The 144,179-nt window shown below is 40.8% G+C and overlaps 1 protein-coding gene across 1 annotated transcript; it reads left to right on the top strand.

Moving 5' to 3' along the window:
• The first annotated feature begins 29,756 nt into the window (after positions 1-29,756).
• On the top strand, positions 29,757-124,534 carry LOC140370390 (SLIT and NTRK-like protein 3). Its single transcript, XM_072457524.1, has 7 exons — positions 29,757-29,877; positions 50,102-50,389; positions 53,891-54,142; positions 56,190-56,305; positions 57,426-58,307; positions 74,968-75,187; positions 122,762-124,534. The coding sequence occupies exons 2-7, from the start codon at positions 50,174-50,176 to the stop codon at positions 123,800-123,802; spliced, it is 2,727 nt and encodes a 908-aa protein (XP_072313625.1). The 5' UTR covers positions 29,757-29,877; positions 50,102-50,173; the 3' UTR covers positions 123,803-124,534.
• Positions 124,535-144,179: the final 19,645 nt, after the last annotated feature.

Genomic DNA, 144,179 nt, shown 5'->3' with positions numbered 1-144,179 from the left:
AGCTTTTACCCATCATTGTTCCCTCATGTTGTATGTAGCTTTGTTCATGCATGTTTGATGGATCCTGTTTAGTAAGTTCCCTCTCCATTCCAAACACTCCATTCGGAATTCTCCCGATTTGTGATTTCACAGCAGTAGCGTGTGGTGACTTTTATGGACGGGCAAGAAGACTAGGGGTGTTCATAAATATTTAGTGGATAACATGCAACGGTGAGGTTAAAAACCCGGTCTCCCGCACAAAGGGCGAATGTCTATCCCACTGAGCTCAACTCCCACACCTGTACATAGTGCTGAATGGATAAATAGTTTCACTTCACCGACCAATTCATTACACAAATTAGCGCTCCAGGTGATTAAAATACTGCCTGTATTTCTAACTAATGTCTAATCATTAGAAACATGAACAGAGCCTTGGCTACAAACACGGACTTGTCTCTAAAAGATAGATTTAAGTCCGTTTGTTGAAACTTGTTGCTGCTGTTGCGTCGCTTCTCCTCTGCACATGCTCAGTTAGGGCAGAACCTGCAAACATCCTTGATTCTCTCACAGGTTTGAGGCTGTGGTCCTCAGAGCATGTGCAGAGCTCTAAAAGAAGCTGCTGTCCGCTCTGGTTCTAAAGCTCATGTTAGAGAGCGGAGCATGAACTAGCTTCTGAACACAGCCCTAGACTGAGCCGCTGTGGGAGAAGAAGAACCAAGCTTCCTGCGCAGTATTGCTCAGCGGCCTGTAGAGGCACTAAAATGCACTGTGACTTCAGCCAAGCTTCAGCAGCAGAAGTGAGGGGGAAAGGGGCTTGTTTGGATATATTCTGGATCAATTTAAATTAATTAGTGACACACAGTAATTTAAGACTGCACGCTTCTGTTTCATAGGTAGAGTTCGGTGATCTTCTTTGCTGTGAAGTTCATAAATCAGGGCTGGACTTATCCTGACAATTTCTGCCTCATATTACAATCCATACAACTGCATGGCTGCATTAGCATGTCAGAAGCAAGCTGGCTTTCGTTTATCTCATATGTAATTCTTTCTGAAGCCAGTAGATGGAGCCCAAAGTCAGTTCCTGGCATGGGAAACTTCAGGAATGTATTTTTGTCTTAGTTTTAAAACATGAAATACCAAAGTAAAGCATTAGGCTTAGGGATAAACAATTACATTGCTTATCATATTTGACCTTTAAAGTAGTCAGTTTTGAACGTTAACATTCACGTTCACTAATACAACCAAATGGATTGCGTCGGATGGCGGGGTCCAGACGGACGAATAAAGAATAAGGTGAATATTAAGTTAAACCTGAGTAAAGTAAAATGAGTAAATGCTATAGATACTGCAGTATTTAGGCTGGAGGGGAATTTGAACTGCCAACTTTGCCCAAGGGCACAACACACATTTACATACTCACACAGACACCTTTTCAGTTGGCTACTACTACTCCATACTCACACGGGTCTAAAATGTGATAGTAGGATCTGGTCTTCTGGGGAACTTTTCCATAGTTGCCCAATTTAGTCTCATAATATACTGTACCCATAATTGTCTATTGAATTTAGATGTCTTTTAATGGTAATTATTACAATTCAACCCTATGATTCCAAAGAAAATAACAGATTTAAGTTTGTCCATTTCTGTTTTTTCTAACCCTTTAATACTTTCTAGATTTTAGATGCATACTGGAGACATCAAATATATGAAGTAAGATCTATGAAACTAACTCTAAATATCTTTTATATTTAATAGTGCTGCATACCCTTGGCCTTGTCTCAATGAGCTTCCTGATGACGTCTTTGGAAATGGCTTTCACTTCAGTGCGTGTACAGTGATCAAAGCAAAGGATCGCTATTTTGAAGAATCTAAAATATTAACCTACAATCTATAAAGACATATCAGTGCGCCCTTGTGCAGAGAGCTGAAGGTCACGGTGCCCTGCGCTCACATGACATTTACAGCTTGTCTGTTCCTCGAGGACGGACTGATTGGGGGATGCGTGCCTTCTGCTATGCTGCTCCCACAGCTTGGAACAGTTTTCTTAAATGTAATGGTTTTTGGTAACTAAATAAATACACAGTTTCATTTCATATCATACCATTTAGTGAAAATCTATCTATTTAATCAATGTAAATAATCAGACACACACACACACACACGCACGCACGCACGCACGCACGCACGCACACACACACACACACACACACACACACACACACACACACACACACACACACACACACACACACACACACACACACACACACTCTGCAGGTTTCCATGCAAGATAGATTTGTTTAATGCCATACAGTGGAACATTTCAGGAAGAGCAATAACTCCATGACTCCTTGGAGGCAACAGTGCACCTTTTATGTAAATTCACCTGCGGATTATTCGGTCCCCACAAGGCACACGGTTCCTATGAAGTCAAGTGTGTACACAGATTTCAGTCCCCGGTATGTGATGAACACCCGCCCACACACACACAAACACACACACTTCCCATTCTGCATGCGCTCGCTCCTCTGCCCCTCCCTCACCCGAGCAGCCCTGGTGAAAACCCCAATTCCCAGTGCTTGTTGTCTCCTTCCCTCCTCCGCTCTCTCGCTCTTCACTAACTATCAGATTTGCCGTTGGATTTCCCCCCTTGCCCTTCTCCTCTACTTCTACTCTTGACTCTGTAGTGTGAGTGAAACGGGTCCCGAGACACCGACGAGCACCTCCAGGGGCAGCGAAACCCCAAAGAAACAAAACAGGTCCAGAAAGACGGTAAATCTGGGTTAAGCTTGTGTTAAGACGGGGGCAGAACTAAGCACTGCTAAACAAGTCCGCCCAAATAGTGCCATGGAAAATACGGCAGCTTCATTTTGAGAGAAACATATCACACACATTTCACTAGATAATAATAGATCATTTCATGAGATAGTTAAAGGAGACTCACAAAATATCATGTTGGAAAAATGCATCATGGTATATTGTTAAAACACCGTGTCAAAGCGCTCATTATTCACAGTACTGGGTATTGGAGAAACTGTGGCGGGTGTTGTGGGATTGCCCCAATGTTCATAAATGTTGGACTGAGGCACTGCAGATTGTCTTCAACACAAACATTCCATTTGATTTTAGAACAATGCATCTCGAATGTCAATCTCCAACGATGGAAACGGTTGATGGATACTTGTGGAAAGTACTTTTGGCTGCAGTAAAAAGACTATAGATACAGTTCTGTGGGGAAAGCGTGACAATAATGTTATTTTTAATGTAGTTTGTATAGTATTATCCAAGAATGATGATAGTTGCTGTGGGCTAAATGCGATGCTAGCGCCGCCTGCTGTATTTTCACATCTACAGAATAATCATTATACTTTTCTGAGGTAACACTATGTCAGTAAACTCCTCAGTGCCTCGACATTAACTGGTTGTACTTGAAATACACATAATTGGCTAGAAGAGTGAAAAGGTTGTGTTTCCATTAGCGCTCCTGCACCCATGTGACTAAATCTGTAGTGGACGCAGTTACAGCGGGGAAGAAACTGCGGTAATGAGCGGCAACGAGCCAGAAATGTAGCTTTTGTAGTTTATCTTTGTCATTAAATGAAGCCGTAAATAACAATACATCAAAAAGTGTCTCTGGAGAGTTATGTGAGAAAAAACGCTTGATCGTAAAACATGTGCATACTACGTTTACTGTCAATGTCAACGTAATAAACACCTGAAAATCATTGGTTTAACTTTAGTTTGTGATTTTATTAAACAGTCAATTATGCAAACTCTGTATTTGAAAAGCATTTGTGATCGTTTCTCTTTAAACTTCTTGCACAATTGATCGAGCGATGATGTTTAGAAACGCTAATACACAATGTTAACAAAGAATCATTATGAGCTGGTGGTTAAATCAGTTCCCAAGTACATTTGCAGCTTAGTGAGTGTACGACGTGACACGTTAAATTGCACAAATCCACTTCTTTTGTCATTTCGGTAAAATGCTCCGTCTTTCTACTGCCATTGGATAATTTATACATTTATACAAGGGTAACAAACAATCCACAATCTCTGAAACTCCGATACAGTTTGATTATTGCTGCTGACACCGTCCATCTCCATCCCTGCCAGTGTGAAGTCTGGTGGTGCATGCTGGGATAGCGCAGCATGTTCAGGAGCTCTGTTGAATCCCTAACCTGAATTTTGGATATTTACACAATGGTTTATTGTTGTTTTAATGGGCAACTTTTTATTTTGACCTTTCACTCTCTGCTCTGTTTGTTATTTATAATGTTAAAGAAAAAAAAACATTTAATTGTGAGTTTCACTGTAAGATTTTCCATATTTTTTATATATTGCTATACAATGATTTAGAATGCTATGTGTATGACGTGGAGTCTTATGTTTCCCAGGCATAATTGCAAATACAAGGCTAAGGTCAGGGAGGGGGAGGGGCAACAACTGACATTCCAAAATAAAAATACAGTCAAAAAATAAATAATGATGACCTAATGATGCAGAAGAAACCTATTATTACACAGTTACAAACTCATTACAGGTCAGTTTTTGCATAATCATGATTCTATGTCCCTCATCAATAAATGCCTTTGCCAAATACAGTATTTCATTTGTACAGGGACAGTGCAGAGACAATAGTCATAGGTGCCAGGTTCTAGCATGAATAAAAGGCTCATTTATACCTGCAGTCCCTCGATAGAAGCAGGTTTGTAGAAAATAGTACAAAGACAGACTAAAAGTATGTAGAAAAAAATGCCATAACTAAATTAAACATGTTATTGGCAAATTATTCCAATGATTCACAAAGGAGCAGCAAACAATAGTTGTTTTTGTGACTGTTTTTGTAAATCGTTGTTTCTCTCCAGTTCATGTACCTTTGCTGGACGTACCTTGACCATCACTCACTAATTTGTCATATTCAGAACTAATACAAGCAGTGAAAAGCACGTTTAGTCAGAACAAAATGTACGTCCTTCATAAGCAATTGAAGCGTCCACTCACAATGTTCATTACAGCACACATTTGGTTTAAATCCGTCCAAGGCACAGCATGGGCTCACTAATGCCATTGTTCCTAATTGTGCCCATCCACAGTAGGCTTTCTGGGTCGGCACTGTAGGAGGAGGCGAGTTTCACTGTAGGAGGAGGAGGAGGCGGGTTTCACTGTAGGAGGAGGCGGGTTTCACTGTAGGAGGAGGCGGGTTTCACTGTAGGAGGAGGAGGAGGCGGGTTTCACTGTAGGAGGAGGCGGGTTTCACTGTAGGAGGAGGCGGGTTTCACTGTAGGAGGAGGCGAGTTTCACTGTAGGAGGAAGCGGGTTTCACTGTAGAAGGAAGCGGGTTTCACTGTAGGAGGAGGCGGGTTTCACTGTAGGAGGAGGCGGGTTTCACTGTAGGAGGAGGCGGGTTTCACTGTAGGAGGAGGCGAGTTTCACTGTAGGAGGAGGCGGGTTTCACTGTAGGAGGAGGCGGGTTTCACTGTAGGAGGAGGCGGGTTTCACTGTAGGAGGAGGCGGGTTTCACTGTAGAAGGAAGCGGGTTTCACTGTAGGAGGAGGCGGGTTTCACTGTAGGAGGAGGCGGGTTTCACTGTAGGAGGATGCGGGTTTCACTGTAGAAGGAAGCGGGTTTCACTGTAGGAGGAGGCGGGTTTCACTGTAGGAGGAGGCGAGTTTCACTGTAGGAGGAAGCGGGTTTCACTGTAGAAGGAAGCGGGTTTCACTGTAGGAGGAGGCGGGTTTCACTGTAGGAGGAGGCGGGTTTCACTGTAGGAGGATGCGGGTTTCACTGTAGGAGGAGGCGAGTTTCACTGTAGGAGGAAGCGGGTTTCACTGTAGAAGGAAGCGGGTTTCACTGTAGGAGGAGGCGGGTTTCACTGTAGGAGGAGGCGGGGTTTACTGTAGGAGGAAGCGGGTTTTACTGTAGGAGGAAGCGGGTTTCACTGTAGGAGGAAGCGGGTTTTCACTGTAGGAGGAGGCGAGTTTCACTGTAGGAGGAGGCGGGTTTCACTGTAGGAGGATGCGGGTTTCACTGTAGGAGGAGGCGAGTTTCACTGTAGGAGGAAGCGGGTTTCACTGTAGAAGGAAGCGGGTTTCACTGTAGGAGGAGGCGGGTTTCACTGTAGGAGGAGGCGGGGTTTACTGTAGGAGGAAGCGGGTTTTACTGTAGGAGGAAGCGGGTTTCACTGTAGGAGGAAGCGGGTTTTCACTGTAGGAGGAAGCGGGTTTCACTGTAGAAGGAGGCGGGTTTCACTGTGGGAGGAAGCGGGTTTCACTGTAGAAGGAGGCGGGTTTCACTGTAGGAGGAGGCGGGTTTTACTGTAGGAGGAAGCGGGTTTCACTGTAGGAGGAAGCGGGTTTCACTGTAGGAGGATGCGGGTTTCACTGTAGGAGGAAGCGGGTTTCACTGTAGGAGGAAGCGGGTTTCACTGTAGGAGGAGGCGGGTTTCACTGTAGGAGGAAGCGGGTTTCAGTGTAGGAGGAGGCGGGTTTCAGTGTAGGAGGAGGCGGGTTTCACTGTAGGAGGAAGCGGGTTTCAGTGTAGGAGGAGGCGGGTTTCACTGTAGGAGGAGGCGGGTTTCACTGTAGGAGGAGGCGGGTTTCACTGTAGAAGGAAGCGGGTTTCACTGTAGGAGGAGGCGGGTTTCACTGTAGGAGGAGGCGGGTTTCACTGTAGGAGGATGCGGGTTTCACTGTAGGAGGAGGCGAGTTTCACTGTAGGAGGAAGCGGGTTTCACTGTAGAAGGAAGCGGGTTTCACTGTAGGAGGAGGCGGGTTTCACTGTAGGAGGAGGCGGGGTTTACTGTAGGAGGAAGCGGGTTTTACTGTAGGAGGAGGCGGGTTTCACTGTAGGAGGAGGCGGGTTTCACTGTAGGAGGAAGCGGGTTTTCACTGTAGGAGGAAGCGGGTTTCACTGTAGAAGGAGGCGGGTTTCACTGTAGGAGGAAGCGGGTTTCACTGTAGAAGGAGGCGGGTTTCACTGTAGGAGGAGGCGGGTCTCACTGTAGGAGGAAGCGGGTTTCACTGTAGGAGGAGGCGGGTTTCACTGTAGGAGGAAGCGGGTTTCAGTGTAGGAGGAGGCGGGTTTCAGTGTAGGAGGAGGCGGGTTTCACTGTAGGAGGAAGCGGGTTTCAGTGTAGGAGGAGGCGGGTTTCACTGTAGGAGGAAGCGGGTTTCAGTGTAGGAGGAGGCGGGTTTCAGTGTAGGAGGAGGCGGGTTTCACTGTAGGAGGAAGCGGGTTTCAGTGTAGGAGGAAGCGGGTTTCAGTGTAGGAGGAGGCGGGTTTCACTGTAGGAGGAGGCGGGTTTCACTGTAGGAGGAAGCGGGTTTCAGTGTAGGAGGAGGCGGGTTTCAGTGTAGGAGGAGGCGGGTTTCACTGTAGGAGGAAGCGGGTTTCAGTGTAGGAGGAAGCGGGTTTCAGTGTAGGAGGAGGCGGGTCTACAGGCAAGTGTGAGCACAGTGTCATGTGAACCCAATTGTGATCAAAGTCTGAAAGATAACAGCTGTAATATCTGGTTTAAAGCGATGATAAGAGGAGGTCAAATCATTCTCTGTTGATTTCAAACTGGTTTTAGTCGTAAGATCGAGCTCATTCTATTTTCTGATCCGACAATCGACTTGAGAAATGAAACTGGAAATGTAAATGAACGACTTATGAATTTACGAATAAAGCAACATTTCTTTCTTTTTTTCTTTTCTATTTCTTTTTTGTACATACAGCAACAAAAACTTGTAATTATGTAAAGAAAGACATATACATTATTTATCAAGTTTATTGCACATTCAAGTATTCACCATTTGAGGTCTCAGGACATTTTTATCTTCTAATCCCATCGTGTCAACACAGAGACAGGAAAAAAGACTTTCAACAAGAAAACACAGAGAATTATTATTTTTAATCATTTTATGCCTTTTAATGACATTAAAGAACTGATCAAGGACTACCCACAGTGCTGATGCACTCGTTTTACATAATTTTATCTCATTTTGTATGTGTAAATGTGTTTTTATGTATTGGTTAATTTGATTGAATGTTTAATATGTGTTTTAGTATCATGTGTTTGTCTGTTGTTTATTTTGTGTTTTAACAGGGAGCCATGAAAAAGAGAACTGTTCTCATTGGGTTTTCCCTGTATAATAAATAAAATGAATGATACTCTTATTTATTGATGTATTTATTGATGTATTTATTTAATTATAATGAGTATGGCATTGGACCTGCTCTTGATTGTTACAGGTTTAAATGTTCTTCAAACTGACATGAGTTAAACTCATGGATGTATTATAATATCTGGATAGGGTACGCCCCCTCTGCCTCTGGCTCCAAATTGAGTAGTGGCCACTTCGCAGAATGCAGCCTTTTGGTCGGACCATTTCAGGAGTTCGGCCTCTAAAATTACCAAACATGCTAAATTGTTTTTAGTCTAAAAATAAAATAGAAGGAATTTCACTCTTCAACTGTTAAAATACTTAAGAAATACATTTTTAACCTCCCGGTGAACGGTGTACGCGCACCGAGCGCGCACGTGACCCTCATGAACGAGCCTCAGGAGAACATGTGACGGAAACTAAACACAAGCAGAAGAAAGTGACGAGACGAGACCAACGATGCACGTAAGTTGTTTGTATGTCATTCCTCACGTTTCACACATCGTTCCATATGAAGTGTAAAACAACGATTACACAGTTAACACGAGTTAACACAAGTTAACACGAGTTAACACGAGCTAACACGAGCTAAAGTTTAGCTACACAAAGATGCAACAACACGTCGTGATGGCTCGTGCTTCTGCAAATAAATAACTAATTATTTCTCTTACTAAATGTTCTAAGAGACAAGAGGTTATGCATAGATCAAGGAAAACTAGAGAAAGAAGGGAAATAAAGTGATATTTGTATTATGTGCTATAAAAAACAACCAATAATTCAAATATAACCTGCTATAATGGGTCATATCTTACATATATAAATGTAAAGGTGTTTAAAAGTGACAGTGTTGTACTTACAGGGGCTGAGACCACATTTGAGGTTTTATTACATATTTCATAATGACGTGTGCTGTGTTTAAACAAAGCACACGCTTGTTTTGTATAGGAATGTCATGGATTTACTTCCATGGAATATGTAGAGATTTAGCAAACATGTCAGTTATGTTCTAACTTCTAAGGTTTAAACTTATGCATAAATAAATTACTTTTGGTTCTAGCTTTAAAAATTAATGTGAAAAGAGGAACTTTTGTGTTACAGAGCGAAATGTAAATCTGTCAATAACATATTCCAGCTTTTCTCTGTTAAATGTGCAGAATATATCAACGTTCTAATGAGTATCTTTCTCATCTTCAGAGTGCTGACCAGTGAGTTTAGTCTGTCTGTGCTGTCCAGAGCTCTACAGGTCACTACAGGTCACTGCAGGTCACTACAGGTCACTGCAGACCTGATCACTGCAGACACAGAGTCATCTCAAGTAAACTCCTGACGACTCCAAAGCAAAAGGTATTTTAATAATAACTTGTGCCTCGACTAAAAGTAAACAGTGTAGAATCAGTACTTTGAATTTATAAAATGTCTGTTTTGTTATGACCAAAAAAACTAAATGATAATTGTTCTTCAAAAGAGACACTCCTGTGTCACATGTGTCTGTGAAGCAGCTTCAGGACAAACATGTGAAGTGTATGTTATATGACTTTTATAAATCTAATACATATGAAGTGTATGTTATATGACTTTTATAAATCTAAACATATGAAGTGTATGTTCTATGACTTTTATAAATCTAATACATATGAAGTGTGTGTTATATGACTTGTATAATCTAAACATATGAAGTGTATGTTCTATGACTTGTATAATCTAAAGCTGTGACATGTTCTGTTTGTCTCTGTCATACGATGGAGCTGAACGGTGCAATTACTGAAGTACAGAAGACTGCGTAGCCATGGAAACAAAGTCTTGTTAAATACTGAGATATTCAGTATTTAACGCAATAATGTCACATTCATGTGCATATAACTGATGTAAAAAGAGTGTTTATTTTACCATTATTATTAGTATTATTTGTCTTACGCTGTTTTTATTTTATCTTTATCTTTATTTTCCTCCTCCATTCCTTATTAAGGTATGAGAGGTTCTGTCTAGAGGAGTTTTTGTTTATAAGAGTTCTTCTATTAAGATCGATCTATTAAGAGTGTTTTTTAAACTTCCTATAAGTTTTCTGTCCTTTTCCTCTGTATCTACTGTGTTGCAACAACGACATTTCCTCATGTGTGGACAATAAAAGAATATCTTATTTTATTCAGTTTGTTCTATTTGACTTATACAGGTTGTTTTATCATTGTTAATATTTTTATGTTGCACTGAATCACCAAAGCAAGTTCCACTGTTTGTGAATTCTTTTCTTTGACAATGGAAATACATTTTCTGATTCTATTAATGATGATAATAATAATGAACAGTACAGACTCCAAAACTCCTTAATAAGGGACTCCCACATTCTAGCTTTAAAACTCATTGTAGCTTTAAAACTCAACTAAAACTGGCTAAAATCAATTTATCATTTAAGATATTCCTTTATTGTCCCACATGGGGAAAAATATAATCAGATTTGCATTTATTGAACAAGTTCATTCATGTTCATTATTCGTATTAAATACATTAATAAACAAATGTGTTTTGTATTTATTAAATATTGACATGATACAAAAACGACACAAAAGGAAACTGAATATAATTAAATACTGCTTAACTCAATTATGTAACAGAATCGATGATTATATTTTATATTTCTTCTCATCTGATTAAAAAAAATGCATATTGGCCAAATTATATTATGTAAATAAATAACTGAAAAGTTAATAACAAAATAAATACCCAAACCAAAAACTACAGAAAATGATGAGGACGTTATTCCACCTCTAAATGTAATTCATTGTCATTAAACCAGACTTTTTATCTTAACACTTCTTTATAATTCTCTTAAATATCAGAGCTTTACAACATGATACATGTATATTTATAGATGGATATAACAATTCATCATTATACGTTACGTAAACAGACTATTTCAAGCCGAATCATTCCAAAAGTCCGTGTTGACTCTTCTCGCGACGTGCGCGCTCCCGACGCCAAAGCCTCACGGCGATGACGTCACAAAAGTGGGAGGAGATATACCACTGTTCAGGAAGTAATGCGGAACTAAAAAACTTTTTTGGAACCATGCGCCAATGAGCAGCTCCATAGGTTTCAATGGCGGCCATCTTGGCTTCCGGGGGCTTGGTTAAACTGGACATTGCAAGTCTGTCACAACCAATTTTCCTGGTCGGGTCGGGTCACATGACGTCCGTTCCCTGTCTCGGCATGGACAATCTCCTCAGACATCCCGAGTCTTAATAGTCAATAATTGTAACTGAAGCAGCATTCTAACCAGGCCCACGCTTTAACCAAACCTTTAATTGAATGCGCAAAGACATCTCAGGGTTAGAATTGATTATGTGTTTGGATGATTATGGCTCGTCTTCAGGACTAAAGACGATTGCAATCTGAACCTGAACAAAGGACATTCTATGGCATGTAGAGCTTAATGGAGATTGGGTTTGAACATGTCTCCTGTTTATATGCAGATCCTGTGGTGTAGTTGAACACGCATTGATTATAGAACTTGAGACTGAAATAAATCATCAGGGCCTTCAACTATTTCATCTTCTCAAACGATCTTAAAGATGCCCTTGGAACGTTTTAATGGGAAAGTTATTGCTTTGTCTGGAATGTTCCGAATTATATGGCATTAAACTTAACAGAGCTCCGACATGAGTACAATATTTGGCTGCTGCAATAGTAATTTAGCTTGACAACGCGCCCAGAGCAAAACAGCTAAAAACTAGCAAAACTCATTCAGAGCGCGGCGGCCAAAGTGTCCAGTTTACATTCAAAGTCCATGTAAACGTGCGTCGAACACCTCCTGCGTTTTCCGCGGCGCGATTCCTGCTTTTTCGTCGTGGAGCGCGGCGCAGAGGGTGTGTTTTGGCGTTTTCCGCTCTCGGCGCTTTGACAGGCGTATAAGCTTCAAGGCGTTAAAATTGTTCGGCGCAGCAGCCAATCAGAGATGACGCTCCTTTTTGTTCCTGTTTTGTATATATATATTATTTTTGTACATAGTTATTTATTTTTCTATTTTTCCACAAGATAAATTACATTTTATATTCTAAAACGTGTGTCCTGTATACATGCACCTTTTTCATATCTATAATACTGGGGAGTTTGTGGGGAAATCAGTGGCTAAATAGAAAATCGGTATCGGAAAAAACGGTTTTGGCAGGTCAGACCTCCTTAAAAAACAGAAATCGATATCGGCCAAGAATTTTGCAATCGGTGCATCTCTATTGTCTACCACTAACATAATATCATGGGATGGTCTAATATGGATGGCGTATACCGATATCCGATATTTGGCTCGCTGCTGTGATCGATAACCAATATTCGACAATTTTGGAGTCCATAGCAAGGCCCACGAATCTTGAAACACAAAGTTGAATTAAAAATCTCTCATGAACTTTTGACTTTAGTAAAAATAATAACTTCATGTATTCATCGGGGAATAAAATAATTTGTTGCATGATAAACATAGAGCCATATTTTTAGCCTTTTTTTCTCAATTTCCATTTCTAGTTATCCTCTCGATATCTGCCGATACTTTATGATCCGATATATGATCCGATATAACTGGACTAGGCAATATTGTGATGGCATCTGAAACTCTGAAATCAAGTCAAAATAAAATGTAGTAATCCAAGAAACTATTCACTTACGAGTAAAAAAGTATTTGGGGAAACTATTACTCAAGATTAACTGTCTGATTCATAATTTAAAGTTGATTAAATTGGAGTGACTAAACATTAATAATGCATCTGGTATTTTTAATGGATAGACACAAAAATGAGAAAAACTAAATCTGAAGGCGCTGAGCAAAGAACACACAAAAAATAATAATTTAACGTTGTCTCAGAAAGCTTATGTCATGATATATTATTCATGTCTGAGTTTTAACTGAAAACGACTCAGAGAAGTATCATTTTAAATTGTACTATCCACATCTGGCTACATACAACAAAAGCAAGAGCAAAACTAAAATTCTAAGCAAAAATCCAACTGCCAGAGTCCCGTAAAATTGGGAGAATACAGCAGACGAAGAGCAAAAAAACAGTGAAATAAAACAGCATGAGTCCCGCTCCGTTGTGAGGTGTGGACAGCTCCTCTGACAGCACTAGGCCAGTATAAATAGATCTCCTACTTGGGCTTCGTCAATGCTCCAAAAATGTTCTTTTTTTTTCTCCCTTTGCTGCCCCAGAGAACAGAGGTTCAGGTAGCGGCGTATCACCCTCGCCATTTGGGACAACAACGTGCTCAACGAAACAACCAAACCTGAGTCTGTGCTCGCCAAAAAAACAAAAAGACTGTGTTTCTGTCATTTTAATATGTTTTGATCTAGAAGTTGCGTCTGTGCTTTTTTGAATACATGTTATAGCTTTGCCCGGCGTGTTCCACAGTATATTTCATTCAAGTTCAAGTGTTTTGATGGTTTATGGTTTTACTTTGAAAAACATGTTTAATCTTGGGTCTCAAAACGCCTGCCATGGACACAGTAAATAGATACTTTTTGAACACACTTTTAGCAGCAGGAAAAAATGGAATCACAAAGAAATGGAAACACAAACATCACCGACGGTCAAGGACTGGACTGACATCGTGATGGACATAGAACTAATGGAAAAAATAACATTCAGACGTAATAATGGACACATTTGAAAGATTTTGGACTATTTAGGACCGTTTTTTGATTTACATATGCCATGTGGTTTTTTAAATATGTTTTTTGATGCTTACTAGTATTTTATTTTTGCTCTCTGGTCAAGTTTTGTGTTAATTCTTTTTTTTTAAATTGAAAAAGAAAAAAGAAAATCATATGTATTCTAAGCATAACATAAATCAAGACTCTCCAGGGACTGAGACAGGTTTAATGCCGTACTGTGGAACATTCTAGGCAAAGCATCACTGGTTTGTTCCACTTTTATTGCTGCTGGGGAAACCTGTCCGGAGCGTTGTGGGAAGAATACTAATAAATGCATTTATGCACAGAATACTGAATATCTGCATTAAAATGGATCTTGTAATGTATTCTGTCACGGTCTAGTAAAAGTACTGTATTCTGAATAGTTGGAGTACTTTCGTAGTTTGGACAACCCGGGACTAAAGCTGGAACAAGGTCAAAACCAGGACAAGAAAATGGCCTAAACCAAATCCACGCGGCCTGAGAATACGTTCACAATGAGCTGAATCTTATTATACTCAAAAACGAGTCATGGTTTTGTTTTGTTTAGTCTTTATTTGTCAGGGAGAAACGTCTAACTTGTCTGATGTTGGCACCGTTGATTATCTGGGATGCGCTTTTTCAAGTTTCGAGTGAAGTTATGAATATCTGCAGACAATCTCAGACTATCTGGGAGTTGATTCCACCGTCTGATAGTTCAAAAAGAAAAGGCCGATTGTGCGAAGGCCGAGGATCCGTTCTGGATGCTGCTGTTTCTGCTGCAGTGGAGCCGGTCCATCGAGGAGTTTGAGCAGAGCAAAGTTAGACATATTTTTTCCAGGGACGTGAAGCAGCGTTATTAAGGAGTTTAAATAGAGTTCTTTGATTTGTAAATAAAATAAAATGGTCAAAACTAAGCATTTTGTATTTGCTAAGTATGTTGCAATGATAAGTGTTTTTTTTGTCTTTTGTCAATTGTCTTTAATGCTTGTTATAGAGAGATCTGAGGGATTTGAGCACAGTCTCAACAGGATGAACAATGGAAAATATAGAACAAGTCATCAGGCAGTTTGGAGCCTAAATTGTGTGATAATTAAGTAAGAAACGGTTAATCGACTAATCATGACTGTAGTCGATTATAGAAAATAATCATAGTCGTGTTTTGATCATAGTAATCTTTATCTAGAGTATACATTAAAAACATTAGAATTATTCACTCAAAACTTCAAAAGAATCAGTTACACGTTATAATAACTATATAATAACTACACTTCTTCCTGCCAAGGTAAAGCATGAACAAATAATGCATGAATAATGAACAAATAGTTTATTAAGCATGATTCAGCCTTATTCATTATTTAACTAACACTCTAACCCAAACTCCTTGCCCTAACTTTAATTAACTAAACCTCAATCATGCTATATACTAATAAAATATATGTTCATTATTATTTGAGTCTTTCTTCATGCTTTGTTCAGGCAAATTAAGTGGTACTAAAGAATCCTTCAACAGTTCCTGATTTTCCTCAATATTACACTTTTTCATAAATCATTTCCTTTTATTTACCGCTCTGTGTTCTTCTGCGCGGACTGGGAGCCGTCCAGCTCGTCGTTCACACTTTTGGCACACTGTAACAATGATTAGTCTTTATGCGATTGTTAATTAGGAAAAGCGTCAGTGATGTTTAAACACATGTGAGGAGACAGCAGTTTGTCACATTTGAAGTGTTTCCTTTGGCATTTTCACCACTCATTAGCTGAACATGGTCATTTCGGCAGCAGCAGTTTCCGTGTATCTTTGATGGCGTTTCTCGTACAAAAGGTTTGTTGTGCAAAATGATACGCAACACCCCAGAGACTACGTGTCTTATGTGGTTCAAAGAATGCTTTATTTCAACGCGCTCAAAGACAGAAGACAGAACTGTTCTTTGTGGACATCATTTGAACATAACAGACGCTCAAAATATGAAATGTTGCCCCTATTTAAATATATGATGTCACCTTTTGTTCATCTAAATATTTCATGTTAGGCGGACATATATATTTTAATCTACAATCTAAATGATTTACTTTGTAGAATAACATAGAATAATCATGTGGAAAAAGATGACATAATAGGGCCAACATTACATTTTTTGAGTGTATTGGCTTTTGGTAATAAGCTGGAGATGGATATAATTAAAATGAATAAAATGAATAAAATGAATAAAATGAATAAAATGAATAAAATGAATAAAATGAATAAAATGAATAAAATAAATAAAATAAATAAAATAAATAAAATATTTGCTTCATTTTGTTGCGGCATGTTGCCATTTTATTGGGAAAATAAATCCTTGGGGGGAAACAAATAGTCAAATGTCATAATTTGCAACAGTAATTGGATAATATGATGCGAGTTGATTCCTTAATAATATCATCCTCTTAGTTTTTAGCTTGTTGCCAAAATCTGAAATGGACTGTTAACATTCTATGCTGGTCCAGCACCAAGGCTGCTGAATAAATGACTTGTTCGTCCACATCCACACAAAGACAATGCCTGAAAGCTTAATCAAATCGCACTGACGTGTTCATTTACAAGGAACAATAGGCAATCATGACAACGTATGAAAAATGATAACTTAATAACATTATTGTTGCATTTTTACCAGAACAGATTTAAACAGACACAGACAAATGAGCGAGGTGCAATGATTTATTGAATATATACATGTTGGCACTTCCATCCCAACAGGTGGAGACATCAAATATTCAACATAAACACAGAATGAGCAGGATTTTTCAATGACTGTTTGATCCCAGGTGTCAGACGTATTAAAGAAGAGGAGGTAATGGAGTGGCTGAGGAGGCAAGTGGTTCTGCTGCTGGAAGTGGTTTGCTCTGAAGTGGCAGGTGACAAGTGGTAAGAACACGAGTCTTTTTGCAAAACTGACACTTTTGAGCTCGTTTTAGCATCTTTTCCACATCAAAAACATCCCTGGAGTTGTAGTTAGCATCACGGCTATGAGATCACTCTTCTCTGAGCCTCACAAAAACACTTTCAAATTTCTCTGGTCTTCTGTGTCTTTTCTGTTGTCAAATGTTCATTATATTAGCATGTCGGGGGCAAGTAGGCCACAGTGTCGTGAGTTTGAATCCCGACTCTGACAGTTTGCTGCATGTCCTCCCTTCTCTTTCCTCCCCCATTTCACACCGTCCTGTCTAATAAAGTATACGAGCAAAACAAATCTAAAAAAAAAACACTTGTAACTCAACAAATAGAAGATAGAACCGTTTAATGCCATACTGTGGAGCATTCCCGATAAAGCAATAACAGATGGCAGGCCACCCACTAAAAAGTTACATATATTTTTTAACCATTTTTTAAAAGTAAACGGCTGTTTAACTATTAAATTGCAAGGTTCACTTACATTACTTTCACACTCAAGCAAAAGTTCCATTCCACTTGAGTGAAGCAGGCACAGTGCGGGGCAGGATTTCTTTGTGAATTCAACAGTTGGATCGATTAAAACAAAAAAGAACAATAATAAGTGAATAACGATTATAATAGTGACAGATCGTGTTATGTTAGGCCTTCATATCGTATTTATCAAAAATGCCATACATTCTCACCCATAGGGAAATGTGTCCTCTTCGTTTGACCTGTCTTTTAATACCACTGGGTTAATCTGTCAGGAGCAGTGCAACAACTGGGACCCGTCTCCTGATCATGAGGCAGGCTTTTGGTCACCTGGAGGATTAGCCTATATTTAGCATGTAGCAAGTTGATGGAGGAAACCAGAGCACCCGAATGAAACCAACCCAGACACAGAAAGAAAACCTCAAACTTTACCTCAAGTTTCTAGTTTTTTGTGTTTTTTTGTGAAGGCTCGTCATAAGGGGGCCGTTAAAAGAAAAGTACCCGGAACTGCAAAAGGTAATACAGTGTGAAACCCCTTAGAAAGTTCCCACAGAGACATATTATGCTATTTTACAGTATAACATAGAGGACAGACAGAGGATGCTAATGGGTCTCATGCTGCAAAATCATGAACGTTGTGGACAAAACACCAGAATGTGGCCTAATTTCTGACACAGTGAAAAAGAAAGCAGTTTGTAATGAGCTAAAAACAACTTCTGCCGCTAGAAGTGGCTGAGCGGATTAAGCCCTCTGTCGAGCGAGAGTTTTTGCACTCGCTTGTTTGAATCAATTTACGCTCGTGCATGTAACTTTTTTGGGGAGGAATCCTACGTGTGTCAGCGTTTAAGAAAATAAAATAGCAGAAGAAGGTGAGTAAAGAGAAGTGGGCGTGACACGGGGAGTTGTGAACACAAGGACTGACTGAGCGATGAGGCCTTGTCAAAAGGGGAAGAAATATTACTCAAATATACAAGAATTAATCTAAATACAACTTCCAGTGGTTAAACGAGAAGGGGACATTTTAATCTTGATATAGTTAAAAGTATCCAAATGTCAATTTTGCATAAAAGGGTCTCCTTTAATTCTTAGATCAGTTCAAGTTGGGGAAGAGAGAAAATAATGGTGACATTTTCCAAAGCAAGACCATTCAACTTTAGGCCCATGGGCCAAACCAGGCCACCAGAATGTTCTGATCTGACCTGGGGCCCATCTTCTGAATGTAAAAAAAATATTTTTCCCCCTCCCTCTCTCTCTCCTCCACCCTCTCTCTCCCTCCCTCTGTGTTTGGTCCTGGTTGAGATCTGGTTTAATTCTAGGTTTTGTCCTGGTTTATATCATTATGTAGTTGAATAACCCTGCATTAAAATAGTAAAAATGACCCAATCATCCATCTACACTTTGCTTAACAATCTGATAGTTTTAGTTAAAGGAACCCCTTTGTCACTGTCACTTCCTCCTTTATGCAGAATCCTCCACCTCAAGTGAACTGTAACAAAGGCGCCGCTCCATTTGTCTGTGAGCACTCGTCTTCTTCTCGCTCCTCGTGTGTCCGTGCAGACATGTCTGCGTCGCAGGGCTCTGGGTCCATTACGCCGCGGCCTTAAGTATCCTTGTGGGGAGCCTGTAATACGGCCTAATGCACCTGAGAGCCCGTGGATCCATAGCCATCACCCACATCTGCACTGATATTACTGGAACCCGCTCTGCTACTGTTTCTGATAGGAATCTCCAGGGAACGCTTCTCCTGCGGCCCCCTCCAGCCAGAGAGAGAGAGAGAGAGAGAGGGAGGGAGGGAGAGAGAGAGAGAGGGAGGGAGAGAGGGAGGGAGGGAGAGAGAGAGAGAGAGGGAGAGAGGGAGGGAGGGAGGGAGAGAGAGAGAGAGAGAGGGAGGGAGAGAGGGAGGGAGGGAGAGAGAGAGAGAGAGGGAGAGAGAGAGGGAGGGAGAGAGAGAGAGAGGGAGGGAGAGAGGGAGGGAGGGAGAGAGAGAGAGAGAGGGAGAGAGAGAGGAGGAGGAAGAGATTGATGGAAGAAGATGAAGAAAAGAGAGGGAAGGGGAAATAGGTTAAATAAAGGTTAATGAATAACTAAGATGGAGGTAAAGAGGAGAAAAGAGAAAAAGAGAGAAAGAAAGAAGGGGAAAGAAGGAAAGGGAGGGAGGAAGAGAAAGATGGAGGTAAAGAGGAGATATAGAGCTAGAGTGGAAGAGAAGATAGTGAAAAGTTGAAAAGAGTAAAAGAGAGATGTGGGAAGATGGAGGTGAAGAGGAGTGGAAGAGAAAGAATGAAGGGAGAGGAATAAGAGAAAGGGTGGGAGATAGAGGAAGGGTGGGTGGAGGAAATAGGTGCTATAAACAAGACAGAGTGGAAGAGATAGAGAGAGAGAGCGAGAGAGAATAAGAAACATAGAGAGGGAGGAAAAGGAGCAAAGGATTGGAGGGAGGACGAGAAAGATGGAGGTAATGAGGAGACATAGAGTGTATGTCACAGACACAGCGTAAACTGAATGGATGAGGGTGAGAGATTAAAAAGAGAGGGAGGATCCCCTCTTTACCTCCATCTTTATCTTCTTCCTTTTCCTAATTACACAGGACAGAGGGGGAGAGAGAGAGGAAGAGAGGATGAAAAGACAGCAATTGGGAAAAAGAGAGAGAGACTGTTTCACAAAGAGTGATCGAGTGATTGAGGGTATGAGACTGAGAGAGAGAGTGAGGAAAGTGGGGAGGAGGCGTTAGAAAGAGGAATAGAAATACAGAAGGGGAGAGAAAGAGAGAAAGAGAGAGAGAGAGAGAGAGAGGGAGAGAGAGAGAGTGAGTGAGAAAAGAGTCAGAGGTATAAAGGTAAAGAGAAGGAGGGAGAGGAAGTGAGAGAGAGAGAACGAAGAAGAGAGAGAAAGAGACAGGGACAAGTGAGGAAGAGCAAGAGAGTGGAAGAGGAAGAAAGGAGGGAGGAAAAGATGGAGGGGGGAAAGGGTGAATGAGAAAGCGAGGGAGGACAAGCCGAGCAGACGCCGCTCCTTCCCTCAAGGTGATTCACCTTAATGCGCGTCTGGAAATCAATGTGAAATTGAACTGAAAATTGAACTTTCAGCCGGATAATGCGGAAGACACGTTGTTATTAAATCTTTCCTTTTAGCCATGAAAAGCCTTGTATTTGATATTTACCGGGTCGTGAATGTGGCGTGGCATGAGAGGTGGGGATGGGGGTCGGCCGCAGGGGGGGGTGTCGATTAAGGGCCCATCATTGGTTTGCCAAAGGGCCCCGAACCGAGCGCCTCAGACGAAATGGGTTGTGGATTCAAACTGGCGACAGATGTGAAGCGACACGGGCAATATTTATGTTGGAAGGTCACTTTGTAATCGTTTAAAGCTGAACTAAATTTAGCCCGACACTTGCATTTATTGCAGTTGTTGCATTTGCACGTCATGACAAATCTAAATGGGTCCAAACCATGTACAGTTCACCATACTTAAGATGTATGTCGAATTAAACTGTAAAATATGTGCTTACCAATACATATAGAAGATCTGCTTTAGGTTACCTAGTCTGGGTGCTGTTCTCCTAATTACATCATGTTTAAAATTGTATTTAAACAACATTGTAGTTACTCAGCTGTAGTTAGGATAATCTACAGTCACGTAATATTATCTATAATTTGTGTTTTGAGGAAATAAATGCTATTTTCAGTTTCTGCAGTATCTGATCATGTTGACTGCAGAGGCAAAGCTGGTCAGCTAAAGGAAAGTTTCAAGGTTTTTATTGGCCCCTATAGCCCTTTAATGGCCCCTATAGCCTTTTATTGGCCCCTATAGCCCTTTATTGGCCCCTATAGCCCTTTAATGGCCCCTATAGCCCTTTATTGGCCCCTATATAACACAGTTCCACAATCGTGAAACAGTGTAGCTCTCAACCTAGCAGCACCTGAGCAACCCTTTTCTGCCCCTCGTGAAAAAAAGTTCATAAGCACTTTTCCAGACTTTCAGAGAACTTAGCGTGATTTTACTATCGCGGTAATGCTAACAAAACTAGCATGCTAACAGCGCAATTCTCTGACTCTAAAATTGGAGGCAGACAGCGCACAGTTGTCTCATTTTGCCTCCAAGAGCTGCGTTTACAATATATGACTGTAATTTGTTATTTTTGTTGATTTCTTTTGGAGTTTTTCCTTTTTTTTTTTTATTGGAACAACCGCATGGACAGAGCCATTTTAAAGCCAGACCAGGCACAGACCAACACATCGCAGTGACTCTTGTTTGAAGTTCTTATCTCTGTCCTCCATGTGATTAGTCCATGTCTACTTTCCCTCCTTTATTCTTCCTCCATGTCAAAGGAGGCATTGAAGTACAGCAGGACTTATCATCGCTGCCACATTCACCAAAGTCCTCATGCAGCGCTATTGTTCAGATCTACTGCTGTTTTTTTTTAGACAGGCCCATATTTTATTCTGTTAATAATTCATGATTGTGTTCGTTCTGTGTTTGTTTTTGTAGAAAAAGAAGAATATCTATGTCATATTTCAGCATAGAATTTAAAGGAGACATCATGTTATTGCTGTGTCCTGAATGCTGCATAGAGTGCCATTAAACGTGCCTATCACCATGGAGACAGGAGATGCCACCCTGCCAAGCTATATGTTGGGAAAAAGTGCCTGTTTTTCTATTTTGTAGCAACAAAAAAACAACAACTTGTAATTGAACACATTTGAGATAAATACAGTAAATTAACCCCCAACGGAACACTTGCAGTGGTCTCGTTCTCAAGTCTGACAAAAATACTTGATTTCAACTGTTTAAAGTTTAAAACTACATAAACATTTGAAACCAGGAAGTACTTATTTGTATTAGTCCAAACAGAAACTGAAATCAAGTAATGTTGATATAATAAAATATGATAACATTTTATTATAAGATATAAAGCTGATCTAAAATAAATCCAAATAGGACACTCACAGGTTTATACTGTTATTGTGTCCTTGGGCAAGACACTGTAAGGCGCTGCACCTGAGTTTGAATGTCTTAAAAATGCAAAAAACAGAACTAAATCATTTATCATCTTCATTAAACTGTTTGCAGCGGTCCAAATACATTCCCCTCTGTCCTAATGTATTCCTAATAATTATTGACACTTTGCAGACAGCACACATCAGTCACATTTTGACCCCATGAGCTGCTTATACAATATATCTGTACTTTATTACATAGAAATTGGCCCCACTGAGTGCATACCCTGGTTGAGTGGTTCCTTAATGTAAAGTGCTTTGAGTGCCCTGAAGGGAGAAAAGCACTGTACATGTGATGTGATGATTTACTATTTGACTTTACCATTTTTAGCTGCAGTTTTGAGATATTATTTTACATTTTGTTAATTGTAAATCACAATATTGATTCAAAACAACTTGTGTAACAATAAAAACAGGTCCATTGAGTTGATTCTCGCCTGTCCCCTGAGTAAATGTCACTCTCAACATCATCACAACACAGAGTGGTGCTGGGGGCCTCATCTCTTCATAGTGACATGCATCTATGACTCAAACTATGACCCTGAATAAGCTCACGGTGCCTATTATAACACATTAGCTCAAAGGGAATTTTGAACACAGTATGTGCCCTTTATGATTTTAAAGTGCATTCGACAGGTTCTCTTTTTGTGTTTGTTTGGTGGGATAGAAGCTGTGGTAAATATGATTCATGGTTTTACATCAGTCAAGTGGCAGTTGGTGAAAAAAGAGAGAAATGAAAGTTGAAAATTAAATAAAGTAGTGCTGAGTTCTAAAATGGTATCCCCTCTGTTCATTTCATCAAAAACCCACATTCCATTCACTCGCAACTGATACTATACAAGAATCATTCAACAAAATAAAGGTGTTATCAGGTATTATTATTTGTCAAACCATAACTTGTTTTTGGCCCTTATTTATAATGTGGTTGCCAGGTAAAAGTTGTGTAATAACACGTACTTATTCATGAGTTCAATTTTCCATTCAAAACATATAATATTTGGATTGAATTGTTCATTTCTATGCAACAGTGCTGGATTTTCATAACTGAAAAGCCCATGGATGTGTCACATCTGCAACTCATTACCAAGCAGGAAGTAACATTAGAAACACTATCAAGCAGGGGAAAAATGCTTTTGTTTTAGTCTATCTTTTGGCTAAAAGATTTTTGCCTTTACCAATTCCGTACTGGCAAGGTAAGTTACACTTTATTGTCTGATTCTGATTAAAACTCTAAAGAAACATGGCGTCCCTTCGAGGCGACTGCTGTTGTGATTTTGGATGTTACAAAAATACGTTTGAATTGAAATCTCTGACCAAGCCTCAGATTGTTCTGCCACTATTTGTCAAATTGATTATGTGTGGCTGACGTTTCTTTCTTTTTTCTAGATTTGTCCAAAGGAGTACCTCAGGGCTCCATTTTAGGCCCACTTCTATACACTATTCATATTAATATTCTTTGTGCTGATCTGTCTAATGTCATACACCACTTTTATGCAGATACCACAGTGCTTCGAAATGTAGATTCTGTTTTGATTTTTCTTAAATGTCTTAATTGTTTATGATCTGTTGTTGCTACATTTTCACTTTGCCCCAGATCATCCTTGAAAAAGGGTTTGTTTTGATCTCAATGGGTTTACCTGGTTAGATAAAGGTTAATCAATCAATACATTTGTCCATGTCACTGGGTTAAACCAGGACCAGTAAGTTATTAGGCCCACTACATCAAATTGAATTTTAATATTGTTCATTTCTTTCCTTTCTTAATCTTTTTAAATAACATAAAAGGAACACAGAACAAAAACAGGACAGAGAGAGAGAGAGCATACAGACATAGTCCGAATTTTGTTCACTGACAATGGCAATGTCACTTTTCTTATTCTGATTCTGATCATCTGGGTCACACCTGTACAGCGGCGCTCTGATGTGAGCTGAAAGAGGGTGGTGCACATTAGCACCACTCACAGCGGGTAGAACACGTATGCAGCTTTACCTCTGGAGGTGTGACAGATGTTTGTGGATGTGATCCATGACGACATTGATGCACTCTTCTCGGATCATAGCATCCAGTGCCACCCAGTTCTTCAGGCGACCCTTGCACAGGTCACTGTACACTTGTCTCGTTTGACTTTGGAAATGATCCCACGTTTTCAGTGCACAAGCACCAGAGCTTGTTATGTGGCGTGCAATTGGAGAGTGTGGGGAGACCTTTTGAGGTGTGGGGGACAGTTGGAGAACATGCTGGACCTGTTAGACTGCAGTGGTGGCCAGATGGAGGATCTTAGACAGGGCCCTTGTCACTGGATCTGTTCTATGAAAGAGTCCATATGTTCGCGGACCTCCTTTTTCATCTAGGGCTGCTCTTTCTTCTTGTCTATTGTCTCCGAGAGGATCTGAGTGAGATGGTCACTCAGCTCCTCAAACTGACCATCTTTGATGTCCTGGGACTGGGTCTGAGGAGACATTCCTCCTGTTCAGGGACTGCCCTGAGCCAGCTCCCGCAGTGCATGCTTCTGCTGGGCCGGCTGTTGTCTGCATCAATTCCTTCTCCACCAGCTCCTTCAGGACTGGAGAGGCCAGCTTTTTGAAAAAAAGGCTTAACAAAAAAGGACTTGATCTTCTGCTGTACTCTATGCAAACAACCTTTTGGCCTGGACAGAGGAGGTCGGTGAAGAGCCCTCCTCGCTAAGTGACTGCCTGCTGCTCAGTTCTTCCAACACAGTGGTGAGAACACTGGTTTCAGAGTCTTCAGTGTTTTCCCTCAGGCTCGTAAGAGAAGCCTGTTGGGTGTAGACATTCTCAGTGTCTCTCAGTCTCATTCGTCCAGGATTTTTAAAGATTCAACTGTTTTTGAAATGAATGTAGTTTAACCTGTAATTTGCATTAATTCTTAGAAAGAAACTCACGGGAAATTTAAGTTCAGAAACATTTTCGCGATTCACCAGTTTGTGTTTCAGTCAGTGGGGTCAGTGCAGCTCAACAGGGCGATTCGACAGGTTGTGTGTCAGGGCAGTTTGAAGTGAGTAACAACCCTCAGGACAAAAGACCTGCAGCTCGGGACACAACAGAAAATCTCTCTTCTAAACCTCACTCTTACACCGCTCTGTTGTTTCATTTGGTGATGAAGCGGGCCATTCCCCCAACTTATTTCCTTTTGAAATAAGTTGAGGGAACGTTTGCATTTGAACTTTTCAAAAGCCCTAAAAGCGCGAACAAGAACAAAAAAAAACCTGCTCTTTACTGTCAAACCGTTCCTTTGATGCAAAATAATACGTCCATCCATTCTGCTGTGATCTAGAAACAGCCTTGATGAAGGTTGAGCCGGTTGTCCATTAAGCCGTTTGCCGGTTTGATCCCTCCTGTGTCCTTTCATATTGCTGAAGTGCCCTTGGGCAAGCTGCTCACCTCTGTTGCTGTGTCTGTTACAGGAGGTGAATGAGAGAGTGCTTGTGAATGGGCATTTAATGTAAAGAGCTTTTGAGTGGCCGAAACACTTTACAGGATAAATGTAGCGTTTACCTGCCATGCCCCAGCCTAGTGCTCCACCACGGAAGTCTGAGTCATCGTAATCGGAGAACGAGCAAACATCAGGCTTGTTTGTAGATCAAGAAATATGTGTGGGGTTTTGTGGGAGACATCAGCGCAGTTGGTCAAAAGGTGGTTTTAAGAGTTCAAACTTGGGATTTGGACCAACTTTAAAGTGTAAAACAGGACTGAAGTGGACAGAGAGCTGACTGTAGAATGAAAAGAGAGTCATGCAAGGACCAAACTAGGTCTTGAGCTCATTTGAACCAGATCTAAACCAGAACTAAACCCGATTCAAAAGAATTAAACAAAGCCGGTACTAAATCATGTCTTAACCAGAACAAAAGGTAGATGTTGCAGATCTAAACCAATCCTGAATTATATCTTATCAAGAACTAAACCAGGCCAGATAAATGAAACTGAATCCAAATCAGATCTAAACCTACACCTCAACTAACTGTTTTTGAGTGTGCGATGACTCTAAACCAGAACTAAACACGAAACTGAACCTGGAGTAGGTCATGACAAAAGGACTTGAACAGGACCAAACCAAGACCAAACCAAGACGGCGTAACCTGGACTTAACCAGATCTAAACCAGGACTAAACCCAAGCAAATCTGAATCCTCTAACCAGGACTAAACAGGACTAAATTAGTACAAACCCCGATCCAAACCAGATCTAATCCAATACTCAACGTTCTATGCATTCCTTACTTCACTTTGCAAGTAGACATTCCACTCACATCTCCTCATCGATCTCCTGTGACTGCGCACCATGGATCTCCTCTTATCCACGAGGTTGCAGGTTTGATCCCCGGCTCCACTTGTCCCTGCTGCCTCTGCTGAAGTGGCGGACAGCACCTTGGGTCGTCTTGTCTGTGAATCAGAAGAGCGCCATAGGTAAACGGTGGTAAAGTGCTTCGAGTGCAGGTGTAGACACTTCAGGCTTTTACAGGACTAATGCACGCGTTTGCCTTCACCTCTGCTGAAATACAGAAAGAGAAGTGCGTTTAATATACCTCTTGTTGGAACACTTATGTAAACAGATTACCATGAATATTGTCTCTATTGTATGTGGAATCCAAAATGGGGACTTTTTGAAGTTTGGGTTTAAAATGTTGACCTGAGAGGAAGTAAATTATGTATTAATTGTATGTATTATTATGTATTATTCCAAGTCAATGGCTCACAAGTCCAAGTAAAGTCCTTACGAGTCCTTATACAAAGTTGCTAAATACAGCTTATATGTTCGCAATTTATATGATTTTTGTGAATGGCTCTTGGTCCTGGTTATAAATAGATGTTCCTATAAAATTAAACAAAAAGTATATTTATTAAATGTGAAGAGAATAACTTTTTAAACACTTTTTTTTCCCAGGAGAAACATGAAGTCCAAGTCAAGTCCAAGTCTATTTCACTAAGTCATCAATAGTGTCACATGTCATAGCATTTTTAGTTAGACTTATATTACATTAATGCAGCTTTTAAGATGTTGAATATTTAACGTAGCTACATTAAAAATATATGCTGACACTACAGTGTGCTGGATGTATTTACCAGTAGTGACCCAACAGTTTACAGTAAAACTAATGTATTTATTTATTCTGGAAGGGAAATTAACTTATTAAGATCAAAGCCAGCGGAAATGTGAATGCCATTTTAGACAAACCTTCTTAATTTTGCTCTTAATTTGTAATTACAGTGTTGTTTATTTTTGTTTTGGATATTCAGCAGTCAAAATGATTAATTCAAAATATCACCAAAAATAATTTGCGCAACATTCAACTTGCTAAATATTGCTTTTTCCGCCATGCACACTTTGAGGTGACATTTTCAGAAAAGGTCAGTAATGAGCTACGGATAAAACTGGGATATGTTTTTAGGTGTACTTCTGGAACTCAGCGTTTTCTTTCTTTTTCATCATTTCATAACATTTAGTGTTGCAGAAAAGAACTCTCTCAGGTCAAATGTGAGTTAAGATTTATTTTTTAACATCTTTGTCATTCAAGTATTTGCTTTGAAGGGAAATTCAGTATAGTTTGTAGCTCTTTTGAAAACTCTTACTTATCAAACTCCTCCACACTGAAATCTCAAAGTCTCCATTCAAGCAGACGAATCAATGTTTAATGGCTTATGATTACACATTTCCCCTCAAATAACGACACCCCTTTATAATAACCCTGGGGCCCCTTCACTGTTACTATCATGATCATTACGGCCGGTGAGAGCCTTCCTTTGGCCCTCGGCAGTTTCGGACAGATTGTGTGAACAGCGGTGGTGGTCTTCATCCGTCGCCCTTCACCCTTCACTTGCGGCGGGACAGGTGTTGTCATGTAAGCCGTGTACACTTCCAACCGCCGTGTGTTTCCTGAAGTCACCCTCCGACACACACTTTCCATCCCTGACAGCGCTGCGTGTGTGGGCGGGTATTTGTCACATTGCGGGGACTAAAATCTGCACACACACACGCACACACTGCCTACTTTGTGGGGACTGAATTAGGTTAGATTAGAGATGTATTGACACGACAAATGTACTATATCATCATTGTTGTTTTGGAGATATGCAAAATGTGAATATCGAGTATATTGTCTATCGTTATAACTTTTACAAACATTATGCTAATAGTGTTTCTGGTTGTGTCCCCTCCTTTTCATGCTCGCTCTTGCAGATAGCGTAAAGCCACTATGTCCTGCGTTCAAGGGACATTCATTATTTCGTTGTCCCTCGTGCGTTCCGTCATGTTTGCCTGACCAGGAATCAGACCATAAAGAACGTTAAAGAAAAACTCTCCTTCCTTGAGACGGTGAAACCACAGCCGAGTTTATGCTTCGCTGGTTGATTCTGTCGACATCTGTTTTGTTTCTTATTCCTTTTTCCTTTTTTAATCATAAGTCCCCATGTTTGATTTGACACGTGATGACCCCAGCATACCTTACTTCGATTGGTTCATTCGTCTGTCAGTCACACACATTGAAATTGGGGAGACAAGATATGTTTCCCGACCAAAACGTGTTTGTAAATTACTTTCATGCTGCTCCCACAGCTTGGAACACTTTTCAAACTGTGCTGAAACTTTGTGAGCTAGTTTCTTTGAGGAGTTTTCATTCTATACATAAAAAATAGCAAGAATCTCAAATGTTATAAAGGTTTTGCCATTGTTTTTTTTTTTAAAGTGTACTGCAGTCCACTTTGGTCCACCCCGGTCTCAATGTTTGTTTGTATTTATGCTTAATAATGAATTAATAAAATACACCAAACGATGTAACTCCTTTATTAAATCAACAACACGGTTTAAAGTTCAGACTTGTGTTAAAATAGGATAATGTTTGGGCTGGGCAATTACGGTGAATATTACACGGTCTCTGCAGGAAATTAATGTGTCAATGTTAAATGTCCCCAAAAAGGATGAAACCCCACAGTGTGTGCACGCGTCTGCCTGCCTGTCCGCGTGCGCGCAGCGGAGCCAGCTGGCACGAGTCGTCATGGCAACACTCACCGGGTTTTCAACGAAATTCGTCTGGTGAGACGCGGGTTTAAGGGCACGAGGAGGAGATGAATACACTAACGAGATTATGATTTATCAGGGTTTTAATGTGTGTGTGTGAGTGTTATTTTTGGAGACAAGTGAAGACGTGAAGTTTTTTCTCTCTTTTTCTTTCCGTGGACCGGTCAACGCGGGATTGTCCACGGCAGAAAGTCGCCATACGTGTGTCCAGTGTCCTCGCAACGCAGTTCTTCCCACCCAGAAGTCTTCTACTGCTGCTGCTGGGCGGAGAAGTGGACGACCTGCATCCTAAAGCATCCTAACGCATCCTCCTGAACCTCCTCTCTCCTCTCTCCTCCTCTCCTCTCTCCTCCTCTCTTCTCTCCTCCTCTCTCTCCTCTCTTTCTCTCCCTCTCTCTCGCTTGGCTTTTATTATCCTCCACCTCATTGCAGTCTTCTCACGTCCCCCCTCTTCTCTCCTCTCTCTCCCCCATCCGCCCGAGCCCCGCTACAGGAGAGAAAGAGAGATAGAACTGGAAAGGAGGAGGAAGAAGAAGAGGACAAAAAAAGGAGGAGGGAGTGCGGCTCGGCTGAATGTTGAACGACATGTCGACAGTCGGCGTCTAAAGTCTTTCCTCGGTCGTCCCCCCCCCCCCCCCCTCCACCCCGGCTGGTTCTTTTTGGGCACCGGTCTGAGTGAGTATCAATCCCGCATCATGCTCCGGGAAGCGTCGCCGTGCGCCGTGGATGTTTTGACGTTTTGCGAATTGAACAGAAATTGGATTGCGTTACCAAGGATTTTTTTCTTCACAGACTGGTAAAACGTCTTAATGGCTTTCGCGTTAATGACAGTTCAATTTGTCACGCTTTTTTTTTTTTTTTTCTTCATTTTTTAATTATTTCTGCCTTAACTGTTTCAATATGCTGTAATGTTGGGTAATTGATTTTCCTGGAGGGGATTCTGCTGCTGCTGCTGCTGCTGTTGCATGGGGAATGCATTTGATCTGTTCTGTTCTGCCTTTTCTTTTGCCTGATAGTGCGAGTTTAGGGGCCCCTGCCATGTGTGTGTGTTGTGTGTGTTTGTGTGTGTGTTTGTGTGTGTGTGGAGAGACACTGACGGGCGCAGAGGACACTGGCCGGCTCCGAATTATTATGTGACATGCATAAATACGGTGAAGAATAAGCTGGTGACCGTCATCTTTCGATCGCTTCTCGTTCCCCTCGCTCAGGGCTTGCGTCAGTGTTTGTTGTGCGCTTTGGAGGTTGGAAGAGTGAGCGAGGAGGAGAAGGAATACAAAAAAAAACTTGAGAATTTGTATGTGTGTGTGTGTGTGTGTGTGTGTGTGTGTGTGTGTGTTTTGAAGCCACACCTGTGTCAAGTGTGGATGGACGCAGACTGACAAGACGGGACGGACTGACGTACAGATGGATTGGATGGACGGAGCGTATTGACGAAACCCAGAGATTGATGGTGGATACTGCTGCGTTGTCACCACTTTTTTCACCAATCTTGCAACGCTTACTTGTCGGCTTTGCTGATTAGATTAAAAAAGAGTGTGTTATTTTCCCTTCACGCGCTAAGAAATCATAAGAACTTTCCCCGCAATGTTCTACGATATATACTCCTCCTTGGATGTCTCCCTGTAACACTCTTTTGGGACTCGGAATAGATTGGATTCCACATTTGTCAAACAATTTCAGTATCTTGGCCTCGTTTGCTCCTTGCTTTGATAACGAGAAACATTTTGCCCACATCTGATGAAAAAGAATCCATTTTTTGCTAGCTCAAGGTTTGTTTTTTCCCTCTCTACATTGATCATTGTGGGATTGTGCCGTGCCAAGCCGAATCTGGTCGGTTTGTTATGAAATCAAGCCTCCCCGCTCATCTACACCTGCACGTACCGGCACTTGGCAGCACTTTAAAAGCAGCAGTTTTCGAACGCTTTGACCTTTCTATTGTTTTGAAGGCACACGCTCACGCATTCGGGCGGAGGGGAACAAGGCAGGAATACATTGCGAGAGCTCGGGGATGCGATGTGGTCGATATCAGGTTGCGGTAACTTGTTTTCATAGTGGCAGCTTGTTCTTGTTCTTTTTGGACTGCTTATGTAACCCTCACACACCCATCCGCCGCTCCAGCAGATTGCATTACTCGGGTTTTATCTATGGTCTCCTTCACCCCGTGCCTTTGGCCTCATCATAATGGCGAGTGACGTGGGCCAGTGCGATGTAAAGCAGAGTTATTGCAATATCGCCCACTGGAGAGGAGATTAGGAGACGTATTTGGTATTCATCAGCTTTCCAGGCCCCAATATAGTTGTCTACATCTATGATTTATTACAACAGGGAATGACGGAAATTAGTTGTATGTAAGAAGGTAAGTTTACTTGATTTTTTTTGCTTACTTGAAGTTAATCAAGTCCAGTCCTTGTGTTGATTTTGCTCAGTTTATCACTCAAGCCAGAGTGCAATGGTAACAGTTTTACACCGGTTTGAATAGCTGAATTAAAGCAATATTACTAACTGGAGACTAGATTTAGTTAAAAATGGTTTCTATCTTGCTTCATGCATACGTTTTGTTTTAATATTGTATAGTGTGCAATGTGGTAAATCTAAAAACAAGTACTGAAATGTTGATTTGTCATCAGGCAAACGAAAGGTCCACCACATGTTAATGCTTTGCCCAGAATGGTCCATATTTATTAACTCTACATATCTTACATTTATTACCAATTTTTATTGATTTTTATTGATTTATTTTAAAAGCATACATTTTTACAGTGAGCATAAAGTAGTGCCTCTCCACAGATCTGACCTGTAACTTGGCCTGGTTGTTTTACCTGCTTGTTTCCATGGAAATTAGTTTAATGCCATACTGAGGAAGATGGAGACAAGCAGGAGGCCGATCCTCCACCAGGAAAGTGACATTTAAGCTTTAAATAACTTGTCAAAGGTTGTGCACTATGTCACTTTTCTGCTGGAGCGTCCGCCCCCTGCTGGAGAGTCCGCCCCCTGCTGGAGAGTCCGCCCCCTGCTGGAGAGTCCGCCCCCTGCTGGAGAGTCCGCCCCCTGCTGGAGAGTCCGCCCCCTGCTGGAGAGTCCGCCTCCTGCTGGAGAGTCCGCCCCCTGCTGGAGAGTCCGCCCCCTGCTGGAGAGTCCGCCCCCTGCTGGAGCATCCGCCCCCTGCTGGAGAGTCCGCCCCCTGCTGGAGCATCCGCCCCCTGCTGGAGAGTCCGCCTCCTGCTGGAGAGTCCGCCCCCTGCTGGAGAGTCCGCCCCCTGCTGGAGCATCCGCCCCCTGCTGGAGAGTCTGCCTCCTGCTGGAGAGTCTGCCTCCTGCTGGAGAGTCCGCCCCCTGCTGGAGAGTCCGCCTCCTGCTGGAGAGTCCGCCCCCTGCTGGAGAGTCCCGCCTCCTGCTGGAGAGTCCGCCCCCTGCTGGAGAGTCCGCCTCCTGCTGGAGCATCCGCCCCCTGCTGGAGAGTCTGCCTCCTGCTGGAGAGTCTGCCTCCTGCTGGAGAGTCCGCCCCCTGCTGGAGAGTCCGCCTCCTGCTGGAGAGTCCGCCCCCTGCTGGAGAGTCCCGCCTCCTGCTGGAGAGTCCGCCCCCTGCTGGAGAGTCCGCCTCCTGCTGGAGAGTCCGCCCCCTGCTGGAGAGTCCGCCTCCTGCTGGAGAGTCCGCCCCCTGCTGGAGAGTCCGCCCCCTGCTGGAGAGTCCGCCTCCTGCTGGAGAGTCCGCCCCCTGCTGGAGAGTCCGCCTCCTGCTGGAGAGTCCGCCCCCTGCTGGAGAGTCCGCCTCCTGCTGGAGAGTCCGCCCCCTGCTGGAGAGTCCGCCTCCTGCTGGAGAGTCCGCCCCCTGCTGGAGAGTCCGCCCCCTACTGGAGAGTCCGCCCCCTGCTGGAGAGTTCGCCTCCTGCTGGAGAGTCCGCCCCCTGCTGGAGAGTCCGCCCCCTGCTGGAGAGTCCGCCCCCTGCTGGTCTCCATAGACATGCTACTGCTTGTTTCACAAAGTAGGCATTACACGATCTGTCCCCCAGAGACAAGCAGGTGGTGCCACCAGGCCAAGTTACAGGTTAGATCCGCGGAGAAGTTAGTGTATTTTTGAGCAATAAAAACAGCACTAAAAACAGCGATTGCCGTCTTAGACTGATATTTCATTTATTTATTTAGAACAAGGACAGTGCACAGATAACACTGATCTCAAAAGAGAAACGATGCTCCACACTAGATTTAGCCACAAGCTACTTTCCATCTGTAGATGCACTCCCTCCTCATCCCCATTTCACGCTACAATGTCCTGTCTAATAAAACCTTTGAACCAAAAAAATCTTTAAAAAAATGAGGCATCAGGTGAGAATAGATTCTGCAGCACCTGCGTTGGCATCACAGTCGTGCTTCAAGAGCGGTCTAAGCCACTCTCAGTACTTTCAGAGCTTTGAGATTCTTGCGGCCTCTGCACCGCACTTTCCCCGCACGCAGTCTGAGCCAGGGGCAAAGCTTCAGTTACACTCAGTTGGCACATACAGTATTTCGATACGGTTACACAATTGCAGATTTCCCCTCTTACCAACAACCATGTACTGGGGTCACACACGGTGCACATTGACGTGGGTTCACGCAATAACAAAGCAATATGCTCGTCTATAAATGGACTGAAAACTCCAGACTCCAGACCCACACTTCCCCCGGACCTGCGTCCACATGCTCCAGCTCAGTGAGCCACACCTGAACTGGTCCTTCAGGTGTGAACCCAGCACAAGTTTAATGCCATACTGTGGAAGATTTACACATCCCTAATATCTCCATAGAGACAAGCAGGTGGTAGATCCTCCACCAGAAGAGTTACACCGTACAAACTGCAGCAGTACTTACATCAATTCTACATTATTTAGTCATGAATGCTTTATGTTTATGGTGAAGGTTTATACACCACATGGTACAGCAGTGTGTGAGCACGAGCTGCACATTTATGGGGTCTATATTTAGAGCTACATTTTGTTTCCACCTGCTTTAAGTTAAGATAGTTCAGCCTCTAATGTAGAATAATGTCACTTTTTTATAAGCAAGAGTTGAACATACGTTTGGTCCATGTTATTGCGCTGCCTGGAATGTTCCATGGCATTAAACTTATATTGCATTTATTCTATTATAATTATTTTTCTATTGGGGGGATCAATGGAGGATTATTGTAACCTATTACTTTGGGTTCCTGGGGAAAAGAGCAGCACCCAGCGGAAACCCATCTTGATTGAGCAGAAGATACAAATGTCACACTGTGGTTTCCATGGTTGTGGTTTGGCTGCTCTTATGACACACTGAGCTTTGTTTTAGATTTTTATATGACATTTTAACATCATATTTGGGATTTGGAGACGAAGTTTCAGGAGACAATCTGGCTTTTGTGATTTGAGTTGTTTATTTCCCAGTATCCACCGAGACTCTACATATGCACGCTATCGAGCTACATATGTACGCTATCGAGCTACATATGTACGCTATCGAGCTACATATGTACGCTATCGAGCTACGAGCTACATATGTACGCTATCGAGCTACATATGTATGCTATCGAGCTACATATGCATGCTATCGAGCTACATATGCACGCTATCGAGCTACATATGCACGCTATCGAGCTACATATGTACGCTATCGAGCTACATATGTACGCTATCGAGCTACATATGTACGCTATCGAGCTACATATGCATGCTATCGAGCTACATATGCATGCTATCGAGCTACATATGCATGCTATCGAGCTACATATGCATGCTATCGAGCTACATATGCATGCTATCGAGCTACATATGTATGCTATCGAGCTACATATGCATGCTATCGAGCTACATATGCATGCATCGAGCTAGCTCTGAAATGCAGCAGCCGTTTCACACCAAATGCAGCAGAAGACATGTCAGAGGAAACACTTTGAGGGAATTGTCCTGTTCGTCTCATCACCAAACTAAAACGATGGCGTTGTAAATGGGTGACAGATTCTTCCTACACAATGAATAGTAACACAAAATAAAACTAAAAACTGTAAACACTGCTTCAAGATGAAACATACTCAAAACTAAAGAAATATGTACAAATAAGTGCTTACAGTGAATTAGCGGTATTAGCTAATGGCTCCTCCTGGATGCCGTGATGTTGCAGGGCACATAGTCTTTTGTCCTGAGGGTTGTTACTCACCCAAACTCCCCTGACACAGAATCTGATGACCCTCCCTGTTGACCTGCACTGAGACCTTTGAGCTTTTCTATTTACTGCTCAATGGGCTTGAATTGCCCCTCGGGGAGAAATAAAGTGATATTGATCGACTGAAAAAGGCCCCGGTTATTGGTTTTTGGTCTATGGATAAAATGTTGGATTCTTTCTGTCTTATGTTTTTTTTGTTCTTACATTTTTTTTTATGGTTTTCAAGAATTTTTATAATGTTCCTGATGTCTTTGTTTTAGGCCTGCTTTGTCCTGGTTTGAACTGGTTGCCGGGGCCTCTGCGTTGGCCTTGTTTAGAACTATTCCAGTATTTAGTTCTTGGCCTTGAGTGTTTCTTCTTCATATTTGAATTTCCATTGATCTTTGGTTTATTGCAGTCATCACTCGGGACATTTCTGCCTGTTTCAAACTGCTTTAGAGCATAAAGCTGTTTTTAGAGACTCATTTGCCTTGGCATTTCACATTTTATAATTTTGAAGAAGATTGTGCAAAATTGACTTTTAAGAGCTTGTTATAATGTTTTCCCTTTCCTCCCTTTTCCCATTTACTCACGCCAAGTTGTATTTACAGTGATTCATAAGATAAGATAAGATAAGATATTCCTTTATTGTCCCACATGGGGAAATTTCATTGGTGCAACACAGGAAGATACAGAGGTAGATACAGAAGAACAGATCACTTATAGGAAGTCTGAAAAACACTTTCAGTAGAAGATCTCCTATAAATAAATAAAAACTCCCATAGACAAATAAATAAATAAATACATAAATACCATTGCATGTGATCACGACAGTAATTGCACATGAATATGTGTCACGACAGCACATAGGTTGCACAGGAATTGCACATGAATTCCAACAGCAATTGCACATATGACAGAATTGCACATGGTTAGGTCAGTATTGCGAGTGTTCAGTACTAACAGTTTTTGTTATAAAGTCTGACAGCAGCAGGAAGGAAAGACCTACGGAACCTTTCCTTCACACAGCGAGGGTGGATCAGTCTCTCACTGAAGCTGCTCTCCAGAGCGGACAGAGTGTCCTGCAGGGGGCGACACTCATGGTCCAGCATAGATGTGAATCTAGCCAGGACCCTCCTGTCCCCCACCTCCTGCACCAAGTCCAGAGCACAGCCCAGGACGGAGCTGGACTTCTTGATGACTCTGTCCAGCCTCTTCCTCTCCCTCTCTGTGATGCTGCTGCTCCAGCAGGCCACACCGTACAGGAGGGCTGATGCCACCACAGAGTCGTAGAAGGTCTTCAGGAGTGGCCCTGTCACTCCAAAAGACCTGAGTCTCCTCAGGAGGTAGAGCCGACTCTGGCTCTTCCTGTACAGTGCGTCTGTGTTATGAGTCCAGTCCAGTTTGTGGTTCAGATGAACACCCAGGTACTTGTATGAGTCCACTCTCTCAATGTCCCGTCCCTGGATGTTCACTGGTGAGGGGGCAGTGGGGTGGCGTCTGCGGAAATCCACCACCATCTCCTTGGTCTTCCCCGCGTTGATGAGGAGGTGGTTCCGCTGACACCAGTCCACAAAGTCCTGCGCCAGTCCTCTGTACTCCGCGTCATCGTCGTCCGTGATGAGTCCGATGATGGCAGAGTCGTCAGAGAACTTCTGCAGGACACAGCTGTCCGTGTCATGTCTGAAGTCTGCAGTGTAAAGGGTGAAGAGAAAGGGCGCGAGGACAGTGCCCTGGGGCGCCCCCACACTGCAGGTCTGAATGTCAGACACACAGTTCCGGGCTCTCACAAACTGGGGTCGGTCTGTGAGGTAGTCCAGGATCCACTCTGCCAGGTCATACTCCACACCAGCCGTCTCCAGCTTGTCCCTCAGGAGCAGCGGCTGGATGGTGTTGAAGGCGCTGGAAAGATCGAAGAACAGAATCCTCACAGAGCTGCCAGGCTTTTCCAGGTGAGAGAGAGAGCGGTGCAGCAGGGAGATGACGGCGTCCTCCACTCCGATGCCAGACCGATATGCAAACTGCAGCGGGTCCATGGCTGAGCTCACGGTGGAGCGGAGGTGGTCCAGGACCAGCCGCTCCAGTGTCTTCATCAGGTGGGACGTGAGAGCCACTGGCCTGAAGCTGTTGAGGTCTTTGGGGCGCGGTGTCTTAGGCACAGGTACCAGACAGGAGGTCTTCCAGACCTGTGGTACCACCCTCAGCTTCAGGCTCATGTTGAAGACATGCTCCATATCTCCACACAGTTCATCTGCGCAGGACTTAAGGAGCCTGGGGCTGATGCCATCAGGTCCTGCTGCCTTCCTCACTTTAATCCTCTTCCGCTCACTCCTCACCTGTGCTGCTGTGACAGTCAGTGGTTGGCAGGGGGACTGTGTGCTGGGGGGATTGGTGAGTCCAGGCGAAGTGGGGAGCCGATGGTCCGGGGCAGATAAGCGAAGAGGAACAGATGCAGGGCATTGTCCAGCTGTGGAAGAGGGAGCATGCAGCTGTGCAGGGGGAGGGGCGGGTGACCGATCAAACCTCAAGAAGTGAGCATTTAAATCATTCACCCACTGTAGATCCCCCTCTGTCTGGGCAGGGGGGGTTTTGAAGCCCGAGATGGTTTTCAGGCTCCTCCACACTCCCTGAATGTTCTTTTGCTGCAGCTGCTCCTCCATCCTCCTCTTGTAGCCGGCCTCAGCCTGCCTGATCTTCCTCCTCAGCTCCTTCTGCACAGTCCTCAGCTCCTCCTTGTTCCCTGACCTGAAGGCTCTCTTCTTCTCCTTCAGCAGAGCCTTCAGTTCACGGTTAATCCATGGCTTGTTGTTTGGAAAACACCGCACCGTCCGGGAGGGAACAATGTTCTCAAAACAGAAGTTGATGTAGTCCGTGATGCACTCTGTGATGGTGTTGATGTCCTCCCCATGTGGGTCATAAAGCTCAGTCCAGACAGTGGTGCTGAAGCAGTCCCTCAGAGCCTCCTCGCTCTCAGCAGACCACATCCTCACCTCACGGGACACCACAGGCTGCCTGCGCACGATGGGTTCATACACAGGCCTCAGATGTACAAGGTTGTGGTCCGAGCTGCCCAGGGGAGGGAGGGGGGAAGAAGAATAAGCCTCCTTGGTGTTGGCAAAAAACAAGTCCAATGTTCTATTCTCTCTGGTGGGGCAGGTGACATACTGGGTGTATGTTGGTAGAACAGAAGAGGGAGAAGCGTGGTTAAAGTCACCAGAGATGAGGAAGAGAGCCTGTGGATGCTGTGTTTGCAGCCTACAAGTGCAGGAGAGCAGTGCTTCACAAGCATTTTCAGCATTGGCAGACGGGGCCACATAGACTGCGATCAAAATCACATGTGAGAACTCCCGGGGCAGATAGTATGGCCTCATGCCAATAGCCAATAGTTCAATATCCTTGTTACATAGCTGCTCCTTCACTGTGCAGTGTTCGGGTTTGGACCAGCTCGTGTTCACATACACCGCCAGACCTCCACCTCTTTTCTTCAAGCATTCTCTCGTTCTGTCCGCCCGCAGCAGATGAAAATTGTCCAAACCTACAATAGAGTCTGGCATTTCTGCTGTTAACCAGGTCTCTGTGAAAATCAAGACGCTGCTGTCCCTATAAATCTTCTGGGACCGCATGAGGCTCGCTATTTCCGTCATTTTATTTTGAAGGGACCTCACGTTACCCATGACTACGGCGGGAACCGACTTCCTGTTTGTCCCTCTCTTCTCTCGGAGTTTACGTCCAGCCCGTCTGCCTCGTTGCGTTTTCCTTAGGATGTCCGCCGGGATAACGTGACGATCTCCGGGTAAGACGACTGTTCTCCGCAGTTTCATGAGTTCCTCCTTTGTGTAAACGCGGTACAGCGCCGGCCGGGGGGCGGGGCCGGAGCCGGGGGGCGGGGCCGGAGCCGGGGGGCGGGGCCGGAGCCGGGGGACTCAGAGCCAAGACACATCGCAACGACACGACGAAAACACTCAATCCAGCCGAAAAAAGTCAAAACAAGTTAATTTAAAGCGATTCCAGTGCGTGTCCCGATCGTTCGTGAAGTTCCTCTTTCATATAAACGTGTACATAAACGTGTACCGACGACACGCCGTACTTTAGCGCGGCCGGAGGGCGCGGGGGGGGCTGGTGGGCTCACTCGGAGCTAGCTCACGTCACAACAACACAACGAACGCAACGAAAAACTCTCAAATCCAGCCGAAAAAAGTCAAAAACAGTTGAATAAAAAAACTATTCCAGCGCGTGTCCCTATCGTACAGTAAAATAGAAAAAATATACTTACTATATTTACAAAATATAGGAGATAAAGCACAATAAGTGTGAGAAAGAAGAGAGAGCGTTTACACCGGGCTGCCAGCTGTACCAGCGCCTGAATACTCTTTAGACTCCTGCATTCTAAAAATGTCCGTTTGCCCGCACCCCCCATACACACCCAGTACTCCAGTCTTTGATTTTTGAAGTTGTTTTAGATCAATATTGTAATTTAAAACATCCAAAATATGTATTAATGATTCATGGGTGGTACAGATTTGAACTATAAGGCAGACAAAAATATATGTTTGTGTTAAAAAAAACAACCTTTTAATACATGATTTTCAATGCCAAAAGGTGCACTGCATAACTTTTCTGGTCTTCAAAAATATGTTATTGCTCGACCTATAATGTGACAAATGTTCCACAGTTTGGCATAAACATTTATTTAGCAGTTATTTCATTATGTGTCTTTTTAATGCTAAAAATGACCTTAAAAACATAACTTCTTGCTGTGAGCAGTGCTGCCTCTCCACAGCTCTGACTTGTAACTTGACATCTACTTGTCTCCATGGAGATAGTTAAGTGAAATGCCGGACTGTGGAACTAGGCAAAGTAAAACCATCTCCATGGAGCACCTTTTTAAGAACACTTGCAACAAACTCATAACTGGACCAATTAACAGCAACTTAAAAAGCTCACAGGGTTTTTGTACAACTTTCTAAGAACTACATCTTAATTAGCCTTGATAAAGCGTGATTAATAAAGATCTGTGAATAAAACAGTTTATGAAGTATTAAAGTAGTGACTAAGCAGGGGTCAGGGGTGTCCAAACTTTGGATTCGGCCCCCAGAGCAATTTGTGTTGGCCCTCATGGCTTCCTGCTAAATTGGCCCAAACAGCATAAAGTGGTTCTTTTTCCTGTAGAATTGAAAAAAAAATAAAAAAACCTTGATGTAATACCAGCGGAATATTAATGTTCCTGTTCATATTAAAGGTGTGGAGGCGCGTCCAGACTATGTCGAACGCAACATTCTGAATGATTCACTTCATTGTCATGTTGTCTGTGGCCCTCTGTGACACCCCTGCCTTAAGTCTTTCATCATGTTTTATTGAGGCTAATAAAAGTGTAGTTATTAAAAAAACAGAGGTGGGCAATATACTGAAATGTAGATACAAAATTTGAATCGAGTATATCGTTTATAGCGGCAAAAGCTTCAAAAAGAGCTGAATACATACGTTTTTGATACATTTTCTATGCTTTTGTGATACATTTTCTATGCTTTTGTTATTAATTTGACAGATTGTTCCCATTCGATTTGATTTATTTACTTCAGGAACAGTGCATTTAAAAAAAAAAAACATTTATTTGTAGGCTACATTTCATCTGCAGTCCCATTCGAGACATGTTTAACTCTATTGGATTGACATAATATCATCAGTCCACCCCTTATTATAAAGTGTTTCACAAATTCTAGCAACATAAAGTTCGTCGCTTTATAGTTTGGATACTGCTCAGAAAAAGGCGATTTTGCGCAGTATTTCTCGCTTGTCTCTGTATTTTTTGCCTCTTATTTGAATTCGACTGCACTTAGATCCAGCCCTACTGCATTACCCAACATTTTCTAATTCACTGCCCTTCCATTTCGACCCCATTTAACCATTAGCGCCCGTGCTGCTAGCCTAACACCGCTTATGCCGCTCACTGTAGATTGCTGGTGTGTTGATCGCCCGCCTGCTCCGTCTAACTCTGTGATTCCAGATTATTACCGGCTGATTAGCGGCTAGCATAGCGACGCCGTCATAATTGCGTCGCACATGGCACTGTTCAAACGCTGTATGATCGGATCAAGATGTTTTATCCAATTTAGATCTCATTAAGACTGGAGAGGCTTGGCCCTGCGCTGCGCCTGTTGTTTCCTCCCGCCTTCCATCCGCCCTATCTTCCTTCCTCGTCTCCTCGTCTCCTCGCTCGCCTCGCAGAGTTTTGGCATCTTCGCCAGTCGTATCGTCGTCGACACTTTGAGACGGGGCGGAAGGCGCTGCCGTGTTTTCAGCGCGCCGGGGTAGATTAAGGCGGATAAACGGTTAATGTTTGATTAATAGGAGCTTCAATTCAGTGCTGATATTTTTGTGTTGACGTTCAAAACAAATGGAATTATGATTAGAGATTGATATTTTGAATGTTTTTTTCCAGTTTACATTTTGACACGTCGCCATCAGGTGTCAGTCAATGAAATAAAATGTGCAGTAATAATCTTGTATCAAGCAGCACAGTTTGGATGAAAATTGAACTGCGACTACTCTGACAATTATGAGAGATTACAATTAGTTTTTGTAGATTGATGTTTTAAAATCAAGCTATAATTGACAGTGCACATTTTAGACTCTTCCAGGAGCAGTAACATTTGAGAAAAGACTGAAATATGAATCTAAAACAAGCGTACATATTGGTAAAGCCTTAGTGCGCAACATTTCAGCCCCAGAATGGTCTAAAATGAAAGGAATTTGTTTCTATTGAACTAAAACAACCTTGAAAAACTTGCTTGCTCACTGTGACGCAGACCTGGCTTGTAACGTGACTTGTTGGAAGGTCTGCTACCTGCTTGTCATTGTAATGATGTTATTGCTTTACCTCTAATGTTACACAGTATAAAGAAAAACAATCCATCGCCATGGAAACAGTTCTAATCCATGGGTTTCAGAATGGATAGAAATTAAGAAATTGTGCCAAATTGTTGTTATAGTGATTAAAGCTGGGTTACTGGATTTTCAAACAGCAAAAAATGGACAGCAATGATTTAAATCTGTCTAACTAGTATCTCTCACGGACCCTTTGTATTCACATGGAATCATTTTCAGGCGAGTGCACAGCTTTTTTAGACGGAAAAGTGAAGCTGGGGCGGACCACCCAAACGCAGCCAATCAGAGCGCTGCTTTAGGTTCTTACTTCCTGGTTGACAAGAAAATAATAAATAATAATAATTAGCTGCAGACAGCGCGCAATGGTCTTATTTTGTCAAAAAGTGCTGCTTTTACAATGTACTCTTTGGTAAATACACACAATTCACACAAATACTGAAAAAAGTACCCCAAAAAAGTGGGTATAATAATAATATATATATATATATATATATATATATATATATATATATATATATATATATATATATATATATATATATCTTTTGAATGGGAAAAAGTCCTCAAAATGTTGCATATAACAGGAAGCTGAAACCCATGAATATATTGTTTTGACTTTCTAGCTTCGTGAACTCATGCATAAAGTTCCGCGGCGCTGCTTTAATATGTATAATAACCTATGGTGCTTTGTGGCCATCAGCTTATCTATAATTTAAGTGGGAATGCGATGGACCTAATATGCAGTCTCATACATCAACTATTATTTATCCATAATTAACATCTTTCTGTCAAAAACTGCATTAACATCAATTTTCCAACATCTTGGACAAACATTTTCTTACTTAAAAAGCCCCTTATCTCACTTTGTTTGGTACTTTTGCTTGTTGATTTGAACCAAATGGAAACTGTTACGCTTTTGCCAATTTACCATCCAGGACCACTTTAATAGATTAGACTAGACATTGGAATATATTCATTTCATTCATGTGTGCCCCCTCCTGTGAATGGAATGTGTTATAGACCTTAACGTGACTTGTAACCTTTGCAAAAGTTACATCAAACTATGCAGTAATGTTCCTTTAACATCTACAATGCAGTACTCACTCTGCACTGCAAAAAGGAAAAGCTATTTGAAAAAGGTTAAGTTGATTTACTCAAACTTAATAATTTAAAATAAATGATTTGAGTTGGTTCAATATATTTCAGACTGCTGTCATTCTAGTTTCACACAGAATTATAAGATAGGATAAGATAAAATAAGATAATCCTTTATTGTCCACACATGGGGAAATTCCATTGTTGCAACGCAGTATAACTGAGGAATTAAAAGGACTTGAATTCTTCATTTGAACAGTTTTCTTTTTAACTAGTTTTAATATATTCAATAGACCTTATATCTTTCTAGATTGATTTCAGTTTACTATATTTCTTTATTATTTAGAAAAACACATACTTCTACATTTGAAAGATTTAATTATTACAATAATTACAATTATTTCTGCAGGTAACGTTGCTATTTTTATGTTGCTAACTTATTATTTTGCAGTTGATTATGACCTGGTTTTATCTCATATGTTGTTTTCAGGACCATCTAGATTGAAGATAAAGGGCCAGGGGTCTTAACTATAACTATTTTCACAGTTTTTGAAAGCAATAACCAATTTGACGAATTACACTTTGTCATTTCGTGGCTAAAAGTCCTTTAAACAGAACAATGCAGCTACTAAAACATACAGTACCCGATCTTTGTAACTGAACTTTGTGTCAGTTTTGGTTCCATGTGGATAGATTTCACCCTTATTTTCCCTTTATCCACCCCGCCCACTTTTACTTCTGACCGCTACTGACCCGTACTTCCACTGTCATTGGCATTTCCAGTTAAGTGGGAATCCCAAACATTTCAATGAAGAACTGAGACGTGAGGGTTGATTTGCGTGAAATGCTCAATGTTCATGTGCACCAACAACGTCAACAATGCATCTCTGGACGGCTTGAAAACGGCTCTGTAATCTGTAGAACTCATGTGCGGTTGAGCTTTGACTATATTTTCATTATTTAAAAAGCCAGAAATAGTTTAAAAATTCAGTCATACCATATATATGACATGTGTTTTGACACAAAACAGAAAGAAGCTAAATATGTCCCCAATATATTCATCCATTTGCATAAGTTATTCACAGTATAAATTCCATCTATTTTAGGTTTTACAGCTTTGTCTATGTAGTTTTTGAAGACAAAAAAGCTTTGAATAGCTTTTTTTTTTTCAAATATCCATTTTGTTTTTATATTGAGTGATTATTTATATAAAAGGAAACAATATGAAGTTTCGAAAAACTTTGTAATTGCAAATATAACGACATATAATAAAAGCTTTGGGCCAAGCACAGAGCCTTGAGGTATCCCGCATGTTATAGTCTTAAATTCTGATAATGTATTCTTTAATTGAACACATTGTTGTCAGTTTTCTAAAATGTTGCATATCTGTGATTTATAGCATTAATTCACCAGGTCATTTAAGTTAAATAGAGTTTGTTAAGTAAGTTGGCCTCGATGTTTTTTCTGCCCCGACCTGTTGTCGGTTTGTTCATAGAAATGTGTTTCTAAGAGGTTTGAACTCATATTTAACTTAAAATAAGCATGTTTAAAGAGTATAAGAAATCAATAACATACTGTATGCTTGTCCATGTACGTGTTGCCATAGTAATACACCAACATTTGTGAGCTTGCACAGAATTAGCTCACAGAATCAGAATTTGGTCCTGGTTCAAACTGAAGAATCACAAGCCCAAGCAAAACCATACAACCAGGTAAAAAAGAAGGTGAATAGACTTTCACATAAACCTAACATATAGCCAACCCTTCCATTATCCCACAAAATATGTTATTTCAATCTAAGTCGCCTGGTTCAACCCCGTGTCTTGTTTTAACCCAAAAGGACCATTTTTGCTTCTAAATGCATGCTCTTCCATCCACGCATTCTTCCACTCACGCTTCCATCAGCGCTGCTCGTATTCAGATCCGCCCGGACAGTTATGATTCACTCCTTGTCATCGCGCTGTGTGTCTAGCCCCCTCTGCCCCTCTGATGCCCATTCATCGCATCAAATGGAGCAGCTCATCGGACGCGGGCATTAGAGAGCCGAATTTGCATGTAGCCCAATTCAGCGCGCATGGATTAAAAACAACACATGCGAGGGATTTACGCTCGAGTGCCTGTTAAGCGGGGTAATATTATTCAGAGCAAGCAGTGCAGCCACTTGACTTATAAAATACACAGGGAGAAAAAAACAAAATGCTTTGTGCAGGTGAGGCAGGTAAATGTTGGTTGTCATGTTTTATTCCGTCAGGGTTTGACATGTACAGAGCTACATAGAGCCGCACTGTTAGTTAAGTCAAGGGAAAAGTGTGTGCCGTGTTGTTTGTTGCCTCGACTTCTTGAGTTTTCGCGCATATTTTACAGCACTTCGCTTCACTTCTCTGCGTAAACATGCAATTTAACTATAATCAACTTGTCACATTTTACATTGCAATCATTTGACAGATTCGGGGTCGAAAGCAGCCACACATTTGAACAGGGTTGTATGGAACAGATAGTGATTTAGGATAATGTCCTCTTTGTGAGCTAAAAGTCCATGGGATTTATTAGTTTAGCATATAATAAATCAGATTTTTCTCTAATGTCAATACTTGTCGATGTGTTTGAAATGTGCAAATTCGAACTGAGGAAAGATAGATTAATACGGTATAGAAATAGATCCCTTTTTGGAGAAATGTAGCTGTATGCTGCATGATAAGACCCACACAAACATAAATTAATACATAGAATTGATAAGTTAGCAATAGTAACAGTTTTCGGCTTGTTCCTGTTGTGGGCTTTCCAACTTAAGGCCCGGGGGCAAAATCGGGCCCACCAAGTCATTAAATCAGGCCTACAATCCATCTTCCAATTATAAAATAAAAAAATACTGGTTTAATTCTGGGTTAGTACTAGTTTAAACCTGGTTTGGTCTTGGTTTAGTCATTGTTTAATTCTGCTTTAGACCTGTTTAGATTCTGGGTTAGTTCTGGCTCAGACCTGGTTGGTACTAGTCTATTCCTAGTTTAATTCTGGTTCAGTCCTGGGTGGGTAATTTAGCAGAGCAATGTTGGCATTTTGTTTGTTATTTCTGACAAAAATCAAATCCATCATTATGTTAATTAACTCATTTATTGAAAGTGTTGGGGATATTTTGTGCCTTGTTACAGTGGCGTGTTGTGCACCCAGAGGCTTTGGCTCTCCGAGAAATCTGGCCCTCGGGAAGTTGAATAGCCCTGATGTAGGCCTACTAAAAATGTCTGAGAATGAGCATACTATACAGCCTGTGTTGTTAGTCGCCTTGACATTTGAGTTTCTGAGTGTACAATTTACCTCTCGAGTAAACATACAACTACAATCAACTTGATGCTTGGAGACAAGACTTTGAAAGCTTTGCCATTCTATAAATCCTGACCCTCTACTACTGCTACTACTATCAAGGATTTAGTAACATTGTGGATCTTTGCTGGTGCCCTCTTGGGAGACATTGGTCAGGAATGTGCCATTTACCTGGAAAAATGGTTTGCCCCTTTGACCCTGGACAATACAGCATCCTGCAAACAACTCGCACTGCAATCTTGTAGGTCCTGTCTCGACTCTAGCTTCTTCACCTCGTTAGTTAAAGCTGTCTTTAATGAAGACATATACAGTATAATGCTTTATTTTTCCCTTGTTGGTCATTACTTTACATTTTATTCTTTGTAAATCACATTATTGATCTAAAACGACTTAGTAACTGAAACGGGTCCATTGACTTCCTGTTCAAAACTACAGAACTGATAAGTGGTATTTACCAGTTAGCAAGCAGCAGATTTGAATGTATGTGTTTTTAATGTTGTTGTTTTTTTGGATCATTGCATTTACAGAGCTGTGGGCGGGGATAGGGGTAGGTGGACATAGACATTTTCTAAACATTCAAGCCTCAAATCCAGGACAACACAGGATTACTCAAGCATCCATGAATCATTTGAATAAATTATTATAACATGATTAAAAGCGTATAAAAGTTGAGTTTACGCAATATTTAACCTTTAAACATGTGAATTATCGTTATATTTTATATGCTTTCGAAAAATAGCCAGTATGTTTTGCCCTTCCATTATCTTTTGTATGATATTGTTTGGCGAAATAGAGACGTCCCAGATGAAACTAAACGCTTTTTGCTTTCAGTTTTGTAGGACATTTTTTTGTTTGAGTTCCATAATTATGGCACATTTATATTTTTCGCCTATTCTTGTCTGTTGAAGTCACCCATTAATGCACATAACCTTAATTAACAAACGTATTTCATAAACGAATCTGTGTTTCACTTCATACCGCTCATTATTCCGTCACTTTCGACATCAGAGCGTCTTCTTTTGAGATGATGTGTCCTTAACTCCCCTCAGCTTTGTGGAGCATCGCTTATGCCAACACGCTGTGCTCTTTCCACTGTGGCCTTCAGCTACCCATGAATTATTATTATTATTACTACTTGTAATGTTCATCTTTTACCGTGGCATTTTGATTCTTGGATTCTTTTTTAATGTCTGTTTTGAATATTCGTGTGATCCTCACCAAACAGAGCATAATATGTGAATGACAAAAGGTATGTTTTCATGTGCAAACAACATTAGACCTGGTTTAAAGGTCAAATCTGAATAAGGTTGATTTAAAGGGTAAAATAGTTTAGTAAATGAGAGTACACCGTCTTTGCGTGTGTATATTTAAATAGTTTGTAAGTTAATCTAAATTGAGTTGAGATGTGTGTGTATGTATTTTACGTTGTTATTGCTGCTATAGGGCTGTGCCATTCACATATTTTTCATTGAGATTTCTAATTGTCAATAATAAGAGCGGGAGCAAAATGAAGTCGAAAGAATAAAGTCTGGCGGTAATGCAACACTTGGATTCCAACCGCCATAAAACAACAACAACAACAACAACAACAACAACAACAATCCTCTGTCCATATGTCATGTCGCCGTGCCCTCTGTGGAGTGCCCTCTGTGGAGTGCCCTCTGTGGAGTGCCCTCTGTGGAGTGCCCTCTGTTGAGTGCCCTCTGTGGAGTGCCCTCTGTGGAGTGCCCTCTGTGGAGTGCCCTCTGTGGAGTGCCCTCTGTTGAGTGCCCTCTGTGGAGTGCCCTCTGTGGAGTGCCCTCTGTGGAGTGCCCTCTGTGGAGTGCCCTCTGTGGGTCTGTTTAAATACCTGGAGAGGGTATTGCAAGCTTAAACCTGCTCCAAGTTGGACTTGTGCATATTTTCAGATCATAAACGTATTCTCAGTCTTAAAAACAGCTTTTGAATCTTTATCTTGCCCTGCTCCGGCGCTCTTTGGTCCGAGCGGTCACTACTGCGCATGGTCGGAGGGCTGTTCCACCACCAGATGGCGAGGCTAAAGCGGCGACACACACCACTGAACCTAATGACTCAAACTGGAGGCTATGTTTAAACCCCAGGTTTAAGTGCCCCTCTGTGTTTTTAAAGTCCATACGGGTTCACTGGACTGGCTCTGATTATTTGCTAATACTGTTAGTCCAGCAGCTACTGTTTTCCCCTCATTTATATTGTTCACACTCGGGCTGCAATGATGAATCAACTAATTGTGACTATTCGCCTACAAAAATAATAATAGTTTTATTTTGATAATAGTTATTTGGACCATACAGAGTGTAAAACACATAAGAAAAGACATTTTAAAACAAAGACTACCATATTAATATGTAATTAATTTTATTTGTAAACATTCTCAAACTAAAAGCCTTCGATAACCATATTTCTACCTATTTTTGGTTTATAATTTATATTAAAGGCCTAATATGTAATATAAATACACATTTGACAAGTCAAATAATGGAAAAAATAATTGCTGACTTGTGGACTACTAAAATAATGTTTGTCACTCTCACTTTGCACTACATTTATTGTAATCTGGGTTGTATTACATTGACTTTACACAGTTTTATAGAAACATGTCGGTGTAATCCCTCATTTGTCCAGGAGTGTTTCATTGTAGAAAGCAGTTGTCGTCTGGACTCTGTTTTTGGAAAAAAAACAGAGAGTTGGGAACACAGATATTTATCCTACTCTGAGTAAGTCCTGCCCAGCGGGCGGGATCTCCTGTTAAAGGGACTATTTTGAAAAATACCATCTTTGTTAACTAACAACCCTGTAATGGGCTATCAACATCCTATTGTACACTGACTTTGGCTCCCTCCTCACTGAGTACCTGATTAGCATCAGAATTACCTGGGCGTCTACCGCTCCAGGGTTTCAAGGCACTATTATATACGACTGGAAGGTTAATTCTTAAACCTCTGTTTCTGTTTTAGGACGGATTCTCTTTTTTAACAAATATTTCCTCTTTAACTCCTCTTTCAAACCATCTCTTCTCCTGCTTAGAATCTTCTCCTCACTGTCTTTGATAGAGTGGTTTGTGGCTTTAAGATGCAGATGCACGGCGCTCTGTGGTCCTGAGTTTGCATGTCTTCTGTGCTGATAAAGCCTCTTGTGAAGTGGCTGTTTAGTCTCTCCTATGTTACGCTCTTAACCACTTTCCTCACTGCACTGGACAGAATACACCACATTGCTCTGTTTTTGTGTCAGGATCTTGTCCTTAGGGTGAACCAGCTTTTGTCTTGTCAGTGTTGCCTGATTTAAAATGAACAGGAATTTTGTGTTTTATAAGAGTTTGCAAGAGTAGCAGTTAGTCTGAACAGTTTTGGACATATATTACAGTCTGTGTGATGTAACTTTGATTCCTTCTCTGTTTGAATATTCTTGTGATTCTCTCTCTCTGTTCCTCCAGTGCGGTGAGGGGCCAATGCCGGGCCTTACCCCCAGCCTGCTGAGCTGAGAGGGGACTCGCACACGGGTCAGGATGCAGTGGGTGGCCCTGGCTGTCACCCTGGGGTGCGTGTGCCTGTCGCGCTCGTCACACAGCCCCACCCCTACCCCCACCTCCACACACACCCCGCTGGTGGACAACTCCGACGAGGAGGTGGACGAGCCCTGCTTCGAGCCCTGCGTCTGTGAGGTCAAAGAGGGCGTGTTGCAGGTGCACTGCGATGGCCGGGGCTTCACCAACGCCAGCCAGGTGAGAGCCACAGCTCCACTTTCAGACCTAAAAACTTCTGTTTGTTCGAAGCGTGGTTACAGTAGCTTTATTCATTTAAACATCCGACCGTTTGTAAAGTCAAGGCTGTGTTTTTGTATATAACCACCAAAGTCAGTTAGAGAAATCACCAAAACGGAAGAAAAAGTGCAACTAGAAAAACAAACATGGAGGCGCCTGTGGCAGTTTTTAGATCACAATTGTTGGAAACGAGAACCATTTATTTGTTTTGAAACTTTTTTGTCACTTTTTAAGGGGACATATTCTGCTAAATTAACTTTGATGAGCTTTTAACCTTTATACAACAGGTTTCCTCATCATTTGTTTTTTCAAAGTTGTATTGGGATTGATTCCTGCGTGTATTGTCCTGCTGAGGCTCCAAAGCTCAGAGAATTCCTGTTTTGACCTATCCCCTATCCCCGCCCACATTCCTGTACTTAGTTGAGTTTATTTGAAAAATGAAGACACTGTAAAATGAGGATCTACTTATGTTATTGTTCAATACTAAGTACCTAAAAAAGCATAATATGTCTCCGTGGAAGTTGGGCGTCCTCAGGTCACTACTGTCCACAGCGGTCAGTCCTCTCTGTGTGTGTCTCCAACAGCATCAATGAGCACATTAGATTTTCTGATACACACCAGCAAGTGCAACTAGCAAATAGCACACATCAGCCAAGTTCTTTTCCAATTTCATTTGTTTGTTGACTTCACAGCTTTAGGCCTGCAGTGTTTAATTGAGTAGGAAGCAGGTCAAATGATTATACTCAAAATGCAGATTTTGTGTTTTGGTCGGATTGTCAGATCCAATTAAGCTTTATTTCTACAATTTGGAGTTTTGTGAACAAAAATCTATCTTGTAATCATAAAATCATTTACATCTGACAGGATGTAGTAAAAAGGACACAATACAGTTAATTGTGGTTAAATAAATTACTACAATGATGCTAAAGGCTCAGACCTTTTTGGTTTAGAACATATTTTGCCACTGTTTTGCTGTGATCATTTCATGTATCGTATCAGGCAGATTTGCTGGATCCCAGTGGTGACTTTAATTAGATGTATTCAGATTTACTATTTATTAACTATCCAGAATGTCCCATAATGTTTGAACGTTTACTCATCCAAAGCTGTACTGTTGTTATTTTGAGGATAAATAACTGTAACGTAACTCAGTTGGATCCATTTTCAACAAGTTAACTGTGTTTTTAGGGGTGAGAAAAGTGAAAAATCCTTAAAGATAACGTGATTTCCTTTATTTAATCTCAGTTTAACCTTGTTTTACATCAGTATCAGACACAACAGCCGAATATTATTTCCCCTCTATTGTGCAGCCCTATATAACCTGTGCCATTTCAAAGCAGAACAGTTAGAGGTGGTCTGGAGAGATATTGATCAAAACACATCAAGCAGAGAATGTAAACCTAAAGCCTTTTTTCTGCGTCCTTTGAAATACTCAGCTCATTTATTATAGAGCATCTGCACATCTCCGGGCCTCTGTTTCCCGATGGCACTTTACACAGCCGTGCTTTTTAGATATGAATTGACCTTTTCAGATATTGCACCGAGCCCGTCGCGAAAACAGGTAGGTCCCCGAGCATTTGAGGGAAGATTTGATTTGAGCGCGATTGAAAACAGATGCCATAAGTGGTGTGACTCAGCTGCGCAGACGTGTGGGAGGTACGGGTTTGGCAGGTAACGCGGTCACTACTACTGCATCAGCCAACTCATCATGACATCGTGAAAGCAGAGCAATCTTGACATGTTTTCTATGCTTCAGCCGTGTTTAATTTAGACGCTTTGAAATGAATATGGGATCAGCCAGAAAAGAAAAAAAAGGTTGCGCAGCTACGTTAACGAATAATAAAAGGCAATTTGTTTCTTCACGAGGAGCATTGATTAAGTTACACAGACGTAAGTGTTTATTGAGTTTTACGCATTGTTATTCTGATTACAATGATTTAAAACATCGATACTTTGCTTTGTAAGTAATATGTTGCACATTGTACTTAAATGTTGAACTCAGTTTCGTTAAATCACAGATACAGGAGCAATTATTCATGTGATACTTTTACTTAAGGTTTGAAGTGCCTGTTTAAGAATGTACAAATGTATTTAAGAGCTACTAAATAATTAAATGTAGGGATTTTGATGTAGAATATTTTTTGGTTCAACAAAAACATATTTGTTTCAATATTTTTTTATTTGCTAACGTGCTAAAAAAGAACTCCTGAGCCATGGCACATGATGAGAAGTACTTTGCACTTTTAAGTCCAGTTCAAAATGTAATGGATAAGAAAGTACAGGCACATGTATCAGTACTGCACTTTTACTTTTGTGCTTTATTATCTTCCACTGCTGCTTGAATTGAAGTATTAAAATGCAAGTTTACTGAAAACTGATGTTCATCTTTGAGCTCTGATTGGACACAATTGTCTTTCTTATGGTTCTAATCCCACCAATACCTTTTAAGGAACATCAGCCATTTTCTTTCAGAAAGTGTTGCTTTTAAATTACAATTTAAGGAGTAAAAGGAGTTTTCCTGAACTAGAAGTAATTTACGTCAGGCTCAGGCCCTTTAATCCTCTCGACACCTGCAGCTGTCTGCTCCACTGCCTCATCCATTCATGACATTAAGGCCAGACTCTGAAGGTGAATAGGAAAAAAGAAATACATTTATACATATCAATGAGAAACTTCTTCTGTAGTTTACTTAATTCAATCCAAGCAGAGAAAAGTATTACAAGTTTTTAATCATGTCATGTTTTCATAAGGCATTTTATGTGTAGAAATGGCCAAAATTGCACATATTTGGGACATATGAATCTGAAAAAAAGATAAAAGTCAGCTTTGAATTTCTTCCTTCAGATTTTTGACATATGAGATACAAAAAAAATCTTCTTAGATATCTTATTTGTCATACGAGTGAACTATATTTCACTGAAAATTGCAGTCAGAATTCAAATTTTGTTAAACCTTTAATAAATCAAGCCTGGAATAAGACACTAAATCCAAGAATCTTTCTGTTCCGTCAGTCAAACTTTTATTATGTACAAGATTGTGAAGTTTGGTGTGTGTAGGTGTTATTGTCAGGGCTGATTTTTGCATTTTGAGAAAACCACCTTTAAAATGTATAAATAAATCAATGGATGCAAGTAAGTTGTTTGAAAAAAATAATTAAACACATTAGGTTCAGATTGGGATGTCAAGAGCATTCGGTTAATCGATAATCTCAATGATCATGTTACAATAGAATCATTATACTAAAACATTTCAGTTACTCCAAAAAAGTCAAGCTACATGTGAAGCACTTTTGAATCCATTCGTTTCACGTGACAATATCATGAGTACATAAAGCTCGTCGTCGTAAAATCGTGATGTTTCCCCTTCGTAACAGTAAAACCTGATCATCTTTAGGTGCAGATTGGACCGTGTTTGTTGTGTCTCCACGTGGACTAATCTCAGCCCCCCCAATCCTTCTTCCAGGTGTCTCACTCGTGGGTTCGCCCCTTCAACCTCAACCTGCAGAGGAACACGCTGAGACGCCTGTACGCCAACACCTTCCAGCACCTGGGCAACGCCGTGCTGCTGAACCTGGGCAACACCGCGCTGCAGGACATCAAGGTGGGCGCCTTCAACGGGCTGGCCAAGCTGAGGAGGCTCTACCTGCACGAGAACAAGCTGGAGGTCTTCAGGAATGACACCTTCTTGGGCCTGGAGGCGCTGGAGTATCTGCAGGTAGGCTCTCATAGCTTTGGTAACGCTGCACAGGTCTCGACGCTCGAATTCAGACGTTTTCGGAGAAGCATGGTCGATAAAATGTGACTCAAATCTGTGAATGCAACAGCCCCGAAGTGTCTGATGTGGAGAAGAAAAAGGACAAAACCAGGAGTCGAGCTGTTGTCACGTTATGAGACAGACTATTAAGAGGGAGCACCATTTAGTCAACTAATAGTCATCTTTATCTTTTGTTCTTGAGAGGCAAAAGTTGATATTTCATCTTTGTCACACTTTACAAAACCATTTCAGTGTAAAATGTCATTGTTTTTTGGCACTTTTCTAGCTTTAGTGTTGTTGTCTGGCAGCGTTTGAAAGGTTTATCTGTTTAATTTCCCTCTTTCTAATACAAGAAAAGTAAATGTGACACTGGTTTTAGTCAAGATTGAAGCAGAAGTCAAGATAAACGTGTGATCTGCGTGTTCAGACTGATTTAGTACAACATATAAAAGTGGCCTGGTTCGCATTTAAAATATTCTGATTTGAGCCTGTTCACACTGTCATGAACAAATCAGATTTTGGTCACATTTGGGCATAAAAATCCAATTGGAGCCGCAGCGTGAACGTAGCCTAAGCTGTTGTAAAAGCTTGTGTTTATTTGAAAGGTTAATGCAGTTTGTCATTGGTACATTTACAGAATTATTAGATTACCCAGTAAGAGTACATGCTCTCGAAAAGACAAAGTGAATAAAAAAATAATAAAATCTCTTTCATCCTTTAAAGGAGACATAATTGTGCAAAATCAACTTTTAGCTAGTGTTTCCTCATCATTATTTTACTCAAAGTTGTATTTTGATTGATTCTTGCATGTTTTGAGTAAAGTGAGTATCGAGTATTTTCACCTACCCCCTATCCCCGCCCTCATCCTTGTACTTAATTGCGATGATATAAGAAATGAAGACTGTATTCAGACTAAATGGGATTGAGTTCTAAAATGTCACGTCGACACATTTCAAAATGAAAACCTCTGCAGCTTGTTACGGTGAAATGTCACTGGGCTGATCAGTTCTGCAGGTTTGAACGGGAAGTTAATGGATCTTTTTTAAATTATTAAGATGTTTAAATAAATAATGCGGTTTGGAATGAACAAAATGTAAAATTATCATCTACTTATATTATAGTTTAATATTGAGTACCTGAAAAAAGCATAATGTCATTTCATTGTTGCCACATTAGTTTGCCTTTTTGGGGGGCATAACTTCCCTTGTCTAAACCTGCACGAGAAAGAAATCAGATTACTCACATCAGAAAATGATCAGATTTTTGGCGTGCATGTAAACATAACCAGTGATATTAAGATAAATTGAAGCTGAAACATTTTCTTAGTTTTGAGAAAAGTATAAAAATGAATCCACAGCACAAACAAACATATTAGAGAATGTAATATACAGTATTTTCCGGAGTATAAGTCGCACCGGCCAAAAAATGCATAATAGAGAAGAAAAAACATATATAAGTTGCACTGGAGTATGAAATGCGATTGCAAGTGTGAAAATAACAAATAATATCACATATAAGTCGCTCCGAAGTATATGTATAAGTATATAAGTATAAGTCGCACCCCGGCCAAAACTATGAAAAAAGTGTGACTTATAGTCCGAAAAATACGGTATCTTTATGATGACTTGAAACGTCGTTGCCTACTATTTTTTATCAACAAATGCATAATGTTTCTTGTTGTTGTTGTTGTTGTGGTGTTGCTTTTAATGGCGGCCAACTGAAAAGGTGCATTTACTGCCACCTACTGTCTGTAGTTGTACGTCTTCTGTAGATGTAAGTCTTTAAAGTATGTGTTTTACGCTATACCCTTAAAAAAAAGAGAGAAAGAGGGAGAAAGAGAGGGAAGGAGAGAGCGGAAGACTAACATATTTCGACATGATCCAGTTCTAGAACGTTAAGACAACTTTTATGACTTGATTTCAGATGAAAGCCCACGACAGCGCGCCGTGTCTGTATCGCTGCAGTGACTGTGCTGATTCTCTCTCTCTCTCTCTGCGTCTGTCTCAAGGCTGACTACAATGTGATCAAACGAATAGACAGCGGGGCCCTGAGGTTCCTCCACAAGCTGCGAGTTCTCATCCTCAACGACAACCTGATCCCCGCTTTGCCCGCGCACCTCTTCAGGTAACCGCGGCATATTGATGTTTTTCCTCCCGTGTCATTTATCTTTTAGTCGGAATGTGATCCATTATTTTTTCAACCATGCTCTTTGGGTTTTGGAGGGATGGACCTGACAAGATTCAATTTGTTTAATCAATCACACTTTGTTTATCTTAGTGATTTTAGGCCAAATTGATGCTAGTGGGAAAGTAGAGGGAAATGAGCAACATTGTTTTATCTACATTACATTGCAACGGTATAACAAAACAATAATTTACCTGGGAGTCCAACAACAAGATAAGCACTAGTGTCCATTTTCAATTAAAAAAGGGTAAATAGTTCTTGCCGGTGGTGTAGTGTTAGGGGTGCTGCAGATGTGTGGTTGTTACCGCTTGCCAAATGTCGAATTAATTAATTTGTGTCCTGGCAAGCACAATTCGTACACAAAGTGACTCAAGCGTACTCAAAGTGCTTCACATAACAGAAAAATGCATTAAATCACAATACAAACTGATAAAAACATATATACAATAATCATTATAACATTTACTTTGAAAGAGAAGAGTGCATGTAACATCTGTTCAGTCATATGCACACCTAAACATCATTGTTTTTTGTAAAATGTATTATAAAGTTGTTGTATTTCCTATTTATTTTGTAGGTCAGTGGAACTCAAACCTTCCACACAAAATACCACCTGAGAAAATAGATCCAAACCAGGTCTATACACAGGGTCTTAAGTAGGGCTAGTAAACCAGGACCAAAAAAATGGCTGTTTTTTAACAAGATGAAATCCAAAGGACAAAAATGTAGCTAAATTTTACTCCAAATTTAGCAGAGAAGGTCAATATATCGGTCCCAGTATCAGTATCACGTGAAGAGACAAAAAAGCTTAATAAAACAATGTTAGGTAACTGAAAATCAATAATTTTATCATCTTAGAGTTGATTTTATCTCTATAATAATAACAGAAAATTAGAAAAGCATATTTACCATGTTATAAACCATATAATTATAATTAAACAGAATAAGTTTAAAAGCCCATTGATCTGTTTTGCATGTTCATACATTTTCACTAAACGCACTCTACTTTGTTCAGTTGCTACCCCACTTACCACTCTCCTTGGTGCCTGTACCTCTCCAGATCGGTCTCCCTGACTCACTTGGACCTGCGGGGGAACCGTTTGAAGAGCCTGGCATTCGCGGGCACTCTGGAGTACGTGGGGCGCTCTCTGATGGAGCTCCAGCTGGAGGAGAACCCCTGGAGCTGCGGCTGCGAGGCGGTGCAGCTGCAACAGTGGCTGGCCCAGATCCCCTACACCGCTGTGGTGGGGGACGTGACCTGCGAGTACCCCTTCCACCTCCACGGCAAGGACCTCCGCGAAATACCCCGCAAAGAGCTGTGCGCGGCCCTACCCGACAAAGATCTCCAGGCCGAGGGCGGCGCGCAGCCTCCGCACCCGCCTTCTAACCCCAAACTGCGGGTGAGACCCACCAAACCCTCCTCCATGGTCCACGGATCTCGGCAGAACACGCACACTTCTACGTCGTCGTCTTCCTCGTCGGCCGAGCGAAAGGAGAGGCAACCCAAGCCCACCAAGCGACCCCGGGCGTCCAGAACTCCGCCCACTGCCCGGAGCCCGCAGAACCCGCCGATAGCGGGGTACCAAACACGCCCGCCCATTCCCATCATCTGTCCCATCGGCTGCACTTGTAACCTTCACATTATAGACTTGGGGTTGACGGTCAATTGTAAAGAATGCGGGTTTCTAAATGTATCGCAGCTCACCCCGAGGCCTCTGAACGGGCGGAAGTTGTACCTAAGCGGGAATCTCATCCAGCGGATCTACCGGACGGACTTCTGGAACTTTTCGAGCCTGGACCTGCTGCACCTGGGGAATAACCGGATCTCGCACCTGCAGGAGGGGGCCTTCTCCAGCCTGAGCAGCCTGAGGAGCCTCTACCTCAACGGGAACAACCTGGAGAGACTCAGCCCGGACATGTTCCTGGGGCTCTACAATCTGAGGTGGGTCGCAGAAGGAATGATGTGATTAATAATGCGAGGCAGTTACAGTGATCAGCTCGTTTACTTATTCACACTTGGGGTTGAAAAGATGAAAACACAGTGAAAATGGACTTTGCTCAGCGGGTAAATCAATAATATCTGCAATTCACAGAAAAAAAATAAGGATTAATTAAGTAATTGTTTTGATTAAATGCAGACAGCACACGACAGTTTTATTTTGATCAAGAGCTGCTTTTTCAATATATATCACCATTAGGGCAAAACCATTTTTCGCAACTACAGTGGCTTGAAAAAGTATTTGTCACATCATGACCACAAATTCTATTGGCATTTTTTAACAATTGTGTGAGGCTTTTTATTGCCCTTTCACAAAAATGGTAACAAAATGTCTTTAAGTTTGTGGCCGTGACGTGACAAAATGTGTACAAACTAATCAAAACAAGTTTTTCAATTCTAAAATGTTTCACAATAGCATTTTCTTTTCATACTTCCTCTAAATAATTAACATTACCATATGCACAGTATATGATCTAACATACAGGTTGATATCTCTGGCATCAAGGCTAACTGTTGTCATGGTAATGTGCACCGTCTTCATCAAAAATGCCTCTCATCCATGCCCCCTTTTAAAGTTTGTTACATGCTTGATTACATAAATACATCATATAATATCAATACTGCATTAATATTGATACACACAACTAAAGCAGAAACATATTTTTAACTCATTTCTCATTTTCTCTTTCCATTTGATTGTTGCCATAGATATAAAAAATCTATTCAAAACTGAATATTTTATCTTGTAATTGGAAAATGTCATTAGCTTAATTTAGTCAGCCATCTTATTTTTAGCTGATTAGAAACGCTACTAGATATTGATACACTTTATTGAGCGTTTTCAACATTTTGTAACTCATGTTGTAACTTTTGCATATTGAACACACCTTGCTTTCTATTATTACTTCATGTATTGTGTCTTTATTGAGCATTTAATATTGTTGGACCCCTTTGTGGGAGAATTGTGAAGTGAATTGTGTCTTCATAATCAAACACATCCCAACTATCCAGCACAACATACATAGAATCATTATACAGAGATTAAAACCTGCGCTGATGCATTTTTTATGTGCATGAAAGTCTCATCCTGTGATCAGTGTGGTGCCAATCACATCGTTGGTAAATGCTTTGACTCACAGAAGAAAAGAGCTGATGTTTCTCCTTCTACTTCCTGTTGTTCCTCGTGCTTTTGCCGAGAAGTTGGAACCGTCTTGGCTGTGGACTTTTTAGGATTTAGGACTTTGATCACGTCGTTTCAGTCTTCAGCTCTTCCATTGGGGCTACAAAGATGTCTTCTGCTAGTTTTGGACGGTCAGCCAAAGAGTCTTAAGCGTCTCTTTGTGCATTGACCTCGTCCACACACAAACTTCATCCACATAAACTTTTCTGTAGCCTTGAGTTTGTCTTCCAACTCTTGTTTCTCGAGGAGCCAGACTTACCATTTTCCTTTTACTTCCCCTCAGCCTCCTTGTGTCCTCTCTTGATCCTTCTTGTTGAAGGCCTTTTATTTCAGCCACAACTTCTTTCCAAAATCTCCGTCTTCTCCTCAATCCAAGTTTGTTTGTTGGCCTGTCACTCTTCCTTTGTCCTTTGTGTCTTTGTTAATTGTCTCTTTCAATATTCCTCTGCTCTTTACTCTCCTGATCGGCCTCGTCTTTGCCCAACTCCTCTGCCCTTTTCTTCACCTCTCTCCGTGTAGGTCTTCATTTTATCCCAACAACTTCTCCCTCTCCAGGAGCTAAAGCTTTTCTTTGCCTGTCACTGCTTGTCCTCCTGGCAGGCCTTCATTGTGACCGCCCACAAATGATCAGAATGACCAAATGAACCTCAAAAGTCTCCCTTAACACAGTCTGTAAGAAAGAAAAGGTCCTGTCATCGCCAATCCTTGCAAACAGTCGCGGTTTGTTCCCATTTATCCTACGCACCTCAAGATGGATGTGTGAAGTCTCCTGTTCTTTTTCTGGTTTATTCTGCCTTATTATGGTGACAAGTTTTTGATGCTAATGCAGCACTGGAGGCTTCATAAGTCTCTCAGTATTCTCATTTTGATGTCAGTGATGATGTAATATCGTCAAAATATATTTCGTGATCTATGGGGGTGATACCTTTGTGGTGATACCTTTGAAATCTTGTCCCATCCCTAATGGGGGGTGAATCAGGTCTGCCACGCCTTTGACATGAAATGTTTTGGCAATGATCGAGACTACCGGACCAAAGTTCCACCAAAGCGTACGTAATTCCTCTTTCCATTTTATTTATAGTCCACACAGATCCACACCACTCCTCTCGTTCACGCCATGAAAGTGAGTTTCTCTGCATGTTAATAAATCAATAACCCCAGAACAACTTCTCCTCCGTCTTCACACTTTGTTGACGCCCTGATGGTCACGTTTTATAAAGGCTAATGCTTGGTCGGAGCAGATTCTGCCTCTAAAAGATGCAGAGGCGGTTAGTGTGAACATTTTGAATATATTAAACAGCCAAATTGTCCCTGTATATCAGACCAAAGGAACACGAGGAACCCTATGATTTGACTTCCTGTTTCAAACTTCCTGCAAATGGGTGGTTATTTCTTGCCAGAATCAGTTTTGGTCCAAACACACAACAAGTTAGTTGATGCTTTATCTCGCAGCAAATTGACCATATTTTACATAATCTGCTGCAACTGGTGTTCTGCCAAAGCCCGGCTGACTGCTATGGCCAGATTTGAGTGTTTTCCCTTTCGCTTTGACAAGAAGAAAAATAAATAGATGTTGCTGTCGATATGTCGTGATTGCAATTTAAATGTCCTCTACAATTTGCATCTATGTAAAAGGAATAAACCTGGAAGTATTTGTAATCCATACTAATGACGATACTTCACATTTTAGACCATACCAACCCATATAATGATTGTTTTTTTCATATTCTGATTCCACGCTGGTCCATTCAGAGCCTTTAGTTACTCTGCAGTGGTGAAAACTTTTCTGTTGCCGTGGTCCTTGGAGTCAAAGGCATGTCGAGCAAACTTTTTGTGTATTATTACCTCCTTGGATGTATTGCGTTTTCCACATGTTGGATTTATGCTCTCCGTGGAAGCTGCTGGGCTCTGAAGTCAACAATGCCGTGCTGAGGTGGTGGATGCGCGGTGCCGGGAGCAAAAGTCATCAGCCTCGCCACAAAACTGACTCTCTATTCTCGTACTGCGTGCTTAAACTTTGTGAGGATTGGGGGAAAAGATACCGCTGTATTGTTGTTGCCATTACTACCTGGCATTTTAAATACAAAGACAATATTTTTGAAGCCAACAGTATCCGCCCGTGACCGTAAATGCGCGTTGTAGCTAGAACTCCTTGGAAAAAAAACAGGTGAATTGTCACAATAGGATATGGCTGTATAGGACTTTTTTTGAATCTAAGGGCTTGAGAGTGGCTCAGAAGGTAGAGTCAACTTACAACGATCATTACTGTTATTGTGTCCCAGGGCAAGACATCCACCGTGGCTGAATATGACAGTGTGTGATTGGTGGGGGTCTGAAAAGTCTGAGAAGATATGCCCGACTAGAAATTGTGGTTGCCAGATTTCCCTCCATTATGATGTGTCTGACTGTTCACAAATGTTGCACTGAGATGAATAAAGGGATTGTTTTTGGCATTGGAAAACCATTAAAGTTCAGAATGATGTGTTTGGGCCTCAGATCTCCTGCCATGGATACAATAAATGGATACCTTTGGATCATACTTCTGGAAGCAGGAAAGAAGGCCATAACTAAGAAATGGATGACACAAACTTAACCAAAAATCAAGCACTGGACTGACATGTCTAGTGCCATTATTGTGTGTTCTGTTTGTGGCATGTTCTGTGCTTTTTATTTGCACAACATTCATTTTTCTTAGAACTCTGTGAGGATTTAATGCTTATATTCCAAGAAGCACAAGTAAACTACATATTAGTTTGTAAAAAGAGTTAAAACTTAATACTCACTCCCTGAACTCCAGCTAACTCACTCTATACCTGTCGTTTTGCATTTAAATCTTTTATAATCCCAATAAAATGAGTCGACAGATAAATGTTGCTCGTCTAAAACATCATCAACAGATTCATCTAAACTATACTACTGTTCTTGTTCTTACTTTAGGCTCAAACGCTAGCTGGCTAAGCTAACACTACAAAATCTGTCTTCGTCCCACTGTGAAGTCAAATTTACTTCCTGATCGTTTATCTTTTTCCTCATTTGAATTCATGCTGGTCAGCTCTATACACTAGTTCCAACCAGATTCAACAAGCTAGCTTCCCTCTGCAGTCTGGCGCAGAGGTATATTCTGTCTCACATTATGCACTCTTATGCCTCTTCCACAAATGACTACACTAGAATAATAGAGCCTTCGCCGCGACTTAACAGCAGCACGCCGGGACGCTCTGATGGGACTAATGTTGCATGCGACCGGAGCAGGAGGAGCGCTGTGATTGGTTCGTCACACAGCACGCCGCCATGCTCCAGCTGAGGTGTGCGTCGCAGCCAGTAGCACCGTGGAATTGGATGTTTTTCTTCAGCTTCTTTTGCATACCAGGTGTTGATAAGCCACTCGAGCTGCCAGGAGGAGGGAGATCTAGACATAGAAGACACTTGTCAGAAGGATGTGTAAGTATTATTGTCAGATTAGGCACTCGTAGATGAGTCCCCTCCATAAAGGATGTATCTGAGTGAGGAACGTCTCAAGTTAAACCGATGGCTGGGGGAGACTAGTTAAGTCAATCAATCAAACTTGATTTATAAAACATTAGTTCTTCACACTTCAAAAACAAGCCCCAGAACCAACCAAACTACACAGGGCCCAGAGGAGAGAGCTGACAGAGGCCCCAAACCTCCACCAGGGGCCCACGAGCCAAGGCCCAGCTAAGACAACTTAACTTCTTATCTTAAGAAGATAAGAAGTTAAGTTTGTTAAAGTGAGAAACGAGTTAAACGTATGTCCATCCTGACTTAACCATGTGCAATACCGTCATATTATTGTGCAATTACTGTCGTACTCACATGCAATAATGTCACATTCATGTGCATATAACTGATGTAAATAGAGTGTTTATTTTACCATTATTATTAGTATTATCTTGTCTTACGCTGTTTTTATTTTATTTTATCTTCATTTTTCCCCTTCATTCCTTATTAAGAAATGAGAGGTTTTGTCTATAGGAGTTTTTGTTTATAAGAGTTTTGTTCATAAGAGTTCTTCTATTAGCTTCCTATGAGTTATCTGTCCTTTTCCTCTGTATCTACCTTCGTTGCAACAATGAAATTTCCCCATGTGTGGACAATAAAGGAATAATATTCCTTTATTGTTGATATTATCTTATCTTATCAGAGACTAGCTAAATCCATGCAAGTGAGAAACTAGTTAAACCTGTACATGAGACTAAATCTATGTGGGTGAGAAACTAGTTAAACCTGTACATGAGACTAAATCTATGTGGGTGAGAAACTAGTTAAACCTGTACATGAGACTAAATCTATGTGGGTGAGAAACTAGTTAAACCTGTACATGAGACTAAATCTATGTGGGTGAGAAACTAGTTAAACCTGTACATGAGACTAAATCTATGTGGGTGAGGAACTAGTTAAACCTGTACATGAGACTAAATCTATGTGGGTGAGAAACTAGTTAAACCTGTACATGAGACTAAATCTATGTGGGTGAGAAACTAGTTAAACCTGTACATGAGACTAAATCTATGTGGGTGAGAAACTAGTTAAACCTGTACATGAGACTAAATCTATGTGGGTGAGAAACTAGTTAAACCTGTACATGAGACTAAATCTATGTGGGTGAGAAACTAGTTAAACCTGTACATGAGACTAAATCTATGTGGGTGAGAAACTAGTTAAACCTGTACATGAGACTAAATCTATGTGGGTTAGAAACTAGTTAAACCTGTACATGAGACTAAATCTATGTGGGTGAGAAACTAGTTAAACCTGTACATGAGACTAAATCTATGTGGGTGAGAAACTAGTTAAACCTGTACATGAGAGACTAAATCTATGTGGGTTAGAAACTAGTTAAACCTGTACATGAGACTAAATCTATGTGGGTGAGAAACTAGTTAAACCTGTACATGAGAGACTAAATCTATGTGGGTGAGAAACAAGTTAAACCTGTACATGAGACTAAATCTATGTGGGTTAGAAACTAGTTAAACCTGTACATGAGACTAAATCTATGTGGGTGAGAAACTAGTTAAACCTGTACATGAGACTAAATCTATGTGGGTGAGAAACTAGTTAAACCTGTACATGAGACTAAATCTATGTGGGTGAGAAACTAGTTAAACCTGTACATGAGACTAAATCTATGTGGGTTAGAAACTAGTTAAACCTGTACATGAGACTAAATCTATGTGGGTGAGAAACTAGTTAAACCTGTACATGAGACTAAATCTATGTGGGTGAGAAACTAGTTAAACCTGTACATGAGACTAAATCTATGTGGGTGAGAAACTAGTTAAACCTGTACATGAGACTAAATCTATGTGGGTGAGGAACTAGTTAAACCTGTACATGAGAGACTAAATCTATGTGGGTGAGAAACTAGTTAAACCTGTACATGAGACTAAATCTATGTGGGTGAGAAACTAGTTAAACCTGTACATGAGACTAAATCTATGTGGGTGAGAAACTAGTTAAACCTGTACATGAGACTAAATCTATGTGGGTGAGGAACTAGTTAAACCTGTACATGAGACTAAATCTATGTGGGTGAGAAACTAGTTAAACCTGTACATGAGACTAAATCTATGTGGGTGAGAAACTAGTTAAACCTGTACATGAGAGACTAAATCTATGTGGGTGAGAAACTAGTTAAACCTGTACATGAGACTAAATCTATGTGGGTTAGAAACTAGTTAAACCTGTACATGAGACTAAATCTATGTGGGTGAGAAACTAGTTAAACCTGTACATGAGACTAAATCTATGTGGGTGAGGAACTAGTTAAACCTGTACATGAGACTAAATCTATGTGGGTGAGAAACTAGTTAAACCTGTACATGAGACTAAATCTATGTGGGTGAGAAACTAGTTAAACCTGTACATGAGACTAAATCTATGTGGGTGAGAAACTAGTTAAACCTGTACATGAGACTAAATCTATGTGGGTGAGAAACTAGTTAAACCTGTACATGAGACTAAATCTATGTGGGTGAGAAACTAGTTAAACCTGTACATGAGACTAAATCTATGTGGGTGAGAAACTAGTTAAACCTGTACATGAGACTAAATCTATGTGGGTGAGAAACTAGTTAAACCTGTACATGAGAGACTAAATCTATGTGGGTGAGAAACTAGTTAAACCTGTACATGAGACTAAATCTATGTGGGTGAGAAACTAGTTAAACCTGTACATGAGACTAAATCTATGTGGGTGAGGAACTAGTTAAACCTGTACATGAGAGACTAAATCTATGTGGGTGAGAAACTAGTTAAACCTGTACATGAGACTAAATCTATGTGGGTGAGAAACTAGTTAAACCTGTACATGAGACTAAATCTATGTGGGTGAGAAACTAGTTAAACCTGTACATGAGACTAAATCTATGTGGGTGAGAAACTAGTTAAACCTGTACATGAGACTAAATCTATGTGGGTGAGAAACTAGTTAAACCTGTACATGAGACTAAATCTATGTGGGTTAGAAACTAGTTAAACCTGTACATGAGACTAAATCTATGTGGGTGAGAAACTAGTTAAACCTGTACATGAGAGACTAAATCTATGTGGGTGAGAAACTAGTTAAACCTGTACATGAGAGAGACTAAATCTATGTGGGTGAGAAACTAGTTAAACCTGTACATGAGACTAAATCTATGTGGGTGAGAAACTAGTTAAACCTGTACATGAGACTAAATCTATGTGGGTGAGAAACTAGTTAAACCTGTACATGAGACTAAATCTATGTGGGTGAGAAACTAGTTAAACCTGTACATGAGACTAAATCTATGTGGGTGAGAAACTAGTTAAACCTGTACATGAGACTAAATCTATGTGGGTGAGAAACTAGTTAAACCTGTACATGAGACTAAATCTATGTGGGTTAGAAACTAGTTAAACCTGTACATGAGACTAAATCTATGTGGGTGAGAAACTAGTTAAACCTGTACATGAGACTAAATCTATGTGGGTGAGAAACTAGTTAAACCTGTACATGAGACTAAATCTATGTGGGTGAGGAACTAGTTAAACCTGTACATGAGACTAAATCTATGTGGGTGAGAAACTAGTTAAACCTGTACATGAGACTAAATCTATGTGGGTGAGAAACTAGTTAAACCTGTACATGAGACTAAATCTATGTGGGTGAGAAACTAGTTAAACCTGTACATGAGACTAAATCTATGTGGGTGAGAAACTAGTTAAACCTGTACATGAGAGACTAAATCTATGTGGGTGAGAAACTAGTTAAACCTGTACATGAGACTAAATCTATGTGGGTGAGAAACTAGTTAAACCTGTACATGAGACTAAATCTATGTGGGTGAGAAACTAGTTAAACCTGTACATGAGAGACTAAATCTATGTGGGTGAGAAACTAGTTAAACCTGTACATGAGACTAAATCTATGTGGGTGAGAAACTAGTTAAACCTGTACATGAGACTAAATCTATGTGGGTTAGAAACTAGTTAAACCTGTACATGAGAGACTAAATCTATGTGGGTGAGGAACTAGTTAAACCTGTACATGAGACTAAATCTATGTGGGTGAGAAACTAGTTAAACCTGTACATGAGAGACTAAATCTATGTGGGTGAGAAACTAGTTAAACCTGTACATGAGACTAAATCTATGTGGGTGAGAAACTAGTTAAACCTGTACATGAGACTAAATCTATGTGGGTTAGAAACTAGTTAAACCTGTACATGAGACTAAATCTATGTGGGTGAGAAACTAGTTAAACCTGTACATGAGAGACTAAATCTATGTGGGTGAGAAACTAGTTAAACCTGTACATGAGACTAAATCTATGTGGGTGAGGAACTAGTTAAACCTGTACATGAGACTAAATCTATGTGGGTGAGGAACTAGTTAAACCTGTACATGAGACTAAATCTATGTGGGTGAGGAACTAGTTAAACCTGTACATGAGACTAAATCTATGTGGGTGAGAAACTAGTTAAACCTGTACATGAGACTAAATCTACGTGGGTGAGGAACTAGTTAAACCTGTACATGAGACTAAATCTATGTGGGTGAGGAACTAGTTAAACCTGTACATGAGACTAAATCTATGTGGGTGAGGAACTAGTTAAACCTGTACATGAGACTAAATCTATGTGGGTGAGGAACTAGTTAAACCTGTACATGAGACTAAATCTATGTGGGTGAGAAACTAGTTAAACCTGTACATGAGACTAAATCTATGTGGGTGAGAAACTAGTTAAACCTGTACATGAGACTAAATCTATGTGGGTGAGAAACTAGTTAAACCTGTACATGAGAGACTAAATCTATGTGGGTGAGGAACTAGTTAAACCTGTACATGAGACTAAATCTATGTGGGTGAGAAACTAGTTAAACCTGTACATGAGACTAAATCTATGTGGGTGAGAAACTAGTTAAACCTGTACATGAGAGACTAAATCTATGTGGGTGAGAAACAAGTTAAACCTGTACATGAGACTAAATCTATGTGGGTGAGAAACAAGTTAAACCTGTACATGAGACTAAATCTATGTGGGTGAGAAACTAGTTAAACCTGTACATGAGACTAAATCTATGTGGGTGAGAAACTAGTTAAACCTGTACATGAGACTAAATCTATGTGGGTTAGAAACTAGTTAAACCTGTACATGAGACTAAATCTATGTGGGTGAGAAACTAGTTAAACCTGTACATGAGACTAAATCTATGTGGGTGAGAAACTAGTTAAACCTGTACATGAGACTAAATCTATGTGGGTGAGGAACTAGTTAAACCTGTACATGAGAGACTAAATCTATGTGGGTGAGAAACTAGTTAAACCTGTACATGAGACTAAATCTATGTGGGTGAGAAACTAGTTAAACCTGTACATGAGACTAAATCTATGTGGGTGAGAAACTAGTTAAACCTGTACATGAGAGACTAAATCTATGTGGGTGAGAAACTAGTTAAACCTGTACATGAGACTAAATCTATGTGGGTGAGGAACTAGTTAAACCTGTACATGAGACTAAATCTATGTGGGTGAGAAACTAGTTAAACCTGTACATGAGACTAAATCTATGTGGGTGAGAAACTAGTTAAACCTGTACATGAGACTAAATCTATGTGGGTTAGAAACTAGTTAAACCTGTACATGAGACTAAATCTATGTGGGTGAGAAACTAGTTAAACCTGTACATGAGACTAAATCTATGTGGGTGAGGAACTAGTTAAACCTGTACATGAGACTAAATCTATGTGGGTGAGAAACTAGTTAAACCTGTACATGAGAGACTAAATCTATGTGGGTGAGAAACTAGTTAAACCTGTACATGAGACTAAATCTATGTGGGTGAGAAACTAGTTAAACCTGTACATGAGACTAAATCTATGTGGGTTAGAAACTAGTTAAACCTGTACATGAGACTAAATCTATGTGGGTGAGGAACTAGTTAAACCTGTACATGAGACTAAATCTATGTGGGTGAGAAACTAGTTAAACCTGTACATGAGACTAAATCTATGTGGGTGAGAAACTAGTTAAACCTGTACATGAGACTAAATCTATGTGGGTGAGAAACTAGTTAAACCTGTACATGAGACTAAATCTATGTGGGTTAGAAACTAGTTAAACCTGTACATGAGACTAAATCTATGTGGGTGAGAAACTAGTTAAACCTGTACATGAGACTAAATCTATGTGGGTGAGGAACTAGTTAAACCTGTACATGAGACTAAATCTATGTGGGTGAGAAACTAGTTAAACCTGTACATGAGACTAAATCTATGTGGGTGAGAAACTAGTTAAACCTGTACATGAGACTAAATCTATGTGGGTGAGGAACTAGTTAAACCTGTACATGAGACTAAATCTATGTGGGTGAGAAACTAGTTAAACCTGTACATGAGACTAAATCTACGTGGGTGAGGAACTAGTTAAACCTGTACATGAGACTAAATCTATGTGGGTGAGGAACTAGTTAAACCTGTACATGAGACTAAATCTATGTGGGTGAGGAACTAGTTAAACCTGTACATGAGACTAAATCTATGTGGGTGAGGAACTAGTTAAACCTGTACATGAGACTAAATCTATGTGGGTGAGAAACTAGTTAAACCTGTACATGAGACTAAATCTATGTGGGTGAGGAACTAGTTAAACCTGTACATGAGACTAAATCTATGTGGGTGAGGAACTAGTTAAACCTGTACATGAGACTAAATCTATGTGGGTGAGAAACTAGTTAAACCTGTACATGAGACTAAATCTATGTGGGTGAGGAACTAGTTAAACCTGTACATGAGACTAAATCTATGTGGGTGAGAAACTAGTTAAACCTGTACATGAGACTAAATCTATGTGGGTGAGAAACTAGTTAAACCTGTACATGAGAGACTAAATCTATGTGGGTGAGAAACTAGTTAAACCTATGCAAGTGAGGCTACTTAAATCAATGCACAAAAGAGAATAGTTAAACCTATGCATTTTTTTAAAAACTATTCAAACCAATGTGCGTGAGAAACTCTTTAAACATACACGACATTTCTTGGAACAATATGAGTGCTGGTGGTGTCATGTGACCGTTTGCTTAATGTTTCCATCCTCTCTAGAGTTAAAGAGTACATTTAAAGCTCAGGGATGTCACGGGCTGCTACGGCTGTGTGCAATATGTCAAACCAGGAAGAAGAAGGAATTGTTGGTGTGTGCGCTTTAAAGAGACAGCTCCGTGCTGTTCAAAAGCGCATAAGAAATGTGCATTATACAGTAGTAGAGCTGTCAGCTTCCAGCTCGGAGGAGCAGACAAGAGCAACAGTGTGAAACAGGGCAAGGAATTACCATGTGATACAGATCATTTTACAATCAAGTGTAATTAGTAGATTACACTTGTGAAAACAGGCAAAACAAAAGCCTAAAAATGCATAATAGAGAAGAAAAAACACATAATGAATAATATGAAAAAATGTGCGACTTGAAGTTGGAAAAATACGGTAAATAAATAAAATACCGTGGATCAATTTCAATCACTTCTTTAGTTTTGTGAAATATACAAAATATGACTTCTTTGATATACAATAACCAAATATTCAGCATAATGTTAACACTAAATATCGACTGTTCGAGTTGCTTAAATGTACATCGCAGAGATTTGACAAATTAGCTAGTTACATGTGTCCTGGTAAGTACATGTTTGCATTTCACGGTTCATACTGTACACGTATATTTATAATAGCGCAGAAGTTAAATATAAAATGGTATTAGTTATTGGAAACCACAATATGCAGGACATCACTAGCTTTAGAAACAAAGTGGAGGCTGCAGTCAAAGTCATAGATCGTCCTCGTTAGTCTTTTCTTTCCTCTTCTTCTTCCCCCCTGGATGAATTATTTTCAGAAAATTCCAACCAAAACCTGGCACTTGTATCTGCTGTAGTCACAAGTCTTCATCTTAACCTCGTATTAACCTTTGTTAGCCACCGCGAGCTCGACCAATGGAAGTCTCATTACAACTCATTCAATATTTTATCTTGGAAAATCTTACGTAATGCCCAGGTATATCGGGTCAATTTTATTCTGAAATCCCGAAAATGCCAAGTGAATTACAACAGACGCACCAGTGAGGGAGAACGATTCTGATTAAAGTGCAGAAGTTTTTCTTCTGCACTTTAATCAGAAGATTAAAATTGTAAAATATTAATCTCACCAGTCAAATCTATTTAAAAATGTGAGCAGGTAAAGTTTAGCGTAGTAATTATCGTCATTTATTATATTAGGTTCATTTGAAGTGGAGACTCTGCAGAGATGTCCAATTGCTCCTTCATTTTTCAGAATATCAATAGAATAACACAGCTAATGATTTTGGGAGCGAGCAGAAGGAATATCTTTGCAGTGATGTTGGAACAGGCAGACTGGAGTTTGACTGATGTAATTCTTATCACAAGCGGAGAAAGAAAGAGAGTACAAAGTTACTACAAAGTTGTTTAAATCAATAGGGAGCGCGCTGCATCCTGGGTAATAATCAAGAGTGGAGTGTAGCTCATTAACGACTCAAGGTCTTGTGAGATTTAGGCATTATTTTCTCATACATTGTAAATATGCATTAGCATTTGAAACTTGGCTAGTGATTTTCTTAATGGGATCTGTTATGCGCAATAAAGTTTTGACTTTTTAATGGAGGTCATACTTGATGTTGGAGCCTTTTCTTTTTGGAACCAGCACTTGAACAATATCTGCTTTTCAGTGGTGGTTCCTGAATATTCAAAACCTTGAGATACATAAGAATGACACAGAAGAATTATAATGTTCATACTTTTAAAGCTGGAGTACCCGGTTTTTGTTTAGAAATGTTGTGTTTTCCCTCGAAGAGCATCTTGTGTGAGAAGCACTCTGTGACAAAAATGAGACTGCAGTGCGCTGTCTGCATCCAATAATATAGTAATTATGTCTCATCAACCTGAAAATGATAGATGAATGCTGCTCGATGATGCTTGGGTAATTTTCGGACCTTAAGCCGTTACTTTTTACCCCACTCTTATTCACAGAGAAATGAGTCTAATGAAGAAGTGAACCTAGACGCGGCGAAAGTATTAACAAAGCTTTATGAGAGCTAGTTACACTGTCTTGAAAAGCAACGTCCGGTTTTATAGTGTGAAAATCAGGCATCCCAAATTGAATTGATGTAATTTCAGGTAAAACGCGAGGTTTCATTGTTCATTTGGGTTAACCAGAGTGGCCAAAGCAAACGTATTTACATTCAGACAGATCTGTTCACACACTCATAGTTTCATGCACTTTGTAATGTTTTCACACTTAAGTGGTTGATGCAGCTCCTGGTCACAAGCCACTGTCACTTCTGTCAAGCCACTTCAAATCATTTATAATAGAGCAATACAAAATCTGGATAAGAAACCAATCCAGGTCACACCACTTTGTTAGTTTGAATCATTTAAATATGTTAACTTTAGAAAATTACATACAATTTGTGTAGTTGAAACTTGTGTAGAAATCAGCCGGCTCCACAGGTTCTTGGGGACTTGACAGTTCCTCTCGGAGCAGACGGGTCATTCCCCAGACGAGCTCAGAGTGGAAACTGTGGAGTCCCAAGACATAAAACAACTTCTGGACAATCAGCGTTCACTGCACAGGGCACGAAACAACTCTGCACCTGTAGAACTGAAGGAGAAACAAACGGGAAATCAAAGACGTTTTATTTGTATTTAGAGGTCAGATGTGTAACCACCTTTGACCTGTTTAATGTATCCATGACGATCTATGTCTATATTACATTGTTACGTTGTTGTTGACTGTAAAAGCCCAACTAGGGACAGACATTGAGAATTAGACCGAGCTAAAATGTTCTAGTATGTGACATGAGCTCATGAAACAGCCTTAAAAAATAAACAATAAAATAATATTTAAATACAATTCAATCAATCAAAAAGTAGATGATTTTTTTGAATTTAATGTAATTATTATTGTTTTACTACTACAAAGCATCCATCTGTTAGAGCCATGTTAACTATCACCATTTATCTTCTCAAAACGCTACAATATTTAGACACGTTTATGTTATTCTCCTGAGAATTTACCCCACAACCTCTTTGCTTGTACAGGGAAGGGAGGCTAACCACTCTGCCACCATACAACCTGCAAATACAACGTTCACTGTCTGCTGCAAAAATGGACTCTTCAACAATAAGTTGCTCATTTTACATGCACGAGTAGATATTGTGTCATATTAGTAATTGAGCATTAAGTCCAGCTTTAGTTTAAACGGCTTTAAGTGCAGATTTGCATAATGTCATGCTAAGCTATAGTTTATCATTTCAATTTTAGCTTTAATGAATTGCATTTCTGAGCGTATATGAGAAGTACATGTTGCTAGAGAGGCTGATTAAACCACTTCATGCTCATGTGAAGTGTGTTATGTGTACAAATATATTCATTATGGCCGTTATATATGAATATTTGGAGCGTTTTACTCGTTTGGTCCTGGTTTGATCCATGTTTAGTCATTGTCTAGACCTGGTTTGGGTGCGTTCTGATCTTTATTTAGCCCTGATCTTGTCTTGTGCAGCTATTTCTTCATTTATTCTATGATTTGATTCAATTTCAGTCAAAATGCAGTCATATCTAACCATCAGTGATCATGTTTAAAATCCACAGCTTTAAAACATATAGCAATACATTAAAAAATACAAATGATTGAATATCTGCATTATTTATGTTCAGGAAATTCCTTTTGAAACACATTTTAGTCTAAAAAATTAATTGAAAATGAAGAGTTCAATGTGAGAAAAAACAACAAATTCTGTTCAGATTATATTTGTGCACTCGTGGAATGAGAGAAACAAAAATCCAATGTGAATCAATATTGGGAGCACGTTCGCACATTTCAACAAGATAATCACAGGTAACACTTTCTTATCTTAACAAGCGAGCCGTCAGAGTAACAAAGTAGTCTATAAAGGTTGTCTCATTTCAGATAAACGAATGTGATTGTCCTGATGGAGTGCGTGGGAGGAAATGGATCATTTCCTTTTTCTTCCAACTTAATGGTTCTGACTGCGCCTCTGATCCAGGAAATGTCTGGAAAGATGGACTTTTTTATTTCTTATTTTACCAACAAGTCTTTTCAGTTTATCATTGGATATTTAATAAGAAGTAACTGATCGTGTTTTGTTTTATTTGGTTATTCAAATCTTACAGTTCTGACCATTAGATTTAGTTCATTTAATTTAATTTAGCAGATATTTGTGTGTACATGTAGATGGATTAAAACAAGATAAAAGACAAACAATCAAATCAGTCAATCAATCAATCAATCAATCAATCAGTCAGTCAGTCAGTCAGTCAGTCAGTCACAACTAAAATCAAGGTAATAGTAGAAATTATTGCACAAATGTCTCAGAAACTTTTCATGTGAGGAATTCAACTGTAAAAATAAGATATACTAATGGAACAAATTACAATTAGAAAAATATATATTGTTGCTGTTAATTTTGCAGTGGAAATTAGAGAAGTCTATAAAATCAACTCATCATGGCAAAAGTCTTAATTTGAGCATTTGTAACTGTTTTAAAGGAGCATTACGTCACTTTTCTGGTGAGTGCTTTGCCTAGAATGCTCCGCAGTATGGCATTAAAGTTATATAAGTCCATGAAGACAAGCAGGTAATGCCACCAGACCAAGGTCAAATCTGTGGAGAAGTGATGCTTAGTTTCATTAATGCTTGTTTGATGAGTCCTCTCTGCTGTGAGCCTCAAAAAACACTCAAATTCAAATTCCCAGTTTTGTGACATCATAAGAATGCTTGTTTTTCAGGTATTTTGACCAACAAAAGCACCTGTAATTGAATAAATGTAAGATTGACAAGTAAATGGCGGACTCCCCATTAGAAAAGTTGGTTCCCCTTCAAAGGAGACCCTACATTCTGTCCTTTGTCCCCCGCAGGTACCTCTACTTCGAGTACAACGAGATCCACGACATCGACCGCGGCACGTTCAACACGATGCCCTCGCTGCAGCTGCTCTTCCTGAACGCCAACCTGCTCCGGAGCCTGCCGCTGGGGGTCTTCTCCGGGGTCAACCTGGCCCGACTAAACCTGCGGAACAACCACCTCCTGCACGTGCCCATGGAGGGGGTCCTGGAGCACCTCACGGCACTGGTGCAGGTCAGTGCGTCCAAGAACTGTGTTGTGTGTTTGTTCTTTCGTCACATATTTTCTATTCAATATTCGTTTTATTCATTTGCCAAGAAAACGGTTGAGATTTTGTGGTTGAGATCTTACTTTTTTTAAATGGCTGGTAAAAGAAGGCTATTAAGATTTTTAAATTATTCACATTTTTTTCAATTTAATATGACTTTTTATTTACTTTTTGCAAGAAAGCTATTGAATTTTTTTGTTTTTTTATTTGTTTGTTTTTTGTTTGTCCATATATACATTTTTTGCATTGGTACGAGTATATAAAGGATTTTCTTATCTTATCTTATCTTCAATCCAATATTCACTTTCATTCTCCTGTTACAAGAAAGCCATTGCGATTGTGTTTACGTCATTTTTACATAGTTTTTCGCCGCGTAGATTCTCAATTCTATATCTGTTTTTGTTTGTTCTTTCGTCACATATTTTCTATTCAATATTTGTTTTAAATTTGCCTGTTACAAGAAAACGGATTTTATGGTTGAGATTTACTATTTGTTTTTAAATGGCTGGTAAAAGAAGGCTATTAAAATTTAGTTTGTTCCTTGTTTTTTTAATTATTCACACATTTTTTTCAATTTAATATAACTTTTTATTTACTTTTTGCAAGAAAGCTATTGAATTTTTTAGTTTTTTTGTTTGTCAGCATGTCCGTATATCTACATTTTTCGCATTGGTACAAGTATCTCCAATCCAATATTCACTTTCACTCTCCTGTTACAAGAAAGCCATTGCGATTGTGTTTACGTCATTTTTACATTGTTTTTCGCCGCGTAAATTCTCAATTCTATATCTGTTTTTGTTTGCCTGTTACAAGAAAGCTGGAGATGTTTTATCCTCCGTACATCTTTGCGCTTTGGCTTTTGACTCAGCGACAGCACAGAATCTGAACATGGCAATTTGCGGCGATGCCTTTCACGGCGGTTTGGACGTGGCGCCAACCTAGTGCTTTTGAACGCACCCCCACTTTACCTCCTATAGTTGTTATTTCGTTATTTCAATTTTACGTGTAAAGGTGTGTTTCTCATCCCTGCTATTTGTTCCATGCAGAGAAAAGAAGCTCTTGCACAAATGTGAGTAGTGTCAGGTACGTACAGGAGTCATTGTCGCGTAAGAGAAAGGCACAGAACGTTATTGTCGAGCGGCGACGGGGACGTTGTGTTCTATAGATGATCTTTCGTAAATCCCACCAAACGAGACGAGACGTGACGGGATTTTGAAAAAACAAGGCGTTTTTTTTATGACTTACTTTTTCATTATTAGCAGCGCCGTGTGTGGGTTTAGAGTCGAGCACTTCACCTGCTTTTCTTGTGGAAGTCCAGTTTGATGTAGGGCTCCATGGAGACGAGCCGTTGCCGTGCCGTCGTCCATGTGAAGTGACAGGTCGGATCACAGATTAGAGCTGCATCTAACGTTTGACAGTTGATTAGTGCAGGGGTTCCCAAAGGTTTCAGACCGGGACCCTAAAAACGAACCATTCAACCGACTCGGGACCCCCACTGTATAACAAAATATTAAAGTTAGGTTTATTTGTATGTTTGAGTGTGTTATCTGACCCAATTTCGCTAAAATGTGCTGTTTTCAATCAAAAATAGATGTAATACAGTGTCATGATTTTATGTCCCGACCCCCACTTTAGGTTTAGAGCAGCACTTCTTCTTTACATTCATTGTTTGGACTGCAAAATACTGTGGATTAGATTTTTGACTAACCCAGATGAAACACACAATGTTACATATACATTTGATATATATATTTTGATGTAATAATTGCTTTGTCTGACTCATTAAAACATCTTCTCTGGCACTGAGTCAGTTTAACCAGTAATGATTCTATTGCTAAATTAGTTTTTAGTATTATATTCAAGTATTATTTCAATAATCGACTGGTTGCGATTAATCGAAACCTGTTCAGCCCTACTCACAAAAAGGATACATTTTATATAAGTTTTTTCAAAGGGCAGTTTAAAAAAATGCAATTTCTTTTCATTTCTGTCTAAATTTCTTTTGTTAAATTGTATATTTCACTCAATGTACAAGAAACTTTATTGCACTCTTCAGCAGTATCTGTATTCAGTGTTGGGATGTAACTAAATACATGTACCAAAAACATGTATTTAGAATGTGAATTTAGTATTGTTTTTATTTGTATTCCAGTTACTCTTTTATTAGTTTTATTCATATTACAGTTACTTTCCTAAAGTCAAAAGAATACAATGTGGGGCTTTATCTCACACTTTATTTAACTATTTAACTTCAAACTGCACAAATCATGTGACTGTACATGTGGTCTTCTCTAATCAGTGATAAATAAGTGTTTTGAATCCTATATCCTGTAATATAATGCGAAAGTGAAAGTATTTGAATTGGACTATAAAACAGAATACGTTGCAGGTTTTCAGTGTAATTTTCAACGTGACAAACCCTGAGTTAGTAAAAGAATTAACAATAATAAAAAGTGTGCGTTTTGCACTTTTCCCTCTTTGTTCAGATTCATCCCACGAGAGACAGAATGTTCTGTGAGAGAAGGTTTGGTTTTTGGCTGCTTGTACCTGTCCTTGTGTTTCTCTGCTCGTGGCCAAGAGTTTATTCACTTTATTTATTAGACATTCATTAGACATTCAAGCTGTATTGGTACAAACTCAATTTTACTGCTTAGTGGAAAGATTTTTGCTGTAGAAATGTATGTTTTCTGTCTTTTGGCTTATCAAAGGTTTAGTTTCAAAATCAGAAATTATTTAGGTGACACTTAATATGATGCTTTTTCCCCTTGAAATTCTGTCATGTATAAATCTACCAAATGCAAATAAATCAGTTTAACAGTGGTTGCGGTCACATGCACATTCAAAACCAGATTTGTAGTAATACGATTATCATAAAACAACATGTAAACAGCTCAATCTGATGCAAGAAATTGTAAATCTTTCTAATCATGGTCCAGAAATCATAATAATCAGATTTGTATGTGTATTTCAGCTGTATTTCCCTGTCAAAGCATTTGTAACACATGGCTAATCCCAACAATTGTCAAGAAAAAAAACGTAATTATGAATTCCCTCAAATTGTTAAAAACCTATTTGGGTCATTTGTTAAATACAATTCAAAAGGCGGCAGCTTAAAACTCAGGTGCACGTCATGTTTTGTCCGTGTCTGAAAAGCTGAAATTACCCTTCAAAAATCCGCCCAAAAAGCCGCTGCGGTGAGTGACAGTGAGACGGAGATTAGCGCACCACCCCTACTGATTTACTAAATGAAAATGACTATAATTACCAGTTTGTTTATTTCCAATGCTATGATTAATCCGGCTAATAGATTGGCCGAGACGCATTATTTAATCACAGTTAATATAATCGACTTGATGAAACTGTCGCCGTGTTCTAACTCGCCCGACGTGGCCTTGGCGTCGTCGTTCCTCCTTCTTCTTGGTGTTTTTGGTTTTCCCGAGTAACTGCTATTGCGCCGCGGCTTATGGGACCGCGCAGACGCCTCAGGTAATTTAATTGAAAAGATATATATATATATAAATAAATGGCAATGGAGTTGATTTGCATAAGTGGTTTTAATAAATCAGCTGAAGAGAAAGCACGGGGCCCGCTTCAGGAATGTTAGCGTGATTGTAATTAGCAAGCCGTGCAGTGGTGGAGTGGTTTCTGCTGCTCGTGTGGGATTCTTTTTGTGTATTTGTGTGTGTGTGTGTGTGTGTGTGTGTCTGTGTGTGTTGGATTCCTGGGCAGTAAAGTTGAATTTGTGGTGTGGTTTTTAGGAAACTTTCTGACAGAAGGACTCTTTAACGTGCAGTGATTCAACCAGGATTTATCTCGGATTAAACCAGAACTATGTCAGGACTGGTTCAGGCCAATCCGTGAGTCATGGGGATTTTTGGGCCACTTCTAGGTCACTTAAGGCCAGACATTGCAGGTGGAAATGTTCAAATTTAGAGACATCTATCTGAAATGTCCTCTGTAGTATGCGCACTCTGTACAAAGTCTTGCATACAGAAATGAAGGTGTAAAAATGGCCCAAAATAATTGCACACATTTGGAACATGAATCTGGGAAATTAATAGATAAAAAAAAAAAAAAAACATATATAGGCAAGGCAAGTGTATTTGTAGAGCACATTTCATACACAAGGCAATTCAAGGTGCTTCAGGAGAAAAATGCATTCAAATCACAAAGAATTACAGAAATCACAAAACAGTTTAATAAATAAATGATTTTAAAAACACATTTTGGATATCTTATTTAGTATTTGAGTAAACTATACTTACGTAAAAATTCCAATCATGCCCCATTTTAGGATTTACACAGGCTTAGTATTAGATATTATCAAAACTTTCCGTAGGAACATTTAGCTAAGCACAAGATGGTAAAGTTTGGTGTGTAGGAGTGACTTTAAGGGCTGATCTTTACGTCTCTGTGGGAGACAGTAAAAAGTTGATTAGATGAAATAATAATACAATAATAAAACCGCTTTAGGTGCAGATTGGATTTTTTTTTTTCCATATGAAAGTTTATATGCTGAAGCATCAAACTGACCAAAGTAGAATTGCTGTCGTGTCTCGGCTTTTGAGCGAAACTTTTCCTTCTTAGGGTCTTATTTGTGTAGAATGTCAATATTTGTGGAAAAAAAGGTTTAGTATAAAAGTGACATTCATCTTGAGGCTTAGGGTGTGACATCCTGATTTGTTTTACATTTATTAGAGAGATTTTTGTCATCCAAACATATTAATAATGACGCATTCCTGTCCATACTTAAAGGGGCTGTACCTGATGAAAAATGAAACCGGTCTTGCCCCAGAACAGATATATTCTTAGGGTCAAAATGAGACCGCTGTGTGCTGTCTAAATCTAATTATACAGCATTTTATTCTCCCAAAAACAGAAAATGTTAGCATGCTAAATGGTATTAGCTTTGCTGTGATGGTGAACTCTGCTCTGACAGTTGTCAAAAGCAGTGAATTATTAGGACGCTTGAAGGAACTTTGGACTGCTCCAAAATTGAAATGATTTTTAAGACTGTAAAAATCACCTTTAATGGTTGTAAGCTACTTCTATAGTTGTCCAATCTGAAGTGGCACCGACCTTCACGTTGGTGGATGAGAATTCAGATCACTCAAGCCCAAAGCCAACCACATCTTAACGTTCTTCACATCTTTACATTCTGCTTTGCTCCTCATCGTCTTCGGCGCCATTAGCGGTGGAAAGCTAAGCTACGTGGCTGCGTGGCCTCGGGTGCTGCTGCGTGCGCGCTTGCATACATCCTTCCCGCTCGCGCCTCACAGTTCCTTGAGTCGGATGGAGTCAGGTGGGAGTGGATTAGCGCCGGTGTCACTGTACATTTCCGTTCTTCTCACTGCGCTCGGTGAAAACGGCGGATCTGGCCAGGCGTGGGAAGCAGGGAGTTTACAGGATGCAAACGCTGTGGCTTAAGGCACTTACGCTATAGAGATGGAAAGTGTTTAGAGTTAACGCTGTGTGGTTAAGAGAAGGTAATTGTTCAAAGGGGTATTTCCAGATACATGAGGTATGAATGGAATTGTAATTGTTCATTTATCAAAGCTGTTGTTTTTCACTGAGAGCAGCTCTATTTACTTGTCATGTATCGTATGTGCTACATGTATATTTATGTCATTTCTGATTTGAGTGTAAATAGGCTATGGATTAGAGATTCTTTTTTCTTTTTTTTTGGCTGCGATCCCTATTTCATCTTGTGACATCATTAGCCGAGAAATGTTCCTTTGTTTTAGTTTCTTTTTTAAACTAATGTAGATCTTTTTTATGTATTTATTTGAAACACAAAACAGAACAAGACAGAGAGAGAGAAGAAATAGAGTAGTCCCCTTGTCTATTTTGTCCATTCTCAAATTATAAAGTCAATTGCAAAGTTATGGGATTGCTAAGTGATGGCGTAGCATATTTCTTTCTTCCTGGTCCAAAACCAACTGATTTTAAAGCTTTTTTCCCCACATTGACGTAAAATAAGTATACATGCGTTCGCACTTTCGGCAAATTACCAGTACATCCGGGAACTTGTACCCGCCGCCATTTTGACCGGGTGACGATTGCAACAGCTGGACAGCACGTCATTTTCTACGTCATACTGAGCACGGCATAATGAGCTACAAATATTATAATTCTTTAGACGATGACGGCAGAAAAAGGTACATGACAAAGCTGTCATTCTTTGGTCTGACACCAGCGGAATGTCCCTACAGAATGCCGCAGGGTTTGTGGAAGGACAGCCCGACTGACTGGCCTGATTTGGATTGGCCCAGTATCTACGACTATTTGATTGAAAGCTCGGGAATTTGCATTGCATCCAAAAACAACGCAGTATTTTGGCATTTTGGTGAATATAGTAGCCGTGCGGTTGTAAAGTACTATGCCGCGCTCAGTATGATGTAGAAAATGACGTGCTGTCCAGCTGTTGCAAGCGTCACCCGGTCAAAATGGCGGCGGGTACAAGTTCCCGGATGTATTGGCAATTTGCCGGAAGTGAGAACGCATGTATTGTCCCAGCACATATATTGTGAAATCAGCTCTGTGAGCTCCGTGAGTGTGTGTTCTCTTTGTTTATTTGAAGTGTGTTTTATTCTCTGCGAAACCAAAAGTGCGCAGTTAGCATGCTAGTTGTTGTTAGCTTTACCTTGACGCTTTGAAAGTTGTGAAAAGCGCTAAAAAACGTTTCGCAGTGATTAATTAGGATTCTCATCATGAAGCAGGTAAGTGAGAAATAACTTTGGAGCGCTGCAGTTTATAATTAATTAGCTCTGTTTTTGAGAGAGAAAACATCAAGTGCAGCTCATTTAAGGACAGCTCGTTTGTATCGTTCTTTTTTAAATATAACAGCGCTTCTCTATCCAGGCCTTTGTTTTTAACGTTACCACAGTCGAAACAAGCTGTGAGCCCAACATCAACTCACCTTCAAGCCACTTCTTTCTTTATTCTTCTCCCACAGAAATCGATGAAAGTAAAGCTTCTCTGTCCTGTTTGTACTGTTTATACTGTTTATACTGTTTATACTGTTTGTACTGTTTGTACTGTTTATACTGTTTATACTGTTTATACTGTTTGTACTGTTTGTACTGTTTGTACTGTTTATACTGTTTATACTGTTTGTACTGTTTGTACTGTTTGTACTGTTTATACTGTTTGTACTGTTTATACTGTTTATACTGTTTGTACTGTTTGTACTGTTTATACTGTTTGTACTGTTTGTACTGTTTATACTGTTTGTACTGTTTGTACTGTTTATACTGTTTGTACTGTTTATACTGTTTATACTGTTTATACTGTTTGTACTGTTTATACTGTTTGTACTGTTTGTACTGTTTATACCGTTTGTACTGTTTATACTGTTTGTACTGTTTGTACTGTTTATACCGTTTGTACTGTTTATACTGTTTGTACTGTTTGTACTGTTTATACTGTTTATACTGTTTATACTGTTTGTACTGTTTGTACTGTTTGTACTGTTTGTACTGTTTGTACTGTTTGTACTGTTTATACTGTTTATACTGTTTATACTGTTTGTACTGTTTGTACTGTTTGTACTGTTTATACTGTTTGTACTGTTTGTACTGTTTATACTGTTTATACTGTTTATACTGTTTGTACTGTTTGTACTGTTTGTACTGTTTATACTGTTTGTACTGTTTATACTGTTTATACTGTTTGTACTGTTTGTACTGTTTATACTGTTTGTACTGTTTATACCGTTTGTACTGTTTATACTGTTTGTACTGTTTATACCGTTTGTACCGTTTATACTGTTTATACTGTTTATACTGTTTGTACTGTTTGTACTGTTTATACTGTTTGTACTGTTTGTACTGTTTATACTGTTTGTACTGTTTGTACTGTTTATACTGTGTATACTGTTTGTACTGTGTATACTGTTTATACTGTTTGTACTGTGTGTACTGTGTGTACTGTTTGTACTGTTTATACTGTTTGTACTGTTTGTACTGTTTGTACTGTTTATACTGTTTCAAATCAAATCAAATCAATTTATTTTTGTAAGGCCCAAAATCACAACAACAGTTGCCTCTGAGGGCCACAGGGAGAAATGAATCAACAATGTCTGTGGTGGCGATGAAGTCAGACAATGTCTGTGGTGGCGAGGGACGATGTCCCAGGGTCCTCTGTCCTTAGACTCTCCTTCTCGGCCAGGAAAAACTACAAAAAAAAACCTCTTTGGGAAAAAACCGTAGAAACCTGGAGGAGTTCCAGTGAAGGAGAGATCCGACTCTCACAGACGGACAGACGGACACAATGAGACTGGAGCTGGACCCACTCTTCAGGCAGATGAGGGACCGTCGGAGGCGAGCTGGACCCACTCTTCAGGCAGAAGAGGGACCGTCGGAGGCGAGCTGGACCCACTCTTCAGGCAGAAGAGGGACCGACTGAGGCGAACTGGACCCACTCTTCAGGCAGATGAGGGACCGTCTGAGTCGAGCTGGACCCACTCTTCAGGCAGAAGAGGGACCGTCGGAGGCGAGCTGGACCCACTCTTCAGGCAGATGAGGGACCGACTGAGGCGAACTGGAGCCACTCTTCAGGCAGATGAGGGACCGTCCACACAGGGCAGGGACCACTTCACCAGGGGAGGGGCATCTGGGTCCACAGGTCCTCAGGAGTGAGAGAAAGAAAAGAAGGCGGTGAACAGTTTGCAAGTGGAATCAAAAAATAAATATTGTTTGATAGCATAAGTAGTCAGAAGAAGAAGAGGATAGTGCTCAAGCTGTCATACTTCCCCCAGCATAGTTACTCCTAGGGCAGCGTAGCTGAAGCTGTGGGTTTATCTTTCTGTTCCTAACTAGTCTGACCATAAGCGATTTCGAAGAGGAACGTTTTAAGCCTGGACTTAAATGAAGAGACTGTGTCAGCATATTTAACATGGGTCGGGAGCTGATTCCATAACACAGGAGCTTGGTAGCTAAACGCTCTACCTCCTACAGTACTTTTAGAGACTCTTGGCACCACCAGAAGGCCAGCATTCTGAGAGCGAAGAGCTCTGTTTGGATGATATGGTTCTATAGCATCTTTGAGGTAGGATGGGGCCATGTCATTTATGGCTTTGTAGGTCAAGAGTAGAATTTTGAATTTGATTCTAGACTCGACGGGGAGCCAGTGAAGAGACTTCAGCACTGGCGTAATGTGCTCTCTTCTTTTTGTTCCTGTTAGTAATCTTGCTGCTGCATTTTGAACCAGTTGAAAGCTTTTTATGGAGCTTTTAGGACACGCTGCAAGCAGGGAGTTACAGTAGTCTAATCTAGTCGTTACAAATGCATGGATAAGTTTTTCAGCATCACTTTTAGGCAGGATTCTTCTGATTTTGGCGATGTTGCGCAAATGGAAATAGGCTGTTTTACAAGCTTGATTTATATGAGCTTTAAATGAGAGCTCCTGGTCAAATAAGACTCCAAGGTTTCTTACAGTAGAACTGGAGGCTACACTGACATTGTCCAGTGTGACTATCTGCTCAGATAGAGCGTCTCGTAGATGCTTAGGGCCAAGCACAATGACCTCGGTTTTTTCAGGGTTAAGAAGCAGGTAGTTTAGTGTCATCCAGGTTTTTATCTCCTTCACACAAGCACTAAGTCTGTCTACTTGATCGCTCTGATCAGGTTTCATTGATAAATACAGCTGAGTGTCGTCTGCATAGCAGTGGAAGTTAATGCCATGCTTTCTAATAATGTTGCCTAATGGTAGCATATAAAGAGTAAACAGAATTGGACCGAGTACCGAACCCTGTGGCACACCGTAAATTACTTTAGAGCTTGGTGAGGAGCTCTGGTTTACATTAACAAATTGGAACCTATCAGATAGATAGGATTTAAACCAGCTGAGGGCTGTTCCTCCAACACCTACATCACATTCTAACCTCTGCAGTAGAATGTTGTGGTCAATGGTGTCAAACGCTGCGCTGAGGTCCAACAGAACCAGGATTGAGACCAGTCCATCGTCAGCGGCTAATAACAAATCATTTGTGACTTTAACTAGTGCAGTTTCAGTGCTGTGGTGGGCTCTGAACCCTGACTGGAAAACTTCAAATAAGTTATTGTCCTGCAGGTGGCGACAAAGCTGTTTTACTACAACTTTTTCAAGGATTTTAGAGACGAAGGGAAGATTTGAAATAGGTCTGTAGTTTACCAATAGGTCGGGATCTAGATTAGGCTTTTTCAGAAGAGGTTTAATGACTGCATGTTTGAAGGACATGTTTGTACTGTTTGTACTGTTTGTACTGTTTGTACTGTTTATACTAGATAAGATAAGATAAGATATTCCTTTATTGTCCCACATGGGGAAATTTCATTGGTGCAACGCAGGTAGATACAGAGGTAGATCCACAAGAACAGATCACTTATAGGAAGTCTGAAAAACACTTTCAGTAGAAGATCTCCTATAAATAAATAAAAACTCCCATAGACAAATAAATAAATACCATTGCATGTGATCCCGACAGTAATTGCACATGAATATGTGTCACGACAGCACATAGATTGCACATGAATTTCACAGTAATTGCACATACGACAGAATTGCACATCAGTATTAGGTTAGGTCAGTATTGCGACGGGATAACGTGACGATCTCCGGGTAAGACGACTGTTCTCCGCAGTTTCATGAGTTCCTCCTTTGTGTAAACGCGGTACGGCGCCGGCCGGGGGGCGGGGCCGGAGCCGGGGGGCGGGGCCGGAGCCGGGGGGCGGGGCCGGAGCCGGGGGGCGGGGCCGGAGCCGGGGGGCGGGCCCGGAGCCGGGGGGCGGGCCCGGAGCCGGGGGACTCAGAGCCAAGACACATCGCAACGACACGACGAAAACACTCAATCCAGCCGAATAAAGTCAAAACAAGTTGAATTAAAGCGATTCCAGTGCGTGTCCCGATCGTTCGTGAAGTTCCTCTTTCATATAAACGTGTATATAAACGTGTACCGACGACACGCCGTACTTTAGCGCGGCCGGAGGGCGCGGGGGGGGCTGGTGGGCTCGCTCGGAGCTAGCTCACGTCACAACAACACAACGAAAAACGCTCAAATCCAGCCGAAAAAAGTCAAAAACAGTTGAATTAAAAAACTATTCCAGCGCGTGTCCCTATCGTACAGTAAAATAGAAAAAAATATACTAACTATATTTACAAAATATAGGAGATAAAGCACAATAAGTGTGAGAAAGAAGAGAGAGCGTTTACACCGGGCTGCCAGCTGTACCAGCGCCTTATGACGTATGACGTATACTGTTTGTACTGTTTGTACTGTTTATACTGTTTATACTGTTTGTACTGTTTATACTGTTTGTACTGTTTATACTGTTTGTACTGTTTGTACTGTTTATACTGTTTATACTGTTTATACTGTTTATACTGTTTGTACTGTTTATACTGTTTGTACTGTTTATACTGTTTGTACTGTTTATACTGTTTGTACTGTTTGTACTGTTTATACTGTTTGTACTGTTTATACTGTTTGTACTGTTTATACTGTTTATACTGTTTGTACTGTTTGTACTGTTTATACCGTTATACTGTTTATACTGTTTATACTGTTTGTACTGTTTATACTGTTTGTACTGTTTGTACTGTTTATACTGTTTGTACTGTTTATACTGTTTGTACTGTTTATACTGTTTATACTGTTTGTACTGTTTGTACTGTTTGTACTGTTTATACTGTTTGTACTGTTTGTACTGTTTGTACTGTTTGTACTGTTTATACTGTTTGTACTGTTTGTACTGTTTGTACTGTTTATACTGTTTGTACTGTTTATACTGTTTGTACTGTTTGTACTGTTTGTACTGTTTATACTGTTTGTACTGTTTGTACTGTTTGTGCTGTTTGTGCTGTTTGTACTGTTTGTACTGTTTATACTGTTTGTACTGTTTGTACTGTTTGTACTGTTTGTACTGTTTATACTGTTTATACTGTTTGTACTGTTTGTACTGTTTGTGCTGTTTGTACTGTTTGTACTGTTTGTGCTGTTTGTGCTGTTTGTACTGTTTGTGCTGTTTGTACTGTTTGTACTGTTTATACTGTTTATACTGTTTGTACTGTTTGTACTGTTTGTACTGTTTGTGCTGTTTGTACTGTTTGTACTGTTTGTACTGTTTGTACTGTTTGTACTGTTTGTGCTGTTTGTACTGTTTGTGCTGTTTGTACTGTTTGTACTGTTTGTACTGTTTGTACTGTTTGTGCTGTTTGTACTGTTTGTACTGTTTGTACTGTTTGTACTGTTTGTACTGTTTGTACTGTTTGTACTGTTTGTACTGTTTGTGCTGTTTGTACTGTTTATACTGTTTGTACTGTTTGTACTGTTTGTACTGTTTGTACTGTTTGTGCTGTTTGTACTGTTTGTACTGTTTATACTGTTTGTGCTGTTTGTACTGTTTGTACTGTTTGTACTGTTTGTGCTGTTTGTACTGTTTGTACTGTTTGTGCTGTTTGTACTGTTTGTACTGTTTATACTGTTTGTGCTGTTTGTACTGTTTGTACTGTTTGTACTGTTTGTGCTGTTTGTACTGTTTGTGCTATCCTTGCCGGTGAGATGAATACTTACAATTTTTGATAATCCATCGTGTTAGGCTCCCGCTGATTAGTTTGCAGTCCGCACCAGTGATTTAACGGGCCAATCACATGACATTTAGGGCCTGCAGGCGGGACTGGAACCAATCACAGAGCAGCATTGTGGTTTGGGCCGTACTTTGGCCTATTTTAGGAGAAACACAGACTATTTTGTTCTTCTTAAACGCGCACGCAATGGCACTTTGTACATTTGTGGATGTGAAGATGACTGTGCTTTTCTGAACACTGGATTTAACACAATTTAGACTGTTTTGCTTCTTCTGCTGATGTGACGCTTCGGTGTTAAGTATCCGTTCAACGTCCCGGCGGCTTTCAGCGAGAGCCTTCCCAGATTGATTCGTGTGAAGAACTCCATCCGGGGACACAGATCAATCTGCCGTGAGCCAGGTTAATTGATTGCTGATCTATTCGAACAAAACGGAGCATTGCACTGTGGAATAGTGTCAAAAAGTGAATAATCCCATTTCAATCCAGTCCCTGTCATCCAGTTTCTTGTTGATTTTCTTTGCTGCAGCTAGAAGTACATTCCAGAAGGATCCATCTATCTTTTCCATTGTTTTGCATCCGAGACACAGCATTGTCAAATCAAATAGAATATCAGTGTTGAAGAGTCTGCAGTACTTCAGAAGTCTCATTAAGTACAGTATTTATGAACAACATTGCAGTCCTAAAACACATGATAGTGAGGAGCCAATTAAAACCACACTTTCTCCTACGACACCTGTTTCACTGTGAGTAATGTGCACTTTGACATGGTGTTATAAAATAATGGAAAAATGCATAACAATATTATTGTTATGCATTTTTCCAACAGAATTTTGAACATAAAGTTTTGTGCTTCTTCATAGGAATGTTCTTATATGTTCCCATTCTTCATCAGTTATAACACAAATGTCCTTTTCCAATTTGTTTTTGATACATCTAGCAGAATAATTGTTAATATCCATAATATATTTATATAGTTCTGAAATTATTCCCCTGGAGAGTTTGGATTTAAATGCTTTTATAGAATTTTACATTTGGATAATTTTAGAACTAAAATTGACTACACTAAGGCCACGCTGTCTTCCTTTGAGCACAGTTAGTCCTCAGGTTTTGGTCCTAGTCCTGGTTTTGTTGTGTTTCAGTCCAGGTTTAGTCCTAGTTTAGTCCCAGTTTTGCTGCGATGAGTAAGTGTGAGTGAATCCTGAGATGCTCAACTTTGACTCAAGCAGTTATTGATGTTTAGCCTCATTTCAACTGCTTTACATGACATTTGACCTTCAGTTGACCCTCTTGTGATCTTTGGCACTTTCAATTTTATGCAAATGTTTCTGTCTCTAATAAAAGCTGCTCAAACTTTCTTCACAAGGTTTTCTCACTTTTTAAAAATACCCTTTTTAAAGCTGAGCTACAAAATCACACTCATGATCCTAGAATTTTGTGTCTTCTTCTTTAAAAGGCCATAAAATCATAAAATCACTACACATGAATATGTTCTTATACTTTCAAAACTCAAAATCAACAACTTCTGCTTGACACAAACATATCAAATACCTGTCATATTTAAACCATTTATTGGCCAATTTAAGTACAAAACTCCTCAAAAATGCTTTGGGAAAATAACCATTAATATTACAAAAAAATGACACCTGTGACACTGGAGGACATTTTGTGTCTTTAAAAACTCAAATTTATAGAAAAAAAAAACATCGTACAAAACACACATATTGAACATTCATAATAATTGTTAGTTTTTAACCTTTTAATGGCCAAAAGATGAATGAGAAAAGTTGACTCAAGCAGATTTAATTTTTTAGCCTTGTTTGACCCACTTAACGTGACATTAAGTGGTTTATCTGAGTGTGGTTCTTTTGGCTGAATAGAAACTTGAGATGTATGTATAAGAAGATCTTGATAAATCCTTGGCTTAGCTCCTATGGCACAAAAACTTGTTTCGTAAAATAGAAAAGCGGCTTTGTTCACTTCATATCAAATCACATGCGATCAAATTATATCCATCCATCCTGTGCTTTATCTGGAGTCAGGTCAGAGAGGCAGATCAAAAATAACATTTCCGTCTGTTCTATCGCATTGTGTCCGATCGTGTTGCAGGAAGAACAAATGATAAGTGATGTGTTTGTCAGAGAAGCGAGCTGGAGCAAAGCCACAGGCCGCGGGGGGTTCTGGAGTGGGCGTGTTGAACAGCTCAACATGCCAAGGTAACATGTTCACTACAGAGCCACAAACTCTCTTATAATAGTCTTCTATTTCACATTACGACTTGTTTAAAGGACAAATAGTCTGCAAAATGGACTCTTTTGAGCTTTTTACCATGTCATAAAGTTGTTCCCTCATCAAAAACAAACCTGGAGTTGTGTTTAGCTTCATTAGCGCTCGTTTCATGGACCATGTTTACGAGCTCTTCTTCTCTGAGCCTCACAAATCACTCCGTTTGAACTTGACCCGGATTGTTGCCTCACAGGTAAATCCAGACCTCTCATGTGCAGTTTGAAGTCCACAAACCATCCCCAGCTTCTTCTGCAAACACTATTAGCAGAGCATTCATTTTATCAAGTGCTAAATTTGTTCATTTTTGTGTAAAGCTAGAAAATGTGAAATATAAATGCCAAGCTGACCAAAAGCATGTTTTTAAAGCCTATTAAAGACACAAAAAATGCACAATATGTTTATTCATTTTACAGACAAAATGAATTAAAGAGGAAAGAAACACTTCCATCCTAAAGTAAGTGTGCAGGATCAAAAAAGACAATGTTAGCTCCAAAAAGACATCCTATTATCTGTTCAACATCATGCAGACAAAATCAAACAAAAAATATCAAAACAGCTCAATAAAAAGGGCTTTTCAGGTATTGTGTTTGCAACCCACTGTCTCTATGGTGATTCGTTTGTCTTGGAATGTTCAACAGAATCTATTTTGTTCTTCTTTTTTGCACAAAAATACCTTGAAAAATATTCTGTTAGTGCGAGTCGGGTGGCCTCTCCACAGAGCTGATCCGTCACTTGCCCTGCTGCTCACCTGTGTGCGTACACGGAGATAGACATGTTACTACTTTTAGGCAATGCAATATCATCACCATGGAGACAAGCAGGGGGTGTTCCAGGGCTTCTTTGTGATACGTCTCATTTCTTCGAATTAAAATAAAGTACCACTTTAGTACTTCAAATAAAATGTCAAAAGACTCAAAAATAAATGTATCTAGAAAGTGAACCATCTTTGCTTTGCTCATTTGTGTGTAAAGCTGTTTCAGTATTAAGTATTAGAATGTGCTTCTTCAGCCTATTCCTTTTTTTTGGTTGCGTTTATGCTGTGTTTATGTATGTAATTAATTGAAATATACAACCAAAAATGAACAAATCGTTAAATCAAAGTGCTCAGTTCGAAAGGAAAACTCCCTCTAAAATATAAAACTCCAAAATGAATCCATCCTTAATAGAATGTTGTCTTTAGTTGCACTTCCACTGCTGAGATGGCCTCGCAGATCGGAAACACATGATTCTTTGTTACGTATCACGTCGTCTCAAGGTTAAGCTGAACTTCATTGTCCCCGCAGGGAAATTTGTCCTCTGCATCAAAGCCATCCATTAATTCTGCCGGGCCAAACCTGTCAGCAGCTCTAGAAGCCCATTCCAGATCTTGAGCCAGGAGTCAGAGGAGGAGCATGTGTGGCCTAAATGTAACGTCATGTGAAAAGCAACTAAATGTCACGTGAAGGAGTCAAATGAAAAACAATAGCTACTACTTTCTTTCTGTGCATGAGGGACACTAAAGCCTTAGCTATTTTATTACTTGGTTTACGGATCCGCCGCACTTAGATTATTGATTTCTACAATATAAATCAAATAAATTATTACATATATTTTTTTTTTATAAAGTACCGCCGTCAATGCAAAATAGCTTTAAATGAAATATAAATAGCGGTATTAAGTCAAAAGATAAGAGCGCGTGAAGCAATTTTCGTCAAAATCCTGCTGGAGTCTGTGTGACGGGGCAGGTCCGTCTCGCGCCCGTTTCCGTGACTGTGATGCGCAGCGCAAACTCCTTCATATCACAAATACACATTTTAAACCCCAAGGTTGCACACTTAGAAGCGTCAATTCTTCCAAAGCAAAACACGCTAAATCTACTGTAACACGCTCCTGCACGCCGCGTCTCCCCCGCCCCCCCTCCACCTCCCCTCCTCACGTGGTCCGTTTTGGGCAAACCCGGAAGAAAAAATCTTTTGAAATTGAAATTATATTTAATTTTATATTTCGCCCGCCTGTTCAATATATTTCATTTAAAAATCCGTAAACCAAGTAATAAAATAAATGCGGCCTAACGGACTGAAAAAGGGCGGGTTCTCTGCACTGTCTCGTCGCAGAGGAAGATGTCATGCAAAATCAGGACTGTTCTGGATCTTTCCGTCCCCGCTCGCTCCACGATGTGCTGGTCAGCGGCAGGAGCTCATTCAGCAACAGACTCTTCCTGCCACTGAGAGACACTGAGGCTCAGTCACTACAGCGTGAAGGTTAAAGTGCCTATGACAGGGTTTTACCATTTTCAAATTGTGACATTCTTTGCTGTATTTGTACCTGTTGTACATATAAATGATAGTTTTACAGCAATTGAGTAGGTATTTGAGTCAGAAATGTTGAAAAATCTGTAGAAAATGACAGGAAGTGACATCACACTATGCATAAACCAGTCAAAGTTTATGCAAAAAATAAATAAAAGAATGTATGTTGACATTAGATGAGTTTTTGCCCTTTGTTTGCTTTGTGATTTCCCAGTGTGATGTCATCAAACATAAATAAACCTAAATTAAAAAAATGTGCTGTTCTGTGATAATATTTTTATTAGTTTTAGTGAATTTCTTAATATATTTATCTTAACTGCGTTTTAATTCAATGTTGTCCAACCCACTTTAAGGTTATGGTCAGGAATTAGGCTCAGAATATTGGTTAAATAAGCCTGAATCATTCTTAATAGAATTCATGCTTTAAGGCAAAATTAAAGTTATTATAAAGTGATGAAACTGTTTATACTGGGAGGTTTAGCTGTTAAAAGTCACATTTATAGTATTTTATTTACTATAAACTGTTATTTAATTTGAGTGTACCTATTTTTGATAACTACGTGTCAAATTATTCAAAATGAGTTCTGAACCTGGAAGTAAGCATGGACCAGTTCAAATTGTTTAATATTGTCTTCATAAAGTGTGTACATTTACCTACAGTGGGAGGAGAAACCTACACTTTTAGTCATGTAAGAATACTGTTCGACTGCACAATATATTACTCAAGCAGAAATTAACGTATAAGACGTACATTGGTGGTAATAATTGAGTACTTCCCCCTCGGCAAATTCATTAAAACCTGCAAAGTCTTCATAGATTGACATAGAAGCGGAGCAGTCTGCTTCCATTACTGTCAGGGCATTGTAGGTGGCACAACTTAAACACAGGTTTTATTGGCTGATAACCACTTAGATAAATACAGGCTGCTCTTTTATTATCGCCCGACAAATGCCGCGGTTAAAATGTCCGGGATGGATTTTGTGACATTTCGGTTGGATCCGTCTGATGAGGTATTATTTAAGTCACTAGTAGACTATCATTAGCCTGAAAGGAACTCCATAAATCCATAAAAAAAAATTAATTGTGGACAGATGAAGAATTTAGAATATTAGAACGAAAGAAGTGGACTGAGGCAGAATTTATCACGCGCAACTCGAAATTGCAATTTGCAGATTATTCACCGGTTTTGACTTTTTCATGCCTTTTTATTTCACCATCACTAGTTTTTTATCTCGTATCCAAGCGCCGCAGGTATTATTCTCCTAACGCATTCATTTGCTTCTACAGTCTTTCCAGATTGAACGTTTGGCAGTTCGTGTTCGAGTTTTTTCATGGCTGATGCTGATCCTATGACACTTTGAACTCTATCGATGTTTTGAGGCTGATGTATAATAATAAAGAAAAAGCAATTACAGCCCCAGCCTTGTCTTATTGCAAAGAGAGCAGTGCAAAAGTGCACATATTGGCCTAATATATTGGCCAACTCGGTCTATCTCTAGTGCGTATTCAATTAATTTTCAAAAACAATTATGATTTTGTACGTGTTTAAAATGTCCACACACATTGTACATTCTGTGGTGGAACAAGTACTCAATAAGTACTGTTAGTGTAGATTAATGTACATAAAATGACATTAAATTGCTTATGACAGGTTAGACTACACATTTCACAAAAACATAGTGAACATGATTATATTAAAGATTTGAAAGTTTGAATTTTGGTTTATAATATTACTTCCTGGTTGGACATGAGCAGCAGATGTAACAGGTAATTTCACAGATGTTACCTGGCAACCATACCATAAACAAGAGACAAATAATAATACCTGATAACACCTTTATTTTGTTAAATGATTGTTTAAACTGTCAGAAAATTGTGGCAGTTACTTGTAAACTGCATAATCAATGGCATGTCGCTTATTGATGACATCACAGAGGGACTCCATTTCAAAACGTAGCTCCTCCTGTAATTTTCAACTTTTATTTCTCAAACTTTCTTCACAAATTGCCACTCAACTGATGCAAAACTTTGATAAATATCTACCACAGGGACTATTACACCAAATGAAGTGATAATTTGAAAATTGTGAAAATCTGACAAATGCACTTTGAAGTCACAGTAAAAGCGTTGAAATACTTGTTTAAAAATGTACTTCTGTGCTAAAGAAATTAAACATTTCACACAAATTTTGAGAGTAATTAAAATGTGTTGTAAAATGTAAATAGCTCTCACTGATTTTTGCCCAATAAAAGCTACTGAATGTATTTCTAAATGTAGGTATGTATTTCTGTGCTATTATTTCTTGTTTTCTGAACGCCAAGACACGAACTCAAAACCTTCTGGCACGATGTTACTGTCGACATGCTAAAAAGAAGCTCTCATTGTCATTGTATTAGCTCTCTAACCATAAAAATACTTGTACATTTCCGTCCAGCTCTAAACTTGCTTCTTACTTTCCGCGGCTGTGCAAATGTAATCACAAACGCTTGACTTATTTTGAAGAGCTGCAAATGTATATATATTTTCCCTAAATCACGCAGCTGGAACTGGACTAAAATGGCGGAAATATTTTGTACTTTGAGCAAATGATGAGTGTTTTGTCCCTTGGTGTAAAACTGGATTCTCAGCACAGATGGTAACACACACCAGCTCCTTCAGAACTGAATAAATTACAATGGCTGCAGTCAAGTTGTTTTCTCATGCTCACGCTCAACAACCGCTCACACTATTGTCCAATTATTGTAGCTGCAAAACAAATAAGCATATTGAAGGGCCGGCAATATCAATATTTTGGTATTAAGAATCGTAGTGGTGAAGTAGTTATAATGATTGCAGAAATGTGCGTGTGTGTGTGTGTGTATATATATTTGCAAAACTTTAAATTACATTGAGTTGTATCAATTCATATGCATGAAATCATATTTAGTTTAATTTATTCCCAGGTGCCAGAGGTTCCGAAGTTGTAAAAGACATTACTATTTCCATTTATACATGGTAATTGCAAAATATACAATTATGAAAACTAGTTAGTGATAATTTGAATTTCAAAAACTCAATCATTGGTATTTTTGTCTATGGATGTTAGCCTTTGCATATTCCGATCAGCATTGGAATTTCAACAGATTTTCATGGAGGAGAGAGAGTGTGTTTCTATGAATAGCGGTAACATTCTGAGATTGTGAATCGCTAAAAGTGTAAAGCAAAAAATTGGCAAAACAAGGCGAATGTATCTGTAGAGCACAGTTTCATTCATTTCATATACTTTTGATACTTTGATTAAAGCTGCATTAGTCTACTTTTTCCGTGGCTGTGCAAGGTGTCTTCACTTCTCGGTTTAAAGCTGTTCTAATGGCCAGACAATCCGTGCATGTGAATACGTGTGATGCGCCAAAGGGTTTGTAAAAGCTTGTAAGATGTGTAAATACATTTGAATATCTACTTCCTCTTTTCACGGTTAGAATCAGATTATGCAGCTGATATACAATGAATAAAGATAAGCTTGAAATACATTGTGGCACCTATAGTATCTTAGATGTCCCAGGAGTGTGAATGCTGGTGTCAAATAAAGCCGCCCTCCACACTCATTACACTGAGCGGCTCCTATAGTCGCACTGACCCGTTCACCGTGCTGTCAGCCGGCCTACATAACAGGCACCCAAATGTGTCCCCTCACAACACACGACTATATGTGCTGCTGATGGTCACTGCACGTGTCCTACCTGTGATATATTCATGGATGTTCTATGCTGCCTGCACTGCCCACTGTTGTGTCTTTGGGTAAGACTCATCTTGACTCATGAGGACTGAATGAACCATCCTTTCAGAAGGAAGCTAGCTGCATTCACCTTCTCTGACATCGAGGTGATCCAAGCCTAAAGTATAAGCCCAAATCTTAAAAATTGAATGGAGGATTTGAGAAATCTATTGGTCTCTTTTTTTAAACGCGCATGTGAAAGTTCACCCCTCCCTCTACGGCTCCTCCTGAGATGCCGTCTACCACCAAACCTTGTGCATGAGCACGCCACGGCCTGAGCACGCCGCGGCCGCAGCCTGAGCACGCCGCGGCCGCAGCCTGAGCACGCCACGGCCGCAGCCTGAGCACGCCACGGCTGAGCACTCCACGGCCTGAGCACAGCACGCCACGGCCTGAGCACGCCACGGCCTGAGCACGCCACAGCCTGAGTACACCATTGCTTCGCTGCTACACGTGTTTGTTTATTACCACGACTGGATCGCCTCTGCAGCGGATTTATTTCAAAATATAATTTTTAAAAAGGTGATTTACAGGTGCTACAAGGACGTGGCCAGTAATATAGATGATCAGAAGAGAGACTCTAGATTGTTACCAGACGATGTGACAGCAGTCATGCAAAGGACTTTTAATTTCACACTGCAGAGTGCCTGGGATTCATTTCATGACTGCTGTCACATCGTCTGGTAACAATATAGTGAGTCATTCTTCTGCTCATCTATAATAAAGAAAAACAAGTTTGAGAGAACATCATTTTTACCCTGTGTACTTCTTTAGTGTTGGCATTTTGGGTGAGTTAAATGTGAGTTGAGTTAATTACACTGACCTGAGGCAAACACCAGGGGCAGAGTCTGGGTCTCTCCTCCTGGTCTCTTCTTCCTCAGAGGACGAGTCTCCCTCTCCAAGGTCCAGCGTCATCACCCCAGTCAATCCTATAGAAGAAAGTATGTTTTATGCAAATACACTAATAACCTTATCGACACCTCATCTTGACCATTTCTCTGTACACAGCATAGATATGTTCTTGTACTTGTACATAAACAAATCTGTAGGTCTGTGTCTTATTTGACATATGAATTTGTCTTCTCAAATAGAATTTTACTCGCAGATATTTGTACTAGTTTATCATGAAGTAATGTGTGTGAGTAACTGTACAAGCAATTTCACTTGTGAACCCAGAGCCTCGACAAACTTTCAAAGACAGAAATAGTTTGACTTATATCATAAGCTACAAAGTTACATGTCGAGGTGAAACTTTGCATCGGAGGCATCGGTCGGAACACACGCAGTTTTCTACTTCCACGATGGCAGCGCGTGAACTCGAGTTTTGTGTCTCTCCTCCGCAAACCTCCATGTCTTCTGAGGAAGCTCGAAAACTCTCTTTCTCCCTCTTTGGTCCCTCAGCCATCTTTGTAGTTCATGGGCAGAAGTGTGGAGCTACACTGAAAGAACTCATTGCCAACTTGGTTACACGGCATAAAAACCATGCACGCGCAGCCAGGGGAATGAGCCGGAACGAGCCGGAACGAGCAGGTGTGCACTAATACGCCGGGAATGATTGACATGTGGGAGAATAGATCAGTTGTCCACGCCACGAGGAAAGGAGACTCCTTTCAACCTTTAACTGTTGCAGATTTGTGCTTATATCTTAAGCAGACACGGGGGCTGTACAGACTACATCTAATTGGCCTCTGCTATATACACCATTATACATCTTGACGGTTATGCCTTTTGTTTGTGAAAATGAGTGAGGAACTGCTAATTTCTCTAAGCAAAGCAGAGGCAACACTAAGTTTGGTTATTCAAGATGATAAATGTATGTGATTAAATGTTTCGCTCTAAAAAAATGTAATATGTTCAATGAATTTTTTATCCCCAATTTTTTACTTTACTAGACAGGCCACAAAGGCCACAAAGGCCACAAAGGCCACAAAGGCCACAAAGGCCACAAAGGCCACAAAGGCCACAAAGGCCACAAAGGCCACAAGTGATAAAAAAAAGTAATTAAGGTGTTTCTATAGATTACCGATAAACTAATAAAACATATTGTTTGACCTGTTGGTAGAGGTTCTTCTGGTTGAAGCTTAAGCAGATCATATGAATTGGGGGTCGGCACCCAGAGTCTCTTGGAATGGTCGTCACTTGCTTGTCTCCATGGCCATATCATTTCTCCGCCTACAATGTTCAACAGTATGACATGAAAGTCATAGTTTTAGGTCAGATCTGAACATTTTTCAACACCTTGCATTGAATAAATGGAAGATAGATCATTTCAATCCCTCGTTGTCCATTCAAAACAATAACGTCCTCATGACGACAAACTGGTACGCAAAAGAAAACACAATAAGAACACAGCATTACAACGTGGCTAAAAGCGTAAATAAGCCAGTTTAACATAATATCCAACCTTTAAGAAACAAGCATCATTTACATGTAAAAAGTTCGACGTAACTTCAGGGCTGTTTGAATATCTTTGCGGATTGTTGAACGCTGCATATTTTCTATTTGAGAAAAATGGACAATCACGGGAAACAATCACAAAAGTTAAGAGAATGGACAAAGTTTGGTTCAACCGCCCACTTGTCCAGAAACACCTCCAGCAAGTGCATCATTTATACCCCAGACTTGAACAAATCTACAGTTTACACCTGATTTGTTATTGTACCTGAGCATTGATGAAGAATCCGGAACGCGAATGGTTGATAGTATTTTAAAGTGTGTTTTAAATACCTCGCCTTGGCTTGGATCACCTTGGCTAATGTCAGGCTAGCTTCCCTCTGAAAGACTGATAAAAGCAGCAAGGTGTATAGCATTAGCGTCACGTTCGAACGCTAGCTGATTGTCAAGGGAACGAAGCGCGTGCATGTTTCAGCAGCAGGAGTAATAGAAGTGGACTTAAAAAGTAATAGAAGTTGACTTAAAGAGTAATAGAAGTTGACTTAAAGAGTAATAGAAGTTGACTTAAAGCGTCTCTACACGATCATGAGTGAAGAGCACGTTTCAGAATGCTAGCTCAGCCCGCGCGTTCAGCGGCCGTCGCGGGATTGTCGCAAGCAGTTGTTTTCGCACGGGTCTCATTCAATTTACCTTATTCCTGCAGTTGCCACAGGCGACGCCATTAATTGCGTCCTTCCTTCCGCATGTATTATTTTGCATATGGTTGCCGAGCTCAACAGAAAATAATTTGTTTTCCGTTTTCAAGCTGCCCAGGGAAACGGGGCAGTGTTGACTTGATGGTACACGTGAACATTTTTATCAACTGACTCTACATAATGCTTTAGCTGCAAGACTTTTCTCTCATTCCCGCTAAAAGGTGCTGTACCTGTGCACATGTATTTCTCACTCAATTAGCATGCTAACGGCGCACTTCCTGCTTCACGGAGAATAAAACGTTCTGTAATTAAATGCTGACAGCACAAAATGGACTCGTTTTTGATGGAAGAGCTGCTTTTGTAATATATCTGTGCTGGTGCAAAGTAGATTTTACTTCATTACATTTCAAAAAAATGGGTACAGCCCCTTTAAATGTTAGAAATGCCGAACAATGGAAGTGCTAATCCGTAGTGGTTAGAAGTAAAAGTGAATGTTTTTGATTGGATCGAATTGTCCCTTTAAAATGTACAGTATAGGCAATATATTCACAAACATTGACTATTATATTATTGAACCCATGTGAAACGTGACAATGGAGGAGGAAAAGTGGGGCAAATACAACGTGTACAAACATGAGTTAAGAGGCAATACATAAATAAAAAGCTAAGGGATTATAATCATTAATAGTTCACTTCAGTTTTCAAGCTCAGATGTTGGTAACTTGTAGGAAATATGACTTATTATTGATAGCTCCATAAGAAATTAAGAATGCGAACACACTACTAGTAATATTAGTAGTATTAACAGTAACAATGGGAGTTAATTGTATCATTGCATTTTAATGGATTAATGGTAAAATTTGTGCAGCAGCTATAGCCATGGTTCTAATTTCTCATAACTCGGGTCTCCATGGATTTAGTCTTATGGAGCCTACTTATCACAATAGTAACATTTCAAACTTGGATTTAACACATTCATTAATTATATCAATAATAAGAAACACTCTTTTTGGACAATAGAATGTAACTGTCATTACAGGCCTCTACAGGCCGCTGTGCAGTACTGCGGGAAGCTTGGTTCTTCTTCTCTAACATGAGCTTTAGAACCAGAGCGGACAGCAGCTTCTTTTAGAGCTCTGCACATGCTCTGAGGACCACAGCCTCAAACACATGGATCTAAAGTCAAACCACTCTGAATAAACCTGTGAGAGAATCAAGGATGTTTGTAGGTTCTGCCCTAACTGAGCATGTGCAGAGGAGAAGCGACGCAACAGCAGCACCAGGTCTAAACAAACTGACTTAAAACTTCTTCCGACCAGATGTTGTGTTCAAGGGCATATTATAAAGTAACGTACACCTATGGCTAATCAAAGACGTGTTTGGAGCTTCAGAAAGTGCACTCCCCATCTGCTGGTGTGCTCAAGGAAGTATAAGACATTCTGCATTTTCTGTGAGAAATTATTAACATTGTAAGGATGATTTTTATTGATGATAAAATTGCCAATGTAAGAATTTATTTTGTTTGTCAAGGGCCACTTACCTGAAGGTTGCCAGTCCGATTCCCACTAGCATTGCATACTGTGAATGTGGTCGCTGGGGTGACAGAAAATGTATTCATGCAAAGCTATTTAAAGCGATTTAAAGCGATTTAAAGTGATTTAAAGGCGCTGTGCCTGATTTTTACTGTCTAAAAAAGGAGAAAAGTCTTTGCAGCGGTCCACATGTGTTACCTAATGCGTGCATCCTAATTACACACTGCGATGAGTTTAAAAGCATTTTCCACTACTCTCTGAGGCCAGAGTGAGTTTTACTGTCACAGTGAAGCTAACAACAACTAGTATGCTAATGGTGCACTTCACGGAGAGTAAAACGCTCTATAATTAGATGCAAAGAGCGCACAATGGACTCATTTTCACCTGAATAGATGCTTTTACGATATTTCTGGGTACAGATACAGCCTCTTTAAGAAAAACGTGCAAAGCTTTCAAAAGGCATCATATATTTGTGAAATTTTCCTGTTTTCACTTGAAACGAGGCTAAAAACAATACAATTTCTGTGAAGTTGGCTTATTGTGAAGGCAATTTGAGGATGGAAAAGAGTCTGGTGAAGGTGTGTAGATTATTTAAAACATGGAGGGGACTTCATTAGATTTCACACTGCGAGGTCAAGGATATTGAGCTCTTGGAGAAAACAATGTCCCCATCCTTGCTCTAAGGCTTTGGTTTTTAATTTGCTTTTGGTTGGGCTACTGCTTACTTCACTGAAATAAATATAATTAGAAATATCACAGCAATAAAGACTAGTGTTGTCACGGCACTAAAAGTTCTAATAACATGTTCATACGTAGAAATGGGGTTGACACTCAATACAAATTAAAAACCACAATCATAATCGCTTTCTTTTTTCTTTTTCTTTTTGCATTCACATTTTCTAACACAAAATGATGCTTTACTTTCTTAATGTTAACATGAAATCCTGTGGTTCTGCTAAAGCTCCGGAAAGGTCACATTCTTTTGTTCCGTATGTGAGTAGTGATACATGTTCAAATGAGTATCTACAGTAGTTTCGATGTTAGTTTTAGTGTAGTATAATACAGTTCCGCATTTATGACAACACTAGCATTTACACAGTACTTAAAACATGACTGAACCGATACACACAACCCTAATAGCTATTGAACCGTTATGAGACAAAAGTTAGATCATTATCGACGCTTACCGTATTTTCTGGACTATAAGTCGCACTGGACTATAAGTCGCACCAGCCAAAAAATGCATAATAGAGAAGAAAAAAACATTTTCCAAGTTGCACTGGAGTATGAAATGCGGTTGCAAGTGTGAAAATAACAAATAATATCACATATAAGTCGCATAAGTATAAATATAAGTATAAGTCGCACCCCTGGCCAAAACTATGAAAAAAGGTGCGGCTTATAGTCCGGAAAATACGGTAATTCATGTATGATTTTACTTTCTACAGTCTGTTAAATCTGTTTTGTCTTTCTTCTGCCCATTTAAAATAATGCATAATCTCTTAAACAGGGATGTAGATTATTAATTGCACTCTACGCCATTGAACTTTGTCCTGTTTTTTGTTTTATTTGGATGGACCGAGCAATTTCAAAGATATTAACCAGGGACAAAGTTAAATATTCTACATTTTGATTGGTTAAAAAGCTAATTCTTCCATACAATTCTGTCCTGCCCTCAATTTACAGTCAGTTTTTACGATGTGACACGAACCCAACCTCTCTGCTTTAGTAAATGCATTTCCTCTGTGTTGTTGCGTGGCAGGGTGAGCGATGTGGCCCTGGCTGTAGCTCCCTGCCGCGCCTCACAATGACCCCATTCTGTGTCACGTTTGCCTCCATGTTTGTGTACCCTATGCAAATTTCCTGTCTGCATCTGCGTCGCATAGAGGAGCACAAAGCACAGGCCGAATCATCACAAATACCAACGCCGTGGAAATATTATACACTTTTATCGTATTACAAGGCCCCGTTAGGGAAATGAACCGGCGCCAAAAATAGCAAACTGCAAAAAGATTGTTTTCAGAGCTCCTGGTTGCGAATGTGTGCTCACTGTTGGATGAGGACTAATTTGATAACGGCTTTCGGTGAGGATAAATCGATATCCAGGAGGTTAAATGAGAACAGTCAAGTACAGTATTGGTATCTGGGAAATCAATAATGTTAATCTTGTTAACTCCTCCTTGAGCCGACACCTTAACGTGGTGGAGGGGTTTGAGTGCCCGAATGATCCCGGGAGCTATGTTGTCGGGGGCTTCATGCCCCTGGTAGGGTCTCCCAAGGCAAACAGGTCCTAGGTGACGGGTCAGACAAAGATCGGTTCAGAAGCCTCTTCTGACGACGACACAATCAAGGCAGTTCACGTCGCCCGGATCGGCGTCACCGGGGCCCCATCCTGGAGCCAGGCCTGGGATGGGTGCTCCATGGCGAGCGCCTGGTGGCCGGGTCTTACCCCACGGGGCCCGGCCGGGCACAGCCCGAAAGAGCGACGTGGGGCCGCCCTCCCGTGGGCCCACCACCCGCAGGAGGATCCATAGGGGGCCGGTGCAGAGAGATCTGGGCGGCAGTCGACGGCAGGGGCCTCGGCGACCAGATCTCCGGACACAGAGACTAACTCTGGGGACATGGAATGTCACCTCGCTGGGGGGGAAAGAGCCTGAGCTTGTGCGGGAGGTTGAGCGATACCGACTAGATATAGTCGGCCTCACCTCCACGCACAGTTTGGGCTCTGGAACCCATCTCCTCGAGAGGGGCTGGACGCTCCACTTCTCTGGTGTTGCCCGCGGGGAGAGGCGGCGGGCTGGTGTGGGCTTGCTGATAGCCCCTCAGCTCAGCCGCCACGTGTTGGAGTTTACCCCGGTGAACGAGAGGGTCGCGTCCCTCCGCCTTCGGGTGGGGGACAGGTCTCTCACTGTTGTGGCGGCCTACGGGCCGAACAGCAGTGCAGAGTACCCGGCCTTCTTGGAGTCCTTGGGAGGGGTACTGGACAGTGCACCGACCGGGGACTCCGTTGTTCTACTGGGGGACTTCAACGCCCACGTGGGCAATGACAGTGACACCTGGAGAGGGGTGATCGGGAAGAACGGCTTCCCCGATCTGAACCCGAGCGGTGTTCAGTTATTGGACTTCTGTGCTAGCCACGGATTGTCCATAACGAACACCATGTTCAAGCACAAGGGTGTCCATCAGTGCACGTGGCACCAGGACACCCTAGGCCGGAGGTCAATGATCGACTTAGTTGTCGTGTCATCAGACCTCCGGCCGCGTGTCTTGGACACTCGGGTGAAGAGAGGGGCAGAGTTGTCAACCGATCACCACCTGGTGGTGAGTTGGATCCGCTGGCGGAGGAGGAAGCCGGACAGACTTGGCAGACCCAAGCGCATTGTGAGGGTCTGTTGGGAACGTCTAGTGGAGCCCTCTGTCAGTAGGGTATTCAACTCGCACCTCCGGGAGAGCTTCTCCCATGTCCCGGGGGAGGCTGGGGACATTGAGTCCGAGTGGACCATGTTCTCCGCCTCCATTGTTGATGCGGCTGCTCGGAGCTGTGGTCGCAAGGTCTCCGGTGCCTGTCGTGGCGGCAACCCCCGAACCCGGTGGTGGACACCGGAAGTAAGGGATGCCGTCAGACTGAAGAAGGAGGCCTATCAGGCCACTCTGGCTTGTAGGTCTCCGGAGGTCATCGACGGGTATCGGCAGGCCAAGCGAGCCGCGGCTCGTGCTGTCGCAGAGGCAAAAACCCGGGCCTGGGAGGAGTTCGGGGAGGCCATGGAGGAGGACTATCGGTCGGCACCAAAGAAATTCTGGCAAACCGTCCGGCGCCTCAGGAAGGGGAAGCAGTGTCTCACAAACACCGTTTACGGTGCGGGTGGAGGCCTGCTGACCTCGACTGGGGATGTCGTCGGACGGTGGAAGGAATACTTTGAGGATCTCCTTAATCCCTCAGTCACGTCTTCTGAAGAGGAAGTAGAGACCGGGGACTCGGAGGCTGGCTCATCCATCACCCAAGCTGAAGTCACTGAGGTTGTCCGCAAACTCCTCGGTGGCAGGGCTCCGGGGGTGGATGAGATCCGCCCTGAGTACCTAAAGTATCTGGATGTTGTAGGACTGTCTTGGTTGACACGTCTCTGCAACATCGCGTGGCGTTCGGGGACCGTGCCTCTGGACTGGCAGACCGGGGTGGTGGTCCCTCTGTTCAAGAAGGGGGACCGGAGGGTGTGTTCCAACTACAGAGGGATCACACTCCTCAGCCTCCCGGGTAAGGTCTATTCCAAGGTACTGGAGAGGAGAATCCGACCGATAGTCGAACCTCGGATTCAGGAGGAGCAGAGTGGTTTTCGTCCCGGTCGTGGAACACTGGACCAGCTCTATACCCTCCATCGGGTGCTCGAGGGTTCATGGGAGTTTGCCCAACCAGTCCACATGTGCTTTGTGGATCTGGAGAAGGCTTTTGACCGTGTCCCTCGGGGTGTCCTTTGGGGGGTGCTCCGGGAGTACGGGGTCCGGGGCCCTTTGCTCAGGGCTGTCCGGTCCCTGTATGACCGGAGCAGGAGCTGTGTTCGCATTGCCGGCAGTAAGTCAGACCTGTTCCCAGTGCATGTTGGACTCCGCCAGGGCTGCCCTGTGTCACCGGTTCTGTTCATAATTTTTATGGACAGAATTTCTAGGCGCAGTCAGGGGTCGGAGGGTGTCCGGTTTGGGGACCACAGGATCTCATCTCTGCTGTTTGCAGACGATGTTGTCCTGATGGCTCCATCAAACCCGGACCTGCAACATGCACTGGGACGGTTTGCAGCCGAGTGTGAAGCGGCTGGGATGAGAATCAGCACCTCCAAATCCGAGGCCATGGTTCTCGACCGGAAAAAGGTGGCTTGCCCTCTCCAGGTGGGTGGGGTGTCCTTGCCCCAAGTGGAGGAGTTCAAGTATCTCGGGGTCTTGTTCACGAGTGAGGGAAGGATGGAGCGTGAGATCGACAGGCGGATCGGTGCAGCGGCTGCAGTGATGCAGTCGCTGCATCGGACCGTTGTGGTAAAGAGGGAGCTGAGCCGAAAGGCAAAGCTCTCTATTTACCGGTCGGTCTACGTTCCTACCCTCACCTATGGTCATGAGCTTTGGGTAGTGACCGAAAGAACAAGATCGCGGATACAAGCGGTCGAAATGAGTTTCCTCCGCCGGGTGGCTGGGCGCTCCCTTAGAGATAAGGTGAGGAGCTCGGCCACACGGGGGGAGCTCGGAGTAGAGCCGCTGCTCCTCCACGTCGAGAGGAGCCAGCTGAGGTGGCTCGGGCATCTGTTCCGGATGCCTCCTGGGCGCCTCCCTCGGGAGGTGTTTCAGGCATGTCCCACCGGGAAGAGGCCCCGGGGAAGACCCAGGACACGCTGGAGAGACTATGTCTCTCGGCTGGCCTGGGAACGCCTCGGGATCCCCCCGGAGGAGTTAGAGGAAGTGTCTGGGGAGAGGGAAGTCTGGGAGTCCCTGCTCAGACTGCTGCCCCCGCGACCCGGCCCCGGATAAAGCGGCAGAAGATGGATGGATGGATGGATGGATAATCTTGTTAATTTGATTTGTAAAGAAATTGTTTATGAATGGCAAAGTAAACTCATTTTGGCAGAGTAAGTTTGAATACATTTAGTTTGGTAATATGACCAAATGTAAAACTTTTGCTCCCTCTGGATATCTGGCAAAAGCTTCAGTCATGATTATTTATTTTATATAATTTAATGTTTTATTTGTCAGAATACAAAGCATAAGCAACGTTTTCACTCCTACTCGAGCAACTATAATGTTTTTAAAGGTGCGATATGTCACTTTTCTGGTGGCGATTCAACTGGCTGCTTGTTTCCATGGTGATGTTAGTGTAGTGGGTGGTGATTGCACCTGTGTGGTCACGACTACTGCAGTGCTGTGGTTTCGATCCCGGCTTTGAACCATTTGCCGAATGTCTCTACCCTCTACCCCCCCACGTAGAGAACCTATTCACGCTTTCCCCCCGCTTAAAAACAAAACAAAAAAAACATGCATTTTTTATTGTCCAGCTCACATTTTAGTGTAATTTAAAATTGCATTACAAATTGGTAGATGACAAACTAGCCGACAAATTGAATGGCAATAGAAAAGAGCTTTAAAAATATAAGATTCAAAAACATATTTACAGAATCAATGCCTGATACTTCAGAAATATAACTATTTCGTTAGATTCAAAGCAATTATTCTATTCTATTATTATATTATTATATAAAGGTTTACATGGTATTTCTCCGCTACTTCTGAATGAGTTTATTAAGTTCAGATCTGGGCCAAGTGCCAGAGTAACCAGAGGCTGTACTGGAGGTGACAGTGCAGTTCCTCTTAAACACACAGCCGTAAGTCAACAAGAGCTGTCAGTCACAGGCACAGAGACTTGGAACAGCCTCCCAGCTGCTACCACAGACAGTCTCACATTAAACACATTTAGGACAAACTTCAGATGTTGGCTAAAGAGGAACCGTGTCTGTATTCACTGATTCTGAAGTGTAGCTTGACTATAATGCCAATTGTATTGAATGTGTGTAGAGTGTTTTATGTAGTTTCTTGTCCTGACCTGCCAGAGACTGCAGATCTACACTCTGGATCTAATTACAAAGAGGGTTAATATTTCATACACTGTCACTGTGGTCGATGCTGTTCTGTCTGTTCATTTCGGTCTGTTTTTCACAAAATGATGGCACATGTGCACTGTTTATGGAAATGATAAACTTTGAAAAGGTCTCATGTTCTAATGTAAATGATTTGTTGAACTCTGTTACATCTAGTGTTTTGAATGTTCTGGACGCCATTGCCCCTATTAAGTCCAAAATGGTTAAAAATAAGCAGAAGGCGCCGTGGAGATTCAGTCAGGGCTCGGAAATGGTGCAAGTCAAAGCTCCAGGTTCAAAAAGAGATTTACAGAGAGAAGTTATACATGTACAACATAATTTTATGTAGAACTAGGGAAAGATATTTTTCTGAAATATTTGGAAGCTGCAGTAACAGCTCGCGTGTCCCGCCACAGTGAACAGATGAACAAACCCTCCAGCTCAACTGCCGTTAGAACGAATAAAAGTCTAATGAGTTAGCATTATTCTTTAATTATAAAGTTCAAGGCATTAAAATGCCATAAGTTCCACATCTCAAATAACCTTAAAACTCTAAAATCACCTAGACCAGAGTGTCTCAAAGTGGGGGGCGCGCCCATTTGGCTCTGCCCTCTGTTTCTCTGTGCGCGCTTCTGTCCTGGTTCCTCCCTCCCCTTTCGATTTTAACTTATAAACTTGCTTTGCTTCTGATCGCACAGTTGGCAATAATAGTATGTCTGGACCCGCGCTGGTAAAAGTGACCCACAGTGACCAGAAGTAACGCGAGTGCGTCTTCTCCTTGAAACGCTGTATTCACTGCAATGAAGCGCTAATTATGCGCTGTCCCACTTCAGACAGGTGACTGAGCTGCCCTGGCTGCGCAGGAGAAGAGCCAGAGGAGCCTCTCCTAAAGAAGAGCAGTCTTGATACTGCAGTACTGAGTAATAACCGGCCCATCTCTAATCTGCCATTTTTGTGACAAAGTCCTTGAAAACAGCTCACGGATTTCCTCTTAATAAACATCTCATTCAATGTTTTCCAGTCAGGTTTTAGACCTCATCACAGCGTTGAGACTGCTCGTGTCAAGGTGACAAATGAGGGCACCACTGGCACTACCCTAAATTGGTTTAAGTCCTGGATTGACTTGACAAGTACTTCGTAATTGTAATTTAAATTGGTAACTGTGTCTCAGACCACATGGCCTTGACCAGTGGGGTGCCCCAAGGGTTAATCCTGGGACCCCTTCTGTTCAACCTCTACATGCTGCCATTAAGTCAGCTCATATAAACGCATCTGCACCTTTGAGGCACTGTAAGTTGAATAATTGATGTAATGATTAAGAGTCACATAAAAGACATGGTGGACTTGTTTGTGAGCTTTGCTCCAGCGAAAAGGACAAAACCCATTTAGTGATTTGATGACATAAAAAGTGCATTCAGAGCTTCTGCCTGCATCTATCTCCAGCTCGAGATCCCCCCAGGGCCAAATTAAAAAGGGCAAACCACACATGATGCTAAGACACAATGAAGGGACTTTGAAGAACAATAAACTAAATCAGCGCAAACAGACAAATAACTCATTAGAAAATAAGAAAGTAAGAAACAAAAAGCGTGTAAAGCTTGTTAGGTGCCACACAAATTTAGTTTATTGGTCTTGTTTGGGGTTTGCAAATCGTAACCAACAAGAACGTCTGCTTGTCCTGTTTGGGTCACACAATCTCTACTATTGCGGGATAGGGTCAGTGCTGCATACACTTTTACAAAGCGTGAGTCTGGTCACTACTTCCTCTGTCAAACAGAACCGTGCAATCAGTTTATTTCTGTGACGAATATGAAACCAAGGAGCTCATTAGTCATTTATTAGTTTAGTTTTATGTTTGGCTCATTGATTCAACAGACATCTGCAGTGTTTTTGTGTCTCTGTGACTGTGTTGTATTCCTTTCTTTAATCCAATGGGCATTTATACGTAAACAATGAGGCAGAATATAATTTTACCTTCTGTTTACTTTTAGAATATGTGTTTTTCTAGGGCATTACTGTCGCTCTCTACAGTGAAAGTAAATACCGTAGTGTCCACCTTTTTCATAGTTTAGGCCAGGGTGTGATTTATATATGATGTTATTTGTTATTTTCACACTGGCAACCACAAGAGGGCTCTAAAGCGACACAGAAGAAGACTCTGGACTTCCTCTACCTCTGGAGTTTGTGGAGTTGTTTAGAAGTGACACAGAGGAAGAAGAATTCAGTGGATTTAGTGATTTGGGGTAAAACTGATGCTTTGCTAAACTTGTTAGCATGTTCTTTATGCTATAGTTATCTGAATAACTGTTCATATGTTACGTTAACATACCAGACACTTACCACAGTTCTGTCTGTGCCTCATGTAGCTGAAGGTGTTAGCGTTAGCATACGTCATGTAGCTGAAGGTGTTAGCTGTTATTATTTTAAACTGCTTTTCAAGATGAAATGTCTGTTCTTGGTCTTGGATTTTAACAAATACATTTCACCCCAAAAATGCGACTTACACTCCGGTGCGACTAGTGCGGAAAATACGGTAATCGTGCATGAGCTTCTGCCAGTCTTTTGAGTGAATATTAATGTATGAGACCTAAAAGTATTGTATCTATGATGGTGGATCACAGCCACAGACTAACTTTATGGATTTCCTCAACCAATGACAATACAATAATCAGTATTGACCCACTATTATTCTCCTTTTATCTCATGTTCTGCTTCACACGAGACCTAAAAGACCATCAGAGTTTGTTTCCTCTCTTTGCAGCGGCTCCTCTCCGTGTAGTGCGCTGCTGTTTACCCATCACTCCAGCGAGACACACCACTTTCCTCCGTTCTCACAGCCCGAACGGACCCTTTCCCCAGCTATTACCGCCTCTCGCTCACCCCCGCCGCTGACACGCTGGATAGGGGAGTTCACGCCTGTTCTCAAGGGGTGAAGAAGAAGTGGCCCTGGGAATTATGCGAAATCACTATGAACCACTATCGACAAGGCAAGGCCAAGCGGGTAAACTATGGAAGTAAATTACGCCACACGGGGAACTGTAAAATGCACCGCAGCCCTGCAAGCGCTATCGGAGCGGAGCAGCCTGTGGCAACTTAGAGCGTAAAAAAGGCTTCATTGTCAATAACTTGTGACAGTTTAAAAGGTAATAAAGTCAATATTGTATGGCATTAACCTTTAGACTGTAGACTAGTAGGTGACACCACTAGGCCAAGTTACAGTTTTTTTTTGGCCCGAAGGCTTTATTAGACAGGTGTGTTATTATATCAAGTTGTATATCGTTCTTTGTTGTATTTCAACCCATATCATCTTCATTTGACTGTCTCCGGGTTGAAATGTTATTTTGAGCTTCAAGTGCAAACCACAACATTAGGTTATTACGTATTTGTTGCATGTTTTGTCTGTTTTGTTGCATGTTTTGTCTGTTTTGTTGCATGTTTTGTTGTCTGTTTTGTGTTTTGTCTGTTTTGTGTTTTGTCTGTTTTGTGTTTTGTCTGTTTTGTTGCATGTTTTGTCTGTTTTGTTGCATTTTTCGTCTGTTTTGCTGCATGTTTTGTCTGTTTTGTTGCATGTTTTGTCTGTTTTGTTGCATGTTTTGTCTGTTTTGTTGCATTTTTCGTCTGTTTTGCTGCATGTTTTGTCTGTTTTGTTGCATGTTTTGTCTGTTTTGTTGCATGTTTTGTCTGTTTTGTTGCATTTTTCGTCTGTTTTGCTGCATGTTTTGTCTGTTTTGCTGCATGTTTTGTCTGTTTTGTTGCATGTTTTGTCTGTTTTGTTGCATGTTTTGTCTGTTTTGTCTGTTTTGTTGCATGTTTTGTCTGTTCTGTTGCATGTTTTGTCTGTTTTGTTGCATGTTTTGTACAATGTCAGTTACTCTTCTCCAGTTCTGAAATGTTATATTTATTACTATGTATATTTTATTCTTCTTTTATTCATAATCAAGTAGCCTACAGTGTCTTAGTCATAGTGTTTCTTGTAAAGTGCAGTGTTGTTTGTGTGCTTGCCCTGCTTGCTGTCTGTAGGCAATACTCACTATATTTATATTTATAAGTTAATCTTGATTTCTGGTCAGCGCTTGGCAGGGACATAAGGTTACAATTGTTTTTCCTCCCTGGACAGTTGTGCTCTCTGCAAAACAATGCGTGTGCTGCGGTTTTGTTTGTTTCAGAGCGGTGTGTCTGGTCTCACAGTCGATTCTAGCTATTTGTCATGGTTTAAAAGGTAGTCCTGGCCTCCTCCGGTAAATTACAGTTGTTCGGTGCTACTAGAATTCTATTTAAAACCATTCTATTGAGTCTCCTATAGATCTTTCAGGACATATCAATTAAAAATGAAATTAAGTAACAATGAAATAAAGAGAACTTCAGATGTTTATTCATAAAATGTGAATTAATGACCGACAATATGATGGCTACTCTATTAAAGCCACTTAAAATTGTAGGTTAAAGGTGTATTATGTAACATTTATGGTGTTTTGAGTAAAAAAAACAAACATACACATCAGACCTGTAACTTGACCTGGTGGTGTAACCCGCTTGTTTCTATGGAATATACCAAGTTGGCTGATGATTAAGTTTGAGAATCAACAAATATGAAATAAAATAGTGGGTTTTCTAATTGATCTTTTGGAGTTGGCTGAAAATACTACTTTGTAAATTTGGTTACATTTTACATTTGTGGCTGTGTAATTTTTAACCTAGAAATTTGACATTGGTATTATGAATAAATATGTTTTAATGGAGTATCTTGCATATTGGATTTTCCCTCATCAGTCTGATATGATATTTTCCACTAAGCCTAAAACACAACATGAATACATGGGCCAAAACCACTTCACAGACAAAGCCTTTTTAAGTTGATCTAATGTGCTCTTCATTTGCTTGTAAGGTTGTATTTAAAGACACTGGCACTTTAGCACAGCATGTTGTGTAATGTAGAGGCATTCACATAATGAGTCTATAATTCTGTTAACATGCAGATAATTAACTTTTTATAGGCAACCAAATTAAGTACTATATCAGCAGTTGCCATGTTTCTGTAGTAATATCCCAACACAAAGCCAAGTCAATGATTACACCATATTGTAATCTGGGGGAAAATCAAGCTGGCAAATGAGCTCACAGCTTACTGAGAATCTCATCAGATCTCAGAAAAGAAGTTGGGTTTGGCTTGGTTAGTACTTGGATGGGAGTACCAGGATGAAGGATGAAGTGTAGTACAGACCGTCATTGTGTCCTTGGGTAAAACATCTCACCCACTTCTCCTCTTGTGTGTTTGTGAGAGTGAACAGGACAAAAGATGGAGATTTACTGCCTTCTGTCCCCACCAAATAAACAAATAATAATACAGAGGATGTGTAGGACGCTGAGGAGGCTGAGGAGGATGAGGAGGATGAGGAGGCTGAGGTGAGGAGGCTGAGGAGGATGAGGAGGATGAGGAGGCTGTAGGTTCTGCTGCTGCTGTGGAAATTCCTCGTTGTTCCAGTGGTTTAAGCTGTTGTACTTTCGTGTTTGTTGCCACCGCAGCGTTGTGGGTTCGATTCCTGACCTCGCCCGTTTGCTGAATGCTGATGTCCGGCCTCTCTCCATTTCACTTCACGACTGTCCTGTCAAATAAAACCTTTGAACCAGATTTCTTTTTTTTTGAAGGAAGTGGGGCAATGGAAGCAGGCTGACAGCAAAGAAAGAGAGAAAAAATATTGAATTAAGTTGTCAGCTTCCTTTTCAGGCAGTGGCTGAGTAGCTAGTTCCCCCTAAGCTGAGGGTGGAGTTTGCCTGGTATTTCCATTTCCCTAGCAACCAAAGACATGCAAGCATATCCTCCTGCCAGGTACTCCTGACCACATTCAGCTCTGCAGTGAACCTAATTTCAGCTACATTTCAAAGGAGAGGTGTGGATAATAGCCGGTAGTTTACTTGATCACTTCCACGTTGGACATCTTTTAATACATAAATATCCCACATGGCACTCACATCTGTCAAGGCAAGTCCCGTCTTTCATTGAGGTGCTTTGACTGACAAGCTGACTGCGGATCTCACACTTGGTGGCCAGGCGTAGAAATCAGAAATGTGTCCGACAGATGCTCACAAAACCGGCAGAGGTGGAATTTCCTCTGGGACTGAAATAAAAGCAAAGAATAACTGAGGATAACACACTTGAGCGGCTCTCAGCAGATGTTGAAGAGTTGGTGAGTCATGAAAAAGGATGGCATTTTAGGAGTGTTTTAACTGAAATGTCACCGACTTGTTTAACTCAGAATAACCAGCTATATGTTAATCTCCTGTAGCGATGTAAGAGCACAGCAGCACAACGGCTGAGCGGTTTGGATTTTCTGTGAACTACGGTGAGATTTCGAGATGGTTTGTGTTTTGGTTTGGGGGTTTGCTTGTTCTGCCCGTGTCTGTCAAACGTTGACATTAGACAGCGCAGTTAAATGGTTGTTTATATGTTTATTACATCTGCCAACAAGTATTAAGAGTCAATATCTAACTTCTAACTTTTTAAATGGTATTATTGTTTGTCAAATCATAACTATTGTGTCATTTACATGGATTTTGGCTCTTGTATACAGTATGGTTGCTAGGTAACAGTTGTGGAATTACCTCTACCTATATCATATTTGCTATAAAACTGGGGATAAATAGGCAAAATGTTGATTGAAATCTGAAATATAACATGTGTTTACTATGTTTTAGTGAAACGTGTAGTCTATCCTGTAATGTAGACTTAAACACGCCCTTATATGGTCGTTCTGACTGTGTGCAAACAACAGCAGCTGAGTCATGGTGAAGCAGCTCATGCAGAATTTAAATTCAAGTTTCAGTTCGCAGGCACGATTCATTCATGTTACCCTTTCATATCAGAACCAGCATAAAGCATTCATCATTTTGGGGAATTTTAACCATTTTATAATGTTGTTTTTACCATTTGAACATGTTTGAATGTGTGTTACTAATAATCTATAAGTAATGTAGAAAGTGCTCTTCCATGTTTTTAAAGTCCATCACCTTTACTGGTCTCATTCTGATTTTACACAACAAATTTAAACTTACATCTCAATTTTGAAGCTAGGTGCTACTGTGTGTAGCCTGACTTGAACTACCTCACTCTTCAGGGCATTGTTCTTAGAAATCACAGCTGGATTAATTTAGCCTCTACTTGTTTTCTTAAAACATAGAACTATATTTGATCAAAAGCCTTAATATTTTAGGCAGTGTAGAAGAGAACACTTCAAGACGAGGATACTGTACTTGTACAATAGTGTTAGCCTCGTAGCTTCACAGAACACAAGTGAGATTGTGTGGTGTTAAAATGACTGCGAGATCCGAGTGTGCTGAATGATAAAACTTGTTTCTTTTTCACTCAAGGGGAAATTATTTGCAGTTTTTTTCTCGTGGCAATGAGCACAAATTGGAATAAATATATCAAGTAAAAATTAAAATCTGCATTTGAATCTCTTTGATCAGAATAACAAGACAAAATGTTCTAGACAAGTTTGAAATTAGAATCATCCTTATTGCCCTGCCTGCTTTTCCTGGACATGGGGAAAATGTAGTCATTTACTCCAAACGTACTGATCAAAGACTGCTCAGCCTAGATCTGCCTAAAGACGTTAGCTTACACCAGCTAAAAACTGCTAAACCTGCACTTACGTAAAATCTATGTCAACACTTTTTGATGTTAATATGACCTAATACAGATTAGGTGTGGAAGCACCCGAGGCAAACGTGTTGGACAGTTATGTCTATAAGTGTCCATCCATTTAACCATCCGCTAATGAAGCCGAGCCTGTGAATTCATGAGTGCCTTTGCCATTTTTACATATCAATATTCATTTCCCATGTTGGTGTTTTGCAAAATGGCAGTTTTGAGTTTCACTTTGTTTTTTCTTGAGGGAAGCACATTCTCTAAATCCATCAGTGTGTAAATATATAACGCCATCTCAAGTAATTAAGTAGCAACATTTTCTAAAACCACCTTTTCAGCATGTTGTCTTTTTTGGACTATTTAGCAATTTGTTTGGATGCAACTTGTCCCAAAGCCCTCAACATAAGTATAAGTCATAATAAGTAATAAGTAAATAAGTAATAATAGTAACAAAAGTAAATAAGTAATAATAGTAACAAAAGTTAATAAGTAATAATAGTAACAAAAGTAAATAAGTAATAATAGTAACAAAAGTTAATAAGTAATAATAGTAACAAAAGTTAATAAGTAATAATAGTAACAAAAGTTAATAAGTAATAATAGTAACAAAAGTAAATAAGTAATAATAGTAACAAAAGTTAATAAGTAATAATAGTAACAAAAGTTAATAAGTAATAATAGTAACAAAAGTTAATAAGTAATAATAGTAACAAAAGTAAATAAGTAATAATAGTAACAAAAGTTAATAAGTAATAATAGTAACAAAAGTTAATAAGTAATAATAGTAACAAAAGTTAATAAGTAATAATAGTAACAAAAGTAAATAAGTAATAATAGTAACAAAAGTTAATAAGTAATAATAGTAACAAAAGTTAATAAGTAATAATAGTAACAAAAGTAAATAAGTAATAATAGTAACAAAAGTAAATAAGTAATAATAGTAACAAATGCTCACCTAAACCTCATCCTAACCTGATTGTGATTCAGTTAGTAGCATTGCCACTAGTGCAAAGGAAAGACAAAGCACAACATTAAATAAAAATAAAATACATTATAACCGTAAGCTCCACCCTGTATGAAATGATGGACATTTAGGGTGTTTCTGTTCTTTTTGGTGTGGAACAAATGTTTCAACATAGCTCAGTTTGAATAGGCTAACTGCTTCATATGTAGTCGAGCTAAACAACAAGGCTCTGACTCGGTTTCTTCTTCCTCCCCATCTTGAATTAGAGCTGGTTTTGCATCTGTAACGTTTGTCTCAACTCACAGACCTACAGAATATTAGCATTGCATCAGCTGCGTCTTAAAAGATTTCCGGGTCTGCTGTCAAAAGCTCTAGGGAGTTGGTGTAGTTAAAGTTTTTGAAATAAAGGTCCCATCTGCAAGTCATTTTCAATCTGAAGTCACTAGTCTACTAGAATCAGTGCCTTCAGATTGAAAAGTACCTTCAGATAGAAGTCAAAACGTCTGAATTTCAAAATCAGTGTCCAGATGACTGAAATAAACACTAATATTCTCGCTGACACATCATCACAAACAACATAATAGCCTCTTAGCGAGTCCTGATTAGTGACATTTGCTAGTTTTATCTAACCCTGTAATAACTCAATTTGTACCAAACATGTTACAATTTGTAGCTTTTAAACTTTTGCTGGTGTTTGTTCATAATACTACGAAAACACGCTGGCTAATGTCCCCCACCCACTCACTGACAGCCTACACATAATCACCCAGTTTCCATTTACAATCATCCTCTTGTTCTCGCCGTGTTTGCGCTTCATTTTTGACTGATTCATTTTATGTATTGCCAAAATATGCATACAGCTCGCGCCATTTCAAAGCACATGAGTGAAATTAGCGTGACTGGATGCTGGCTAGCTCGCTGAAAGTGCGCCGCCGCTAACAAGCTAGGCTAAACCTGTGAGTCAGAAGAGCTGTTCAGACAATAGACGGCAAAGTGATTCTTTTCATGTTTGACTGAATATTTCAAGTCTGTGCGGAGAATCAATATTTAGAGAGGAGAAGTGGATTTGCACACGCCGATCGGATTGCGTAACTCGTTAAAAAGACGCGGCGGCGATATTTTCCGTGGAGTTTTTCCGGTGCGCGGCGCGAATGAGCTCAGTATTGTCAGATGCTGTACTACACGTTGTGGAGGGCTCTCGTGGGAGTTAGGATATTGAATTGGACACATCTATTTCCATATCATTGAAGCTCCACATAGCACTTTCATTGACTGAAGGCGTCCATGTGTAATAGAGTAAGCACAATAAGCACAGAGCCGGAGACGCGCCGCGCTGGTTTCCTGTTGTTTGGCTGCGGCTTCATCTGAGGAAGCGCGGACCCTGAAATTAAGTTCTAAATCTAAATATTTTTCGCGTTGTAGTTGACGTTCGAGCAATGGTTTTCCTTATACTTATTGCTTTGTCAGTTACAAACCAGTTTTTTTAATAATGCTTTTATTGTACAGTGAATTTACGTAACTGTATTATTTTTGTGCTTGTTTTATGTGAACAGTTTTTTCTTTTACATTGAATTGAGTGAAAATATTGCTTTATAATTGCGTCTACAGTGGTAGCTTAACACCACCAACTGTGGAGTGAATGAATAATGCAATGTAAAGCCCCCTTGGGTGTCCTGAACAGCGCTATATAAGTTGTATGCATTATTATCATCATTATAAAATAACTCTGAATGATTGTAGGATTTTCATCATATATTTTGATGCATCTTTCAAGGAAGCAAGTACAAAAATGTAAATAAAATGTATTTGAGTACAAAAACAACGACTTGGGTTCATTCAAGAAATACATTTGAGTCTATTTGAGTAATTGTATAATATGGGCATTGGCACCGGCCCCCGACAGGTACAGAAATGCAAAGTAAGAGTGTAATGATGGAGAAAAGATCTCAGCAGGAGCCAAAACACTGGGGGTAGATCAGGCTGATATTTGGACATCATGTATTTTGAGTGGGATACTTGCAGTCTGCCTGATACACTAACTGCGGTGTAATGCGGCGCACATTCAATGAGAATCATGAGCAAATTGTAAATTCACACTTTAGACTTCCAATCTTGCAGTGGAGTGAAATAATCCCTTCGGTGCTCGTGGCTACTTTTAAAGGTAATCTATAAAATGGCTGGTGCTTCTTCAATAGTTTGAGTTAAGAGCTTTTGATTTGGAAGGTCTGGTCTGGTCAATAGAGGTTAATGGCTGACTACCCGGGCTGCGTTTAAAAAGATCAAATCGACAGCTCTGTAAAAGTTTAATCATAAGCTGACAGGGGACGGCGTAAACATTTCCTAGTCACTAAATATGCCTGAGAGCACAGTGCAGCATTAGGAGTCACTACCTTACATGACCTTTTAAATGTCAAGGGCTGATTTAGCTTAGCGCTGCACAGGGGCCCAATAGCGCTGATTTGACTTGAATGTGTTAGTATTACTCTGTCCATATGTAGATACATTTCACTCTTTGATCAAGTGGCTTTTGAAGTTCTTATTGCCATTCTGTGTCACAAAAATGTGCGTCGACCCTCCAGGACTGACGTGTTCAGAAAAGTTGGGCCCAAAGGCAGAATGTATGTAAATTTAATATTAACTGAAAGAGGTCATACTTCACTGTGATTGGGTAAAACCACCTGTCACTCTAATCTCAATATAACAATCCATTCAAATTGACTATTTGGCTGTAGCATTTGATTTTGTATTGTTATATTAGCCATCTCTATTAGCCATCTTTATTAGCCATCTCTATTAGCCATCTTTATTAGCCATCTTTATTAGCCATCTTTATTAGCCATCTTCATTAGCCATCTTTATTAGCCATCTCTATTAGCCATCTTTATTAGCCATCTTTATTAACCATCTCTATTAGCCATCTTTATTAGCCATCTTTATTAGCCATCTTTATTAGCCATCTTCATTAGCCATCTTTATTAGCCATCTCTATTAGCCATCTTTATTAGCCATCTCTATTAGCCATCTCTATTAGCCATCTTTATTAACCATCTTTATTAGCCATCTTTATCAGCCATCTCTATTAGCCATCTCTATTAGCCATCTTCATTAGCCATCTTTATTATCCATCTCTATTAGCCATCTTTATTATCCATCTCTATTAGCCATCTTTATTATCCATCTTCATTAGCCATCTTTATTAGCCATCTCTATTAGCCATCTTTATTAGCCATCTCTATTAGCCATCTTTATTAGCCATCTTTATTAGCCATCTCTAAGCTCTCTAAGCTAAGTCTCTGTAAAGTCGTGCCTGTTAGAGTGCATTCAAAGACAGTATTATTTTAGGCATTTCTTCATTCTCCTAGAAATCAGACTTTACTTCGAAGCACAACTACTGTAAAGTACATTATTACATCTTAACACGATTTTAGGAAAGAAGTGATCAGCCCTTTGTAGAATATTCTCAAATCATCAGAATATCTGCAGCGGTGCTGATGAGGCTCTGTGAGATTTAGCGCAGGAGTTCCACGCTGCATTCTAATCCCTGCGCATGGGCAAGTTTCATCTGCGAGGAAATACTGTTGCTGACTACATATTAATGCAAAATCTGTATCACTTATCCGCTTTCTCCTAAGAAAACTTCATTCAGTCCAGTGATAAAAGAGAATTTACAGGGCCCATACCCATAGTTCAACCATGAGTGAAGAACATGCTGGGATGAACTGTGAGTCCACCCACAGTTGTTGAACCATGAACTGTCTGGGAGTCAAGGCGGCTTCTTCATTTGTCTTATCCAAGGACAACTCTGATTGGATTCAATGTCTATCTCTTACTGTTGCTTCCTTATGGTTCTTATCCAACAAAATGTCTTCTAACAGTTGAGTAGTAGTAGTAGAAGAAGTATTAGTAGCAGCAGTAGCAGTAGTAGCTGGTGTAGCTGCAGTAGTAGTAGCTGCTGTAGTAGTAGTAGTAGTAGTAGTAATAGTAGTTGTAGTAGTTGTTGTAGTTGTTGTTGTTGTTGTAGTAGTTGTTGTAGTTGCAGTTGTAGTAGTTGTAGTAGTTGTTGTAGTTGCAGTTGTAGTAGCTGCTGTAGTAGTAGTACTAATAGTAGTAGTAGTAGTAGTAGTGGTTGTAGTTGCAGTTGTAGTTGTTGTTGTTGTAGTTGTAGTAGTTGTTGTAGTTGCAGTTGTAGTAGTTGTAGTAGTTGTTGTAGTTGCAGTTGTAGTAGCTGCTGTAGTAGTAGTACTAATAGTAGTAGTAGTAGTAGTAGTTCTTGTAGTGTAGTTGTTGTTGTTGTTGTAGTTGTAGTAGTTGTTGTAGTTGCAGTTGTAGTAGTTGTAGTAGTTGTAGTAGTGTAGTTGTTGTTGTAGTAGTTGTTGTAGTTGCAGTTGTAGTAGTTGTAGTAGTTGTTGTAGTTGCAGTTGTAGTAGCTGCTGTAGTAGTAGTACTAATAGTAGTAGTAGTAGTAGTAGTTGTTGTAGTGTAGTTGTTGTTGTTGTAGTTGTAGTAGTTGTTGTAGTTGCAGTTGTAGTAGTTGTAGTAGTTGTTGTAGTTGCAGTTGTAGTAGCTGCTGTAGTAGTAGTACTAATAGTAGTAGTAGTAGTAGTAGTGGTTGTAGTTGCAGTTGTAGTTGTTGTTGTTGTAGTTGTAGTAGTTGTTGTAGTTGCAGTTGTAGTAGTTGTAGTAGTTGTTGTAGTTGCAGTTGTAGTAGCTGCTGTAGTAGTAGTACAAATAGTAGTAGTAGTAGTAGTTGTTGTAGTGTAGTTGTTGTTGTTGTTGTTGTAGTTGTAGTAGTTGTTGTAGTTGCAGTTGTAGTAGTTGTAGTAGTTGTAGTAGTGTAGTTGTTGTTGTTGTACTAGTTGTTGTAGTTGCAGTTGTAGTAGTTGTAGTAGTTGTTGTAGTTGCAGTTGTAGTAGCTGCTGTAGTAGTAGTACTAATAGTAGTAGTAGTAGTAGTAGTTGTTGTAGTGTAGTTGTTGTTGTTGTAGTAGTTGTTGTAGTTGCAGTTGTAGTAGTTGTAGTAGTTGTAGTAGTTGTTGTAGTTGCAGTTGTAGTAGCTGCTGTAGTAGTAGTACTAATAGTAGTAGTAGTAGTAGTAGTGGTTGTAGTTGCAGTTGTAGTAGTTGTAGTAGTTGTAGTAGTGTAGTTGTAGTTGTTGTTGTTGTTGTTGTTGTAGTAGTTGTTGTAGTTGCAGATGTAGTAGTTGTAGTAGTTGTAGTAGTGTAGTTGTAGTTGTTGTAGTTGCAGTTGTAGTAGTTGTAGTAGTGTAGTTGTAGTTGTAGTTGTTGTAGTTGCAGTTGTAGTAGTTGTAGTAGTTGTAGTAGTGTAGTTGTAGTTGTTGTTGTTGTTGTTGTTGTTGTTGTTGTAGTAGTTGTTGTAGTTGCAGTTGTAGTAGTTGTAGTAGTTGTAGTAGTGTAGTTGTAGTTGTTGTAGTTGCAGTTGTAGTAGTTGTAGTAGTTGTAGTAGTGTAGTTGTAGTTGTTGTTGTTGTTGTTGTTGTTGTTGTTGTAGTAGTTGTAGTTGCAGTTGTAGTAGTTGTAGTAGTTGTAGTAGTTGTAGTTGTTGTAGTTGTTGTTGTAGTAGTTGTTGTAGTTGCAGTTGTAGTAGTTGTAGTAGTTGTAGTAGTACTTTTTGTATTTGCAACAGCTTTAAGTGCGGATTTAGTCAATTTGTCCTAAATCAAACTCCTGTGCTCAATTGAAATAAGTTAGCCTTAAAGTGTGTAGAAACATCAGATTAGCTCAATGAATAAACACTTCTCATGCTAATCAAGACGATAAGAGTTGTTGAGGAAAATAGATTTGGACCAGTGGACTCAATTAAGGCGTGTCTCACAAACAGATTGTAAGAAACAATACTTTGAATCACTGTAATGAACCTTTTCGGAAGCCATCTTAATTGCAGTTTTTCCGACAAACATGTATCTTTCAAATAAAGGTTCCGTTCACAGTGCACATTTTAAACCCATCCAAGAAGACAAGCAAGTGAGAAGACAGAAACGTTATCTTCTCAACTAATACAAGCATTTCTGAACATCTAAAGGTCCTAGAAACATTATATCTTGTTGTCTGCAGAGGACATTGTATTGTCTAAATAATAACGTCGTTAATTATGCCTGTTTATTCTCCAATTTGTGACTTTCTTTCTTTCATTAATTATTTGTGTTGTGTAAGAAGACAATACGTGCAACAGATCGATAATGTAAAGAAAACCACACATTAAACATGCCCATTAAAGGCGTAGGCAGAAGCAAAGGGTTATAGTACACCTACACCGGTTGTTGAGTACGTTTTAAGCATCTAAACACAAATAAGACGAAAAGATGAAATAAAAGGAAAAACATCTTAAAAAATATCCAATACATTCAAAAATTGTTGATACTTTGCTATCTATACCCGCACATTTTGTCTGTATTTATTAAATTAAATATATGTCATTTGATGGTGCATTTTAGAAGATGTTCATTGCCATAAGATAGAATACAATGAATACACAATTTACATTCCACTATCCATCAAAATTTCAAGCTATACACAAAGTTGAGCAAATGAACCTCCAACACACAGGACCGCATGAGGAACTACTATGAGATTGAGCCTTCTCCGTTTAATAATTAGGCGTCAACTTCATCACCGGCAAACAAGTTGATGAAGTACATGTCGTTTCTTTCCTGCCACAACTGTTTGCCGAGTGTTTCCTTTTCACGACGCTGCCGTCTTGTGCAGTGAAGCCTTCGGACCTTTGGGCTTCAGTGAAATCCATTCGAAAAAAACGACCTCCACTGATCAGTCTTTGTTTTGTGTCTTTGTGTCTTCTAGGTGGACCTCCAGCAGAACCCCTGGGAGTGCGACTGCGGGGCCACCTCGCTGAAGCGCTGGCTGGAGGGTCTCAGTGCGGTGGTGGTAATGGGCGAGGTGGTCTGCCATTCTCCAGAGAAGACCAAGGGCGTGGACCTCCGCTCGGTCTCCATGGAGCTGCTGTGCCCCGAGATGGAAGAGCTGGAGGTGAAGGAGGACCAGACGCAGCAGGAAGAGGGACAACCACCCACGTCCACCACTCCAGAAAGAGGCATCTCGGCGGACTACTCGAGCGAGGTTCCCGGTCCGGTCAGCCCATCGACGAAAGACTCCATCCCTCTGTCGGTACTTGTGCTCAGCCTCTTGGTACTTTTCGTGTCGGCGTTCTTCGCAGCTGCCGCCCTCATAGCGTACGCGCTGAGACGCCGCGACAAGCTTCCGTTTCGTCGTCAAGGGGAAGTCGATCTGGCCGGCATCCAAATGGAATGCGGGATTTTCACCGAACAGTCCCATCACCACCACCATCACCACGGACTACCTGAACCTGCCGCCGAACACAGCCACGTTTACGACACCATCCTGCCGCCGGAAGCTTCAGCGCGCATCTACAAGGAGGACCAGGACCCGGCGGTGAAGCAGAGAACCCTACCGCAAGAAGGCGCGAGCGAAACCGAAGGAGCTTATCGTTCCGTTTCCGAAAACGACAAGGAATGGTCCATAGAGGCCGCGTTGACTCCTATCAGCACCGTAACGGGAGCGGTAGGACCTCTCGCCGGCCTCCACGGAAACGGCATCCTCTGTCCGACCGTGATTGACAGCCAAGGCCCCACCCCCAAAGTAGAGCTCGTTGACTGCTTGTTCCGAATCCCCAACCCGGGCGGCTACGCTAGGCCACCCCCGAGATACCCGCACCATCCGGACTCAGCCATGCAGGACGCTAGGGGGGAGCCAGCGCTGGTGGTGACGACGAGCAGCTCCACAGGGGGCAGTAGCGAGCACGGGGCAAGGCTGCGGACAACGCCCGACTATATGGAAGTTTTGGATCGCTCCTACCAGTTTTAAACCGCCAATTCGAGTTCACGTTTTTAAAAGATTTGGATTAAGGAGGTAGTTTGCAATCCCACCTCTGGCATCGAAATATCTGTGAAAATGTGCAGATCTTCCGGGACCTCGAACGATCCTCGTGTGAAAGAAAGATTGTTGGGAAGGGGACATACAATACTCAAAAAGGAAAATAGCCAAGTGCCTTATAGCAACGAACAGCCAGCAGTGTGGTCAATGCTTATTTTTCTACGAATACAGATCTATTTATGTAAACAGAGGTTTGACTACGGAGCGGGATGAACGAGATGCTGGTGGGGAATCAGAGACGGAAAACAATCAAAGCAAAGCAGAATAATTGCATTCCCTGGATGAGCCAAAAATAAGAATACCCCAGTCAATATCGGACCTCTTTGTATGCACATCACTTTATTTCATCTCATATTGTTAGCTTGATTTGAGGTTTGAATATGTTACCGTCACGGAGTTAGATAAGGGACGTTTTCAGACCACACCGGAATTATCGGTTGTTGTGAATATCTCCATTTTATTTGTTTGATAAGAACTTTTCCCCCCAGAAATGCGAGCGGGGAAGATGCAGAGGGACTTCATGACAAAGGATGCCTTTCGGATGTTTTAATCAGCCAGACTTAACGGGGCAATCTTGACCCCACAATCCATCTTTTCTTTGTGGACAATGACACACAGGTTATTGTATTGATTTTGAGGTATCTCTCAGAGGGGGAAATTGAATAGAAAAACTGAGAAAAAGAAAAAAAAAAAGGACAAAACCAGAACGGGTAAAGGCTTTTACTTCAGAAAAAAGACACTTCTATCAACTATTATCTTTTATGGAGGTACCTTTTTATGCTTTCATCTCCTACCAATTGTAGAAGCAGTTGTGAATATATATTTATTCATAGTTTTTGCGTGTTGAAGCTCTCCTGTTATGGGATCATGTTATAATGTATAGGATGATCCTGCATCTGGTTCAGCCTTCTTACCGCCAACCCACGAAATACAATAAAGGGTGCTATGTAAAAAAGTTTGACATTTTGTCTTTACGTCTCGTCGCCAAGCTTCATTTGACACTAGTTATCCTATTAAGCAAACGTAGAAATATGAAGACGTAAGTCACCAGTAAATGAGGTCTTGTGTGCATTGCAGTGCAGAGAAAATGAACATTGTCTCTGCTTGTTTGACGTTCCAAAAAGGGGGAAGAGAAGAGAAGCTTCATAAATTTGAAACATTTTGACATTTTGGGCGACTCACTCTTTCAAGTCACCAGTGCTGGCTGTGATTAGACAATGCAGAGGTTTTAATCCTCCTCTGGCAGCAGCTGAGAGACAGGGGACCTCAGAAAGGGACGGTGATATGAACCAGGCATCCGCAGAACACCACAATTTATGTCAGAAAAAGGAAAACAGCAGCCAGCATTTCACTGTCGTCTTGGCATATACCTGTGTGACAAGAATGAAAAGTTTTGTTTTTCGAAAAATGTTCTGGCAGCTAAAGAGACAGCAACAAAATATGGCGAGCGCACTGTTCTTTGTAGTGCAGAATTTTAAGCACATGCAAAAAGACATAAAGGAGATATGAAGGTGATGATATTAACAACGTTTGGAGCTGTTATTCCATGCATAATGCTGGTTGTGATCTGCTTCGTGCTTTTCAAGAAATTCACTTCTCATGAGGGAATAAAATACAAAAATGCAGTTTGAGTTGGTGCAATTATCAGCCTGCAGTTATTTAAAAGTTCTGAAATAAGAGTCATGTATAGTTTATCAGCTTATGTTTCAGTCTCCTCTTAAATGTTAATGCTGGAGGAGTTTACAATGTGCACTTTGTATAGAATCCAACGTTTTAAACATGTATTGCAGATCTAATTGCAATAGCACTGCTGGCCAGAAAAAAACCAATTGGATTTTTCTTCCATAAATTGTGCAGCCCTGATATTTAATGTTGCAGCTCTTAAAATGCCTTCATTACAAAGCATCTTCTATATCTGTCTTGTCACTCACCATGTCTTTTCAAAGTCCAAAGCAGCCATTTAGCAACCTGACCAGCATGCTGATAATGCTAATATATCGTTATCGGTTCGTTTTGAGCGCAGAACTGCTCGGAACACGTCCAGTGATAGTTCCTGGGCTTCAAAACTGTACGTGAGACTTCTAGTTTAGTTTCTGTTGAGTAACTATCAGAGAAAGTTGCTTATGGAGTCATTTCTGAGCGCTCAGAGAAGACAACCTCGTAAACAGGACATGAAGGAAGCAATATACAACAAGAAACAACATTAAAACATGGTTAAATCAGGATTTCTAAAGTAGCAGTAGTGGTAATGAAACTATTTGCGGGTCAGGGTGCACTGCTGTTTATCCTAAGCTTTAATAAGCCTTTGTGTGGGTTAGTAACTGTCCGTGGTAGTGTTAAAAGAGTCGTTGACCACAATTTCAAAAGCAAGTATATAGCAGTATTTTCGCTCGAGGATAAAACTGATTTTCCTCCTCTTCTAGTTCCCAAAATTGTGCACTGTACCATATTATTTTAGTGATTGCTCAGCTTTTTGTTTTGGCAGCATTGTGTGGTATTGATTCAAGGATGGAAAACATTTTTTATTTTCATTTTTTTGCTCAAAGATGACAAAAATGTGTATCTTCCAAAACGAGTCTATTCTTTCTTGTAGCGGCTTGAATTCTGAACATAATCACAACAACATTAGCTTTCCACAAAACGCATCCTTATTTGTCACAAAACTGGTTCAGCTTTACAAATATATAAAGACAGATTTAGCTCTCGACCATGTTCTCTTATGTGTTTCGCGTTGCATCATTATACATAAATACCTCTGGTGATTTGCACAGCGTGAGAGAAAGATGCACTCTATCCTATACGCGCTAATTAACATCATTGCACATATAGAGTATAGAACCACGCTTTAATGCAGTCTTTTTTTGTACTCGCTCTACTATTTTGGTTGCGTTGGTTTCAAATGGCGACTTGTAATGGTGCATGAAGGGGATGGCCTTAGGTCGGTTTGTTCTAAAGTCATCATAGAGAGAAAGAAAGCAGCCTAAAGGCACAAACTAATAGTGTTGCGTCCACCACATGAATGCTTCAAATCAATGTGAGTCATGCTGAAACAGAGGGCTTGTGAGGGGCTTGTGAGGGGCTTGTGAGGGGCTTGTGAGGGGCTCGTGAGGGAGCTGGTGGCAGTGGCCCCGGGGCCTGGTCAGATGAGGAGCGCCGTCTATCTTCTCAATCTCCGGCTGCCCCTCGATTGTGTTTAATGATTTCGCTCTCCACTGCCGGGTCCTGAAAATAGCCAGGGAATAAAATAGTAAAATGTTATGAATTTTAAAGAAATATTCATAACGTTTTACATATTCTATTTAGTACTTAAACTTTAAGATTGTGATTCCTTCTTGAAATATGAAAAACAGAGCTAGTTCATGTTAAATCGTTAACAGTCCACATAGGCCTACAGCTCACTGACCTAATGCACTTCTGAGCATCCTAATCATTCACCGCAATGAGTTTATGAGCGCTTTTTACAACTCTCTGAGCCCAGAGCTACTTTTGCTGGCACCGTAAAGCCCACAAACTTTAGCATGCTAACGGCACACTTCCTGGTTTGGGGCGACCTTAAAGTTTGGCAATTCATCCAGGGTTTGGCACTAGCATTTCATGTCCCCAAACTCAAATTTGACTATATGAACAGTTTCATATCAAGCCAAACCCTGATCTTAACCCTAATTTTATCATGACTGAAATATAAGACAAAAAAATAAGGCAATATAATAGAATTCTAACATTCCATGTCCCAAAGACCTCATTTTAACCCTAATCTTAACCAAATATAACCAAATTATTCCGAAAAATAAACATGAACTTCATTCTAACCCAAATCCTCTCAGAAATAAGATAAATATTTATACTGTCAAAAATAAATATATGTATTAAAAATAATAGAATGCGGATGAAATGCTTTTAGGGAGCACAGTAAACTGGCAATTGTAGTTTTGCTTTTTGACCCTCTGAGGTTTCGCTGGTAGAATGTTTGTTCCTTACATTCCTGCTGCTTTTATGACCCTCTGAGGCTTCTGTAGTTTCACTGTGATTTATGTAGCTGTCATATTTTCGTCGTGACTTTCAGTGTTTTTTGTTTGTTCAACTGCAAACTGTTTATTATACCATATGTTTTTCAGATTTGACCCTCTAAAGCTGCTGCAGTATTTGTTCTAACACTTTGAGGAAATTGGGTTTTTGACCAGTTGAAGCGAGAAGGTTTGACTTTGTGTGGATCCTGCATGTGTGTGTGTGTGTGTGTGTGTGTGTGAGTGTGTGTGTGTGTCTGTGTGTGTCTGTGTGTCTGTGTGTGTGAGTGTGTGTGTGTGTCTGTGTGTGTCTGTGTGTCTGTGTGTGTCTGTGTCTGTGTCTGTGTGTGTCTGTGTGTGAGTGTGTGTGTGTGTCTGTGTGTGTCTGTGTGTCTGTGTGTGTCTGTGTCTGTGTCTGTGTGTGTCTGTGTGTGAGTGTGTGTGTGTGTGTGAGTGTGTAAGTGTGTGTGTGTCTGTGTGTCTGTGTGTGTCTGTGTCTGTGTGTGTCTGTGTGTGAGTGTGTGTGTGTGTGTGTGTGTGTGTGTGTGTGTGTGTGTGTGTGTGTGTAAGTGTGTGTGTGTTTGTGTGTCTGTGTGTGAGTGAGTGAGTGAGTGTGTGTGTGTGTGTCTGTGTCTGTGTGTGTGTCTGTGTGTGTGTGTGTGTGTGTGTCTGTGTGTCTGTGTGTGTCTGTGTCTGTGTGTGTCTGTGTGTGAGTGTGTGTGTGTGTGTGTGTGTGTGTAAGTGTGTGTGTGTTTGTGTGTCTGTGTGTGAGTGAGTGAGTGAGTGAGTGTGTGTGTGTGTGTCTGTGTCTGTGTGTGTGTGTGTGTGTGTGTCTGTGTGTCTGTGTGTCTGTGTGTGTCTGTGTGTGTGTACAATAGTTCACAATAGTTCAAATCCTCTAGCGAAGGTCCAAGCCCAGCTAAAGCTCTGGAGCTGAGTCCCCAGGGCCACTGCACCTGACAAGCAGCGTCACTGAAGCATGGGTCAAATGCAGAGAATGAACTTCCCTCCCAAGGGACTAATAAAGGAGAAAGGATTCTTACATTGTTGACAAGGCTATGGACTGTTAGCTATAACACATCTTTATACTGGAAGAAGCCAGGTGAGTTTGGACTTTCAAAAGACAGAGAAGAAGAGTGCCACGCCCTGACATCCAAATATAACTTGTAAACAGCATTAGAACATTGTTATAAAAGCTTGTATGTAGCCTTCAAATTCAACTCTTTAAAGTAACAAGGACGACTCGTTTCACTCAAACGCAGCTAGTTGTATTGACTTTTGTGCTCGTAAAGTATTTTACAAAATCTTCCCATTTTGACTTTTTATGTTTTGAAATTTGACTTTGTGTTTAGAAAGGATGACCTCCTCTAATTTACATAATGATGATGTTTTCTTTCTTTTTTTTTAATCAAAATGAATCATTATTCATGAGTTTGAGTATATTTAGTTATGTGCCTGACTTTTGGCTGGAATCCTGAGTCGCCCTTTAGCCCCAGGAATGTGTTTTAGCTCCACTTTCTGTCATTTTCAACTTATTTTCCAATTTTATTCACAACCTTGAATTGCAAAAACTTACCAATGGTGTAAATCTATGATAAATAATTCACCGCGGCTACTATCCACCAAAAAAAGTAAGACAAAAACACACTGAAAACACAAGGAAAGAAAGCAAAAACGTGCACAATCAGACACAATATGCATTTAAGACAAGCTTTTATTTCTATAACGACCTATATTCTATGAAACGACCTGGAATCACCCTGGAAAAACACCCCCATCAAAGCTCGTGGACCCCCTGCTGTTCGGTGTCTCCTTTCCTTCAGCCGAGCTCTCCCGTAGGGCCCCTGGGTGCTGGGTGCGCGCAGTGGAGGATGTGTATTATTTATCTCAGAAGGAGCGCGGAGAGGAGCCGGGAGAATTCCAGAGGAGAGAGAACGATGCAGGTTGATGGTTGACACGCTTCCCATAATCCCCCGGGAGGACGGGGGGGGGGGGGGGGGGGGGGGGGGGGGGGGCAGGAATCGTGTGGGAAATTGTCGGACGTGTTTTAAAGAAATTACGATGCGTGTTCGAGCCGTTCAGTCACGTCACTTTGGCCCCTTTGTGCCCTTGAAAACAGAAGCGAGTAATTGACTTACATTTAAGCCGCGGCGTGATTTTGACCCTGCGAGGAAGTTCAAGGTTGAGGTTTGATGCTGGATAGTTGGCTCCGGAGGGATGGAAGGGATGACGTTGCTCTGGTTGCCATGGTGAGATGCAAACTTCAATAGATGTAGGTTTATTTGGACAATCCGGGCTGATCACATCCTCCGACCCGCCTCTCTCACTCCTCGTCGGTCAGTATTACACATCCACATCGGCGTTATTTGATCCGGCCTCCTCAGATTCTCAGAGAGCAGCTTAAACCTCGGGCCTGAATTAGCTTTGGTCAGAGCGAGGCTGATTCTGTTCATGACTTCAGGCTTAAGCTGGAGATGGAGCTAGTTTCAGCCCAGGATTTAAGGGAGAACCTTGTGAAGCAGCTGTGATGGGGTCCCCGAGGTCTGATGTGGGAGAAAACACCCCTTTTTTTAGGAGGTTTCCTGGTGGATTAGTCGTATTTTAAGCACTATTTCAACTCATTCAAGTGGAGACACAACAGTGATGACATGGGATTTGTTCAGAAATGTACATGGATTATTCAGAGGCGTCGCTAGGATTTCTGGGATCTCCCGCTGAGATCTGGGAACAAATCATGTGGGATTTTGTGCATTTTGGTGATATTTTGAGCAGTTCAGTTCCTTCCAGCAATAATAATGCAGTATTTCTCAGCATAATTCAAATATTTAGGATATTTTTTATAAGTTTAGTTTAGCCCTGCCCCTCGCCCCTCGCCCCTTGCCCCTTGCCCCTTGCCCCTTGCCCCTTGCCCCTTGCCCCTTGCCCCTTGCCCCTTGCCCCTTGCCCCTTGCCCCTTGCCCCTTGCCTCTTGCCTCGTGCCCCTACAGTCCCCCTTCCGCCCCTGCACCAGCTCCTCTCAAATCTCTGCCATCTTATTTCTCTCCGTTTCCTTGTGCCTGTATTTGGTACAATGTATATCCTGAAGTTTGCTCTTGTAATTGTTGAACAGTGAGTGATAGAGCACTTCTACATTCAAATGAATAATGTGATTTCCTCTGTGGACGTGTTCCAACTTTCCATTAGTGGGAGTTCTCTCGGATGCTGACTGTCTTTTATATAGATCTATTATATCTATTGCTATGAACAAACCTAAACTGTTTTTTGTTTTTTTTTGACTACTTTCTTTTATTTATGGCGTAAGATGAGATGAGGCTAGAAGGACATAAAAAAAAAAAAAAAGTTTAATTACTACTGCCGGCCCATTTTCCTAAACTTAATCTTAACCAGTCTAAAATACATCACTTGCAACGACCAATCACAGCAGACCGTCCCTCCGGAGCATACTTTCCAGCATTTATCACTTTCTAACTATTATATATATATTATATATTTTACAAAGACGTTAGGCTGGATTCTTCTCAGTCTCGTTACTAGATTTTGATCAACTTTTGTGGTCAATGTTTTAGTTATAGACCTAAATACATTTGAGTTTTGACCCAGTTAGGCTGCAGTAGTTGGTGTTTTGACCCTGTTAAGCTGCTGTAGTTGGTGTTTTGACCATGTTAGGCTGCAGTAGTTGGTGTTTTGACCCTGTTAGGCTGCTGTAGTTGGTGTTTTGACCCAGTTAGGCTGCAGTAGTTGGTGTTTTGACCCTGTTAGGCTGCTGTAGTTGGTGTTTTGACCCAGTTAGACTGCAGTAGTTGGTGTTTTGACCATGTTAGGCTGCAGTAGTTGGTGTTTTGACCCTGTTAGGCTGCAGTAGTTGGTGTTTTGACCCAGTTAGACTGCAGTAGTTGGTGTTTTGACCATGTTAGGCTGCAGTAGTTGGCGTTTTGACCCTGTTAGGCTGCAGTAGTTTGGTGTTTTGACCCAGTTAGGCTGCAGTAGTTGGTGTTTTGACCCTGTTAAGCTGCTGTAGTTGGTGTTTTGACCCTGTTAAGCTGCAGTAGTTTGGTGTTTTGACCCTGTTAGGCTGCAGTAGTTGGTGTTTTGACCATGTTAGGCTGCAGTAGTTGGTGTTTTGACCCAGTTAGACTGCAGTAGTTGGTGTTTTGACCATGTTAGGCTGCAGTAGATGGTGTTTTGACCCAGTTAGACTGCAGTAGTTGGTGTTTTGACCCTGTTAGGCTGCTGTAGTTGGTGTTTTGACCATGTTAGGCTGCAGTAGTTGGTGTTTTGACCCAGTTAGGCTGCAGTAGTTGGTGTTTTGACCCTGTTAGGCTGCTGTAGTTGGTGTTTTGACCCAGTTAGACTGCAGTAGTTGGTGTTTTGACCATGTTAGGCTGCAGTAGATGGTGTTTTGACCCAGTTAGACTGCAGTAGTTGGTGTTTTGACCCAGTTAGACTGCAGTAGTTGGTGTTTTGACCCAGTTAGGCTGCAGTAGTTGGTGTTTTGACCCTGTTAGGCTGCTGTAGTTGGTGTTTTGACCCAGTTAGACTGCAGTAGTTGGTGTTTTGACCCAGTTAGGCTGCAGTAGTTGGTGTTTTGACCCTGTTAGGCTGCAGTAGTTGGTGTTTTGACCCTCTTTGTTAGTAAAAACATTTGAACAGAGTATAAGGAGTTGTGTTTTGCCAGTGAGCACACCATCGCTCGCTCTCACACTTACATACTGTACATCACATACAAATCACTCGTTTTTGACATGTTTAGTCGTAGTTTGACCTTTGACCCTCTCAGACAGCTTCACTTTGAGTTTTGATCCACTCCGGCTGTTATATTTGAACACTTGAACCTCAATGATAGAGTTTGGACCGGTTAAATGGTGTGTGTCTGGTGTTCTTCTGTCCCTGTTTGTATCTCATCCACGTCTGGCTCTTTCCACTACAGTTTGATCAAACCGCTGTTGAAATGTGACAAACCGCTCATCGCCGCCGGCTAATTTTGTTGTAATTTTCGCCAAGCCGCTGTTAAAATTGACTTTGACCTTCAGGTGTTGCAGGTACATTTGGACTCTTTCAGGCCACAGTTGTTTGAGATATGGAGCTCAGTGGTTCTGCTGCCATGGCAACGATGGGACAAAGGACCGCAGTGGCGTGTCACATCAATGGCGAGGTGTGTGGAGGAGAAAAGAATGCATCCAGAACAATTCTTATACCAACTATTTATGCTTCACCTTTAGTTCAACCCTGAAGTTCTTTGGGTGTTTAATCTTGACCCCCTCAGGCCTCCGTACTATGACTTTAGAGCCTCTTTAATGTTCTTTGCACTTCTTTTCATGCTTGTGTATATCTTGGCTCTTAATCCTGTAAAGCTCACTTGTGCCACATCGCTCCCATTGTGTCTGCAGACAAAGACTTCCTGTTCACCACAGCAGCACTAATCACAGCATCCCTCTCTCTCTCTCTCTCTCTCTCTCTCTCTCTCTCTCTCTCTCTCTCTCTCTCTCTCTCTACATCCATCCATCCCTTCAATCTCTCTCTCTCTCTCTCTCTCTCTCTCTACATCCATCCCTTCAATCTCTCTCTCTCTCTCTCCATCCATCCATCCCTTCAATCTCTCTCTCTCTCTCTCTCTTTACATCCATCCCTTCAATCTCTCTCTCTCTCTCCATCCATCCATCCCTTCAATCTCTCTCTCTCTCCATCCATCCCTTCAATCTCTCTCTCTCTCTCTCTCTCCACCCATCCCTTCAATCTCTCTCTCTCTCTCTCTCTCTCCATCCATCCATCCCTTCAATCTCTCTCTCTACATCATCCCTTCAATCTCTCTCTCTCTACATCCATCCATCCCTTCAATCTCTCTCTCTCTCTACATCCATCCCTTCAATCTCTCTCTCTCTCTCTCTACATCCATCCATCCATCCCTTCAATCTCTCTCTCTCTACATCCATCCATCCCTTCAATCTCTCTCTCTCTCTACATCCATCCATCCCTTCAATCTCTCTCTCTCTCTCTTTACATCCATCCCTTCAATCTCTCTCTCTCTCTCTCCATCCATCCCTTCAATCTCTCTCTCTCTCTCTCTCTCTCTCTCTCTCTCTACATCCATCCCTTCAATCTCTCTCTCTCTCTCTCTCCATCCATCCCTTCAATCTCTCTCTCTCTCTCTCCATCCATCCCTTCAATCTCTCTCTCTCTCTCTCTCTCTCTACATCATCCCTTCAATCTCTCTCTCTACATCCATCCATCCCTTCAATCTCTCTCTCTCTCTACATCCATCCCTTCAATCTCTCTCTCTCTCTCTACATCCATCCATCCATCCCTTCAATCTCTCTCTCGCTACATCCATCCATCCCTTCAATCTCTCTCTCTCTACATCCATCCATCCCTTCAATCTCTCTCTCTCTACATCCATCCATCCCTTCAATCTCTCGCTCTCTCTTTCCATCCCTTCTCTCTTTTCTCTCTTCCCCACCCTGTATTTATCTCTTGCTCTCTTTCTCTCTCTCCGCTGATCCATCGCTTCTCTCTCTTCACCCCGCCTCGCTCTCTTTCTTCATCCCTTCTCTCTCTCTCTTACTCCCCCCACTTTATCTCTCTGTCTCTTCTTCCATCCCTTCTCCCCCCTCTCTTTTCATTCATTCTCTCATTTCTCTCTTCATCTCTTCTTTCCATCTCTTTCCATCCCTAGTCCCTCTCTCTCTCTATTCCTCCCTTGCCTCCCCTCGCCTCCCTGTCTTCATCCTTTTATCTCTCTCTCCATTCCTTCTCTTTCTCTTCTCCGTTTTCTCCATCCGTTCCATCCCTACTCAGCCTCTATCTATCCCTTCTCTCTCTCTCTCTCTCTCTTCATCCCCTGCTTTCATTCTCTCCACCCATTCTCCATCACTCTGCCCATTCCATCTCTCTGTATTCCCTCTTTCTCCCTCCCCTCTTGGTCTGCTCTCTAATCTCTGTCTTCCCCCTCTCTTCTGTCTCTCTCTCTCTTCCCCTCCTTCCTTCCTCGCTCCCTCCCTTCCTTCCCTGGACTTACTGTTGATATCCTTGTGTGTTTTCGTCTCTGACAGCTCCTCCATGGTTCATGTGTTTGGGTCCTGTCTGTGCCGTGTCCTGTCACCGCCAGTGAGAGCGGAAAAAATGAAAAAAAAAAAAACACTGAAAAAATCGTTCTTTTCGCTGAGGATGAAAGAGTCTTTAGACATCAAACGCTGCCGGGCCTATGAGGCTTAGATTGCCTCTCGCGCTTCCTCCCCAACAGCCTCTGTCGTTTTTTTCCCTCAGCGGAAAAATACAAATAAAAAAAAGGATCTGGAGTGCTTAAGTCGTGATGGCAGAAACTTGGCGCAGAGCTGGACAATTAGCCTGATTAAAGCGGTGTCGTTTTGCATAATGGAGTCACCGGGAGGCGTGATTGGACGATCCTTGCCGCCTCCTTCTTTTCTGAAGAGCTTGCATCTGTTTTTGTCTGTCTGAAGGATTGAGACATATTTCCGCTCGTAAAAATACAAATTCACACACTTGGTTTGGACATGATGTAAGTTCAATGTATCTGTTTGATTAAGACTTTTCCTTTTACAATTTTGCATTTGAAAGCACTCTCGCCTCACAGCAACCAGGCCTTTCTGTGCAGAGTTTGCGTGTTTCCTCCCGTGTGTTTCTTCAGGTTTTCCCCATTAAACAACAATCATACAGTCCTTAGTGTTAACTCACCTTATGATTATGATTATAGCTCTGTGTTCATGTCTTCAAAGAAAGATATTCATGAACTCGGTGCAGCAAAACAAAGCTGCACATGAAGCTCTGCGCTGTCCAACACGTCCTAACAACCTTCAACCGGCTCATTGAACAATCTTCTTTTCATTAATATTAGATAAGAAGCTTTAATTCTTCATAAACTGTTTATAGCCATGGTAACTCCACTAGACAACATGTGCCATCCAGAGAATAGCGCTTTATACAGCTCAATAAATGACCTTCTGTTATCAAAGCAAACAATATTATTAGATTAAATGAGATTGTGAAGTAAGAATATGTTGTTGGCTTTGAAATATTTCTCATTTAGTTTTTATCTACTGTTTTTGATTGTGTAGTTGCAATCACAGTAGCAGCAAAAATATATAAATACAAACAAACAGCACTGAATGAAGTTTGGGTCAAATGCAGAGGACAGAGGCAATAAAGTGAACCAAACTTTAAAAACTCCAAGCATATTTTATTCATAGCAGTCGGCTGAATTTAAAAAGTACGCCTAAAAAATGGAGTTGCGAAGATTCTGCCAGATTTAAACCCTTTCATTTTGCATAATTTATCGGCAGCCGCTTCGCCCATTTCCGTCTGAAAGCGTGAAACAAAATTCTTCCCTCGCATAAACGCGTCTTACAAAATGCACACGACTTTGCTTGGACATGGTTTGGATGTTAGCGAATGCAGATCTACTTAGGAGTCAGGGTGCAGAGCGGCGGAGGCCTGGGCTGTGTGGACATGACAAATAGCGCGGCCGTATAGCACGCGCTGATAAACATTGACATTATTTTATCTGCCAGGAAAAATGTGCACACTCTTAACATACAAATAGTAAGCGCGGCGTATCTGTGTGAACAGCATGTATTTCAAAACCACCAGTCAAAACCGCTTTTATCCCGACTTTGCAGAGGATGAACTTGTGTATGTATGAGGCGCGGTGTTACAAGATAAGAGCCAAAGCAGTACAATGTCAGAACAATGTTAAACTTTTCTAGTGGAGGCTACGTTTTCTCTTGTTTCCATGTCATTGTTTGTTTTATTGCGTTTTCTTATTATGCAAAATCAACTTTCATGAGCTTTAGTTGTATTTTTCATTGATTACTGTTTGATTAATCCTGTATTGTCCTGCAACTGAAGCTTCAGTGTTCAGAAAATTCCTGTTTTCACCTACCCCCTATCCCTGCCCATATCCCAGTACTTAGTTATGAATATTTGATGAAAGGAAACTCGTCTGTCCATGCCATTTTTAGTGGTTAACACCCCAAAAAACATGGATGAACTGCACTGACACTTAAGGGCTGGACTCGCATCATGATTGACATACGTAAAATGGAGGCAAAAAAAAAAATCACATTCAGACAATTTGACAGGCTTTGGAACAAATGGGTCATTTTTGTTTGATGCCTTTTACTGCCTTTTATTTTATTCTTTCAATTTTGGTTATGTTTCCTACTCTGTATGGTCGTGTTCAGTTTGTTTGTTCTCTGTGTGTGTTTGTATTCTAGGTTTTATATTTAAAAACTGAAATGAAAAAAGAAAGGGGAAGAAAATGAATAGTAGTGTCCAGCGCTGCTCACCATACGAGTCAATATAGACCACAATGCATTGGGAGAGTCGGAAAAACAAGATCGAACAGCTGCAGGGTTTTAACTGGACACAACTCAACGCAAACAAAAGCTGTTTAACCGCACTGTTGACCCGTGAATATGAATAAATCATTAAATAAGTTACAAAGTGGCTGACGTTAGCTGCTTACCTTAGCATGAGCTGTTAAATATGATCACAGTCTGTTGTGATCCATGTTCAATAAAACTTGTATCATTAGTTGACGAAAAAGCAATTTGACCAATATTTACAACAGAAATATAAAAATCAACATAACTCTGAGTTGTGTGGTGAATAAAGCGCCCTGTCGTCAATAGGTCAAGAAGTATAAAAAGTATAAGAAGTATAAGACTGGCATTACTGTATATATATGGCTACAGTCAACAGAAAAGGTATTCAAGCTAAACAAACATCAATCTAGCACTAGCTTTAGTTTCAATGCAGAGGTCAAATTGAAAAATGTACAGAGGGAGCGGGGGCTTGTCACCATGGAGATGTCAATGCGTTTCCTGCAGTGCTAAACTTTAGACTTTTCTAAACACATAAGCCAAGCTATAGGTTAGAACTGTGGGGAATGCATGTTGTTCAAGCTACTTTTGAATTCAGTACATGCTGTATATGTTTAATGCCATATTGTAAAATATTGCAGGCAAAGCAATACCTAACCCCCACAGCCAAAAAGTTACAGAGTGCACCTTTAACAAAATAAAATATACATTTTCACTGGTTAAATGCATATACGCTCACAGAGACGTTCTCTCTCTGCACATTGCGCTAAATGTGATCGATGAGTTTGTACCAGCCCAAACCCTCTGGAATATTCTCATAACGTGTGCTAACGGCTATGCTAACAGCTGTGCTAATGACTGTGCTAACGGCTGTTAGCACAGCCTCTTACCGGATTAGCAAAGTGACAATAGCATAAGCAACAAGTGCCACAACTATTAGTTTACGTCTGTTTAAATCAGGGACGTCCCGATCAGGTTTTTTTGGCCCCGATCTGATTCCGAGTCATCTGATTTTGAGTATCTGCCGATACCGAGTCCCGATCCGATACTTTCGTAACACATAGAAAAATGCACAAATAGGTTGTCCCCCAGGTTGTCCCCAGGTTTTATTTTATTTTTAACACTTTAACAGAGCACATTTCTTTGAAGTAGCTTGAATAAGAAATAATTTGAATTAAATAAAAATAGCAGCTGAACTTAAAATACTCAGCAGGCATGTAAACAAATAAGCAAAGTGCGTATTAATGAAAGTGCAACAATGTCATAAAGTAAGGCCAGTAATGTACTTTTCAGAACTGAAAAAGGTTGTTAAGAATGTGCGCCACAGCCCACACTCCGCACCCCCGTCTCACCCATGGCTTTCTTCGTATTAGCAGCGTTTGTCGCGCAAAATTACATCCACCGTCGAAGCCCCAGTTATTCAGCATTTTTTACTTAATCTGTTTGACGCACTCTGCTGTGCGGGATCCGCAAAATTCCCGGGGCATGAAGGGACACGCGGCGTAAAACAAAACTAGAGTTTACTGCTGTAAAGTGTGGGCTTTACGGCAGTAAAAGTCATGATCCATTCATGCATTATACGGAGGTGAGAGACTTCTACTGGGGTTTTCATGTCTAATAATGAGCTAGAAATGTATAGCGCTGATCAAACTGATAAGAGTAAAATGTATATTCGATCACTGATCGGGACGCAACATCCGATTTCGATCGAGTCTGAAACAACGTGATCGAGCCCGATTTCCGATCACGTGATCGGGGCATCCCTAGTTTAAATGTCCTCAAACTAAAGAGGGAAATATAGGGGGCCCTGTATTCCAAACGTTCTTCTAATAGTACATCCTATTTTTAGCTTTCTTAATTATACCCAAATGTTCCAGAATGAACCCGTTTGCGCTCTTGTTTGACCGTTAATTGCAGATTCGTTACGGTTAACTAGCAACCATTTGGCTCCAGCAAACATGGCGAGTGTGAAAGAGCCTTTCATTTGCATAGTGTTGTAGATGACAAACATTAAGTCCATGACTCAGTCCTCTGGAGAAGTATGTGACGCAAAATCAAACATCAGAGCAAAGACATGTTCTACGTTAGCAAATCTTTGTTGTTTGAGAACACAGAAATAGCATGTTGCTTGGGAAGTATTTTTCGTGCTAAATTACAACGGACATAATTAGTTATTCATTTTTGATATGTTAAAGCCGGGGTACTTCAGTCTTTTAAGTTAACCTTTTTTCAGCCTCTTTTATCTCTCATAAACCTGGAAGTAAGACATGAACGCAGCGCTCTGATTAACTATGCTTTGCTGTCTATATAATGCCAATCCAAAGCTTTTTAGGCAACGATAAAAGGGTTTGTGAGAGCCAGGAACCAGTTAAGTGTTTTCAGTTATTATTCGTCAAATCATCTTGCTCCTCCTGTGCTCCTCGAGAACGCTCGCACAAGTGGGGAAAGAACAGGGGTCAAAAGCTGCTGTGAGGAGACAATTAACGTGATTTGAGCACTTTGACTAAACGTTACTGTGAGTTTACCGTGAGACAGATCGTAAAGTACGGTAACTACGGTTCAACGACTCTCCAACTAATCCCAGTCATAATTAGAAACACATGAAAACCTCTCATATGCACTTAAAGAAGTTAAAATCCTCACCTATAATCCTATTCAGCAGTGCAGCGCGACTAGATTCCTGCTCTTATTTGTATTGACTTGTTTGCACTTTCCCCCTCATTATAGTCGTTAGCACACTGATGGGATTCTTTCTGGCTCCGCTCAGCTCGTGTGTGCTGCAGCTCTGGTCCGCTCTGCTCTGCTCAGCTCGTCTGCATTGCACCACTCTTTCCTCCTCTCCTTTCCCCCCTTCTCTTCTCCTCAGACAAGCGCTGGCTCCCGGTGGACATCATCAGCCAGGGAAATACCTCCACGCCACAGGGGGGGAAGGGCAGATGTGAGCCAAGAGCGAGGAGATGAAAGCAGGTGATGCACTGGAGGAGATGCACAGGAAGAGAGGAGTCTGAGCGTGGCACAAATAACGCTGCGCAGTGATTAGAATTCACGTCTAATGGCGACTGCAGCGCTTCGAATGGTCAGTGGCCTGTTTGGGGCATTTTAGCGACAGGTCTTATTATATTAGTAGTTGATAAGTCGGCGGTTATTTTTTGCAATTTGTCAACTAATCTAAAGAGACATTTTAAATAGTTTTTTAACCAAATAAAGATCGAATTATGGTGGGCGTCTGGATAAAGAATATTTTTGGTTTAAAAATGCCACTGCCTTTATTTGTATGTGTTTTATAGTCTGTTTAATCAGATAACAATTATGATTATCAAAATACAGCTACAACTACTTATTTTTTATAGTTATATAGGTATTTATAGATGAATCGTTTCAGTGCTATTGGAGGGTAAAGCATTAATGGACTATTCAAGCTGAAGTTTGTCTAGTCCATGTTCATGAACTTTAATTAAGTGGAACAAATATGATTTAAATTGTGATTGATCAAGAAAAGGCGAAAATAAGATACAAATTTTTGCCTTATAGCCCTGTCGTAACATAAAAAGTGGTGATGGAAGTTTATCTAACTTTGATCAAATGGTAAATGCAGGACTTTGTGACAAAAAAGAGGCCGCTGCACACTGTCTGCATGTGTAATAAGTGGCGGCGCTCTGATTGGCTGAGCTTTGGCGGCCCACTTCACTGCCAAGAAAGCTATTCTAAAGCTGTGCACTCGCCCCCGAAATGAACGCCAGTGGATATTTACGATGTGGCAAACGGTTATGAGAGTGAGGCACTATTTAGACAGATTTAGAAGAAAAAAAACAACACTTTAATCAGTCATAGAAGCTGCAAAAATATACTTACTGTGTAGAAATGATCAAGAACTAGCCAATGTTTCATAATTTATATAAAAAACGTGAATGAGTTACTTTCATCAACCTAAAACCCTTAAGCTAGCTACTCCTGAAGCCCCTGACAGATGGGTGTGGTCCCTCATTTGTCCAGCAGTGTTCCATCATAGAAAAAGATTCAGTTGCATCATCTGGACATTGTTTTTGTCCAGATGACTATTTAACTGAATCTGTGATATCGCTGGAAGCCCCTGAACCTCTTTCTCAGCCCCCGTCGCACCAAAATCGTTCTTTTTTTACCTTCTGTAGACCGGGAGTTTTCTGACAGCTTTTTAATTTCCACTTCATCGTTTTAGCGCGATCGGAGTTCTCTGTTCGTAGTGATTGTCTCCCTGTCACGGGATGCTGCATATTTTCTGATGGATTTTTTTCTGAATTGAGAAAAAAGACATTGAGACAACAACAAATGTAGACATATGTTTGCTCATAATAGAGACACAGAGATTTACACCTCCGCTGGATGAACACATTCACTATCGACGAGTGTGGAGTCGAGGATGCTGTGTTCAAGGTCGTCCCGAGACCTCGCCATGTCTTCACTCACTATTAAAGGTCTGGAGCAATTTATCAGGGACTCACACTCAGACATTTCTGTTGTTGTGGTGTTTGGACTTGACAGTGTGGATATCGGACAAAAGCATTGGAATTTAAAAAGAGAATAACGAGTAACTCTGGTCAATATCTGGTCAATATCCATGGGTTTCACTGGGGGGAAAGATTGAGACTGCACTATTAATGATTCAAAATGTATTTCTTTTCTCAAAAAAACATCCAAAAGTAGGAAAATGTTCTACAACTGAACCTCAGGAATAATAATAATGTTTCTGATGAAGGGTTCGTCAGCTACTTGTTACTGTGGAGATGTTATTGCTTTGCCTGGAATGTTCCGCGGTATGGCAGTAGCTCTACATGAAGACAAGCCGGGTTTGTTTTTTATGGAATCTCATTTCGACCGCTTGTATCCGCGATCTTGTCCTTTCGGTCACTACCCAAAGCTCATGACCATAGGTGAGGGCAGGAACGTAGACCGACCGGTAAATAGAGAGCTTTGCCTTTCGACTCAGCTCCCTCTTCACCACAACGGTCCGATCCGCCTGTCAATCTCACGCTCCATCCTTCCCTCACTCGTGAACAAGACCCCGAGATACTTGAACTCCTCCACTTGGGGCAAAGACTCCCCGCCCACCCGGAGAGGGGCAAAGAGCGCTTTTCTGCGGTCGAGCACCAGGGCCTCCGATATGGCGGCGCTGATCTTCATCCCGGCCGCTTCACACTCGGCTGCAAACTGTGATGGAGCCATGAGGACAACATAATCCTCAAACAGCTGAGATGAGATCCTGTGGTGCCCAAACTGGACATCCTTCGGCTCCTGACTGCGCCTAGATATTCTATGTAGATCCTCAAAGCATTCCCTCCACCATCCAACAATATTTTCAGTCGACGTTAACAGCTTCTTGTACAGCCCCTGGCACGCAGTTCCTCTACTTTTGTGTGTGTGTATTCATTAAAAAGTCCCCTGACTGCTTCTTTCCTGCTCGGTTCCTGGTTGGCTGCTGCTGTCTGGTCCCTGATTGGTGGGGATTCTCAAGTCCCTGTGTCTCATGTAGTCTGGTAGATACTGGAGTTTGTGTCTGCCCTGGTCCGAGCTGGGATCAAACCACTGACATTTGATCCATTTCCTGTTCTGCTGTATTCAACATGTTTATTTTGTAATTAATCACAATATTCAGATCATAAACATTTCAATAGTAGATTGTCGAACATTAAACAGATCAGCAATAGCTTCTTGTTTTGAGAAACATTCATAAATGTCATGCACCATTTTTATTTTCCTAACGACCGACTCCTGACTGAAAAGCTGTTTTCTTCACACCACCTTTATTACATTTTATTAGTGCGAGTTAATTTCACGCTGGTCCCATTAGGATGCACAGCCAGCCCATGCGTCTCCTGTTGTGTGATTTATTATAGATCAAGTGTGGAACCTTAAATCTCAAATACAAGTTTCTCTTTTAACTCGTCTCTTTGAAGACTCTCCCTGTGATAAAACACTAAATTATAATTACAAACTGGCATAACTTCAACTGTTAGCTCCAGTGGAAATACATGGAAAGGCAAAGTGTTCTTAAACTACACCGGGCTTGTAGACGGCTTCAAATGTGTAAAGGTTGAATTCATGCTTAAATCACCCCACCACTGCCACCCTTTAAAATGAATATATCATTGTGCTGCTGTTGTGTTGGTGAATTTTCTGTTGGACTTTTATAATTAATTTAATGTTTGAATTGAGTTAATTATACACCTAACCGTACATTTTTAAAGGGTAACAATAGGTTGGGTTTAGCTGGAGGGAAAGTAAGAATTATGCTGGGTTTGGTGCATATTTTAAGCGTATTACTCACAGGTTGCCTCTTACACTGACTATGATGTACGGTGTGCAGTGTACTGTGGTGCGTATTTGACCAAGGCAGAGCAGGTTTACATGAAAACTTGTCTAATTACCTGAAAACAGCTCCAGGCAGCTGTGGTGTCCAGGAAAAACAGAAACGTGTTAGAATTTCAATGGTTAAAATGCAGATAAAAGGTCAAATGTTTTGTCTTGGTATAAAGTCCGGCCCATCAAAGCACATTAGAGGCGTAAAGGCAAGAGGCCTCACATACCTCTACACCTCTAAATGAACAGGAAGTGGGTCCAATTTCAGGCCCCTAAGACCTTTGGGCCCAGACAACAGACCTCTTTGACCCCCCCTTGTCTACTCCCCTGTATATTGTTAAAATCTCTGTTATTTCTAGCCCAAACCACATGAAAACAAAACTGGCAAACAATTCAAATCCTTTCCCCCCCACGGTATTTAAAAATGGAATGCATTTGATTTATCTTGTATTTATCTTGTTTATCTCTTTATATTGCATTATTCATTCACCAGAAGTACAGGGGAGGTAAGCAATAATGAACCAAGGGCTAATTGGAATTAGAGTTAAAATCATGATTTGTTTACTTCCTCTTCTTTTTTTTTATTAAAATGTAATATCTTTAAGCAGTTGTTCCCAAACTATTTTTACACATGGA

The sequence above is a fragment of the Eucyclogobius newberryi genome, unplaced genomic scaffold, assembly GCF_026437365.1.
Source record: "Eucyclogobius newberryi isolate DKJ021-1_F unplaced genomic scaffold, fEucNew1.0.hap1 SCAF_21, whole genome shotgun sequence".
In the NCBI taxonomy this organism is placed as follows: domain Eukaryota; kingdom Metazoa; phylum Chordata; class Actinopteri; order Gobiiformes; family Gobiidae; genus Eucyclogobius; species Eucyclogobius newberryi.
This window is presented reverse-complemented; position numbering and strand designations above follow the sequence as displayed.

What these genes read in the sequence shown, in the direction of transcription:
- LOC140370390 (XM_072457524.1), top strand. Translation starts at nt 50,174, where the DNA reads ATGCAGTGGGTGGCCCTGGCTGTCACCCTGGGGTGCGTGTGCCTGTCG. An exon ending in GCTTCACCAACGCCAGCCAG is followed by an intron (nt 50,390 to 53,890) that starts GTGAGAGCCACA and finishes TCCTTCTTCCAG; the next exon opens with GTGTCTCACTCGTGGGTTCG. An exon ending in AGGCGCTGGAGTATCTGCAG is followed by an intron (nt 54,143 to 56,189) that starts GTAGGCTCTCAT and finishes GTCTGTCTCAAG; the next exon opens with GCTGACTACAATGTGATCAA.